This window comes from Perca flavescens, chromosome 18 (assembly GCF_004354835.1).
Source record: "Perca flavescens isolate YP-PL-M2 chromosome 18, PFLA_1.0, whole genome shotgun sequence".
Classification (NCBI taxonomy): domain Eukaryota; kingdom Metazoa; phylum Chordata; class Actinopteri; order Perciformes; family Percidae; genus Perca; species Perca flavescens.
The window spans coordinates 12,047,338-12,191,516 of record NC_041348.1 but is presented as its reverse complement, the minus strand read 5'-3'; the positions used below and the strand labels follow the sequence as shown (position 1 = coordinate 12,191,516).

General features: G+C 40.7%; 7 protein-coding genes and 2 long non-coding RNA genes across 11 annotated transcripts in view; 6 read left to right on the top strand and 3 right to left on the bottom strand.

The window, feature by feature from the left end:
• ubxn2a (UBX domain protein 2A) overlaps nt 1-1,402 on the top strand; it is a 5,586-nt gene extending 4,184 nt beyond the window's left edge. Inside the window, exon 6 of one of the 2 annotated variants that reach the window (XM_028605449.1) lies at nt 312-1,402. In XM_028605449.1, coding sequence (XP_028461250.1) covers nt 312-495 — 184 coding nt within the window. In that variant the 3' untranslated portion in view covers nt 496-1,402. The remainder of the gene's footprint in view (nt 1-311) is intronic. The other variant, XM_028605447.1, reaches the window with a different exon arrangement.
• A 3,906-nt stretch (nt 1,403-5,308) lies between these two features.
• On the top strand, nt 5,309-22,703 carry mfsd2b (MFSD2 lysolipid transporter B, sphingolipid). The gene is made up of 15 exons (XM_028604613.1): nt 5,309-5,460; nt 6,085-6,444; nt 10,547-10,672; nt 10,779-10,903; nt 14,095-14,218; nt 16,271-16,349; nt 16,478-16,659; nt 17,981-18,071; nt 18,838-18,959; nt 19,465-19,548; nt 19,713-19,796; nt 19,944-20,053; nt 21,203-21,346; nt 21,609-21,785; nt 22,499-22,703. Exons 2-15 carry the CDS (start codon nt 6,103-6,105, stop codon nt 22,545-22,547), a joined length of 1,839 nt encoding a protein of 612 aa, XP_028460414.1. The 5' UTR covers nt 5,309-5,460; nt 6,085-6,102; the 3' UTR covers nt 22,548-22,703.
• A 1,207-nt stretch (nt 22,704-23,910) lies between these two features.
• wdcp (WD repeat and coiled coil containing) lies at nt 23,911-30,020 on the bottom strand. 2 transcript variants are annotated; one of them, XM_028605196.1, is made up of 4 exons: nt 29,637-30,020; nt 26,644-28,546; nt 26,173-26,293; nt 23,911-24,556 (listed from the first exon to the last, which is right to left on the bottom strand). In XM_028605196.1, exons 2-4 carry the CDS (start codon nt 28,543-28,545, stop codon nt 24,363-24,365), a joined length of 2,217 nt encoding a protein of 738 aa, XP_028460997.1. In that variant the 5' UTR covers nt 28,546; nt 29,637-30,020; the 3' UTR covers nt 23,911-24,362. The 2 variants fall into 2 exon arrangements, with proteins under 2 accessions (XP_028460997.1, XP_028460996.1); XM_028605195.1 differs by lacking the exon at nt 29,637-30,020 and adding an exon at nt 29,231-29,495.
• Nucleotides 29,455-37,588, top strand: fkbp1b (FKBP prolyl isomerase 1B). The gene is made up of 4 exons (XM_028605197.1): nt 29,455-29,929; nt 30,507-30,554; nt 36,036-36,148; nt 36,785-37,588. The coding sequence occupies exons 1-4, from the start codon at nt 29,893-29,895 to the stop codon at nt 36,911-36,913; spliced, it is 327 nt and encodes a 108-aa protein (XP_028460998.1). The 5' UTR covers nt 29,455-29,892; the 3' UTR covers nt 36,914-37,588.
• A 395-nt stretch (nt 37,589-37,983) lies between these two features.
• mmut (methylmalonyl CoA mutase) lies at nt 37,984-56,608 on the top strand. The gene is made up of 13 exons (XM_028605062.1): nt 37,984-38,081; nt 39,065-39,497; nt 40,203-40,570; nt 41,101-41,258; nt 44,226-44,397; nt 44,506-44,754; nt 45,042-45,153; nt 47,048-47,163; nt 47,981-48,096; nt 49,434-49,565; nt 52,222-52,369; nt 53,898-54,065; nt 56,287-56,608. Exons 2-13 carry the CDS (start codon nt 39,101-39,103, stop codon nt 56,413-56,415), a joined length of 2,265 nt encoding a protein of 754 aa, XP_028460863.1. The 5' UTR covers nt 37,984-38,081; nt 39,065-39,100; the 3' UTR covers nt 56,416-56,608.
• Nucleotides 56,609-65,170: 8,562 nt separating this feature from the next.
• On the bottom strand, nt 65,171-75,567 carry opn8b (opsin 8, group member b). The gene is made up of 4 exons (XM_028604612.1): nt 75,433-75,567; nt 69,251-69,544; nt 67,934-68,259; nt 65,171-65,506 (listed from the first exon to the last, which is right to left on the bottom strand). The coding sequence occupies exons 1-4, from the start codon at nt 75,512-75,514 to the stop codon at nt 65,171-65,173; spliced, it is 1,038 nt and encodes a 345-aa protein (XP_028460413.1). The 5' UTR covers nt 75,515-75,567.
• A 7,185-nt stretch (nt 75,568-82,752) lies between these two features.
• On the bottom strand, nt 82,753-88,566 carry opn8a (opsin 8, group member a). Its single transcript, XM_028604611.1, has 4 exons — nt 88,563-88,566; nt 88,169-88,462; nt 87,143-87,468; nt 82,753-83,145 (listed from the first exon to the last, which is right to left on the bottom strand). Exons 1-4 carry the CDS (start codon nt 88,564-88,566, stop codon nt 82,753-82,755), a joined length of 1,017 nt encoding a protein of 338 aa, XP_028460412.1.
• Nucleotides 88,567-95,438: 6,872 nt separating this feature from the next.
• LOC114573584 (uncharacterized) lies at nt 95,439-110,277 on the top strand. The gene is made up of 3 exons (XR_003694912.1): nt 95,439-95,526; nt 96,300-96,396; nt 110,190-110,277. It is a non-coding gene; the product is annotated as an uncharacterized LOC114573584 (long non-coding RNA).
• Nucleotides 110,278-110,976: 699 nt separating this feature from the next.
• On the top strand, nt 110,977-137,176 carry LOC114573585 (uncharacterized). Its single transcript, XR_003694913.1, has 3 exons — nt 110,977-111,108; nt 118,331-118,438; nt 137,122-137,176. It is a non-coding gene; the product is annotated as an uncharacterized LOC114573585 (long non-coding RNA).
• The last annotated feature ends 7,003 nt before the right edge of the window (nt 137,177-144,179 follow it).

Sequence of the window (144,179 nt, the reverse complement as noted above, 5' to 3'; positions counted from 1 at the left end):
TAACTTGGATGCAGCATTTATATAACAGGGTTAGTAGCTAAAGGATAGGGAGGGCTGGACCCCTCCAACCTTCTGCTAGCCTCAGCGTGTGAGGAGTGGGTCTGCCATACGATCGCTCGTATATGTTGGGCTGTTATTAATAATGGATGATGTTACTAGTATAGTGCTTCAGAGAGACATCATGGGTCACAAGAGAGCGTAGAGTATTTGGGCGGTAATGCGTTGCTACCGAGAAGGAACACACATGAGGAACAGTTCTGCCTTTTAACCTTCTGTCCCGATCTTAATTCTGTCTCTTGATTCTTCTCTAGGATCACCGATGTTCAAGATTTCGTGGCGCGTTGCCAGAGGAGCTCCCCACCTTTCGTCCTGACAACGTCAGTTCCTTTCCGGGAGCTTGACGACAAAGAATTGAGTCTAGAAGAGGCGGATTTGACCAACGCCGTCATCGTACAGAGACCCCTAAACACAGAGGCTCCGTTTGGACACTGCTGATTAAAAGCCCCCCCGCCTCACGTAATGCATACAACACACCACACACACCCCTTCACCGACACCTCACCATGAGCCTGACTGCAGTCTCAAGGCTTCCTGTAAGGTATACTGTTTCTTTATTCTGCAGCTTGTGCTGCATTTGATGATTGTTATATTTATTCATCTCCGTGTAGGATTACCTGCAGCCTAATGGAGATGTTGTCAGTTCTTTGCCACCACAGGTGCTGAAGTGCTGTTGATAATGCTTACTTTGTCTTTTTCCTCTGGAGGACAGTGTTTACCTGCCAACAGATCTCCCAAAACTCCCAAACTCCAGAAAGGCAAACCAATTCTGTCGCCCGTGCAGATGGTCAACCACGTGTGTCCATCTGGTCGTCTATCACATGTAAACCTCCTTCCCTCTCACGCATGCGCGCGCGCACACACACGCGCGCACACACACGCGCGCGCACACACACACACACACACACACACACACACACACACACACACACACAGAGACACACACACACACACAACACCAGCACCAACATAGTCTCTAAAGTCTTCCCAAACTGTGATCACCAGTTTTTCTGCACTACTTACAATAAAAAAATAAAAAAAATGAGGGGCTGATGTCTCAATTTGTATCTCTGAGTTTACAGTTGTATTTAAGGGACATATGATGTTTTTTGCACATTATTACTATTTAAAAAAGAGAAAAGATAATATGTTATTTGTGTTGGCCTGTCTGTTGAGATTTGTTGAATTGTTTTGCCATTTTTTTGCTTTTTTTTTGGTGTGAACATTTGCCTTTGTTCTTGTGGGGAGGGATTTAATTCAGAATGTACAATGAATTGTTTTATTTGACTGCATCCTTTCAATACATATCACATATCAAGGTACAATAAAAATCGTCCTTAAAGTTCTGCACGTTTTTGTTTCTTTTTGACGAAACACAAAAATGAAGTGAAGTGGTATATTTCTAAAAGCACTTTGACCATTCATAATTCATATTATTACAGCCCAGGTGTGAAGACTGCTGACAGAAATATTTGATAATTAGGGCATCCATCAGCTCGGAGGGATTGTGATTATCGCGGTGATTATGGCGTGACACCGAGCAGCACCTTATTCCGTGTTGTTATGCAACATCTGTGCTGCCATTACAGATTTAAATGGGGATTTAGATTAAGGAGGCAGGGAGGGGCTGCTGATGTCAAAAAGGTCACAATTGGAGGAATGATGACGTCGCAGTGAGCATTGTGTGTAATAGTGGTCACTGGGTTGTAGAAATCACTTGCTAAACAACAAAAATCTAATTCGGGCATGGTTGTGTAAAGTTAAATCCTTCTCTTTTTCTTCCTGAATGATGCACCTTGTGTTTCTTGGCATGTGTAAGGACATGTGTGTGCTTTTGCATCTCCTCATCTCCATGCTTTCTGCCTTGCATCTGGAAGAAGGCGAACATTATCCATCTTCAATATTTAAAGCAATGGGAGGGAGTGTGCAGAACAGGAGGTTTTGTGTTTGCTCATGGCTGAGGAAGAAGAGATGACAGCCTCAGGACGGCCAAGGTTAGGGGAAGAAAAGTCTTGAATATTCTAATCCCCTCTGAAAAATTACCTTTCTATGAGGCCACATTTTCAGATTTTCTACCTGAATGTACAGGCTGTTGGCAGCCAGAGGGTGTCTGGCTAAAGAGTAAAAGAGAGCACATTTCCTTTCTGCTACATATTTAATAAGGCTAAGCATGCAGGGAATTACTTTCCCTTTAACTCCCACATTTCCTTTCAGAATGACCCTTTTACTCATGCAGCAGCCAACCTTTCATTTTGCACATTCCTCTTCACGCATTATCGGAAACATACCCGTCCTAATGCAGGTCATATGGCTGACTTTTGTGCAACGGTGCCTTTTTCATTGTCATAATGTGGTTTTGGTCAAGGGGTTTGCATGCTTGGAATTCATGGGTTCACTAGCCGACGTCTCCATGACATGTTTGTTGTCATGCTCTGAGGAGAGGCTTACTGTGGAGAGTAAGCATCTCGCTCTAAAGGAGCTGCTTATGAAAGTACTTTGTGGGAAAATGAAAGGCACTCAATATATCATAAGCGAAAGACTGGAAAAAGAGCCTATAAAAACAGCATTACAAGTATATGTAGAACTGTATCTCATTTTCCAACCAGACCAAAAATGTTTAGAAAAAGCTTACTTTCATTTCTGGGTCAAGCCTAGATTGAACTATTTATATGTATTTATAAGAAATATTTTGTTTTATAGAAATAAGGATCTCTAAATTAAACAACATAGTTATCTTACAATATAAATTAGAGCCTTCAAAACACAAGGTTTTAGAAAATAAATGATAAAGGTTCAGTTAAATGGTACTGCACTGGCTTTACACATGAAATTCAGTTTACTGGTCACAAGGATGCTACCTGTGAATCAGATGTATAATGTCTTCTGTGGCTCTGGAGGGAGTTCTCTTGAATTAAAAAAAATCACCTTGATCAGACTTAAAGGGCTCAAAAGTTAAAATGTTTAAACTTGCATGTGGTTTGAAAGAAGTGGACCGTTTAATGGCCTGGTCAGAAAGTGGCATAGCAAAATTAATCTGAGCATATGTGATATATATATATATATATATATATATATATATATATATATATATTGCACCTTATATATATTTTTTTTTTTAAGATTATTTTTTGGGGCATTTTAGGCCTTTAATTCCACAGGACAGATGAATTCAATTCAATTCAGTTCAATTCAATTCAATTCAATTCAATTCAATTCAATTTTATTTATAGTATCAAATCATAACAAGAGTTATCTCAAGAAACTTTACAGACAGAGTAGGTCTAGACCACACTCTATAATTTACAAAGACCCAACAATTCTAGCAATTCCCCCAAGAGCAAGCATTTAGTGCGACAGTAGCGAGGAAAAACTTCCTTTTAGGGAGAAACTTCGGGTGGTGAGGAAAACTTCCTTTTAGGGAGAAACCTGGGACAGACCCAGGCTCTTGGTAGGCGGTGTCTGACAGTCCCGGTTGGGGGTGTGATGAACAGTGGCAATAATAGTCACAATAGTAGTTCTGGTAGTTCATGGTGTAGCAGGGGCACTGCAGGGCGTTACAGTAGCAGGACGTAGCAGGGCGTAGCAGAACGGATGAAGACATGAAAGGGGAGAGAGAGGGGGAATGACATGCAGCAAAAGGCTGCAGGTCGGAGTCTAACCCGCGGCCGCTAAGTTGAGGAGTAAACCTCTATATATCTGCACCTGATCTACCAACTACCAATGTTTGGTTTTTGAGGCTTGGCGACGTAGGGACTACTCGCAGGGCTAGTCGTTAAACTACTGTAGCTGGCAAGCTAACCTCCAACACCCTAGCAGGACATGCTAACACAATAGCAGTCACAATAGCTCCCCCGAGGTTCTATTTTTTAGGAACTGTACCATTTACTCCTTTCAGCATTTAATGTTAGTTCTGAGCATTGTACATTATTTCATTCAAAAAGATTTTATTGGAGAGGAAACCAATGAGCTCAGTTGCTAAAGTGGCAGTAAATTCCCACAGTTAATTCAAGAGAACGTAGAGTATCATCAACTAGGTACGAAGAGGATTAGGGCCACAAAAAAATTATTTGGGTTCTGAGTTTAAAGGTGCTGTAGGTAGGATTGTGAAGATCCAGGACTTAGCCCAAAAAATTGAACATCAACAACTTCTCAGTCCCTCCCCCCAAAACGGTCTCCTAAGCCCCTCCCCCTACAAGGGAGACTGAATGGGTGTGCATCAGCAGTGATTGACACGCAGTTCGACTACAAAAAGTCCCTCAGTTTTATGAAAGTGTAATCACAAACCACTGGAGTACCCCTTTAAGTATGCCTACCACACACACACACACACACACACACACACACACACACACACACACACACACACACTGGGCTACCTTGTATTGGAATGTCTATGTTAAACTAATTTAAAAGCTACTATTAAGTACAAACCAACTACACCTACTGTACTACAAACTATTTTGCAGTGGCATTGAAGTGTACACCATAATGAGTATCTGGTGGTGATGAGGCAGTGTGGGAAATATGTAATATATAGATGTTTAACGCACATCCTTGTTGAGTATTTTTTTCACACACACACACACACACACACACACACACACACACACACACACACACACACCGCCTCTTTGTTCCAAAGAATTGCACAGGTCATTGGGTGACAGAAATGAAACCAAACTGCATTTTTGACATTCCGCGTGCACCACTTCATTAAAAATGCCATTTCATGATATGCACGACCGGATATCAGCGCGGCGATAACAATGAATAACACATTCATTTGAGACAGGTGAGAGTTTGAAAACAAACCGAGCGGGGACCGGCTTTCCATACGGAAACAACAACACACACCTGCCAAGAAAATACCCAGTAAAGCATAGTGATGCTTATCTTATACCAAGTGTAGAATATTACAGGATTGAGATTGTCGGATTACCACACCTGATTAAAAATACCACAATGATGTCACTATCTCACAAATAAAACACTAGGCCTATATGTTAACCTCTGTGAAATGTTTTAGAAACGATATTAATCGTGTTGCGTTGTCTCACAATGCTTTCCCATCCAAAACAAACACAGTGCCTGTGTCAAACCATCGCCTGCCATACAGTAATCTCTTTACAGACGCGCACACAGGCGCACACGATACGGGCAATCCGGTTTAAGTGCCATACACAGTGACGGCCGCTGCAGGGCGCAGCTCCGTCACTGCAGGCTGAAAACAACCGAGAAGTGGAGACGCGCAGACCATCTCCATCGTCCGCAGTCAGTCTCCTTCTCATCCTGGCTGCCTGGCTGTCTGTCTGGCTGACAGGGAGAGCACTGCATTGACCAAAAACTCACTAACTACCGAACTACAACCACCGACAGCACCGGCTGCTTTTCCACCAGCACGGGGTAAGGTCCTAATTGTGTTTTGTCCTTCTTTTTCTTTTTTTTTTCTTCTTTTTTTTTTTCTGCCTTCAAGGTTCTTATCAAGGTGTGCAGAGTGGTTGTTTTATGGATGCACTTACAGTAATAGTAGGGGCAGACAACACACTCCTGCACGGGACATGTCCGCGTTTTTGCGCGTTTTGTGCCCCTGCTATCTCTTTCTCATTCACGGCCAGCTGTGCAAGCTGTCAAATACAGCAGTGGATGATGGTACCATGACTGACATTTGACTTTTAATAGGCTGTATATTCAAAAAAGGTTGCTTTAAAAGCTAGAGTGTCAGCATGTGTGTGTGTGTGCGTGCGTGTGTGTGTGTGTGTGTGTGCTTGCGTGTGTGAGTGTGTGTGATTTCTTGTGACATTCTCCTACATCTGTATTCAACTTTGCTCTCGTGCATTGTCCCATTTATGTGTGTGTTTTTTTTCATGCATCCAAAGTCTGTATGTTTATGTGCCTGCATTCTTGTGTTTGTATGTTGCAGTACATGCCTGTCATTGAGTGTGTGAGTGTGGGTGTGTGTGTGTGTGTGTGTCACCACCACCACCACTGCCTGTCTGACTTTGCCCTTCCCTCCTGCGCTCATTCCAGAGCAACAACAGCATGTGAATGGCGGCAGAAAGCGGCAGAGTTGTCACAGAGGAGCAGGAGGAGCTCCCAGCCTCTGGAGCCGTCACTCACGCGCACCACACACACACCCGGAGTCAGAGCCACATCCAGTTTCAGCCTCTGACACACACCACCCAGTGGCAGGCTCCTCGTACTCTCGCTCACACGAGGAGTCACAGTCACACTCAGTTCAGCACTCCCTCACACACACAGTCGCAGAAGTACGGCTGTCGCCTCACACACAGTCTCTCAGCCATGGCCAAGGGAGAGAAGGGAGCGCAGGGCCCTGCAGGGAAGCTCATCAAGCCAACTGAACCGCTGTTCCCCAAAACTCCTCAGCAGGTAAGCTCACCTGTTTCTGCTGCTTCTTTTCTATTGTTGTTATCACATTGTAATGGCACGCTGTGTGTAACCCTTGTTTGTACCCCTGCTGCCGCAAAGTGAGACACTAAATCGGAGTGAGAATGTTCAATCTCATCTGGTGCGTTTGCGGCTTAGTTTGGCTGCGAGCGACTCCACATGATTGGATGGAGAGGGGAAAAAAAAGATTGAAAGTCTCTTTAGTCGCTTATCTGTTTTGTGATTAATCAGCTGCATTGTTTGCCTGCGTGAACTACATGTAATCCACCAGTAGATTCAGTGCGTGAAGTTGATTGTTTTCAGTTGAGAAAGGTTGTTCCCATTGATGGGATGACCTGCTGTAGATTATTGCTTTCTTTTGCCTGATCTGTGAACTTAAGTGATGGAGTGATGAGTAATCACAGCCATGATAGAAAGCATGACAGCGAATAGATAGTAGAAAGGGATGACTTACTCACAAAGACGACCAGGTTGACATCCCTCTCATTGTTTTTGTTTTAGCTTATGTTCTTTATCGTAATGGATGATTGCTATTTGAGTGCTAGAAGGCGATAAGTCTGTGAAGCGGGCACATCTTTTGTGTATTAGAGTGTGTTTTAATTTTTGTGCCGGATGGATGGATGTGTGTTCAGATTGATGCTCTTCAGGATCTCATGGCCTGTACAGGCTGTAAAGACAGAGAACCAAGCCTTTACAAAGGTGCATTGCCCTTTTATTTAGGTAGATACCACATTATGCAGACAGTGTTTCAAATGCTGTCGTAATGCAATACTATGGCAGTTAGTCACTCATTTTCTGTTTGGCTACATTGACTTAGGTTTCCCATGATCTCTCGATCTAACCAGTTCTGCAACTGCCTCATCTCTGCCAAACCTCTATCTGATCTGCAGTATTTTATTTTTATTTTGACTCAATGGATTTGACACAAGATTTTACAAACAAACCATTGTGAAGGAAGTTTCCCCATAGATGGCAGAACTTGAATGTGAACTAGAGAATTAACATAAGAGTAGTGGATGAAACATGGCACACTCATTTGCATTTTATTCAGCCAGTTTCCTGGAAATGAGTTTGTACTATATTTGGATAGAAGCTTGACTATTTTCTCAGTATAAAGACTAAGACTAAAGTCTGTATGGGCCAGAGCTACAAAGTATGAACTGAAGTGGACACTAACTTTCATTGTGGTTAGCATTGTTGTCATTAAACTACCAGGAAACAACCCTGACTTACTCTAACATGTCTTCAATATTCACAGCAAGTTCTCTTAAAACTACAAGTTTAACCCCCACACAGTACATGCTACTAAGGCTGCAATTGTGCTATTCATTTCTTTAAATGTGAGGAGTTAGATAACACTAGAAAAATAGAAATTTTTAAGTAAATATGAACAAAACTAAGACTTGCATGTTTCTCTGAACAACTAGGCCCACAGAAGGAATTTTTAAGTTGTATGTATGAGAAAAGTAAAATAAGGTCGGATCGGATGACTAAGTGGGACATTATAGATGAAAGCGGTTTCTCCCTCTGTGAATGAGACTAAATGATGGATCCATGGGCAGTAAACTGCCACAGCAAATTTCACATAAAGAGCCTCCTGATTCATCACAAAAGTACAGAGCTTTGTCACTTTGACTGTGACTTTGACTTCGCATGTGGAGCATTTTTTGGAGAATGACTAAACTGGACTGGCTCTAAATTCTGTCCATCTTTAGATTTTCTGGACCGATTCCCTGCGAGTTTAGCCAGCGTCACCAGGCAACATCTTTATGGGTCCATTTTACCAGCTTAACTTTTTAACACCATACATTACATTTATTCGGAGAATATAGCTGAGCTGGCTCAAGAGGCTTTTTCTTCCTCCTTTCTTTGCACTAGAATTATCCTCAATCCTGATTTAAATCACTTGCGGTGCAGTTCAGACATTTTAAATTGTTTTCCTTCTAGCGGTTAAGGATTCATTAACTTTAGAGATTAGTCTTATCTGTCCTTGTCCCTTGCTTGTTGACAGTCAGAACTTTGCAGATGCTCCCTTTAGACTCAGCTGTGTTTCTGCATGTGTGTGTGTGTGTGTGTTTCTGCATGTGTGTGTGTGTGCGTGCGTGTGCGTGTGTTGATTTGTGTATTAGTGGTGCTGTTTGTGCGTCCAGACAACAGTAGAAGGGATTTCCTGCTTATCGTCTTTGATGATAAGAACAAAGCAATGAAACTGCGACAATGACAGTTTAGAGAGAGAGAGAGAGAGAAAGAGAGTAGTGCTGGATGCACTTGAGTATTTTTTGCACATCATCAGTTAAGCAGCATTCTCTAGACACCAAAGACTTTAATTGTTCTCTCCAATTAGGGGTAATTGCAGCGAGAGTGGAAGAAGAGAGAGTTTTGAAGTTGAAAGCGCCACGCAGCCTTTACTTACCTCTGACCCGCTTGTCTTGCGATTGAATAATTACACACCTCCCTCCTGGTAATTGTCGTTCTCCAACTCCTCCATGTTTCGATGGGGCAAAAAAAGGAGGAAGAGAAAACGTGGGCCGGATAATAACAGTGTGTCGGTCGCGGCTGCGTTTACTTTGGTGATTTCCCCTCTTCATAAAACTCTGAGGAGAGTAGCTGTGGGCCAAGCCTAGGCTCTAGATGTAGAGTGACACTGTTGTGTGTGTGTGTGTGTGTGACAATGTGTCTGACACCAAAGGTTATACAGAAGGGGGGGGGAAAGGAAAAGGTTTTGCACAACCCCGGAGACAGTCGTAAATATTGGGCTCCCTAGACTGTGGTGTCTCGTCTTATTCATGTGTGAAGATGAAAGCTTGCTTTCCTGCTGCATACACACACACACACACACACACACACACACACACACACACACACACACACACACACAGTCACGTGCCTGATGGTTTTGGCAGAGCACGGTGAGGAGAAACGGAGCTGTGGATGAATTGTGGGTTTCTTAGACTGCTCCATGTGCCTCAATGTCTGCGCAGGAAGACCAAAATGCAAACAGCCAGCAGGGGGTCTGCTTCTAATCCTCTCTAATCTATTTTACTGTAACACCCACATCATATGCACACATATTTTATACATGAGCATCGGGTTTTTTTTGTCTGCTAGAGAAGGCTATCATTCACGGAGACGAAACTATAGGAAGATTGACGATTTAAGGTTGTCCTGATTGTTGTTTGCATGTTTTTAACGGAGTGGAACTCATGAAGAAACAGATCACCGTCTAAATCATCTTCCACGTACATCATAACTGCAGTGTGACGTGGTTGCACTTTAGCAACTACTCCTTGTTTTCTTTGCATTTCACTGAATCACTGAATCGTTGCGACATTAAGACGAGAAGGAATGTTATTTTAGGAGCACCTGAAATAGAATTCGAGAGGATTCAGACTATGAATGACTACAGGATTCAATATTTATGAGTCATAAGTCTGTTCTAATGACATCATTTATTTGTAAGCGACACACCTTGCTTCACTTTGGCGTTTATGGGAAGTATAGTCTAAAGTTTTTATTTAGGAATTTCCCCGGCCCTTAAGGAACTAAAAAAAAAGAGAGGAAAGTTAGTTTAGTTAGTTAGATTTTACGGCTTTCATTAAAATACTACAGAAACATACAGTTGATCACGTTATGACTGAATCATCCATGCATGTTGGCTAACAAAGTGACACATTTTGTATTTATACTCCTGATTTCCTGTTCCAGGAATGAGTGGGATGAAAATATGATATAAATGCATGCTCAATTTAAACTGAATATATTCTTTTCATTTACTATCTATTGGCCTTGAATGAATGGTTACCATGAATATGTGACTTGCGAACAATGTGTGTCCATAAATTCATAACCATGTTGAAAGCAGTTACCTTCTAGTTAGTTTAAACCTCAACAGTAAGCAGTTATACATTGTAAATTTTTCAGTGGGTGGCGTCCTTCTTTCCTGTTCACACTTGGAATGAGATTCTTCATCAGAATGCTTGCAGAGGAGAAAAGTTAATTTGCTCATTAGCAGCCTGACCTGCATGGCCACCGTTACCTTATTCATATTTCTTCCCCCTCTCCCTTGTCACCTTTGTCCCCACAGACTGAGTTGGGCCACAAGTTGACATTATGCAGTAAGCTGTGTTTCGCCATCGGCGGCGCGCCCAAGGAGGTGGCTGCAAGCGCCACTGCCTTCTTCCTGCAAATCTACCTGCTTGATGTCGCTCAGGTAATGGGTTTGAGGACAAAGAGAATCAGAAAGCGTGTATATGGCTCCTGTATGTGAATACATGGGTGTGTTTTTAACTCCAGTCTGTCCCCGTTCTGCTCTGCAGATCAACGCCTTCCAGGCCTCCATGGTGCTGTTCATCGGTAAAGCCTGGGGTGCAGTGAGCGACCCCGTAGTCGGATTCCTCATTACAAAGAGCAGATGGACCAAGATTGGCAGACTCATGCCCTGGTGAGCTCCCTGCTCACACTATGAAGGAAACCCCATCATTGTCATTTCAGTCTTTTGTTGCTATTCCCCGCATTTCTACATTTAGATTTTTTCATTGGCTCAAAGGTAGGGCTAGGCAGTCCTGACAATTAGATTCAAAGCATATGATTGCTCACAAATATTGATAATAAGACAGGTCTTAAGGGAAGGACAATTACTGTTTTTAAGATATTGACACAAAAGAAAATTATGAGGAATGACCCCCTGGGCTAACAAGTAAAATTAACTCACAACATTACATTGTTTGACAGTAACCTAGAAAAGGATGGCATGTAAGCAAATGAATAAAAGAAGCGAAACTAGTATTTATTTATTTATCTAAGCTAAATGATCCTTCTTTTCTGCTGCTGTTGACATACAGCTAAGCTTGCATAAAGGACTGCAATTTTTGAATGACAGATTATGAAACTCTCTCAAATATATATTTATGGCCGCTACATCATGCAAATGTTTGTGCAAAATGAGAACAAAAACAAATCCTGTGCTCCAGTTCCGGCTGGTTTTGAAATTATTCTCAGGCCTGAGCCTCTCACCTGAGGATTGGGCTGAATAAATAGCCTTTGTGCTTTAATTGCACTGTTCCCACACTCCCTCTGATGAGATTTACATACTGGATGCTTCAAGGGTGTGAGCTGCCTTTTGGCCTTTTGAGGACAGACAACAATAGACGAGGAAGTTCATCGGCATTCTTTCATAAATCGTGTTGCCACCGTGCTGCTCGTTGACATTTTAATACATTTATATGACGCCTCATTTCACATTTGGGCATCATCCAACTGTTTCTTTGTATGCTCAATATCTCACAGCCTTTCAGCGCAATTTAACGTGGTGGCTCTATGATTGTGGATTATATAAAGCTATTACCATCCATTTTCATAAATCCCCTTTTGCAAAGATGATTTCATAAGCGGCATGTGTGCAGTATATGTATTTTAAACACACTAGCGAGACACTTACTGTAATTACACATTCAGTATCTAATGCCTACTGCATTATAAAGCATATATTACACACAAGCTGACAGAGCTGGAGGGGGACCAAGTCCACTGTGGCCAGCCAGCAGCGCTCAGTAGCAGACAGATGCTGATGGCTGTTAAATCAGCTTTGATTACCCATCATTATTGTGTGTGTGTGTGTGTGTGTGTGTGTGTGTGTGTGCGTGCGTGCGTGTGTGTGTGTGTGTGTGTGTGTGTGTGTGTGTGTGTGTGTGTGTGGTATACATGGGTATTTTAAATAGTAGTATTTGTGATGAGATGGCAAGACACTCCCTCAGTTTTGACCCTGTTTTGGAAAGTCCCCTCTGCCCATCCAACAGGAAGTGTTCGCCCCCGTCACATCTACAGCCAGACATGAAGTGATTTCTATCTTGGAGTTCTTTAGGATGGAGTCATTTCGGCCCAAAACGCCCTCTTGGGTACTGCCCTGTTTATTATTTTGTGATTGTAGTAATGCACAATCCCGGTGGCAAGTAGAAGCTTTTTTCTCTCATAGAAAATTGTCTCCGCTAGAGAAAGACAAGGTGACAGTGATGGTATATCAAACTAACAATACAACAATGTCAAAATACTCCATTACAAGTAACAATTAGCACTAAGAACCTGAAGTAAAGTTATTGTATTATTATTAAAGATTATCAGCAAAATACTACTACTTATTTGGCCCCTGTGACTGATAAAATACAGTATGTGTATTAGATTGTTAGGTTTTAATCTTTAACATTAGATTGTATTTTATGAAATTATCAATATGTATGCTTTTTTAATGTAAATCTTTATTTGGAAATTAAATCATGTATTGGAGTACAATATTTCCCACTGAAATGTAGTGGAGTGTACGAACACTGCTAAACCCAATATCAACTCGCACCGACCAGACCTCTGCTACAGTTAATCCCCTCTGTTCCACTGCACACCATCTAATTAACATTCTGCAAGTGTCCTGAACAAGTCAGAGAGGCGAGGAATATGTGTGCCAGCTTCCTATCAACCCGTCCTGGCTTAATTAAGACTGTGCAGATTATTGGGACAGGTGTAAATATGTATTCACGCGTGCCTGATGCGTGAGAAAATATGTGTTTGGCGCACGTGCCTTTGTTGCCTCTCCCCAAACACAGTCATCTTGCAGGAACATTCTGACTGTCCCATTCATCGACCCCGGGGCCCTTTCATCGCTTCCCATGACCAAGCGGTCAATACTGCAGCACCAGCGTTGTCAGCCGCCTTTGTTTGAGCAAACAATCAGGAGGAGAGAGAGGTGGGAGGGCTGGACGATGCTAGAAATGACCATTCCCTGCCTCTCTCTCTACCTCTTTCTCCCACTTTCTCTGTTCATAACTCCTGCTGCCGAGCGGGTCAGAGTTCAGAACCCCTGCAGGTTTTGTCACGGTCACCAAAAATGCCAACAGTCAACCTTTTTCTACCTGCAGATGTGCTGATGTTACAGCATGAAAAACATTCGCATTTGCTCTTTAAAGCAAAAGTAGAAGAGGGCGAATGATATATTGGTGTTTGCAGAAAAGTCATACGGTTGATCAACCATGAACACCCCGTTTTGCTTCATTTCAAAACACACAGCTGTTCACTTTAACCATAATGACACATACCAGTTGTTTACCTATGAATTAAACATGGACCACGTATCACTCCAAGCTCTGAGAAAAGCACAGCACAGCAAAACTGCTTCATGCTGCGTTTGCTTGAGTGTGTACTGAATATCCATGTGTGTGTGTGTGTGTGTGTGCGCACGCACGCGTGTGCATGCGTGCGTGTGTGTGTGTTGATCTTTGAAAGCTATGTGGGTTTGAAATATTGTGGTATTTCCCTGCTCGCCCGTCCCTCCCAGGACAGATTCCTATCATACTTACAACATAATCATTTAGCAGTCAGCTTAGCCTCACTGTAATCTGCTAGAAATATGGCCTGATTTGAACATTGCACTACTATAAATATTACATAACAAAACCGCTGTCATCCCTACTCTGACAGCTTAAAATGGTGATGGCGGCTGCTTGGAGATAGCTTAGATACGTAATCACTTGAAACAAATCATGAAATGTAATTAAGATAATTGTATCTGAAAACAAGTTATGATATTTGTGCTTCAAATGAACAGTTCGGCATTAGTCTCACCTGGCATATGTCTGTGTTCTCTAGGATGGTGGGTTGCACTCCGTTTCTGGTGGTCTCCTACTTCTACCTCTGGTTTGTTCCTCCTTTCATCAGCGGAAGGTTCTTCTGGTACCTAGGCTTTTACTGCCTCTACCAAACCCTCGTCACTGTAAGTACCGATGCCCTTTACAGAAGTACATTTGATGTTTAAGAAATCTGAAATGGCGCACGCACGCTTCAGATCACTCAGCAGTGCAAGCAGGTTGCAAGTGGGAGATACAAGCTCTGATTGATGAAGCTCATAGTGTGCAGATACAAAATTACATAACATATAGATAAAATGCTGCAAACATTGCAAACAACAAAGTTGAGATGATTACAGTCATCTCATGCCAGACTCCGGCAGCTCCCGGTAGGATTTACACTTTGATTTGTGAGACGTGCAGCAGATTAGAGCCCAGAGCTCTTAGATACCTCACCTCAAAGAGGGAAGTGTAGTTATTTAGGTTGCCTTTTGTTATTATGGTCCGGACCATTCATCTCTCTCCCTCTCTGCTCTGGGGTAACCCATATAACATGTGCTACAGAGCGTGTGGACCGCTACAGCCACACTGCGGCGAGCTGTAATGGCATGTCATTCTAACTACTTGATAAGTATATGGTCAGTTTTGCCAGGAACCTCTTGCTGGGTAAATGCTGGTTACCACTTTTAGCCTTCCTTCATTGTCTCTGGATGTGTGTTTGTGTGAAGTAAGCTGGGAGAGGCCAGCTGTTATCACTCAGAGGGTCACAGTCTGTAAACAGAGGTTAGGATGCAATACATCATCTGTTCATGTAATCAACCTATAATGACCTATAATGGGCTTCTATCAGATGTATTAGTTCTCACTTCCATCTGTAGTGGACGGTTAAGCAGGTTCACTTCTATAAATGTTACAGTAAAGGCTCCATAAATGACATGCTGTATAGAACCAGTGGCCGAAGAAAATCCTTTCACGGCCGCGTTTATTTTCGTCGTGGCTTCCGCAGCGCTGACTGAGCCCTTGTGTAAATTACAAAGTGAAGCAGGACTCGGTATGCTTGCCTATTCTCTGGGAGAGGTGGTGAGGAAGGAGAAAACAGAGAGCTGAGGTTCGCCGACATGGAAACTGCAGAGATTGCTTTTGATATATATACAGTGTATATTTTGCATTTTCACAGGAACTTGCAGATAAAAGACATCTAAAGATATCATGGGTGTTGCCATTTGATTTTAAGTCAAATGTTATATTCGAACACAACTGAGAGCGGGAAGCCATGCTGGTGGCTCTGTGAGGCAGACGCCAGCATGCTAACATGCTAACATGCTCACAATGACAATGCTAATGTTTAACAGGTATAATGTTTGCCATGTTCACCATCTAAGACTTGCTGGCTGGCCACAGTGGACTTTGCATCAGTCTTGCAGGTATTTAGTCATATAATTTAGTCATTTAGTCATAAAACTAAGTATTGGACTCATTCAAATTTTGACCTGATGATAGCGCTAGATGTAAAGTTAAAGGTCCCATATTGTAAAAAGTGAGATTAAAATTATCAAGCAGATCGAGGTGCTACATAAACACTTTGAAAGTATCAAAACGCTCATTCAAAATGCAGACGGCCCGTATTCAGAAACTGTGCCTTTAAATCAGGACTTCTGTACGGTTGTGATGTCACAACTATACTATATATAGGTAGAAAGTGTCGCTATTTTTGAAGATTAAAGTATGTACAGTAAGCATGTCCTAGTAGGAACCCAAAATACAAGTATGAACCTAAAAATTAGCATGATATGGGACCTTTAAGGGATGGCCAAAGTGATTACAATTCATCCTGAAGGGAACATTAATATGTGTACCAAATTGTATGGCAATCCATTCAAAAGTTGTTAATGCGTTTCACGCAAAACCACAAATGTCAACCTCATTGTGGCACTATAATAGGAAAGGTCAGGGGATCGCCAAAGTCATTAGTACAAAGTGTCATGGCAAATCATTAAATTGTTGCTAAGATATTTGGTCTGGACCAAAGTGGTGGACCGACCAACTAGAGCCATGCTGCCAGGCTAAGAAATAATAAAGAAAAACTTAAAATGAATTATCTTTCTCCACCATTATGACCCTTGTGCGACGGTTTGACTGCCGCTGTGCCAGACTTGTTTTTTTACCCGAACCATGACTGTCTTTCTACTCCTTTGCAGTGCTTCCATGTGCCTTATTCTGCTCTCACCATGTTCCTGAGCACAGACCAGAAGGAAAGAGACTCAGCCACTGCTTACCGTAAGCTCTTTTAATATGAAAAATACAGTTTTGAATGCCTGCAATGCTGAATTAATCGTCCTGAATGTGTGAATTACTTTAAGTAAGTGCTGGACCTGATAGCTGGATCTTTTCTTGTGTGATGCCAGGAATGACAATGGAAGTGCTGGGGACACTTGTGGGCGCTGCCATCCAGGGCCAGATTGTGGCCAGCGCTCACACTCTGAAGCACTGCCCGCCTCACAACATGTCTGCCGGTTACCTTGGCAACAGCAGCGGGGCAGAGATTGTCACGAGACTGGTGCGCTCCCAGGACTACCTGTCACACTCAGTAAGTGTCGCCGTGCCAAACCAGGAGCCCAGGTGTGCTCAAAGTAGGCCACTGAGTTGCATTGAAAATAACTCAGACTGTCACCAGCATTCTCACTTAACGTGGATCTGCGTTGTGTGCTCAAGGCGGTTTACTCCTGCTAAATACCCGGGGGCCGAAAAAAAAGCAGCGCTGAATGAAAAGGAGGACTGTTCGAAATTGGGTCCATATTTACAGACTGTCTACAGGTTCTGACATCCAAAATGGCCTCATGTTTTAACCCATGAAACCCACGGGATCGAAAAGGAGACGCCACTGTTTGATATCTGAACCCGACATCCTGAGCCAGCTCCCCTCTTATGACCACAAAGGGGGTCCCTCCCTCACATCGGGCTCCAAACTGTGGCCCCCACATTGAGGGGTCTTCACAGTCTGCAAGTGATTAGGCCTATTTATATCCCACCCACAACATTTGGAACAAGGCACTCCAGATTCAATATGTTGGAAGTATTAGTCTGTTACTTCAAGGTGGCTGCAGCTTGGCCTAAAGTTGGAGGGAAAGGAACACGATAGGACACATTCACATCCACATTTCAGTTTGCGGAGCTGGGAATAAACACGACTGCTGCTGTGAATCCATCATGGGATTTTTTTATTTTTTTTTTGTGGAGATAAAATGAGTCCAAACTGTCCTGCGTTGGATTTTGGTTGCACCGCAGCTATTTGGGCTTCAAATGGTTCTTTTCCTATGGATTATGGGTGAACCCTATCGGGGCTCACCCGCTCACCACGCCAACCCTCTGCAGCCACCCGCTACATTCCTCTGCGGTCGCTGGTGAGGGTGGCACACCGTCTGGGCAAACTAGGTCTGCCTTCGGAGACAGGGAGCGTTTGATGTGCATAAATAATAATGAACCGCTGGGCTGAGCCACATGGAAAAATAGCAAACAAACAGAGGCTGTTTAAGGCAGAGTAGTTCCTGTCGGGGTACGGCATTAAATGGTTAAGGCTGTATTTTAGGATACAGATGTACTTGAGGTTTCCTCCTTTTTATGCTTGTATTTGTACAGTGAAATGCGCAGTTTTAAGTGAACACAGAACGTCTCGGAAGAACTGAAAGGACAAAATACATGCTAGACCTAGCTACCAGTTGAGTAAAAAACCGTGACCATATCCAGAATGGATGTATAGCATGTCGAAATGAAGCATTTGAATTTTTTAGGCATTTTGAGAACATTATGAATTAAAGATTGAGAAAAGACTTAAAATAGACTGGACTGTGCTTTGCTGTGTAAGAAGCGATGGACTGATGTTGCTACATGTGCGTTCTTTCTCTCTGCAGAAGAAGGTGTACATGATAGCTGCTGGTGTTGTAGGAGGAGTGTTCCTCGTCTGCACATTGGTGATGTTCCTGGGAGTCAAAGAGAAAGACGGTGAGGCTTTTTTTTCTTTTTGGGGGTCTGAGAACACTATAGTAGTGAAACAATTAAATCAAAGTAAACAACAACAAAAAAAAGCATAATCAACAATTATATTAATCAAGGAATGATTTAAAGCGGTTATCTCATAATGCGCTTGAGACTTGGATTTTGACCATTGTTATTTTAATTCTGTCTCTTGAGAGTGGCCCAACATTATTGAAGTGCAATGCTCTAACATGCGATGAAATGGTTGCACTTCTCCTTTTTTTTATAACATTGTAAACTGAACGTCTTTGAGTTTTGGACGGTTGGTTAGATAAAACAAGCAATCTGAAGATGTCACCTTAGACTCTGGGAACTTGTGACATACATTTTTTTCAGCATTTTATAGGCTAGTGATTAAACACATAAATCAGGGATGAAAAGTAGTGTTAGTTGCAGCCCTAATGAGATATGAACACATTTTGGATTTAAACCAGTACAGTTGGAGATGAAATTAGTAGCCAGGGGGCATCCCTTTGGGTTATTGGTCTGAGATTGAATACTACGTAACGCATCTTTTTTTTTTTATTATTTATATATAGTCTTTGGACCACTTGGGACTCTGCCAGTGTTAGCTGTCATTCCCTGCTTTTTATTTTAAATGACAAACAGCATCCACTGCAATGCAGGGGCAGTTCCAGGATTGCCAGTGAGCAAACACATTGCCTTTCTTTTCCCGTATGTTATTGGATATGATGCATACTCATATTCTTATTCCACGTGTTACTGTTTTCAGATCCGTACACCCCAAGGACAGAGAAGCAGATCCCATTCCATCAGGGCTTCATCCTGGTGATGAGACACGGGCCATACCTCACTCTAACGGCTGCATTCCTCTTCATCACTGTCGCCATTCAGGTATAAAGCAAATGTATTTATAAAGCACTTCTCAGACACGTTACAGCAAATGGAGTCCTGGAATCCTGACAATGCCGAAGAATTGCCGGCGCTCGATGTTGATTCGATCAATGTAGAAGAGCACTTACTGAAAGCTCACATTTTAAAGCATGTTTTAAGTCTCTTGAGAGTGATAGCAGCGCAGCACATTCTTGCTGTTTGTCTGTCACTTGTAGGCAGATGCTTCAGATTTCACACCTGGGGTTTAGGCTGTTTGAATTATTGCAGACTGTTCCTACTTTTGCATCGGATCTATTCCTGTATATTTTCCTCCCATCATCTCCGTGGCGGTGTCAGTTGTCATCCGCGTGAGCCCGGAGTGGGAATAAATCACTGCAAAACACCGTCAGCAGCTTCTCCAGTCACTTGGTTCGGCACTCGGCGCAGCAAGCTGAGCACCCAGCGACAGTGCTGAGTAGACAAGACATGACTGAATATCTGAAAGTTTGATCTCTGATTTCTGCAGCTGGTACAGAGCAACTTTGTCCTCTTCTGCACTTATGCCGCCGACCTGAGGGATCACTTCCAGAATATTGTGCTGACCATCCTGGTGAGAATAGCTTTTATCACTGATACACCTCACAAGTACCCAAAGATGACTTGTCTGTAAAATACAGAGTTATAGTGGTAAACTTGAGCAACACTACATTGTCACTAGATACATTTGTTTCAACAGTGGTACAATTTTATGACTGTTTGCACATGTTTACCCAGGTTTCTGCAGTGATAAGCATCCCGCTGTGGCAATGGTTTCTGCAGAGGTTTGGGAAGAAGACGGCAGCTTTTTGCGGTATCACAGTGAGTATACTGTTTTTATTTTGGTAGCTTTTAACGCTGACTATCACACTCTGTTCCATCTTGCGGACAAAGTTGGCAATGTGGCATCCTCGTCTGTAAGACTTCTTTTTTTTTTTTTTTTTTTTATTACTCTTTCCCTCTATCTAGTGGATCATGCCCTTCACCATGATGCTGGTCTTCATCCCCAATGTTGTGGTGGCCTACGTTGTGGCTGTCTCCTCTGGACTCAGTGTGGCTGCCTCGCTCCTGCTGCCATGGTAAGACTTTCAGAGCACTTCAGATCATATAATATTATTTGTAACAATTTAGATATATTTTATGTGAATCTTGGTCTATTGGCTTTATGTCCTTAGATCTATCTAGATCCACATATGATAGTTTCCTTGTTGTTCGCAGTGAAGGTAACACACTTTTCCACCATTTTCTGGGAAAGGTCTTCCCACATTATTATTTAGGCAACATGTCACTTATAGGATCAACATTTATTTAAAAACACCAAAATTGTAAATAAACAAAAGGTTGTTTAAATATTTGAGCAAAATAATCTATTATAAGATCACATACATTTTTTTTTTCCATTGGGCCACCCCAATGGGGATTAAAAGGAATATGCTACAGCTTATTTTATATTCCCAGAATATTCAAAATCTATCCTTAAACCTCTGACATTGTTTATGTAACTGGAGTGCTACAATATGTCTGTCTGTGCAGTGGTTGTGCTGCTCATGTTAGTTCCCTTTGATTTGATGCAAAGTGCCATTAGTCAAACCACAATAGTGCACCAACCTGCTGTTAGTGGTGACTCTGTACCTAGAGAGCCCTGTCCATTCACGTAGGTCAGGTCACGGTCATGGAAGTGATGTCATTTTTATGAATCAGAGGCGGCGTCTACTATAAATCTTCTATACCATCACATAGCTAATACGCCACCAGAGGAAAAGCTGTCTTCTTCTCCGTCTCTGTTTTCCAGTCGTTTCTATTGCCGCCTCCGCTCCTCACTCATCTCTTGTCCCCTCCTTTCAAACCCCAAATTACAGGGGCCTCCCGCAGGGGCATGTTTATTTTGGAAGGGGCCGATTGTTTATCCTGTCTGTGGGCCGAGGCCGGTGGTACCGCCCGATGCTCGTCATCTAATCGTGTTATTAGCGCTGTAATTTTAGCCCACCAGTTTATCAGAACGCTATAAGTAGACGTAACATCATCAGCTGCTACCATCTTGTATAAGATGATTAGAGTAAGACCATGAGGGAGGTCTTAGGCATGCATCAGCTCCGAATTTTACCATGTCTTAGAGCGATGTTGAGAATTAAAGACAAGGGACACATGTTCACAAAATTCTGCCAAAAAAAACAAACAAACATAGATTGGTGTGCATTCAACTTTGCATGTATGTGTGTGCAATTCAGGTCTATGCTGCCAGATGTGGTGGATGACTTCAGACTGGCTAACCCCTACTGTAAAGGCCATGAAGCCATCTTCTACTCCTTCTACGTGTTCTTCACTAAGTTTGCTGCAGGCATCTCCCTGGGGGTGTCCACCCTCTGCCTGGAGTGAGTCTGCATTACTATCCCACATGCGCCATACATTTACATACTGCTCTGTGACTGCACTTAGCGTGTCATGATACCTTGCAGAAATGCATTAACCCCAGACCTGATGTATGATTCATAAAGTGAAAGGTGTGGAGTTTACTCATTTGCAGTATTGCAGCGTCAGGCTGGATGTCGATTTCCTGTAACCTGGGTTTAAATTGGTTCTCTGCGTGTGTGTGTGTGTGTGTGTGTGTGTGTGTGTGTGTGTGTGTGTGTGTAGATTTGCAGGGTATGACACCGGCGCCTGCAAGCAGCCTGCTCCTGTAGTGTACACCCTGAAGCTGCTGATTGGTGCCGCCCCAGTGGCCTTTATTGTTACGGGGTTAATGATCCTACTGCTCTATCCTATCACCGAAGACGTACGGCTCAGGAACAGATTCTGCCTGGATGAGCTACGGTGAGCAGAAATCATAAATGTACACTTGAGAAAAAAAAAAAAAAAAACGTAACCCAATTGGTCTAAGGGCACTCCATTAAATGTTCACATGAAGTTCAGTTTACTCGCCATGAGGAGTTCTATTCAGCCTGTAAATACAGTTGTATAATGTCTTCTGTACCTCCGGAGGGAGCTGTTTAAAGTTTGAAAAAATAACCCTGATGACATCATCAGGGTTATTTTCTTTTAGAAAGTTTGTCTTGGGTTTGAGACTTAACATCTTCAACAGGAAGCCTGCATTACAAACCGTGTTTGAAAAAAGTGGACACTCATGAGGCAATCAGGGTCTAATGCGAGACATTGAGTTGCAACATGGGAATTGTAGGAGTAGGAGCTTGGCCCACACCAAAGAATAAAAGTCAGGATATCTCAGGCGCTCTTTCTTTCTTTATTGTGACTCTAGAGAGTCCCCCAATTTTATGGAAATGCTAAACACATATAAGTGTTACATGGCTGGTTAGCTCCTCTCTGTGTCCAATTTATGTTACAAAATAAAGATTTCACTTTATTGATATATTAAAATATGATTATGTTATGCATGTAGAATCTTCATCAGAAAATGAACCAATAACCTAATATTAGCCTCTGGAAAATATAAGTTGGAGTAGTGAAGTATGAAAAAGGGACCTCAAACCTGTACTAATATTAATGTAACACATTGATGTCTCCCACAGGAAACAAAGCATCAGTTCCAAAACAGTGGAAGATTTGAGTAATGTGTGACCTGGATCTGGGATGAAGTGAATTCACAAAGCCACGTATTCCAGCGACGCCGCTGGAAAGTTGTTCCATTAGTGTATATTACACTGATAGTTAAATTGTTTTAATGTAAACATTTTTTGTTTCATTTTCACATGTACTGTGCAGTCATCTTGGATATATAAGATTACCTAATTTATATAAATGAATGTATATGATTATTTGCTGTGTTTAGCTCTACAACAGCTGTTATTTATTTGATACATGATTATTGAGGGCTGATGATATGAAATGAATAAATGTTGTAGAGGTTGGTTGGTAGACCGAATAAATGTGTGTTGTCTCTTTGCTGAAGTAAAATAAGTAACACACAAAGGAGTGTAAACTAGTTATGTAGATTTAATATTCAAAATGCTACCAAAAGATGTTTTTTTTTTTTTACAAGATACACTTTTAAAACATATTTGGTTTTCAATAGAGCTCTGAATGACACTGTATAGCAGTGATACTCAACCTGTGGCCCGTGCCGGGTAGCCCCCGGCCATTTTCAAATTTTTTTTTGTACTTTGAATGTGAATAAGGTGCCAGACAGAGACAGGGTGGGTTTTGGATGGAGTGCAAAGCGGATTTTTTTAAATGTTGGAGCTTAGCCTTATCTCCCGCTCCACCCTGCTCACATCCTGAGCTTGAAGCCTGCCCGAGTCCGTCTCTCTTTTACTGCAGCACAGTACATGCAGATGAATGGCGCTGGCCAGTGCTTGTCATCTGGCGGACCTTTTGCCCAGGATCCCCCGGACCTCCCGGATGTCCTCATATCCTACAAACGCCCCTGCTTACGCCTGACCTGTGCGAGCTGCTGCGACTGGATTTGCCACTTGAAAGGTTGAAAACAGACCATTCAATAAAAATAGACAGATGAATTTGCCTTTATTTCCCCACTTCATTAACCAATCCTAAACCACTGTGTTTAATTTGCCAAATGGCAATTGCTATATGCTAGGTTGCTAATATCAGGCGCCATCACAAGTTGTATATTAACTGGCCCCTGGCCTTGTGTTTTTTTTTTGCAAAAGTGGCCCTCGTGTGAAGCAAGTTGAGTATCGCTGCTGTATATAGCAAGGACAGGGAAGTTTCTGTTGAGTCTTGCCCCCTCTAGTGGTCAGTTGTGTTAATGAGCTTGGTAACATTACAAATATAGGAGAAGTTCAACATTTCATATGATATATGATTTTTATATAACCCAGAGCGCTGTATAACAAAGGTTAAATTACACTTGAGTGTTACACATTCATTTTAGTGGGACTTTTCAGCACGAAAGTGCCAAAACTGAGATTCTATGGATACAAAATTAATTTCATACACCCCCCTCCCCCTTTTGAGTGTGGGGATTTCTGCAGTGCTCTAGTAATAACAAATACAGATCCAAATAAAACATTGACATCATACATAAGCCTTGGTATCAGGACAGAAGAACGATTGAAAACATGTCTTACACATCTCTAAAACATACTGAAAACTATGGCACTACACGTGGTGTCCTCCACAACTGCACTGCATTTTGTCAAAAGGAAATTAAAGAAAGAAACATTGCTCGGTGCTCAAACTTCTTTCAGGAAAGCTTTCATTTCAAAGCAGCAACATGTAAACATCATATCTGAATAGGCAGCCCTTTTCAACTCACTGTTTTTTTTAATAGAAAAATAAATTTGACATATAACTGCATTAGTGAGACTCTACATGTTCAATTCCACATTCACTCTGCACTGCATACTTGGATCCACTCAAATATATTTCAGTAAGAGGGTTATAACTGCATGAGTACATAAATGGAGGTGTGTGTTAATAGGCACTATATGAGGCCTCTGTCGTTGTGATGGGGCCATGGCTGGGGGCTGGACTGGATGGGACGGAGTTCTCCGGAGTCCGGAGGTTAGCTTTCCGCTTCCCGTTCCTCACTGTAAGTTCCTCTTGGGTCTTGAACGTCAGAGGCACAAAGCCGTCTGCATCTGCCACGAGTACAATCCACAATGGACCTGGAAAAAAATAACACAAGACTATTGGCATGAGCATGGTTTTCTGTACATCTGAGATCTGTTTAATACTCTAATACAGTGTTAAACCACTGCAAAATGCAGTTTGTGATAGCCATTACTTGCTGCTGTGTCTCAGTTTAGGACGGTGTGTTGCTACAGCAACAAAACAATATGCTCATTAGTAGTAAGCTGCTTTTGTTTAAAACCCTGTTATCTGAACTAGGCCTTTAATCACTTCCAATTATAGCTTACGTACGGTAACAATGCTAAAAAGTGTCATCTAAAATTGTACATTAAAATTATTTATCAATTAGAATGCATTCTGAATGGGTAACTTGAAGGTTTAAAAAAAAAGATAACAATGGTAACTGCAGAGAGTTTGACTTGGACAGCCTATCTATCTATGGGATGACTTGCAGGTGTCCTCACTAGGGATACCCATCACACACGCTTGCTGAAAATACTCACACGCCAAGAAGCCTGCAAGGAGTTTCCTCTAAGTGGTTTGAATTTATTAACCCTCTCACTCACACGCGCTCTCACAACACGGTTAATCTCACAGGCAAGAAGAAGGCGGCTTAGGCGTACTGCTTTGTAGTGGAGACAAACCAATTCTAAGATTTACACGGACTTATCCACATGTGAAACATAGAAATTAGCCAGTTATCTTGAGAAAGCCTGGGAGAAGAGGAAAAAAAGCTCTTTATCGAGATGATCTGTATAGATTAGGATTAGGACATTGTAGATTCTCACTGAAGGCATCAAAACTATGAAGGAACACATATGGAATTATGTACTTAACAAAAAAGTGTGAAATAACTGAAAACATGTCTTTTCTTGATACAATGCAAACCCTTGGTGTTCTCTCAATGAGCTTCGTGAGGTAGTCACCTGAAATGGTTTTCACTTCACAGGTGTGCCTTGTCAGGGTTAATTAGTGGAATTTTTTTCCTTATTAATAAAAAAGCAAAGTGTGGCTACTTTGAAGAATCTAAAATATAAGACATGTTTTCAGTTATTTCACACTTTTTTGTTAAGTACATAATAGCAGTTTTCAGATTACATTATGTGTTTACATAATTGCAAAAGGGTTCTCCAATGTTTTCTCAGTTAGCCTTTTAAAATGATATCAGATTAGTAAACAGAATGTGCCTTTGGAACATTGGATGAATGGTTGCTGATAATGGGCAAAGTAGACATTGCATTAAAGACCAGCCACTTCTTTCTACAACAGTCGAGAACCCTTTTGCAATCATGTAAGCACATAATGTAATCTGAAAACTGCTGCCCAGATTAAAAAAACAATGCAACTGATCTCAGCTGGTATTCTGTCTATAATGGAGTGGAATGGAAAAAGTGACCCCAAACCTTTGATCGGTAGTGTATATATTTGTGTATGTATATATTTGTAATCGTGTATTTCTCCGAATGATTTGTATATGCGACCGGAAGACGTTTGCTAAATACGTTTGTGGTGCTTTGTATGTATGTGGGATGGGCCAAAAATGTTTGGCATGACACCGAAAGTAAATTAAACTAATAAACTAACTAAAAAAAACTATACCAAACTCGTAAGTGCCGTTTCAAAGAATGGAGGCAAAAAAGGCTGCACGCACCATACATCATCTCCACAATGGTTAGGTTGAAGAGGTCTTGGAGGGCCCGCAGACACAGCTTCCCATCACACAGCAACACTGGCCTCCGCTCGTCAATGAACACATTTTCCGATAACTGCTTCTGCATTTGCACAAAAGGAGGACAGGGTAAAGAAAAAGAGTAACAGTCCCCATCAGGAAGAAATCAAAGAAGTCGAGCTAAGGCGCTTTTGTAACAGTTGACTATCTTAATCGGATACCTGATAACACACCATAGCTGTGTGTTTGTAACACATTAAACAGATCCAGGTATTTCAGTTGTCTTATCCTTTAAGTGTAAATTCCCGCTGATTAAGCGGTTTAAGCCTCTCATGCAAAAGCTGCTCATGAAAGAGATTGTAGAAAGAAAAGGGAATCTCCATCTCTCTAGCCAGGGTTGTTATCCCCGTCAGTTACAAATACACAGAGAAAATGTAGGGAGTAAAACTGTACCTGACATGTGACATTGACATACGGGGGTTCACAGGCATTGGGGTAGACACTCAGGGCCTTCTTGCCATTCTGGGTAAAATCTTTGATTTCTGTCAGGCACTGCTGTACATCTGCAAAGCGCGTAAAAAGCCTCTCCATGTTGTGAACCAGCTGCTCCAGTGCGCGCTCCTTGGCGGGGCCCGAGGTCTTTTCGGGCATAGGCAGCGTCGGGTCTGTGTGGAGCTTGTCCGAAGGCTCGGGACGAGGAGAGCTGGCCCGGCTGGAGTCCCTGCTGGCCTGGCCGGCCACCGCCAGGCTGGTCATACGGTTGACGTGGTCCATGTCGAAACTCTCCACGGTGATGGAGGACGCGCTGGACGCCGCTCTGTCAGATGCTCGGTCGGAGAAGTCCACAGAGCTGGTGACGGGGCTGGGCTCGCCGCTCCTCACCTCCTCCACCAGCTTACGCCTGTTGCTTGGTGAACGAAAAACTGCCCCTCCAGGTAACACCAAGTCCCTAATCCTTTCATCCTTAGACAGCTGCTCCGAGTGCCTTCTAATCCCTGCGCAGAAATTAGACTCATGGGTGTGAGCGGAGGGGGATGGTGGGATTGGAGTCTCTCCATCGAGCATCAGCTCTTTAGCTACGAGACGAAGACTATATTTATCGGTGTTAGAAGATGGGAGGAAGGCAGGGTCGTTGGACTTCTGTTTGCCCACCATCAACAGCAGCGTCTTGTCATTGAGGAAGCAGACTCCTTTGGGCCTCTCGTTTGTCTGCAGAGAGATCTGCTGAATGTTTGGCATGGCAGAGGCTGTGATGCAATACACGAGCACCATGTTGCAGGTGTTGGAAGCCACCGCAACTGTGGAGCCACGTGGATCAAAAGCCACAATGTCTGGAACCAAAATCCCCGGGATACTGACTTTGCGGCTGGTAGTGACTTTACGCTCATAGGTGACCAGGATCAGGTGTGAGGAGTCCTGGCCAGAGCCTGTCACAGTGTCTCTGCGACGCAGGTGAATCAGGGGGCTTGGGTCGGAGCGACGGTGCCTCGCCAGGAGGTGGGTGAGGTCTAGAGGGCCTGAGCTGCTGACGCTGGACCTCTCCGAGTCAAAAGATCTTCTTCTCGAGTCCGGAAAGTTGTCTTCTTCTGACATGACCATATGGGAGCCGTGGCTATGCAGGGACTCAGCATCTGACGGCATGTCGAATGCTATGCCGGCATTTAACCCACAGATTTTATCTAGAGGCAGCTCCGTAGCCACAGCTACCTGAGCGTCCCCTGTGGCCTCGATGGCACAGATGTAGCCTCCCACATCAAAGATGGGGCAGAAGGAGCAGGCCGCCAGACTCTTCTGGATGTCATTCCAGACGTAAGAGTGAAGAGAACTTCCTATAGCCACCACCAGGCGTGTACCGTCTTTAGTCCAGCATGCACAGTGGATAAGTCCACTACCTTTGATGTCCGCTTTGATTCTCCTGTTGTCCACCCTGACGGAAAACAGCACAGAAGTATCCCTCTTGGTCAGCAGAGCCAGGATGTCCAGTTTAGGATGCCACACACAGCCTTGGGAGAGCAAGGGGAAAGGCTCGCTCATCTCACAAGTCTGAGTGCACAGCAACTTGTTCTGCTCAAGCGCGCTGAGCTGCAGTTGCCACACAGTGACATGTTTCTTGTGCTGAACAGCCAGCAAGGCCGGCGAGTCAGAGCAGCACAGCGGGCCCCAGTAGAGCCCGAAGACATGCTCAAACTGCCCGATAACGTTGGTGTCCCCAAACTTCACCTCACCATTGATGAAGAAGAGACTTGTCAGGCAGACCTGCCTGCCGTCCGTCCATGCTATCCCATGCACAGGGTGGATGGCTTGGTGTAGAGTGTTAAGACCTGTCCGAAGCAGCTTTGCCTTACCAAGATCCATCCTTGCAGGTGTGAAAGAGCGAAAGAGAAAAAGAAAGAAAATAGGAATCAGAAAGTTTACATTGATGACAGAGACCTGTATGTGGTCTGGTCCTGCACAAGAGTAGCTATTGTTGCCTAGATGCCTAGGCTATACCTATGCAGATCAAGAACAGAAAAAGCCTGTCGTGTCTCCTTCCAAGTACGTGCCTTAATCCCCTCTGGCTGAGCCGAGGCAGGGGTGACGGACACTTATAGCTGCTTAAGAATGAATGACATTAACAACACACCCATTAGGACAGGTCAGGGCATTAACAAAACTAGCTATGTGTTGAGTAGGAGTGTCTTATCCCACCATTTCGTCTTATGAGTAGAGAAACTGCCGTGATCGAAATTAGCAGTGCAAGTTACAAATATTTCATAAATGACATTTTTATTACTGGAGCACATTACCTTGAATAGAATATATAGAATATAACTGTATGAGCGTTATAAAATATAACAAAATACTGCCTTACTTAAGCAAAGTTAGCACATATATGGTTAAAATGAGAAGGTTATAAACTTTTATTAACCCCCATTATGAGACTCTGTTTTCCAATTCATAGTCATAATGCATATTTAGTCAACCTTTAGCTATGTGTAGCAACCTAACTAATAATTAGCGTAAAATTCCACACAAACATGTAATTTTACTCTACGAATACCTTATAAAACCACAAGCATCTCGTGTGGAATCCTTGTTAAACACTGAAATTGAGTTTCTCGTCCATAAAATCACGTTTTGCCGGGTCGAAATGCGTCTGAAATGTTCGTTTCAAATTGACTCGGAAGCTAAATTAACCTTAACGTTGTCGGTGCATTATGGGATATGTAGTTGAGTTATTGCCGTCTTGCGTTTTCTCTGTTTGCCACTGTGTTTACCCCATTTACCCACTCGAGGGCGCTGCGTTGTGTGTTCCATGGATCTAAAATACTGGGCAATTTAAGGGAACTACAGCGAGTGAAATATTCACTATAAAAAAAAATTATTCAACCAGTAAATGAAAAAAAATGCGTAACCGTAACAACGGTTGACATTAAATTATAACTTATCCTAGCTAGCACACCCACCGTGTGGCGCAAGTATTTGACAAGGTTGAAGACGACGTACGTAGTGTAGTTGAATATCTCGACGCCGTCTCCCTACAAACTAGAAAATATCTTGGCTGTCCCACGGTTGGCTGCAGCTACGGGTCCGTAGTGGTCGGTGAATGCATGGTTTCCACCGATATAGCCCGACTTGTAGCCGCAAAACGGGTAACATTGGCTGTCGAAACGGCTTTGTAGTTCTCTATGTTTCAGAGCTGATTTTTTAAGAAGTACAACCATGGGCGTGGAAGTCGAGACAATATCTCCCGGTGACGGTGAGTTCATTTATCCGCTTGTGTGTGCTTCGATGCCTGGGTTGTGGTGTATGGGCTCGGTGGTCGTTCAAATCTTGTTAAATCGTCAACATCTTTTACATACAATATCAAGTTGAATGTTCGACGATGGATAGTAATTTCCTCGTCAGATAGGTAGCAACTAACAGTTGTATTCTGGATATAATACGGGGTATGTAAAGCCAATTTTTCCTCTATTCATCATCACTGACGACTGCACTGTGTTTTTTCTCGAACTCTCCGTACGTAACGTTACAGTTAAACGGGTTACCTTGGCAAGCCTTTTTTGCATGTCTCTTTAAATTGAGAACTTGTTCACAAGGTAACTGAGATTTGTCAGCCAGAATAAAGATATTGTCATGTTGTCTTGCAAGACTCTTCAAGACTTATGTAGCTCTGCAAAAAAAATAACACATTTATAGGCATTTGATTGCCCTGGAAAAAGAAGCTAAAGTTTCAAAATGAGAATGATACTAACAGATGCATATCTGACTTCAATATGTCTGCAATATGTCATAATATAAGGAGGGTAACCATTGTTTCTCTCTCTTCCCAACAGGAAGAACATTTCCAAAGAAAGGCCAGACGTGTGTTGTTCATTACATAGGTAACTGACCCTTTCTTTGGAATTTGGCAATCATGGAGCCATACATATTTCCTGTCTCCTTGTTGAGAGAGGACATGTGTGCCCCCGTGTGTGTGTGTGTGTGTGTGTGTGTGTGTTTGTTTGACAATTCAGTTTGCAGCCCAGTTCTCACAGTGTACACAGTCTGCGAGACATGTATGCACCTGTGTGTCGCTTAAAGTTTCAAAGATAGGGTGGAGCTGCCACCACACCCACTCAATATTATTTTTCTTTTCTTTTGAAGGAGAAATTTGATGTCTTGTGGTGTCAATGCCATTTTACAGACAGTTGAAACTTGCACCATGTACATAGAAGACACACAGACACACACACACACACACACACACACACACACACACACCCACACACCCACACAGACACAGACACACACACACACACACACACACACACACACACACACACACACACACAAACAAACACACACATGCCCTTTTTTCCTGTTTGTCTCCTGTCAGATTGCCCAGTTGTGAGGCGGGGCAGTAAGACGCTGAGACATTTGGGAAATAAATTTGGGTTATTCTGTGCCCCGGGGTTGGCAGTCCAGACAACTAGGTCAGACAGAAAGTAAACAAAACCTAGTTCACAGTCATCAGTCTGTCTGATTATCAGTTTTATTACATGGCTATAACAGTTATTGCACACTCCCTAGTTTTGGCTCTGATGTAAACCGGTTTGATTGCTTGTGAGCATTGTTGTATTGTCTGTGAATGTGTTTGCATGCAGGTATTAGTCTTTAGCCAATTATTGCTTGTCCCTTGTGCTGGGGATTTAAAATGGATTCACATGGTTGTCTTAATCTGTTACAATATGGTGGCACTGAGTTTTTTTTAATAGTATTTAGTTTAATAGAAGAATCTCCCTTTTTGGTGTGTGTGTGTGTGTGTGTGTGTGTGTGTGTGTGTGTGATATAATAGTCAGGCCAACTCTGGATAACAAATGTTGTGTTCTATTTAGAACAGTGGAAAAAGTAACCTGATTTCACTTTGGGCCTGCTCTCTGCAGAGATCCAGTACGTAGTCACTCGCTCTTTGCCTGGTGGTGCGGTTTCCCTCTACCTACCAATTATTTGGTTAGTACATTAGCAAAAGCAGATAATGAGTTTTAGTCTCCTTGTGCACCTCAACCCCACTCTAAGGTTATACTTATTGTGGACCCCGTGCTCCATTGTCACAATCGCATCAGGAAATGCGTTCCTCTAAAGGCGGAGCTGCACACCAAATGAAAAATAAGACCTCAGTGTTGAACACAAGCCAGGAGATTATCTGAAGAATGTTGTTTTCTTAGAAGAAATTGGAGCATTTGTATCGTAATATGTAGTGCTAGACACAGAATGGCTTGTATGCAGTGTACATGTAAGCACGTTTCATATCATATACTGATGCATAGAAGAGGTATTTCTCACTTTATTTTGATTTCATTCACATGTGTTGTGTGTAGTTTAACAGGCAAAATGTAATCATAGAACACACACAGATTAAATATCTTTCTATTTTGGGAAATCCCTATTAATTGGTATTAACTGTTCAGCCAGTGTGTGTTAGTTATCCAGGAATTCGTATGAAAGCTAAACTAATGAGGATTTAAGATTACATAAATGACTTTTTGGGTCAGTAGGCTGTAATAAAGACTAGTAAGACAGTAACCTACATTTGTTTTATTTTAAAAGCTCAAATACAAGATTAGGGCAAGATCTGATAAAGAGATGGTACTGGTAATAGAGGTTAGCTGTAGATCTGGGACATCGGCCTGTCCAAGTCATCCAGCTGGCTGTTCGTGCAAAACCACAGACTTCACCCTCCACCGCACCCTTCACTGGTGTTAGTTTTCCAAATAGCAGAGCTAAGAGAAACAGTAAGAGAGGAAGAGAGAGAGCGATTTCCCAGTACATAATGAGATTGGAAACCACTCCTGTTTCAGCATTTACCATTAGGGAGCCTCATTCTGACAGAGACTCTCTCTCACTCGCTCACTGCTATTCCTTTTTAATCCTCACTTTCACCTTTGGGATTTTAAACATGCAGACACACACATGCCAGAGCACATACACCCCCCCACCCACCCTCCCCCCTCCCACCCCTGCCCTCTTAGTCTAGTGAGAGAGCTGTGGTTGCCCAAATTAGCAAAGTGCTCATTGCCACGAGGCAGGTAAGGGGCTCCGGCTTGGACAAAAATAATTAGAAAAGCTGCTCCACTCTTTCACACTCATTCTTGTTTCTGTCATGCCTGACTGCCAGTCTGTTCTATCAGCAGCACATCTCAGAGCATCAGAGCAGGGTTGCAAAGACAAGCAGTCTGGCATGTAAATGTCTGGCAAATAAATGGTAAAGTGCCTGATTTGAGGGAAGTTTTTATATACATGAAGAGCTGTTAGGGGTCCCCTGTTTGTGTGACAAGCTGGGCCAGCAGTCCTGCAATCACAAGCCCATTTCTCTGTCAGGCTCTCACTGGAGGAAGGAAATGGAAGTGGATCTGATATCAGTCAACATGAAGAAATCTACAGCAGCCTTGTGGGTTTCTGTGATCGATGAAGTCTGGCACCAAGCTATGATGATAAACAGCCTCGTCTCCACTGACAAGACGCCTGAGCTTTGAGAGCAACAGGCTTATCAGATATGATGTCATGCCTAAATGCGAACGTCATTCCTTACCATGTTTGAGCTCCAGACTTCACCACGAAACGTGCTGCTGAAGCAGAGTCCTAATGGCCCTTGGTGTGGGACACAGAAATAGATAGACTGAAACACTGGGTAGCATGTCAGGGGATGCCAAACTCGCCTTTCAAGGCAAATGTTGTGATTGAATGTCGTGGGAAGTGTTCAATCCAGACATTGGAGAGTTACAGAAAGCAAGAAAAGAGCTGAGAGTTTGACTTTTAACAGCTTGTATTTTGATAGAGTAGGCACAAGATCTTCTTGCAGTGCTGAACAGTGCCGACAAAAAGATGGGAGAGGGATTTGAGGAGAAATATTACAGCAGTGTTATAGCACATTAGTAATTATCCAGCAAACTGGTCCACTGACGAACCAGGACACCCCATATCTTGTGCAGAGTGGACTTTTGTTTGGCATCTATAATGATAGGATTAGAATAACTTTTAAGCAATGCTGAGGATCATTTTCAGGCTATTTGTGGCGCAGCAGTGAATTTTCTATTTATTTTTTTTTTTCTGAAACAACTCCTAATAACGCATCGCACCTACTCCCAGTTTCTCACACTTGATATATTAACAAAGCATGTGCAAGATTTTTTTCTTTCCATTGAGACGTGTGTGCTTGCAGCTGTGAAATGCGGCAACACATATAAGTTTGTCGTAGACGGATAGCTTTACGTGCATCTCATTTCATCCACACTTGGTTCGGGGGGAGAGGGAGGGGGTTGTTGTTGTGCTGGCTACCGTCCTAGACGGGGGTGAGACAAGATACAGTAAACTGAGTAAAAATAACCCCCACCCCTGTGGGCCACAGATTTTTGCAGATCTAGCCAGAGCATTACCAAGTGCAAGCCTTTTTTTTTTTTTTTTTTTATGAGGAGAGAGTCTGGGAGTCGGCCTTGGGAAGGGACTGCGTTATTTTTGCAGAGACCCCACCCGTGCTTAGCTGTTCAAAGAGTGATAACGGAGCACTGATACAAGGGCGGTGTACAAGTAGTTTGGGATGCTTTTGCTTTCCTGCAAGATACAGTCTGACAGCCAGGAGTGAAACGTCCATGCACCTGTCTTTATATGTATATTGTAGCAAGAATTGAAAAGTAGCGTAGAACATTACGCAATGCGTCACCATGCTGTAACTCCGTGAAATATTGGAATCGCCATCTCTCTTTAGAGCATACTGCTTTATATCTGCTTCCACAGGAAACAAAGAGCTTGTGGTGTTTTCTTCATTGTTTTTGTTTTTTTCCTTCCCTTTCTCAATCTGTATTTAGCCAGTTGCCAGTGTGTACCACAGTCCCTGTTGCTGGTAACCCCTCTGCTGGCTGCTGCCTCCTCCAATACGATTGGAGTTGTTATTTGCGTCTTTTTTTTTTTTTTTTAGCGTAACATGGAGGAGCCTTTACAATAGCGTGTTCAGTTTTCTCGGGGTAGGCTTTTACACCAGCAGTCTCTGAGCAGACGGCCTCAACCCACCAGTAGGACTAATTAGTGCAACACGCAGGATATGATCCCCTCGCTGGCTTCCCACCTGTGAACATTGCCTATCTGTGTTTCCTTGCAAGTTGCAGCCACCACTGCCAGAAACTGAATCCGCTGTTCTGCAGTTGACGCAAGAAGGTTTTGCCTCTCTGCTACTCGAATGCTCTGCAGCAGGTGGTATTCGCCCCGGTGTGTGTGCACTCGATCACTCCATGGTTGGACTGAGCCCAATCCGAAGTTGGACCTACTAACTTTAGGGGGAATGAAACGGGAGAGGCAGTACAGTACCAACATTCACATGGCTAATAACTTTAAATGCTAAGTATTCACACTTGTTGAATTACGACAGAGGAAGATAAATCAAAGGACAATTACAGGGCAACCTCCGAAAAAATGCAAGTGGATGTTGTGGAAAGTTTTAGCTTGAAGCTACTTCGACACACTGCTGCATGACTGTAAAACTAGCTTAAAAAAAGTTAATCATTCATATTAGGGTTGGGCCATATGGATAAAATCTTCAATCATAGTATATGCTTTTTTATCGCCTACTGTTAGATATTGCTTGTTCCTCAAAGATAAAATAAACTCACGTCCCGTTGACTTGCTCTCTTGGACGTCAAAGAGGGTCAGAAAGTTCACTTGAGTTATCAGAGTAACACAACATCGCTTCAAATGGCAGCTTGGATTCCCTCAAGTGAAAGTGGCAAGGGGAAGTCAAGGAAGGCATAAAATGACTGGTGAAGTGGGGCCAGTATCTTTAGTAGTGTTTAATGGCCCCAGTGTTATTGTCAGTGTTCTGAAGGCACGCAGTCCTGCACCGCCGCGCCTTTGTTACCCTCTTCTCCCTGTGGTCTAGATACAGGCAAGGCATGGCCTAGTTAACTTTAAAAATAATCCACTAAACCAGGCCAGTGCTTCCTTATTCACATTCCCTTTGTTCATTTGCGTAATTGAAACAGACCCAAGATCCTGATAAGAAGCAGCGCCAGAATAATTCCTCAGACTGGAGCCAGAATGACTTTATTATTCCTTTAATCTTAAAATGCCTCTTACCCAAACATTAGCTACTGAGGAAAGGGTGTGCATTGATATGGCATCACACTGTGATAAGTGACCATAATGAAATAAGATTAGGTACAGTGTTATTACTAGCATTTAGCTATAGAGATGTGGAAAAAACAAACAAACTAGGAATTAAGTAAAAATAAGCGTATGCTTCGTCTTTATTTTGTATCAGATGATCATGGGTAGGTTCTTAACCAGATGCTTCACTACTCTCTGAATGTTGTTAATGTCATTTTTTTCTTTGGCAGGTATGCTGCAGAATGGGAAGAAGTTTGACTCTTCCCGAGACAGGAACAAGCCCTTTAAGTTCAAGATTGGACGGAGTGAGGTCATTAGAGGCTGGGAGGAAGGAGTAGCACAGGTAAGAGGGAAAGCTAAGGCAGGTTGAATTCAATGGATGATTACTACTATTATTGTATATTTTTTATGTTTAAAGGGATCATAGTTGGTTACTGCTCTCGTTCTTGTTCTGTAATAATACATGACAAGGAGACATCTGAGACTGAAGAGTCAGCGAGAATTGGCTAAGCAGCATCAGCATGTTTAAAGTGATACTCTTCTCAAAACTACAAACTTGTTACACCACATTTAATGCTGCCTATATAGGGGTACAACACGCTATAGGCTTTGGTTGGGTATCACTTTATTGTAGGAAACTACCAAACTCGATCCTTTTCGCAATGTCTGTGTTTCCTTATTGTCCGTCGTTGGGGTTTAAATGTCTAGTGACAGGAATGTGTAAATGTTTGGCTATCAAGTGTCAAACCTTGAATGTAGGATTTTCACCCAAACAAAAACTGTGCTTGAAATTGCATTGTAATTTATAAAACAAAAGAAAGGACAGTGTTAGCTATGATGCATTTCCTCTCTCAATTTTATACTCTTTTATACTGAAATGAAGAGAAAACAGGGGTGTGTGGGGCTTTTAAAACAGCATAAAAAAAGAAGAGCATCAGCAGCATACTCAGTCATGTTTTCCTTTTCTCGTTTGCTGCAGATGAGCCTGGGCCAGAGGGCAAAAATCACCTGCACACCAGATATGGCTTACGGAGTGACAGGCCACCCTGGGGTCATCCCCCCGAACGCCACACTTATATTCGATGTGGAACTGCTCAAGCTGGAGTGATGCCTGAGGTTAAATACGAAGGGTGAAGCTTAATGAGGCTGAGTTTGTCACGACCTGTTTCTACAGGGAGACCATACTTGGCTGCTGCCTCCCTCCATCCACCTACTCTTCTTTGATTTCTACAGTCTTCTTTAGTTCAATATTTAAACGTATCTACTGCTGCTTTGTTGCCATCTTGTCATAATAGATCCTGTGAGAAAGATTTCACATTGTGCAAGACTTTTTCACTCACACCACAGTTTGGCTTGTTTGTTAGTCAGAGATGCAATTTTGTTTGACTGCATTTAAAGTTGTACATTTTGTTGAACCGTGAGGAAATCATTCATCATGATCACAAGCCATACTCCATTGCAATCAAAACATATACTGCCTTACAGTTTCAACAACAGAGGACGGGTACTTATGTTGAAAGTACATCATTTCGGCTCTGTATCTTAACTGGGCATTATATACCACTGTCTGCATTGCCACTTTGATAAAGGTTTGTCCTGCTGAATGCTCTGAATGATGTTGCTATGTGTAGTATATTTAATATCCCTCATAAACATGTACTGCAAGGCTACCCAATCAAATCTAACCCAATCCAATACTGTACAGAACTCTATGAGAGCCATTGCTACTATGACAGTTTATCGACCAACTCTTGAATAAAAATGGCATGTATTGTGTTGAGAAGTCTGTGTCCTGTGTGTGATTTGTGTGTGAGTGATTAAGTAAAAATAGCAAGAATACAAAATGATTTACGGTATGTTTGAAATTGACAGCATGTAAGACAGGGGTTTCTCCGGCAACATCACCTCCTAGTGGCAGATTTTATAAAAATGCACTATGGCTGCGTCTAAATAATCAATAGTACTAATAAAGTATGTACTGTTACTAATAGTATCCATCCTCAAAAGTAAATGGGCTGAGCAAACTTCACTAACATTGTGTAATATTAAATAACGCATAATTGGAATATTAAATTGGATTGTAATAACATATGCTGACATTGATTATCTCTACGACATACAACAATCTTGAATGTAATATTTACTTCCGGGGTCCTAGGTCAAAGTTGACCAATTGACGGTAGCACGTTATTGGCTGACTGTCAATGTTATGAAATTTCATTGGATAGACGAACACACGCCTTTCGCCAGTCTGAAAGATCACAACAGACGCCAAGGTCAGGAAATTATGTTAAAATATGTCAAATGGGCGCTATAAGATGTAGTTAAGTGTCTACAAAATGTCTAATGTTAGTGGACATCCATTTGGTTTCTTAAGCGAATGCTAACAGTTCAAGCAAACACCCACAGTTAGCTAGCTAGCAGTGCTCAGCAGCTGCGCAACTGTAGCTAAAGTAACGTTAGCTTACCTAGCGTTATGTCAACATTAACTTGCACGTTTTGCCTTTTTATTATTCATTGAAAAACATTTAACCATCCTATGCCTTTCATGACTTTTTCAAAAGACATTTATATTTGGCTAGTTCTAGTTCAGCTAACGTTAGTTGATAATGCTAAACTAGCTGATGTTAACGTTGTCGCTGTCAAATGTTACAACAATGTCATCTGTCCAATGTCAATATCACATGCTAGCTGCTTGTTAATATGCACCAACCTGTACTAATTATTCTCAATATGACTGAGGTGTACATTAACGTTGTAGCTAGCTAACCATCGTTCAGCTATTGAGCATGATGTTAACATTAGCTAAAGTTGTTTTTGTTGGATTTCTTAAAATGTTGTTGAATTGTTTTTTTGGTTTGTTTTTTACAACCGCTGCTTGTTTTATATGCTACTGGTTGGGCTCGTGTTAATAATACACCAAAAACAAAGTAAACCGTAAAGGGTGTCAGCATTAGCAAGCAGCAAGCCAAGACTAAAATGTCTCACTGTAAGATGATAGTGCTTGGTGGATGATATCCATGCTGAAAAAGCGGTTGTCTTTTTAATAACTCAGAAATGATCAGATTGAATGCACTTTTTTTGTCTCTTAGCTAAGTCACATTTTATAAAGGGTTTGTAACATCTCCATAGAAGGTGCAAAATGATGCATTGGTGTTTTATCCATGTGTACTGGCATCACTAACTCACTCCTAACCATGCTCACATTTAACTATCACACGTATTTTCACCTTCATTTGTCCCTTATTGTCTACCTCAGGTGATTCATGTCCGTCTGATTGAGTCAACGTTAAGCATGCTGACTGCACAGAGGGCGTGTGCAGCGATGGCTGCCCGGCGCCTGGTTAGAGCTTCTTTCTCCTCAGCACACACACACTGCTCTCTGATCCACACTTCCATACCATGCAAGGACCAGGATGAGCTGCATCCAGAATGGGCCAGTCTGGCTAAGAAACAGCTGAAGGGGAAGAACCCGGAAGATCTGATCTGGCGCACGCCTGAGGGACTCAACATCAAGCCTGTGTACACCAAAGCAGACTCAGTTGACAGGCCAGATGAGTTGCCAGGAGTATTTCCCTACACTAGGGGGCCCTATCCTACCATGTACACATACAGACCTTGGACTATCAGGCAGTATGCTGGCTTTAGCACTGTGGAGGAGAGCAACAAGTTCTACAAAGATAACATTAAAGGTAGATATTGCCTATGGGGGGAGTCCTTACTCTCACTAACTGCACCACTTCTATTGTCCATTAACATTTTCCTATCCTATCTTAGCAGAACTAACACACACTTTTTGACATCATGTTCCTGGAACACATCTGAACCCTACAAAAAGTCCCTGGCTTTTGGCTGTTATGTCTCCCTAGGACTTGGCCGTTAAGCTATATATTCTCTTCCATGAATACACATATATAAGCAGACTTTGTAGTAGTACATTTGAGAGAGAATATATTGCAATCTACACTTTAGCCAAACTGCCTGTGAAATCCATTATTATACTGGAGGCTACATGTTGAATTGCACTGAATAATTAGAAAACTAGATTAAAGAAGATGGAAAGACTAAATAAATATTGATATAATATTTAATAAGATGACAGTGGCATTGTAAGGTCACATTTGTATCATGCAAACGATTCACTTATGAGTAAGGTCAGAAACTGCATGATAAGGTTTAACCTTATAGAAGGTCACCAAAGCTTGTATTCAGGTTGGCTCAAGCCAAAATAGTTGAGCATATTGACGGAATAAATAGTGGATTTCAAGTTGAATTCTTGGTGTTGTTGGGTGTGAATTTTATTTTGCTATCTGCTCCAATTTATGACCCGTCCCTTTACGTATCTCCATTTTCCTCATAAATTTTAATCCACTATCTCTTTTGCTCTTTCACGTCAGCTGGACAGCAAGGTCTTTCCGTGGCCTTTGACCTGCCGACGCACCGCGGGTATGACTCGGATAACCCCCGAGTCCACGGAGATGTTGGCATGGCTGGAGTTGCTATAGACACGGTTGAAGACATGAAGATGCTCTTTGATGGAATCCCACTGGAGAAGATGTCCGTTTCAATGACAATGAATGGAGCAGTGATCCCTGTGTTGGCGATGTTCATTGTGACCGGAGAGGAGCAGGGCGTGTCTAAAGCCAAACTAACGGGCACCATTCAAAATGATATCTTGAAGGAGTTTATGGTACGCAACACCTACATTTTCCCGCCGGAGCCTTCCATGCACGCCATCGCAGACATCTTTGCTTATACCGCCAAGGTAAGTCCCACTTTAATGTTACTTAATATGTAATCTGCTTGTACTTTATGTCACGTTCAGGGTTTTCCCTATACAGTACACAGTCAGTCCTAGGCGCAGCACCTGAGCCGTTTTTGGCAGCATCTAAGCAAAATGAATGTGAAATGCGGCAAAACACTTGCCAAAACAGCACCAAAAAAGGTTGATAAAAAGCATCAAACTAATTAAAAGACTTTTCTCAGATCCAATGATTGTAGTTGGACTTCTTTAACAAGTTTAGTCTTTAAGCTTTCTGAGTGTTATTTATTATCTGCTCTAGCTCCCAACATTTCAGTCCCAGATATGGTGATAATAATGGTCCAAAATTATGTCAAATTGCATAATTTATTTTATTGAAAACCATCACATTTTCTTGAGCAAAGACTCTTAAAACCCTCTGCCAAATATGTGCACCTAAGTCTTTAACAAACCCGGGGAAAACACTGATGTTGGTAATGTTATACTACTCAAAATTGGGAGTTTCACTGATTCTAATGACTCTATGTTTCTAGCACATGCCCAAGTTCAACTCCATATCCATCAGTGGCTACCATCTTCAGGAAGCTGGGGCTGATGCCATCCTGGAAGTAGCCTACACCATCGCTAATGGCCTGGAGTACTGCCGCACTGGTCTTAAAGCAGGCTTAACCATCGATGAGTTTGCCCCGAGGTACAAAATATTAAGATCTTAATAAGTGTGGAAGAGACCCATTTTGATTTACATATCTGTTGCTCACTGCTAAAGCCTGCAGTATTAAGAATAGTTTTTATCAAGCATTAAGAAAATAGCTTTGAAGATAAAAAAAAAAGCTACATATTGTGTGAACCTTCCTTACTTTAGTATTCTTATTGAGGTTCATTTAGATAATGTTCCCGGATCACAGTAATTAGAGTCCAATACTTAACCATTGAAAAAACATTTGATTAAAGCTATAGTGCGTAGTTTCTGTCGCCTCCATGAGGAATACTAAGTAATGACAACAATACTGTCTGCACACGTGCACCCACCCTCCTCCACGCAGTTGCTAGTAGCCAAGGAGGACACGGAGGATTAAAAAAAAAAACATGATGAACTCTTCAGAAGAGGTCATTATCTTCACTCGATTTTCTGCACGGGAAAGTCACCAGACGACACAGTCTTCTGAACATAGCCGTACTGAGAAATACAGAGAGAGTTGTGTGAGGCTAATAGTCTTAATTAGCTTTATAGCAACTCATTTGGCAATGGCTTGAATGTAACGGACGATCATAAATATCAAAAAGTTACGCACTAAAGCTTTAAATGTAGGATGAATGCCAAGTCTGAAACTGTTTTTTTTTCTTAAGATTTGTACTTTTAGTTGAAATCTTAGTTATATCTATCACATCTCATAACACCATCACAGTATCCAATATGCGTATGACACATTCCACCTCTACAACATGCGGCCCCTCCTAAAGCTCAACTCAAATCCGGCCAGACCTACCTTCTAAATACAGTAAAAGTAATGTGTGTTAAATATATGAATATTTTTAAATGAAGTTTATTATTTTAAACATACAGGTCAGAAATAATACCCTCTCTCACTACCTTTCTATTTATTACATTCTTTTAATCCATGCTTTTGCTCAAATTATTGCTTAATATACTAACGCAACCAGGCTGGATATAAGAGATAGCATAAAATGAGAAATGTGCTGTTGATGAACTTTCATTAGGTAATGTCTTAAGTTAAAATTAAAATTCTGATAAGTGGGTTTGAGTTCCAAATATATAGATCAATAGATGACACGAGGATAAGTATTTCACCAATCCCAGTGGGGGAAATTCCATTTGAAACCGCAGCAAACTAAATACTGGAAAGCAAGCCAAGACTCGAGGGATACAAGATGTCAACCCCGACACTTGATTCTAAGGCGTGAATTAGCTCTTAGCACCACCAGTGTCAGTAGATGGTGTCGCTGAATTTGAAAGAGGCCACATTACCTTTACACTTATTCCCTTTTAAGCGGGAAAGGCTGCTAGTCAAATCAAACCGTTTAAATAGTAATGTATAAAAATACTTACAATTGAGCCCAACACAAAGTGGGTAATATAGATGTTATATCCAACATTTTAGCTGTCTACTTGTTTCTCCAGGGACTGAACTAATTGTAATATGTATTCATGCTGTTATCCATAATGCTTCTTTTTATGATGCAAATCTCTTGGGCTCCATTGGCTATATTGTTTTTGTTAATTTTGAACTAAATGATCTTTAATGCTGCTGTAGACAGAAGATGGTTCTTTTCAGTCATTACACAATTGCTCCACTTCAGCAACCCTGCCCTCTGTCCAATTCTCGTTCTTGTTCCTTGCATTGTACTTCCATTGTCTCCTCTTCGTGCCATTACTCCGACAATAGCGGAGGTATGTGTGAATGCAATCACCACGAACATCCCGATGGCCCAGTCCAGCTTGACCTTTTCCACATAATGCTTTGAGAGACAGGCCTTATAGACAGCCACTCTGACTCAATATAGAGATGTCTCTTTATTGTGTGAAATGGAATGGTTTCCACCCAAAGCTATTATCTCTTATTGTTCCAAATGTTACCTAGACTCACAACCAGTGCTTACCCCCGAGTTCGCACAAATACTGGAACTTAGTGTTAAAATTGTGACTGTGACATCATGCTTTTGGACTTTTTAATGCCACTGTTGTGTACTGTCTTAGTAGGGTTTTGGAGCAAGAGGAAAAGCTTCTACAGGAAACAAAAAGGGTGAACGTTAGAAATGTGTATCTATTCTTTAGGCACGTACTGTATCAGTTGTCCTTCCCTTTAAGGAACATGCATTGATTTTTTTTTATACGCTGCAAAAACGTAAAAGAAGAGGTGTTGAAATTGATTGATGCTCATTTTACTTTAAAAGTGGACCGATAATCAATGTTTGAGAGTTTAAAATCGTATTCATACATATTGACCGGTTGCATTTATTTTTTATAAATGCATAGCATATACATAACATTTTTGGGTCGCTAAAATGTTTTTTTTTTTTAAGAATCGCGACCACGATATGTACTGAGAAGGACATTTGGTGGTTCAAAAATAAACTTGTTAGTGCTGATTACATATACACCGATACCAATATATCTGCAATAAGCTAATATCCGCCAATTTTTAACCCAAATGAGACACTGAGATACTTGGGTTGCCTTCCTATTTAAGACCATATTAGTTTGCATTGTCCACCGTTGAATGTGAAAGGTTGCTGTACCCCGAACAATGTTTCAGCCTTAAACTAACTTAAGTAGCATCACAACTGTTTGTCGGTATGGCAGTTTATTTAAAACTCTGGCACTGGACAGGCTGCTTGCTTCCATTTTCTTCTCTCTATTTCCAGTAATAGTGGTAGTCATCACTGGGTCAAGCCTGTGACTGTATCTGGTTGTTAGGATACTGACATTGCTATAAAGCATAATGAAACATAAAGCTTAATCAGTTCTTTTCACATAGTGTTGTGTGTGTTTAGGTACTCTAATTGTGGTGGGTTTATCCCGTGATGTGTTGTGCTTGCTTATACAAATGGACTCTGATTTCTGTTTTGTGCAGAATTGCTCTCATTTTCAATTTTCTGTTAATTTTAATAACTGACTATATTTCTCTTGTTTTGTCAGGTTGTCATTCTTCTGGGGTATTGGGATGAATTTCTACATGGAAATTGCCAAGCTGAGGGCAGGCAGGAGGTTGTGGGCCACGCTCATTAAAGAGAACTTCCAGCCTAAAAACGCCAAGTCACTGCTCCTCCGCACACACTGCCAGACATCAGGCTGGTCTCTTACGGAACAAGTAAATACAAGCCAGAGTTTGAAAGTCCTTTAAAATGTACGGAGAAACTCACGCATGTCAAATGAGCAAATAGTGATTAGAACTCTCCCTTGTGAACCCTCCTCTAAGGATCCGTACAACAACGTGGTCCGTACAGTGATCGAGGCCATGGCGGCTGTGTTCGGGGGGACCCAGTCTCTCCACACCAACTCGTTCGATGAAGCTCTGGGCTTGCCCACAGTGAAGAGCGCTCGCATTGCCAGGAACACCCAGATCATCATCCAGGAAGAGTCGGGCATCCCCAAAGTAGCAGATCCCTGGGGGGGCTCGCACATGATGGAGGCTCTCACGGATGACGTCTATAACAAAGCTTTGAAGGTTTGTCATGGGGACCAATGGGCATCAGCCTGGACTTCCTTTCAGAGTAATCATTCATGTTTTATTATTATTTTACTCTGTCCATTTTCTTTTTGCCCAAAATTCACTTTAAATATACAGCTACAGGCTTATTACACTCTGTGAAATATTTAAAATAATGTTGTTAATGAGAACTTTAGTTATTGTCTTGTGAGGTAAATGTCATTATACACAAAGTGAAATGTCTACAGAAGTAATCCACCATCATTGAGTCACTCTTTTACAAGCTGTGTTTCCCTTTTGTATAGTTCATTAACGAAATTGAAGAGCTGGGAGGCATGGCCAGAGCTGTGGCAGAGGGCATTCCAAAGCTTCGTATTGAGGAATGTGCTGCTCGCAGACAGGCCCGCATTGACTCAGGTACTGTATCAATATATCATAAGCTTATTTGCCTAAAAGCCTCTCATGCTTTCATCTTTTTAGCTTCTTCCTCTGCCTCAAGCACTAAATGCTTTCTAGCTCTTTACTTACCAGAGCTGCCAATGAAATGTCAAGGTTTCAGTTTTGACATTAAGTGAGTCTGAAATGGTCACATATCTTACCGGATTTGGTATGAAATATTTAGATCATTGTCCTAACCTGGGACAATAGGTCTAACTGTATTAGATCAACTTTTTCTTGGTCTCGTTTTTTCTTTTTTAAAGAGTACCTTCATAGTCAGAGAAGCCTGCTTTTGTTAATTTTCACTATGCAACATCTCTTTTTTTCTACCCAAAAAAACAGTGTCACAAGGCACTGACTTTCCCATGTTACTTTAAGCAGGGTAATGTTTTTTTTTTTTAAACCCCTTGGTATGATGGTCTTAAACTCTCTAAATCAGGGGTCGTCAACGTTTTTTAAACCAAGGAGCCCTTGACTTAAAGTGAGACGGAGCAGGGAACCCCTACTACATATATTGTATAAAATAAAGCTGCCTAATAAACTTGGCCTACAATTACGTGTAGGGCAGCCTAAAGCCTTTTTACATACCTTTTTTTGCATAGAATACTAAGCTTTTAAAAAAGACTTACAATTGTTGGCATGATTTTTATAAATTACATTTTAAATTTTAAAATATACATGCGGCACAGTGAATCCTTAGGATGAACTGTATCTGTGGATGGCTACCTTAGTGACTACCTTACCTATAGGCCAGTAAGCCTATCTTCAGTGCGGATTGATATTTGCTAATAATATGTTGGCTTCATGTTAAAACTTTTAAATTTTTGAAAAGACTTTCAAAAATTGACAATAATTTGGAGGGCCCCCCCTGCAGTGACTCTGAGGACCCCCTAGGGGTCCCGGATCCCCTGTTGAAGATCCCTGCTATAGAGTTTAAACTTTCAATCCGGTAAGGTCAATACTCTGTTATAAAAGCTTTAGCGTGGAGTTAGCCTTTCATTGAGTCAGATAAGATTACTTTCTGAAGTCAAGATAAAATAATGTTAAACTCGAGTATTAAAAGGTTTCACTTGTGTCCAGCATTCAGTAGTGGTGCTCTATTTTAAGTTTGAATTGAGCTGAACTGCAGCATAATACTGGTTTTGCAGTTTTGGCTATTAAAATGCTGATTCTATCATTTGAAAGAACTCTTAATCCCAACAGGTGCCTTGTTAGACCTTGACTTTTAGACTTGGATAGGAAAGCAGCTCACACAAGATCGTATCAAAGCTTGATTCAAACCTACGGTGTGTATTTTGTGTGATTTGTTAAGGTTGTTATCACATCCCATGATGACAGAAACGAGTGCGAGAGAATGGAGCAGAACAGACCCTTAATAGACTGTGGAGCTTTCCTCCGTAATCCCCTTGATGCCTGCTCTCATTGATATTCATTGGCTTTCTGATTTACCCTCACTGCACATCTTTGCTGCTGACATTTGTTTTCACTTCTGATGGACCTTGAATTCTGATTGACCATTTTGGGCTCTCAGATCATTTTTGGTTTACATAATACATAATACTAATAATACTAATAATCCTACATTTTGATTTATCCCTAATAAAGTAAAGGATATTAGCACAGTTAGTAGTGGGGAATAACATCAATAATTCAATTATTTAGAGAGAGTTTCCTTTCTGAAGATGTCTGTTTTCTATGTCTTCACTTTTCTTTTTCTAAAGATTCCTTAATTCTGCCTTGGATATCCTTGGATTATCCTTTGGATAACACCCTGACAAGGTTGTTCACAAATGTGTGTTTTTGGTGGTTATTGGTATTTTTCCCTGCTGATTCCCATACCTGCATGCTGCTTTCCCCTCCTGTTCTTCTTCAGGATCAGAAGTCATTGTCGGGGTAAACAAGTACCGTCTGGGAAAAGAGGAGACTGTGGAGGTGTTGGCAATAGATAACACTGTTGTACGTCAGAAACAGATTGACAAACTGAAGAAGGTTAGTGTTCCTTTGAGAATTAAAATAATAACACACACACACACACACACACACACACACACACACACACAAAATCAATGAACATTCTCTCCAGAAAATTCTCATATTGATGTTGAGATTTGAAGTCCCCACGTCTAAATAAATAATACGATAAATGTACCAAAATCCATCACGCGTGTAACCGTATATAAGGTACATTTTCAAGATATAGACTACTATATAATGTCAAGATTAATAAAAAATAAAAATAACAATTTCATATAATGTGAAGAATGTGATTTTAACTTTTTACCATTTGCTTTGAATACTTCCGCATATACTAATATTGTGAATTTATAATGCACATGAACAATAAATTACACTTAAAATTCTTTTTCAAAAAAATCTTCTAAAAGACATAATTCCATGATTACCCATTGTCTTCATTATTTGAAATATAATATACTTTAATATAATACATATAAATAAATACAAAAATAAATATAATTTTTAAGTGGTGGTATATTTTAAGATCAAAGGTCCATGGGGCCAAAAAAAAACAACCTTTAAAAGAGTGTTTACATGGAAATGAATACATAATAAGTTAACTATGAGGTGAAAAACAATATTGGATGATAATCATTGTTTTAGTATTTTTTTGTGAGTATTTTGGGCTGAGTTAAATCACTGGTCAAATTTGACCCACTAACACACCCAATGGATTTTTACCAGTTGACACATGCATATAGTGAAGTATATCAATTTATGTTGTTAGCAGGGCAGATTCAAAAAAACAAATCCCATGTTTATGGCATGTTGCTCCCTTCTTCTGTTGTAGGTGAGGGAGAGTCGTGACCCAGAGGCAGCGAAGAAGTGCCTGGCAGCTATTGAGGAGTGCGCCCGAACCGAGGAAGGCAACCTTTTAGCCCTGGCTGTGGAGGCAGCACGAGCCAGGTCAGAATTCCCACAGTCACTAACTCTAATTGTGTAATGACCACTCTTGTGTCTGCACAACTTTAGCGTCATCATAATGTAACCAAGCTGTTACTTCCATAGCAATCTGTTTTTGTTTAAATAACTCTAAAGTTTTAAAAGGGGGTGGCAGTAGCTCGGTATGTAGGGAGTTGGGTTGGGAACCGGAAGGTCGCTAGTTCAAGTCCTAATACCGACCAATACAGACCAAAGTATGGTGGTGGACCGGTAGCAGGAGTGGTGCCAGTTCAGAGTGCCAGTTCTTGAGCAAGGCACTGAACCCCAAACAACTCAGGGCGCCTGGCGATTGACAGCTGCAGCCCCCTCACTCTGACATCTCTCCATTAGTGCATGTATAGGTACTGTGCATGTGTGTGTATTTCAGGCCTGTGTGTAGTGTGTATTCTAACAGAGTGGAAACCTTGTAGTTTCCCTTGCAGGATTAATAAAGTGTAAAGATTTTTAAGATTAGCTAGATCCATATATAGATTTTGTAATTTATGCTCGCTAAATGTATTTTTCATATATATATATATATATATATATATATATATATATATATATATATATATATATATATATATATATATATATATAGAGATATATATATATTATATATATGTATATAGCTGCCAGAATACCAAAGTCCGATTTCTGTTTTATCTATTGGCAAGGCACTATTAATCTATACTGTAATTTTGAGCAAACTGCTTGCCAAAAAGTCTTTTTAATAGAGACTAGCGAAGAAGATATTAGTATGTAAAGCAAGTTACCTGTGAAATTAAATCTTATTTGGTATAATCCACAATATCAAATGTATTACCTGCCCTGGATATGAGGGCCACACATGTGGAGAAACCGATCATGACACTGATACTGGTATCAAGGAAAAGAGAGATCTGAGCCTGTCAGTGGCAAAACAAGCACTTTTGTGAAGGTAAATACAAGCTGGACAATTGCCCTATTAACTTACATTGTAGCTTGTTTCGACGCTGCCGACTGCAGCGATCTCGCTTAATACTGGACCAATGTCAAAGATTGTTGTTCCCATCAGTCAGTTAGACACAAAAACATAGGAAAATAAGTAAAAAAAAATGTACTTAACGTTTATATGACTATAAGTAATCCAGCTAAACAAGCAGACTGCACTAAAATGAAAAAGCAATGACGTTTGCATTCAGTTTATTGAATGGGCTCTTAAAGTCTTGAAGTCTTAAAATGAATTGGAACAAATTGAATAACTGGCTGCCTTACATTATTTATTGTCATAAAGTGAAAATGTATTGAGGAAGATGCTCTCTCTTTTTTTCTTTTTTTAGATGCTCGGTCGGTGAAATAACTGATGCTATGAAGAAAGTGTTTGGTGAACACAAGGCCAGTACCAGGATGGTGAGCGGTGCCTACCGAAGCGAGTATGGGGAGAATGAAGAGATCGCCGGGACCCACAATAGGTAGAACATAAACCGAATTAGCATCTTTACATTCATTATGAACAGCGTGATTGCCCGAAGGTTAGAGCCTCCATTACCTCCAATGTCCCTGACCTATCTTGACTGAACCTTTAGAAACAGTTTCATATATGAGTGTGTCCGTCAGCCCTCTTGAAGTGGTGGTGAAGTGGTTGTGTTCCAGATTACTTTAAAACTGCTTTTGTGAACCCTGTGCTTAAAAAAAAAAAAAAAAAAAAACCTGGGCTGGATCCCTTTCTTCCTCAAAACTATAGACCAATTTCCAAGTTCCCTTTTATATCAAAATCCAAGCAATTTCTCTCTGCACTGGAAAATAACAAATAACATGCTTCCCCTTGGGCACAATTTTTATAGATATGGTGTCTCTTTTTATTTTAATGCTGGTGATATGCAAATATGCTTGCCTGTTAGATCCACAGACCCTGTAATGCTTAATGACTATCTTTTGTAAACATTTTCTTCAGCTGAACTAGGACAAAACCGAGATCCTTGTCATTGGCAAAACCGAGATCCTTGTCATTGGCAAAACCGAGATCCTTGTCATTGGCAGTGTTAGGAGTAACGCAATTACAGTAATGTATTCCTTTTCGCTCTAACACAGTAATATAATGCATTACTAATTACATTTTGGTAATATTATACTCGTTACAATCTCAGTAACGCAAGTTACAATGCATTTTAACGCAACATTTAGTAGTGTATTGTTTTTTTTTTAAGAATTAACTAACACCGCAAAACATTTCTGCACAGGAAAAAAAAACCTGTGAGTGTTATTTCTTGTTAATGTATTCAATGGTTGAGATGACTGCAGAGACATTTGCGGGATGGACATTATTTTCAGGAGTTATTAAACTGCGTTGAAGTGCTGTCCTGTTTCAGAGCCAACCAGAGGCGGTACGGACACCATCTGTGTCCCAACAGGTGACGCTACGTCAGCGCCGACAGCAGTGTGTCCGAGCTGCTGACAGATATATAAACATGTCGGGAATTAATGTTGAAGCTTGCTACACAGTAATATCATTGCATTTTATCAGCCGTGGAGAGTAACTAAGCCTGTAGTGGAACGGCTTCAAATGACGACCAAAAACGCTTGTCTTTTACTGTGACCATTTACTGTTCAATATGTTGCAGTTTTACAAACAAGAAAGTGAGCAATTTAAGCTTGACGGACACGTTTTGCATCTAGCAACTCACGGTCATCTCAGTAAGCTAGCAAGAGTACACGGACAACTTCTGTGTAGGCTACATCAAAATAAAAGCACTTCCTGTGACAGTTAAACGCAGTAAAATGAAATTACTGTTAAACAAATAAGGTTGTATATTTTTTCACATATCAGCTGTAAATCAAGTACTGTACATAATGTAAATAGGGAGTTTCACACTATAATTGACCATTTCCTTTAGACTGTTTTAAACTTAACAACATTAATTTCTTATTCAAGTGCTTTAAACAAACATTTTCCAACAATGCCATACTTCAATACAATGTAAGGTACTTTTAATTGAGTATTTTCATTTTCTCTTACTTGCCTATTGTACCTTTTACTTCTCTATTTTTATAGCTTTAGTTACTTTGCATATTCATATTAATTATACAAAATATTATGAATAATCTTATGATGTATTAAAGTGGATAAAGAGGAGACGTTATTGATCCGGTGGTGAAATTCACAAGCTAGCTGCCAAGTCAAACTTCCGCTGTTATTTTGGTGAAAGTAACTCAAAAGTAAATCAAAAGTAGTGTAACACATTACAATTCAGAGACAGTAATATTGTAATATAACTAATTACTCTCAAATGACAGTAACTAGTAATCTATAATGTATTAACACTGGTCATTGGGTCCCATCACATGGCAAAACAAATTCTGCCTTGGGCTGTTCCCCTGTTTGATCATATCAAGCCTGTTACAAGGAATTTTGGTGTCTGGTTTGACAGAAATTTGTGTTTTGAGCAGCACACTACAAAGCTTGTGCAATCATGTTTGTATCATCTTAAAAACTCCCTGATCTTATCATGCCTGGATAACAGCAACAGCCTATTTACTTTCCTGAACCGAAAATCTGTTGATCGACTCCAGACTGTACAGAACTCAGCTGCTAGGGTTTCAACCAGTACCTAGAGACTGGATCACATCACTCATGTTTTAGCTTCTTTACACTGGCTCCCAGTATGTTCTAGAAAAGATTTAAAAAATATTTTACTGATTACTTTAAAGGCTCCTAATGGCCTCTCTCCCTGCTCTATCTCTGACCTCTTTGTAACGTTTGTGCCGCTATGTACTTGAGCTCCTCGGGCAGACTTTTTTGTCTGTTTTGTCTAAGACCCAGGCTGAAAACTGAATGGGACGATCTGCCCAGGGAAATAGTGTCTGCTGAGTCAGTGAAGTCCATTCTGAAAACTTTTATCGGAGAGCCTTTCCTGATTTTACTTGAGTTTTGAAATGTTTTCTCTTACACTGTATTGGTTTTTATACACCAAATTGTTTTGTATCTGTTCTCTTTTAAAACCTAATGAATTTATGACCTGTTTGTTTGAATTTGTCTGCCTTCTGGAGCACTTTGTAATTTGGATATTTAAAAGTGCTCTTTAAATAAAGGTTATTATTACTCAACTAATTTTGTTTTTCAAATCTCAGAGTTGCAGATTTTAAGAAGAACGAGGGCAGGAACCCTCGACTGCTGGTGGCAAAGATGGGGCAGGATGGTCACGACAGGGGTGCCAAAGTCATCGCCACGGGGTTTGCTGACCTGGGCTTTGATGTGGACATCGGACCACTGTTTCAGGTCAGTGTCAGATGGCAGAATGGAGTAAAATAGACCTTTTAACATGCATTTAAGCAGTGTAGGTCAATTCTTGACTAAGGTCTCAAGTAATTGTAAGTGCCCTAAAATGAAGAAGAAAAAAATATATAGTAATCATCAAAGGTAGGGAGTAAGATATAAGTGACTTAAACATTTTTGTTTTAGTTTATTGAGAATGACCTACAAAGGATATGTGCTTTTGATGCTAAAACCCACATTGCTTAAAGAAACTTGAGATTCGATGATATTCTAAGTCTTTTACAAATGTATGGTTTTGCGATTCTTTTTCTTACAGTATCCTGCCAAACTCCTCTTTGCATTTAAGAACGTAGCCTACAAACTTACAGCTAGGAGGGCTCTTAATTGGTGCTTTGTTGAAGCCAGGTGCACTGAAATAATAATAAATAACTAATACTTAACCCTATGCATAGCACAGTTTACATGGGAGGCATGTAAACTGTACAGTATGTTGACTGCTGCAAGTGCATAACAAGAGGAAGACAACTCTTGACCATTCACCTTATAGCTAGGTCTGTTCCAGTTACATAAAGGCACGCACATTTCCCTTTTTAAGTGTACGTTTTACCTTATATCTATTTTCCAATTTGATTGTATTTATAATGGGAGCTTTGAAGGACTTGAAAAGGCCAACACAAAAAGCAGCCTGTTGACCTTTCTGTTAGTATATTTACAGTACCAGGCAGTGCAAAATTGCCCGAAACTGACATTTAGACTTGCCGGACGCAGGTGCAAGTAGTCACATTAATTAATGATTGCTGCATTTCATTCAGGTGTGTCAGCACCAGGGTCCTGTTACTGTGCATGCTCACTTACTTCAGAGCTTACAGGCACACTCAAATGGAATAAAGGCAGTGCTAATCTTATTAGTTGCACTTGTGCTTTCCCTGCTATGACTAGTTCAAGTATTTGCTGTGAGACTGGTCTGTAAGCAGTTTGATTGTGTTTATTCTCTGTGTTAAAGTACAATTAAAACCTTTTTTTTTTTTATTAATTTAAAACCATCAAAAAAAAAAAGAACTTAACCCATTTGATGATGTCATATGTTTCATTGATCTTTAACTTAATTACATGCTACAGTAACACAGTCAGTTGTTGTTTTTTTACTTATTTATTTATTCCCCCAGTTCAACTTAGATTTGGATGCTGGATATCATATGACTGAATCAATGTAATGTGGTAACATCCTGATGACTCCCTGTCCTGAAGCTGTTCAGGATGGATCAGTCTTTTTTTGTGATAGCTTCCAGTAGTACAGCTTCCATCAGTTTGTTAGTAGTAAAAAATACAAAAACAAAAGTCATACAAATCAGATTAAATGAAAAATTAGAAAAGGTCATACATTTTTTTTCTTCAGTTGTTTGGCTTTACTTTGTAGTGTTTGTATTGCACCAGATTCTATAGTATTTTTTTCTTTCTTTCTCATGTTTCGTACACCTCAGTCAGAGTTGTGTTTTCTTTATGTTTCCATGTCTGACTCTTGGGTGAGCAGACTCCCCTTGAGGTTGCCCAGCAGGCGGTCGACGCAGACGTACACTGTGTCGGGGTCAGCACGCTCGCCGCAGGACACAAGACCCTGGTCCCCGAGCTCCTCAAGGAACTACGGAAGCTCAACAGGCCAGATATCCTGGTCATCTGTGGCGGCGTCATCCCACCACAGGTAACCTTTTGATTTTCACAATTATCTAATCTCTAACCGTGAGAATTTCCCCCCCTTTATTTCTTGACGTCCTGTCATATGACATTTAGTAGACATCCATCTTGCTTTGTTTCTCGTTCATTGTCTCTTTATTTTCTCTTCGATTTTGCTCTTTCCAACGCAAGCCCCTTAAAGGAATCCTTGACCCAATCATTCATTCACCCCGTGTTACCTTGAATTCTTGAAGAAAAATGTGTTTTTCTCGCATGCCTGCATCTGAACAAGGAATTTTCATCAATCTTTACTTGACTACTGGCCTACTTAAAGCCAGGAAACACACCATAATGTATCTGGTTTGAAATCATAATCCTGGCATAATGTGGACATACAGTCCCTGACAAAAGTATTGTTGCTTATCTATGTTGTAGGAACAACAAATAATAACTTGACTCGCAGTTGATCAATTGGAATCAGAAATAGCTTATATAAAAAGGCAAAGGCTTCTGGATTATGGTTATTATACCAAAATAAAGTATTGTATCATTCATTGAGTTTTATCATTGAATTAGGACAGAAAGGTCAGATTTGGATTGGACAAAAGTCTTGTCGCATACAAAAATACAGTAATGTACGGTAGAGATTATACTTTATTTTGAATACACATGCTACAATAACATCAGAGCATAAAGTCATGGTGCCTTGGGAAAAAGAATGAATGCCGTGTATGACTTCCATGAATTGGAGGACTACATCCATACGTCTCGGCATAACTTATTGATGAAGTCATCCGGAAGAGCAAAGAAAGCAGTCTCGCAGGACTCCCAGAGTTCATCACGATTCTTTGGTCTCATCTTCCAAGCCTCCTCCTTCATCCTACCCCAGACATGCTCAATAATGTTCATGTCTGGTGACTGGGCTGGCCAGGATTGGCACCTAGACCTTCTTCGCTTTCTTTGATGTGGAGGCTGAAGTATGACAAGGAGCGCCATCCTGCTGAAGAATTTGCCCTCTGTTGTGGTTTGGAATGTAATGGGCAGCAAGAATTTGTTGATACTGCAGACTGTTGATGTTGCCATCCACTCTGCAGATCTCTCGCACACCCCCATACCGGATGTAACCCCAAACCGTGATTTTTCCTCCACCAAACTTGACTGTTTTCTGGCTGAATCTTGGTTCCATGTGGGTTCCAACAGGTCTTCCGCAGTATTTGCGGTGATTAGGATGCAGTTCAATGGATGATTCATCAGAAAAATCAACCTTCTGCCACTTTTTCACTGTCCATCGTTTCACCAAGCTGTGGGCCTCTGCAAATGCAACACAATTTTTTTGTTGTCTTCTGTTTAATGCTGGTTTGTGAGCACTAATTCGGCCATGGAGACCACTGCGTGAGTGAATTCGACAAACTGTTCTTAAAGATACAGGGGTTTCTGGTGACCAGTTCTCATGTAGCTCTGCTGCAGGTGAAAAAGGGCTGGCCCTGGACTGTCGAAGCAACAAACGGTCCTCTCAAACAGTTGTCTTACGGGGTCTACCTGACCTGGGCTTGTCATAAACTTCACCAGTTTCTTCAAATCTTTTTCTTATCCTCGCCACTTGACGTTTGGATACATTGAAGATGTCTGCCACCTCAGCAGCAGACTTGGTCACATGAAGGTCCGGTGTGCTGAAGTTCTTTTTATACACACCTGGGAATGTGTTAATTACAGTATTTGTCACAGGTGAAGCTCTAATCTGTGATTGGTTGAATCATTTAAAGACACGACAATACTTTTGTCCAAGCCAAATCTGACCTTTCTGTTCTAATTAAATGATGAAACTCAATGAATGACACAAGACTTTATTTTGGTATAATAAGTATAATCCAGAAGCCTTTGCCTTTCATATAAGCCATTTCTTATTCTAACTGATCAACTGCAAGTCAAGTTATTATTTGTGGTTCCTACAACTTAGATAAGCGACAAGACTTTTGTCAGGGACTGTAGAATGAATCTGTTGTGATCATCATGACCACACTATAGGGTTTCCTTGCTTGCATGCAGGGCAATGTGATTTCCTGTCATCCTGTTCCTGTCAATCTTAGTGTTTGTCTTCAAAATACATTTCATCTCTTTCCTTTTGGTGATACTTCTACTTGAATCCGTTGTAGCATAATTAACAACATAGGAACTGTGTACATCATTCTTTCACTACATGAATTAACTGCAGTTCACATAAACTGTGTTCCACCTCTGTGTGTATGCAGGACTACGAGTTCTTGTATCAGAGCGGCGTGTCCGCCATCTTTGGCCCAGGAACCAGAATCCCACAAGCTGCTGTGGAGGTTATTGACAACATTGAAAGGAGCCTGGAAAAAATCCGGCAGGTCATGTGAACTCAAACTACATCTGGAAGAACTGTCTATTTATGTTGTATCAACAACAGTCGCCACAAGTGGGAACCCACACTTCTGTATAGAATCAGGTTGACTTGTCGCAAAAGATTGTAAAAAGCTAAAATGCCCTTTCCCACCGTGAAAACACAGCATGTTCAGCAGTCAAAATGATTAAAAACCTGTTGGACAGGCATGGTTGTTATGAAATTTGATTTTTAGTATCCTCACAGTTTGCCGTTTTCAGTCCTGTAACTTCACAAAGAAAAAAAGTCAACATGTACCCAACAGTATCTAGTTTTGTAAATTCAATATATCTAAAGAAATCCTCTCCCACATAACTTCTTTAGTCGGATAAATGGTGATTTCACCCTAACAGCATGCCTGTGTGTGAATTGCAGTGGTTACAGCATTATTAATATCCTGTAAATATCCTAGGAATTCAAAAATATGAATGGGAACGCCTCTTGGTCAATACTATAAAGTTAACACAAATTAAACTATATTAAGACTTTTACCCACACTTAAAAAAACAATACATCATACACTACATTTCAACTAATTAGGATATGTTAAACATAATACAGTACCATGTGAAACATTGGCTTGAGCTAAGCAGAGCATCTTTTTTGGCACCCAAGAATAAACCTTGCATCACAGCACTATAAACCTACTTGAAATGTTATGCTTTTATTGTGAAATGTGTGTTTAATTTTCAATTACGTAGCAGGATGTCATTAGTGCTAGTGCGGTGCAAATTGAGGGGTAGAAATTCTAATCAAAAACCTCTTATTACCCCTGGGTTTTATGTTGATGGATATTATCATCTTGAAAGTGGCCTTCTGTTGTCTTGATCTCTTGCATCGTGTTTAATTCTTGCTTCAGTTCAAAGATAAAACCATGTGTGATCACAATTTATTTGGAAATAATATTTTTCTACTTGTGATTCTTAATCAGATTTAGCGCTCTTTGGTCTAAATAAATTACATGAACTTTGGAAATGTGACTTATGTCTAAAGATTATGTGAATTGCAGCACTTTTTTCTGAGATATTCAATCACTTTTGGAAATGAAGTTAGTAAATTCAATATTTTTTAAACCCTAGTAAGGATAAGGTCAACTCTTTTTTCTGAATCACAGTATCTCAAACCTGTAACTGGTGAGAGCTTATGAAAATATGGAGGATGATTTATTTTGACGTTGTTTTTGACAGTAAATTGCGATAATTGGCTTGATGGAGGTGGAGTACATGTACTTGTTAGACTGTGACGTCTGCAGCAATAATGAGCACAGTCATTTCTGGTTTTAGCTGGTTATAATTGGCTTGAAAACATCAGAAGAACAGTATGTTACTTTCACAGACTGCTCATTTTCAGTGCAGCACCTCCAGTTTCCATCCATCCATCCATCTTCGTCCGCTTATCCGGTGTCGGGTCGCGGGGGGAGCAGATCCAGCAGTAAACCCCTCCAGTTTACTATACTTAATTCCATATTTATACAATAATCTTAAATTGTGCTTTTAGATGGATTTTGCCATAACATTTGGTACAGCCATTCATGCCCCCTTGGGATGATTGTAATAACTTTGATGATCCTTAAAAGAGAATAACACTGATTTAACAGTGCACCTGTATAACATTGTTGGACCAGCAATATTTTCATTTTTATTCTATGCATTGTTCTTTTTGTTGACAAAACCGAGTGTCTACATTACCCACAATGCAATCGACCGCCAACTTGATCTGAGATTTGGGTGTAATGCTAGCAGCTGTTAATGTAGCCTCAAGCCGATAGCAGCGATGAGGAGCAGGCTAAACCCGTCTGGTAAGCTCACTTCATTCTAATTTCACATCCTTTGATTTTTTTTATTTACTGTATTTTCAAACTTGCAGTCCTCAGCTCAGCCCCAACAGACGCTGACTCAAGTGACATCACTTGAGGACATTTCATTTATTTATCATGTCACGCAACTGGAGCCACAAATAATTTTTGTTTTTACATATGCCGTAGTATACTCCACAAGACCTGATTTGATGTTTTATGGTTTAGTAAATGCAACAGCCAGCCAATATACCAAATACCTGTAAAACTAATGACAGCCCCATGAGCTACTGATGGTGAACATAGAAAATATTATACTTGTTACTTAAGACAAGTTAGTCATTGCGAGCATGTTAGCCTGCCTTGAGTGTATGTCTTTAAGCCCTGCTGTGCGTTAACAGCCCCACGGAGCCACTAGCGTCTTGTTCTCAGCTCTAATGGATATATTATGACAGGGGTTCTTAAAATTTACATATAATTGATTGCTGCACAGGAACAACTGCACTCTTTTAGTGTGTTCATGCACAACCAGGAGCTTTCTCCAAGCTGCTAACCTGACAGACATTTAAAGGTGCAATATGTAGTATTGTATGTAATACTGTTAAAATAGTTACTGCACTACCAATTCAAAATACTGGAGAGTCGTCTCCCCCGCCCCCTCCTGCCCAGACTCAAAGTTCACGGGGGTTGCCAGGCTGAGACCGCAGCATTCACAACAATGTTGCTAGATGCTTTTCTCACATAGCCAGACATTACTCCACAGCACAGCAGAGTAGCTAATGTTAGATGTTAGTCTCACGTAGCCAGACATTACTCCACAGCACAGCGGAGTAGCTAACGGTAGATGTTGGCTATATTGACAGTCATAAAAGCCCGTGCTCACGCTGAGCTCTGTAACCAACTGACAGACACATTTTTTTGGCTTAAAATTACAGTGTGAACCGCTAAAAACACAACAACCTCACTGTCCTCTCCACACGCCAGTCAGGCACACTTCCTCGGCTTAGAATTACAATACGAAACGCTAAATATACCACTACCTTGCCGACGGAACACACTTCATTGGCTTAGAATTACGGCAACAATCGCTAAACACACTGCAAACTCACAGTCCTCTCTTTCCGATTTACAGCCCCCCTCTCGTGGCTTAAAATAACTCACCGTTGTCAGCTCCAGCCGCTGAAGATGCTACACGCTGTAAATGGGCTGCTTGCCTGGTCCTCCTGGTAACGTTAACAGTTCGCAGGGTTAGCATGGCGGCGTTAGCCAGGACCAGTCGGGATCACTTTACTGGCTATGTCTCAATTGTTTTTGCGAGTAACCAACTTGGGTACTCTAGCTATATAATTCAATGTGAGTACACAAATGTTGAAATAACAAAAAATGCCCGTCCCTAGTAGCTGTGATAAATTAGCCTGAAGCTAATGCTTACCTGTTCAGGAGAAAATAAGCCAACTCCGCGTCCTTTTGGGATCTAAGCTGTCTCCATCTTTCAAATACATCTCCAATATTTACCAGGGGGTTGTTACGTCTCTGGTCACGCAACTGTTAGAAACATTCTGTTTTCTTTTTTTATGTCATGTAGAATCTATCTCTGTTGATCCTGTTCGTTTGTTTGCTGCTTTCATGGCTGTACTACCATTACAGCTGTAGCGCGCTGGGTTTACGTTTTTACAGGTATATCTGGCAACCCGGCCTGCCCGTCAAACTGGGCCGTTGATAACAACACACAGACCAAAACATAAACATAAATTCCGTCACGGAATGTAAATTTCAAAAAGAAAAAATACTGACATTAGCATTGTTGTCAGAAAAGATAGTATTTCAGTTTAACATGTTTCCTTAATATCTGATGCGGCATTGGTGTCATTTTTGGATTTATTAAAGTACAAATATTACATATTGGACCTTTTAAGTGGGTGTAGTTGGACACAGTAGCTGATTAGTGTATAAAATGTAAGCTATGGAAAGGGAAAATATTAAAATGGACCACGGATGGTTAAAACATAATGCATGCACTTCATGTTACATTCGTGCCGCGTTCTGCACTTTGAGCAACTATATATGATTAAAATGTACATCTGTTACCCCTTTGGACACCAAGTCAGCTACTGTGTTGAGGATCAAGTCTAGAAATCAGGGAGCAAGATGACTACATGCAAGTCCCACAGTTTGTTTTTTACTAATGGAGGCTGAAGTGTGATGAAGTGATACTACAGGGAATTCATTGTCCACCACTTTATTTTAGTCAATCAGTTTATTTTCAAACATGACCAATGGATTATGCACACAAAAATGCAATGTTCATAGCTCTACATTCACAAATTCTAGACAATTCAACACTGTCAACAGCAGTTACAAGATGCAATAAAAAAAAAAGCTGCACAGCAAAAACTGTATTTTTATCAGTATTTGCCATTCAGTCAAGCTTATTGAAAAAGGAAACTTTGAAAAGGGAATTCCTAGATTGCAGGTAAATATATAAGAGAAAAGAATATTCCCTGAATAAAGCAAGACAAGAACAGGTCCCTGTTAGGCAGAACGTGTATAGTAACATGAATTGATTATCCTCACAGAAATCCTTTTTAGGCTTAATTAAATACAATAATATGAATAATTATGTGTTTTATTTATACTGCACGTTTCAGCACTCAGACACTTTACAGAGTTATAAAAATAAATCCACACTAAAATACACACACATACTGTGTTCTAAATTATTATGCAAATTATATTTTACACTGATTTTCCTAAATCAGGCGGCTGTGGCTCAGTGGTAGAGCAGTTGCCTGCCCCTTGGAAGGTTGGTGGTTCAATCCTTGGCCCTGCAGTCCCATGTCAAAGTGTCCCTGGGCAAGACACTGAACCACTTCAGTGGATGCTGCGCATCGGAGTGTAAATGTGTGTGAATGATTATCTGATGAGCAGGTGGCACCTTGTACGGCAGCCTCGGCCACAGTGTATGAATGTGTGTGAATGGTGAATGGTTCCTCTACAATGTAAAAGCGCTTTGAGTAGTCGTTCAGACTAGAAAAGCACTATATAAGAACAGTCCATTTACATTTAAATAGCCTATGCAAATGACAGTCAGTATAATTTTCAAGTCACCAACCGTTAGGGTATAAGTCGAATTTCATTGAACAAACCACCCAATGAAAACAGCATTCTTTTCAAAAATAAAAAACTGAAAATGCACTGTTCCAAATGATTATGCACAAGAGCATTTCAAAACATGTTATAGGTTGTAGAAGAACTGAAAATGGTCATTTGCTGAATTTGCAACATTAGAAGGTTATATTTACTGAAATCAAAAGCTATTTCAATCAAACACATCTTAACAGGGAAAGTTACATGTTAACATAGGACCCCTTCTTTGATATCACAATTCTCGCATCCATTCAGAAAATGACCATTTTCAGTTCTTTACAACCTATAATATGTTTTGAAACGCTGTTGTGCATAATAATTTGGAACAGTGCATTTTGAGTTTTTTATTTTTGAAAATAGTTTTCATTAGGTTTCTTCAATGATATTCGACTTATACTCTAACAGTTGGTGACTTGAAAATGATACTGACTGTCATTTGCATCGGCTATTTAGGAAAATCTGTGTAAAATATAATTTGCATAATAATTTGGAACATATATATATATAAAGCCCAAAAAATCTTTAAAAAACAAAACAAATGAGCTGTCTAGCTGAACTCCTTTTTGATGTTCCAAAACTTTAAAAGAACAAGTTGGCCTTCTTATCAAGAGTTAGATGACAGGATTGATAACACTCTCATATTTGTCTATTTAATAGGGATTATGGTGACATAATCTATAGACCTGTTGCTGCTTCCACTCTCACACCCCTGGACTCAGTTTATCACTCGGCCCTCAGATTCATTACAGTTGACCCCTCACACTCACCACTGTACTCTGTATGACAAAGTTGGTTGGAAAAACATTAGTATCTTTTTTTAATCCATAAATCTCTCATTGGACTGTCACCACCATATATAGCATCTATGCTGAACTGGATCACAGGACCTTGCCAAATTTGCTTAACAATTTGCCTTATGCTTCATGTCCCACAGGTTAACTCTGATTATTGATTTGGTAAATCTGCTTTTAGTTTTAATGCACCAATGGAACAACCTTCAATGTTCACTTATGCTTACTCTAAGACTGTTATTTCAGATCATTTCACTTCTGTGTGCAATTTATTTTCATTGAGTATTATTTGTTTTGTGCTTTATATTTTATGTGCCTTGTATCTCGGTGTCATTAATGATCATACATCATAAATGACGGAGACCTCAATGATTTCTGAGATTTTAAATAAAGGTTATAATAATAAAAATAATAATAATAGCAATATGAAGCTACCACCAGCAGCCAGTTAGTTTAGCTTAGCACAAAGACTGGAAACAGAAGGAAACAGCTAGACTGGCTCCATCCAAAGGTAAAAACAAAATCTGCCCTCCAGCCAGGAGCTTGCTAATTAACACATTTGGTTTGGGAAGTGTAAAAAAGACACACTGTCACCTTTTGACGAGTTTTCATGCATTCCACAACATTTCTCGGCAAAACACGCCATGTGTAGCAGCAACAGCTAAGGCAGGTTATGCATTGACCTCAGGATAGTCTCGCATTGCCAGACCTACAGTGAGGAAAATAAGTATTTGAACACCCTGCTATTTTGCAAGTTCTCCCACTTGGAAATCATGGAGGGGTCTGAAATTGTCATCGTAGGTGCATGTCCACTGTGAGAGACATAATCTAAAAAAAAAAAGAATCCAGAAATCACAATATATGATTTTATTAACTATTTATTTGTATGATACAGCTGCAAATAAGTATTTGAACACCTGTCTATCCGCTAGAATTCTGACCCTCACAGGCCTGTTATTTAAAATGTCCACCTCCACTCCATTTATTATCCTAAATTAGATGCACCTGTTTGAGGTTGTTAGCTGCATAAAGACACCTGTCCACCCCGTACAATCAGTAAGAATCCAACTACTAACATGGCCAAGACCAAAGAGCTGTCCAAAGACACTAGAGACAAAATTGTACACCTCCTCAAGGCTGGAAAGGGCTACGGGGAAATTGCCAAGCAGCTTGGTAAAAAAAGGTCCACTGTTGGAGCAATCATTAGAAAATGGAAGAAGCTAAACATGACTGTCAGTCTCCCTCAGACTGGGGCTCCATGCAAGATCTCACCTCGTGGGGTCTCAATGATCCTAAGAAAGGTGAGAAATCAGCCCAGAACTAAAGGGGAGGAGCTGGTCAATGACCTGAGAAGAGCTGGGACCACCGTTTCCAAGGTTACTGTTGGTAATACACTAAGACGTCATGGTTTGAAATCATGCATGGCATGGAAGGTTCCCCTGCTTAAACCAGCACATGTCAAGGCCCGTCTTAAGTTTGCCCATGAACATTTGGATGATCCAGAGGAGTCATGGGAGAAAGTCATGTGGTCAGATGAGACCAAAATAGAACTTTTTGGTCATAATTCCACTAACCGTGTTTAGAGGAAGAAGAATGATGAGTACCATCCCTACTGTGAAGCATGGGGGTGGTAGCATCATGCTTTGGGGGCGTTTTTCTGCACATGGGACAGGGCGACTGCACTGTATTAAGGAGAGGATGACCGGGGCCATGTATTGCGATATTTTGGGGAACAACCTCCTTCCCTCAGTTAGAGCATTGAAGATGGGTCGAGGCTGGGTCTTCCAACATGACAAGAGCCGAAGCACACAGCCAGGATAAACAAGGAGTGGCTCTGTAAGAAGCATATCAAGGTTTTGGCGTGGCCTAGCCAGTCTCCAGACCTCAACCCAATACAGAATCTTTGGAGGGAGCTCAAACTCTGTGTTTCTCAGCGACAGCCCAGAAACCTGACTGATCTAGAGAAGATCTGTGTGGAGGAGTGGGCCAAAATCCCTCCTGCAGTGTGTGCAAACCTGGTGAAAAACTACAGGAAACGTTTGACCTCTGTACTTTCAAACAAAGGCTACTCTACCAAATATTAACATTGATTTTCTCAGGTGTTCAAATACTTATTTGCAGCTCTATCATACAAATAAATAGTTAAAAAATCATACATTGTGATTTCTGTTTTTTTTTTTTTAGATTATGTCTCTCACAGTGGACATGCACCTACGATGACAATTTCAGACCCCTCCATGATTTCTAAGTGGGAGAACTTGCAAAATAGCAGGGTGTTCATATACTTATTTTCCTCACTGTACATACCATACCCTACATCTGCATGTGTTGAACAGCCAATAGGATCACTCTCTCTGTCTGAAATGACCTGTGATTGGACTAAGTCTAGATTTTCTAAAGCCTTAAAACCGAGCCAAGAGGAGCTGCAAAACTTAAGTTTTCTCCGAGACCAGAGAGAGATTATTATGGAATTTTCGCTTTAATAAAAACATTTAGCACGTATACAGTAAATGTTAGTCCTGAACTGAAAGTATTCCCCACTCCCCGGAAAAATAACTGATTTGGTGTTAGAAAATCATCAAAAAAGTTATGTAGTTATTTGGTTTTTTTGTCTATCACAGATTAAACCTGAAACATTAAACATCTCAAAATAAGGTTTTCGCTTCTAGCACATCTGGCTGTTACTCAACAGGGAGTAGGACTTAATTTCTGGGCTACAAGGGTTTAGGGTTTAGCCATGTGTAAACATATAATTAACTCTAATCAATAGCTCAGTTGGCTGACCTTTCACAGCATTTAACATATTGTGCAAACATGCCCTCATTAATCGTAGCCACACACATAAGAGGCCAGCATTACCCTACCAGGTATTTTCTATCCTGATAACATTTGTGCGATAACACATTATGAGATTACACATTTCCCCCCCACATTTAATAGCACAAAAGTCTGTCTTCTCATATCCCCAAAAAATCCTTTCAACCCAAAATCACTGTCTTTCACTCCTCGATCTCCTGCATAATAGACAGTGCTTGTACTCTGGACGTGACATCAGCACTGACCATATACATTTTGTTGTCATTGATGTTGTTGGAGACGTGGCATGGGTTAGAGCTGAGGCAAAACCAGCGCAGCTGCTTGACCTCCCTTTTGAAGCCCCGGCTGAAGATGTAGTAGATGAGAGGATTGTATACAGTGGAACTCTTTGCAAACATGCACGGCAGGAGGCTGACTTTAAGTGGGATGGTGCTACTGTCATTGAAAAGAGACCATAGGCTGACTATTCCATAGGGCGCCCAGCAAACTATGAAGCCTAAGCTGACAAGCACAGCGATCTGCAACAGAACAGGAGGATAGAGTCAGTAAAAAGAGAGGTGAACATAAAAACCTGTCTTGACCTACCAATGTGGAACTGAGTGAAATTTGAAAACCACGTCCATATTCTGAACACAACCCTAAGCAAACTCTTGGTTTGTATGTTGCTAAAGGTGATTACGTCTGCTTAAAGCTATGCATACAGTCATGTGCAGCACATATAAACAGATGTTTTTCCCCCCATGTTCTCATTAGTTTGGGATGTACTGCAAATTCGCTTCAATAGATAGACCCCCTTACATCTGTTACTATTCTTATGAAACAATGTTTACCTGTATTGTCCTTGTTAATTATACAATCCAAACAATAATTAAATTCCACCAGTTAGGCTATCCAACATTTGACAGAATGTCTGCAGGTCTCTGGGCTACATAAAAAGAGTAACCAGTCTGTTTTATATGAGGTACCTGTACTGCTGTATAGCAACAGATTTTCAATGTAGCATAGTTAGCTCATGCATTTGCAATATTGAACAAGATGCTATTTCACAATGCCCATTTAATCATCCTTAACAGACCCCTGTCCATATAATCAAGTACCAATTCAGTATTGAAGTCCCCAAGGGCAAACTGGTGTCTTAAAGGTCCCACGGCATGTAAATTTCACTGTATGAGGTTTTTTAACATTAATATGAGTTCCCCCAGCCTGCCTATGGTCCCCCAGTGGCTAGAAATGGCGATAGGTGTAAACCAAGCCCTGGGTATCCTGCTCTGTCTTTGAGAAAATGAAAGCTCAGATGGGCCGATCTGAAATCTTCTCCTTATGAGGTTATAAGGAGCAAGGTTACCTCCCCTTTCTCTGCTTTGCCCGCCCAGAGAATTTGGCCCACCCATGAGAGAGAGAGAGACATCATGGCTTTCAAACGAGCAAAGTGGCAGTTGGTCAAGGCCACACCCCCAACCTCCACCTTGCCCCCCCCTCTCTCCTCCTCAATAGCTACAGACACGGGAATGGCACATCCTAAGGAAAGCTCATTGTGGCTCTAGCGGCTGTAATTCTGCACCAAGGCTGAATTTCGGGAAAGAGACTTCAGATACAGTATTAGGGGACCACTAAGGTCTATATAAAAGCATCCAAAGAGCACCATGTCATGGGACCTTTAAGGCAGGGGTGTCAAACTCAACTTCACTAAGGGCCACACTGGAAAATAAGAATCACATAAAGGGCCAGACATGTTTAGTTTACCCACATGCTTTTATTTCATCAAAAAAATCTTTTACTGTACTATTATTGTATTGCATGTCTCATAAAGTCTTCTCACTTACAGTTTGGTAAAGCTCCAAAAAAGTAAGTTAGCCATTAAAGAAAAAAGCCCCAAAAACATCAGAAAAAAATTAAATTGATATGCGGGCCGGATCAAAACCTGCTAGGGGCCAGATTTGGCCGTGGGTTAGACACATGTCTTAAGGCAACCTACACTGATAGTCCCCAAACATGAAGCATAGCGTAAGTAATCTCACCTCATAGCTGACGGTCCCTCAGCCAGCACACCAGCTGATGGCTCAGCTGATTCCCTCCTAAGCATATGATTGGATTTCCAAATAGAGCGTTCCTATTTAAAGTGCTCATATTATGCTTTTCCCATTTCCTGTATTGGGCTATATATCTTTTTTTGTTCACGTTATAGGTTTACAAAGTGAAAAAGCCCAAAGGGACTTACCATCTCCAACAGAAAACACTGTTCACAAACTGCTCCAAACAGCTCTGTTGTAGTCCAGCCTTTACTTCCGTGACGAATGTGCGTCACTTTGTAACACACATTATAATGCTCGCCTAGCTGCTAGCGTACCCTCATACTCTGCTTCTGACTGGCTAGCAGTACTTACTGCGCATGTGCGACTCCCAACAAAGATGGAACAGAAATAAGATGCCTCACTCTGTAGCTAAAACAGAGAGCTCAACACACAGTGTGAAAGAAGAGCTGCAGCAATGTGCAGTACAACAAATATATGGTGTGTTTTGAAAATTAAACCACATAAACCTATTCTGGTACAAGCTCTGAATACAATTATGAACCTGTAAATGAGCATAATATGAGCACTTTAAACTGCTTTTCCAAAACTACCTTGCTGCATCTCTGCTAGCGCTTGCAACCCACCTCCACCTCAGCTCCTCCTTTTAAATTTATATTTATGTTGTCTGACTTAATCAATGTCATGTCTATTGTCATTGATGCTGCTCTATTCTGTACCCTAAGGGTGTACCCAAGGGATCCTGCCACTGCTTCTCTCCCTGCTTAAGGGTTTTTATGTATGCACATGGAAGGGCAGGGAGGCCCCAGAACAGAGCCATACCGCCAAATACAAATTGCAGATGAATGAATCTATTGAAAGCGGTTCTGACTGAACTATAACATTAGAGCTGTCTCATCAGTAAGAGTAACTCACCATTAACAGCCTTCGCTGGAGCTTGACAATATTGTGGATTCGGTTGTTTTTCATTGAATTTTTGTAGGCCAAATAGAGCTTGATGGCGATGCCAAAGTAACAGCAGGTAATGATGACACAAGGCATGATTAGGTTGAAGGAGAACATGGAGATGACCATAGAGTAGCCCTCATGTTTCATTTGTCCCCAGGCAAGAGAGCAGGACAGGCCGAAGGGCTCAGGGCCGTACCGTCCCCAGCCCAGAATGGGGAACAGAGCCCAGATCAGAGCGTACAGCCAGGTCCACATGCACAGAATCTTCACTTTCTTGAAGCTGATTTTCTCATCTGCAGAGAGAAAAAGAAAGACTGGTTGGTTTCTTTTGTTGTTTAACAACGCTGTACATTATAGATAGGTGGTGCTTTATTATAGCAAAATGTGAAGCAGCTTACAATTTCTGCAAAAGAGAGAGGCTATATTAGTTTATATAAGTTTCCCAAAATTACATGTTGACTGCAAGGATGCGAGAGCGCCCAAATACTGTAATAGAGATAAAAACATATTGCTGATATAAGACCTGACTAGACTGAGCTGACTGACTGTTGAGCCCTATAAAAAACTGCACGCTGACAGGAGGTTGAGGACGCACTTTAAATTCCGAGAAAAGGGCAATTCAATTCATATTCATGATAACAAATCACAAACTTCAGAATTTGAACTTCTATCTACTATCTACTATTTTAATACTTTTTTTCTTATTTAATTAACTCATCAATATGTTTACCAGGGGGGATTTTGTCCCCTCTGAGGATAAAAATAATTCAGCAGAGGCAGGGATATATATATATATATATATATATATATATATATATATATATATATATAAAAAGGGGGAAATCCTACGCATCCCCCCTGAAAAATCGCACCCTGACCTATCTCCACAGACCCTTCTCCTTGTTGAAGTCGGGTAGAAGATACCGGAGACACCAGGCCGGCACTGAAAGGGCCAGATATGAGAATTGGGAATTGGTTTTAATTAACTACTACTGAAACTAAACAACTGCTGTAGTTCCCTAACGGGCTGCTCATTTTTCTCAGTAAAACAGTGTTAAAAGAAATTAGAAATGCAATCTAGATATTCTTTGTTGAAATCCTTCGCCACCGGATGAATCACCCCGAGAATAATGATGGCATTGTCTGCTGGAGCATAGAACATGAAGTTCACGGGGGTTAAAAGTTGCTGCATAAAATGTGCATTGTGATTATGTTCTCCAAATGATAAGTCTAGAAATACCAGGTAGTAATCTTATCAGGCTTTTCGAGCCCTGAGTTACTCACTGGGTGACGTCATATTGATGGACACAACGAAGCGCACTATGGCCAATACAGTCAGGTTCATGATGCTGGCGACGCCGAAGAAGAACCCTGCCAGGCCGTAATATAAACAGGTAGAATCTCCTCCGAGCCAGTGGTGGCTCCAGGCAGAGGCCGCAGCCAGGGGGTACATGGCAACAGCTGCTCCCAGGTCTGTCACCGCCAGATTCACGTTTAGCAGCTCCGGCGGTTTCATCCTCGATGACCTTTTGGCTGCCACGACGAGGACCAGCACGTTTCCTACAATGGAGAGAACAGCTGAGACAGACCGGATGAGGAGGAGACAGAGAGAAAAGATTCAGGTTCGTGATATCAGATCCCTGTTGTTCTGTGTTGGCTAATGCTGTCCCAAATGGCGAAAACTTAAGATACAATTTACTAGGCACAAACTAAAACAGAACCTTAATACCTTAATTCCAGTTAGAACTGTCTGTCACACTCCTCAAAAATGTTATTACCAGCGGAGTTATAACATTGTTATTTCTCTTTCACTCTTTCTTTGTTTTGGACACTGCTCACCTTGATTGATTGCATCCACACACAAAAACAGGATGAATTCCTTCTGGACCAGCAGAAACACAGAATGAAAACACACTGATCAAACATTATGATGAAGTGTGTACAAAAAAGGGTACAGAGCAGTCATGTGTGTAATGTACGTAAGGGTGAGGGAAAGTACAACAAACACAGGATTGAGGTTGCCTGGGGGCCGACAACAGATATTTTGTAGTGTAGATGAGATGGACACGTTTGGCTAAAGACCCACAACTCCACCTACTAGCAGCCTACAAAAGAGAGGCACAATGATAAGCCAATTAATTACAAAATATAGTTATACTTTAGGAATAGGGAGAGAAAATATATCTCACTGTGAGCACCACATCTAAGGAAAGTACCTATTTTCGATCTCATTTCCAGAACAAGGAACCTTGCCTTAGTGTGGAAGACAGCACATAGGGAATTGAATGCCCCTGTTGTAGCTTTAAAAAAGTATAGATACTTTCACCTCAGCCCACATGGCCAGAAGTAATGTGTACAGCACAGCCCTGGGGACTTACAGTACAGTTCACCTCCTTTTGGGGTGACTGAACCTCTGAATAACATTTTCAATTTAAACGTGACTTGAACACCGGGCATTTCATTTCTTTTGACTTACCTTCCCCAAAGCAATAAACCAGCTGCAATTCAGTGTACCCAATGAGTTCGTGACACCTCACAAGCTCAATTTTCAGGGTTCAAAAATGCAACAACTTTTGAGCACCAATTAATATACAGTACAGGCCAAAAGTTTGGACACACCTTCTCATTCAATGCGTTTCCTTTATTTACATGACTATTTACATTGTAGATTCTCAGTTAAGGCATCAAAACTATGAATGAAAACATATGGAATTATGTACTTAACAAAAAACTGAAAACATGTCTTATATTTTAGATTCCTCAAAGTAGCCACCCTTTGCTTTTTTGATAGCGCTGCAAACCCTTGGTGTTCTCTCAATGAGCTTCATGAGGTAGTCACCTGAAATGGTTTTCACTTCACAGGTGTGCCTTGTCAGGGTTAATTAGTGGAATTTTTTCCCTTATTAATAAAAAAAAAGCAAAGGGTGGCTACTTTGAAGAATCTAAAATACAAGACATGTTATCAGTTATTTCACATTTTTTTGTTAAGTACATAATTCCATATGTGTTCATTCATAGTTGTGATGCCTTCAGTGAGACTCTACAATGTAAATAGTCATGAAAATAAAAAGGAAACACCTTGAATGAGAAGGTGTGTCCAAACTTTTGGCTTGTACTGTACTTAAAGAGATTGGTAACTACCACTATTGAGAATCGTAAAAAAAAAAGGCCTTCTGGCTGTTACGAACAGCCCGTTCTCATGGCAGTTTGTGATATGGTCACGTTATTGAATCTACTGAGTCGTGGACAAGACATGATAATGTCGTTTTTTTTCGTGTGGTGATAACGAATTTTAAAGCAATGTATTTCAATGGGAAGCATATTTCGTGATCACAGAATGATTACAGTAGCGAGTAGTATTGATAAGGCGAAAGTCCGCGCAGGGAGGTTGGTCAGGGTGGTGGATGGGTCAAACAACACAGGACTTTCACCCTGGAGACAGGGGATCGCAGTTTCCTTTCCTCGTTATTCTCTTCCTAACCACAACCATCCCGTTGTTGTGTGCCCCTGCTCCCGGGGATCGCGTCCCACATGTGGCGGTCCGTCCCGTTGTTGTGGCCGGCGTGTGGCGCCTCATTTCCCCGCTGTTGCGTCCCCCAGAGCAGGTTCGAAAATTGTGACCTGTACACGTTCAAAATTCGGGATGTGTACACGAAAGAAACGTCAAAATCGTGACCTGTAAACAAATCAGTGAATCAAAATAACGTGACTATTTCACGACGTGGCGTGAGACCGGGTTGGTTACGAAAGCGAACAAACTGAAGTAGTGTTCAGACTAAACATGGGAATTTGATAAATGTTTAAACAGTTAAAAGATCCTTTTTTGCTAAACCGGAACAATAACAATAGATTAACAGATATCAAATGAACGGAGTATATGAAACACAAGTGTCAACACATTGGACCTTCACCTGCATAGCTTGAGGCTTTTTATCGCTATAGACCCTATTAAATAACAGCTCGCTGATAACCATGTTAATGGAAGTGCAGCTGAGCCAATCAATCGCACCCCTTACTGCACAAAACAAAACAAATATGATCAATGGGGACGCCTCAAGTGATCCTCACTGCTGCGGATTATAAGGAAAGTGGGTCTTATACAGCTCAATGAGAAGCACAGGGCTGCAGACATTAAAAAGCCCATGTTAAATGCAACGATAAAGTAAAAAACAGGTTATGAAATTCAGTATATGTGACTCTCACTTAAAATGAATGCTGCATTAAGCTTCCATAAGCACCAGCCCTAATTGAGTCTAAGAAATCGAATTTCTTACCACTTGGTTTAAGGTTAGCAGAAAAATGGGAGCCCACACACACAGTAGTTATTTAACAAACCTTAACCATTTTTACGTAACAGCTTTAGGCCCTATGGGCAGACCACACACAGAATCAGAATGCAACAGTAAAAAACATTAACATAACCCAAGCATAATCACGAAGAGTGTAAAGAGGGCACAGATTTCTTTAGATTGTTTAATGTGCATATGCATGAGTGAAAATGTGGGAGTTTTAAGAAGGGGTGTTGAGTTTAAAAAAGTTAAAACAATGCTGATCTTTGATGTCAATGTACTTTTATGTTTTGATGTATTCACAATGTACTCTGCAGCTTATTGTGCTAATTAGATATTAGATATGTCTGTCACTTAAAGACTAAAGAAAACGCAACATGGGCAACTGCCTAAAACTGTAATTTTATACAGCTAGATAGATAAAAGAGGCAGATGATGACGATTTCTTCACCCTAATCCTAACAGGACTCATTAAGGGTCTCAGCTGGTACACTATTGACTGAAAGGGATTACATGAGAGATGTTCTGAGTCTTCTGTGCCGCACTTTGGAAACTTTGTGTTTGTAAAATGTGCTATAGAAATAAAGTGGATTGGATTGGATTGGATTGGATGGTGTAAACTGAAGGGAGCAGTGGGGGAGGGATGGAGGATGCAGAATGGGGGATTGAAAGGTAAAGATGGACATTATCTACAACCTTCCTCCACTTACTCTTCAGATTGAAGCTTTAGTGAAAACACTAATTACCCTGGGGAGGTCCTTGCTTTTCACACAACACCTTTAATTTTCATACAGCCTGTTTTTAGCTTTTATCGCAACTCTTGTATGAAATTGGTACGTACAGTATACGAGCACAGACTCACAGAACACTTTTTGTTCCTGTGATGGCACTGAAAAAAACATTTTCAATTCACAGCAACCTTATAATAAGCCAATAATCCTCATATTGAATTTCCTTTAATAAAAAATGAGGTAATCATATCAGAAAGAAACTCATTGGCAAAGCCCTAACGAAGTGTGAAACAACTGAATGTAATGTACAGTATACCTCAGTGTTGGGACAGTTCACTTTCTACATGAACTAGTCCAAAGTTCAGTTCAGTTAACAAATTTTAAAATGAAATAGTTCAGTTCATAGTTCATACTTCAAAATGTTGAACTAAGTTCACAGTTCCAAAAATGAACTAGTTCATAGTTCTTTTTTTTCATATGTTGCTGCGAGCTATTATTTTTCAACTATTATTTTATCAGTTTTAACACTGAAACTATGCGTCAGATATCATCTTCATACAGTACGTTCAGTTCACGTTCGCCCCAAAATGTGAACGAGTTCATGAACTATCGTTCAATGAACACATTCAGGCACACCACTGGTATACCTCATACACAGCTGTGAAAGCCAGCAGGCCTTATCTTCTTTCTATCCTTTTTCTATAGTTATTTTTGATCACATTATTTTGTTCATCTTCCCCCTAACACCTTCTCTCACATACAAATACACGCCACAGCTCAACTATCACCACATTCTATAGCTGTATAGCCTTCCTGCTTTTCCCCCTGCAAGCAAACCATGTCACCAATTAGCTTGTCTTATAACCCTTCTATCATGATGTGAATTGTCTGCACACTCTGTTCTCCTTATGGTTGTTAAAGTCTCAACCCATGTCTTATGTCATCTTGGATGTTGTCATATTGCCCAAAAAGAAAGGTCATAAGGAGCACTGATATGTGAGTTCTTCAGCACATGTCTTTGTGTTAACGTTGTTGAATCCATTGACATTTCCATTTCTTTTAAAGTCAAATGCAATACACAGATAAAATCAGCCACATACTCCTTCTGGTGGCTAGCAGAGAAACAAGCAGGGAGGAACTGCAGATGTGAAGTGAATGTCAATGCTCAACCAGGAGGTCTACACCAGCTCCTTTTGGCCATTACAGAAAACGAATCCCTTCTGAATGTGGAGGTTTTATCACATGATGGATTTTATTCCGTTGCCCCATTGTGCTTCAGCTGTCTGTGTGTTGTTTCGCCAATTTACATAAAGTGTGTCTGTCCTAAGCTTCTTTCATCCATCTTTCATTTCGCTCGGTAAATCTACCAATCTGCCTTTGGTTGTTCAGTAGATATACTGCCTTATAATAAAGAAAGTCATCATGTGTGGAATAGCAGGAGGATGGCTGAATCTTTTGTCATCCAACAGATGATACCTATTATGACTACTACTGTGATTACTACTGCTGGATCTGAAGTGGCTGTGTGAGATGACATGAGTGCAACCTTGTCGAGGGAGGATGTGAGCAGTTGCGAGCTGCAGGTATCTTACTGAAGGTGAGAGCTAAATTTTCACATAAATAAAATGGAAATGAATGTGATACACATACACACAATATTACGGTTAAAATATCAGTAAAATAATAATTTCCACTGGATTAAATGCTCACAAATGCTATTTATAGCCCACATGAAGGGTCTTAATGTATATTTGAATTCCTTTGATTAACTCAATTACAGCACTGGACATAGATACTGTTATATGTTATATGAAAGGTTATGTGTCCTATGGGGTTGAAAGCTGCCCTCTTACACATGGACTCATTTGTTTTTGTTACTTTGGAGGACATTAATTTACACTTATTCTCTATACTCTAACCTTTAATCATGAGCACTTCATGCCTAACCCTAATCCTAATTGAAGACGAAGTCTTCAAATTGAATGGCTAACATTGTGGGGACCCTACTGTGTGCTTCTGTCCCCACAGCGTGATTACTATGATTCATTAATGGAGATGTAAGCAACATGGTGGCTTTCGTGTCCATTTAAAAACACTTTTCAAACATGTCTAACTGAGTATCGTCTTAAAGGTTTGGATGAGGAAGAAAACGCTATAAAAAATAAGAGACTTTAGCCAGGTCTAAACGAGACGTGTATCCATCGACCTTAACGTGCGTAAAAATGAATTATGGAAAAGTACAATTTAGTGCTTTTTGATTCTCTTTACAAATCTCCATATCCTGGGGAAGAAACTCATCCAGTACAACTGACTTTTTCACCTACACATAACTGAGCCGAGCAGGGAAGCGGAGATTTTAGAGAGCAAATCTTGTGAGATTATTCACTCAAGTTTACGCGCGGCTTGTAATTTACCTACAACCAGCATGTAACAACCTGTAACTTACCTACAACCAGCATGTAACAACCTGTGCAGATGTCCAGCGCGGGAGATAACTTGGAGGAGTAGATATCCATCGGAACTGCCATCAGTAACAGACAAGAAGGATAACAGAGAAGTAGTGATCTGTCTTCATAGGATGGAGAGAGTCAAAATGTGCCGCTGTTGATGCGTCCTGGCGTCAGATCCATCTGTCCTCGAGTAGGTAGTAGGCAGAGACGCGGAGGCGCGGGTGTGTGTGTGTGTGTGTGTGTGTGTGTGTGTGTGTGTGTGTGTGTGTGTGTGTGTGTGTGTGTGTGTGTGTGTGTGTGTGTGTGTGTCTGCTTAGAAATATAGGAAATATTGGATAGGATAGAACAACACAATGTTATTCTGCTAAATGAAATACATCGCATTCATTATTAATTTTAATTCATTTTATTTGCAACAAATTGTATATCCAAATACACAATTTGGACAGTCATCATGGAAACATTGATTGGTCAAGTGACCATGGCTGGGAAGATGTTATTCACAGAACCGTATAAAAAGTGCAATACACTTACAATACACTAAATAAAAAGAAAACCTTGCTGTACACCGTTTTCAGATATTAGGAAACAGAACAGAAATAAAGTGATGGATGATGTATTTCTTACAGCAACAAGTGCTACAGCGAGTTCAAAATGTTTCTACTTCTAAACGCTCAACAAAGTACACTGTTGCCATACAATGTGTGTTTAAAGTATATATCCATTAATATCAGATGGATATTAATATCCATCTGATTACTTTTAGACTAACAAAAATAAATAAACCCATAAACATAATGTTGGTCTTCAGTGTGTAGATAGTTAGCTGAATAAATGAAAATGACAAATCCATCCCACCCTGTCCACTTTTAAGGAATGGATAGAAATGCTCAATGGCAAGATGGGAGAGAAGATCTATTTAATGAAGTTTGGGGACCATTCCTAGCTCAATTGCTAAATATGTAAGGATGACGCTACCTATCTCTGCATAATCTTTTATTTGGTTCAGGTACAGGATGTGTCTACTATGTAGACTTCCTAGGGTGTTGTGTTTTTGATTTGCTTTTTGTTTTGTGAATCTATGTTTTTGTTGGAGGCCTGGCTTGATTTGTACGTTGTTGCTGGCCGGCAAACTCCTTTTTATTTTATTTATCTATTTATTTAATTTTTTTTTTCTGTTTGTCAAGAAAAAACATAAAAGACTGGGCAAATACTGAAAAAAGACACAATGTAACTCCTATTCACTGTAATAACGTAACAGTTATGGTTTTGTATTTGTCTGACCAAAACATCAATATAAAAAAAGAAAATGACAAATCCAATTCATTTAAAAAAATAACTTTGGTTGTGGCTGAGTGGGTGTGTGTGTGTGTGTGTGTGTGTGTGTGTGTGTGTGTGTGTGTGTGTGTGTGTGTGTGTGTGTGGGGGGGTGTCATTGGGGGACCTCAGTATTTGAAAAATCTTGGTTCTGACCCTGTTTGTTGTAATGTTCAATAGGTTTGGCCAGCATTTAATTGTGCAAGATGCAATGCTATTTTCTTCATCTGGTCTTGACAACATATCAATAGGTCTCTTGTAGCCAGGTTACAGCTGGTCAGGGCCAGTCCACTATGAAGAGCTTTGGCTGAAATTGCTCCCTTCTTTCCCCCACAGCAGCGCCTCGGGACAAACTAATTAATAAATGTCACTGTAAATTGAAATCCTAATTAATTACATCGCTGGGGACTTTAATTAGCTTTGCAATGAACACGAGGCACAGTTATGACACAAATTATTAAATAATGATGGCTGTCTTATTGGAAATCCACAGCCTTTTGACTGACACAATCTATCAAAGTAGAGTAACATAAAGAAAGGATGTTTCTTTAAAAAAATGTAAAAAAAAAAAACTGAAAGGCCTTGTCTTTTCAAGATTGACAGATTGATTGAGGCTTTCTCTTTGAAGTCCCTACATCATTGTGTAACCTGCCATAGAAAATCCATTGTTGAGACTCAGTGACCCTCGCGGTCCAGGGTCAGACAATCTGGCAGAAGTGACGCAGGACAGATCTCAAGTGTGATGTTTTACCGCTGCATAGGAGCGGCTGAGTGTGAAAATGGACAGTAAGATAATAGCAGGCTGTTAACGTGCCCATATTATGCTCATTTCAGGTTCATAATTGTATTTTGAGGTTGTGCCAGAACAGGTTTACATTATTTAATTTTCAAAAAACACCATATTTTTGTTGTACTGCACATTGCTGCAGATCCTCTTTTCTCTCTGTATGTTCAGGTCTCTGTTTTAGCAGGTCTTGCTGTTTTAGCTACTAGAGGATCACATCAGGCTGTTTGTTTCTATCAGTTAGTACAAGGCAGGATTAGCCGGGAGACTTCTTCTCACCTCTTTGTTGGGAGGTGCAGAACAGGGACATTTAAGTGGTTCTTTTGTAAATTAAGATCTACATCAACAAGCTGTTTGTTTCTCTCAACATCCTGCAGTTTTGAACAGCTCACCCGTACAAGGCAGCAGGAAACCCATATCTCACTCAAAACAGCATAGATGGATTTTTTTTTTAAAGTTTGTATAACACCCCAAATCCCAGAAAAAGAAATTTTTTTTCATTTGCTTGGGCATACCTTAAGAAAAGGGACATTTGTGGCGAAGTCCGAAGTTCTTTTCAAAATTAAAATGAACTAGTGTGTGGTGATTGGAGTGTTTGTTTATCTGACAAAAAGTGGATATAGGCAGAAAGGAAGGCGTTGATGGATGTGGACCAAGCACAATTCTGACAACATCATGGTCTTTTTCTGGCTAGATTTTGAACAGCATCAGGACCCGGAGACTGAAGGTCAAAGCCATTCAGAAACCCTGTTTTCTCATTTTCTTCAGCATTCAAAATGGATTTTTTTTTCTGTGTTTGAATAACCTCCCAAATGTCCAGAAAAAGAAACTTTTTTTAAACAAAACTTCTGTTTACAGTCCACAGAAACACAATAAGACCTGTGTTGAATGTAATTCTTATTTTTTAAAAAATTAACAAACTTGCACTGTTTACATTGTTGTGAGGTGGTGATTGGAGTCCTTTTTATTGGGACATTGCAACTTTTTTTTGAGGCAGTCTAAAGTTCATGCAGGGTCGTTGATGGAAAATGGACCCTCTGACTGACTAGAGTTTTTTTTTATTTTTTTTTTTTGGCTAGGACACTCATGTAAAAGGCATCATGACCCCAACTCACATTCTCAAAGCCATCTCGTATAACTCTTGTTTTGCCTTTTCTTGTTGTTCAAAAAAAACTTTCTCCTCTGTGATAGAATCAACCTCAGGACTGTCCAGGTCCCATGAACATGGGGCTCTTTGGAAAGCACTTCTGTTTACAGTCCACAGTCCACAATAAGACCTGTATCTTGAATGTAATTCTTATTTTTTGGTGCAGAATTAACAAACTTGCACTAGAGACAATGTTGCATTCCCCTTCCTCTCCTTTCTTATTGGGACATTGCAACTTTTTTTGAGTGTTGCTGTCTAACAGTTCATGCAGGGTCGAGGATGGAAAATGGACCCTCTGACTGACTAGAGTTTTTCTCCCTCTCATGGGTGGGCCACATTTTTTTTAAAGGACAAAGCAAATAAAGGCTCCATGCACCCCAATGAGGTCATAAGGAGCAAGATTCCAGATCGGCCCATCTGAGCTTTCATTTTTCTCAAAGGCAGAGCAGGATACCCAGGGCTCGGTTTACACCTATCACCATTTCTAGCCACTGGGGGACCATAGGCAGGCTGGGGGAACGCATATTAATGTTAAAAAAACCTCATAAAGTGAAATTTTCATGCCATGGGACCTTTAACTAAACGCGCTTGGTTGGGACTATTGGCACCCTTCTTGACACAGTTAGGTTAAGGAAAAGGTCGTGGGTGGGCTTACGCTTCGGTGACACGCGGGAATAACGGGACGGTTAAAGACACACGCGGGACACAAACCCCGGTCTCCTGGGTGAAAGTCCTGTGTTTGACCATCCTCCCTCTGTGGAATTTCCCCCTTACATACTACTCGCTAAACCCCGTGTAGCCGCTGCTCTCCCCAATATGTCCTACAACACACTGAAGGGCGCTTTTTTCGTCACTTCAGATGCTGACAGCCACTGACAGCCACTGTCCAAAAGTTTGTATTTCACGAGTTCGGAGTGAGAACAGGTTGCACTGTCCTGACAGCTGTCGCCAAGAAGTTAAAGCTGCAATTATTACCATTGTTATATTAGCAATGACTAAAATGCCGATGTTTAATGTAAAAGGTGTTGCTTATGGTGATGACCACAGAGAACTGTCGTCCCACTCTCCAGGTTCCCGCAGCTCTATGAAGCCATATATAGTGCATTCCTTATTGTCGGAGTTTTTATGGCCCACAAGTTAACTGTTTTGGGTTGCTCTCGCTGCTTCCACTGTGTTGTTTTTGTCAGCAGGCAGCTATTCTGTATACTCTGATAAATCAACTGTAGGCCTAATCTAATTGCCAAACAGCTGACAAACAAAACACATCTGATATTGTAAAATTCTTACAATTTAACAAGTGGAGGCTTATGATGTGTTTTTATGTAAGGTGTGAGTATACTGTATAACTATCCTCGGGCTAGTTTTGTATGACGACTGTATGTTAGGGAATCAAATGAATCATGTAGGCTACGTCTGACCTCAACCCCTCCTTTTAAATAGCATATAGGTCATATCTAGCAGTGCAGAATCCTGATTCAAACATCACATAATCCTTACAATATATATATATATATATATATATATATATATATATAGCATGAAAGAAGACTAATTATGATCCTCCTCGTCATTGAAAAGAAAGAAATCTGACATAACCACCAGGGAGGTTTTCTTTTCGACCACAGCACATTTCAACATCCAGAGAAGGCAAGGTGGGCACAGAGGTGTTGGGTTTATTCTTTTATTTCTATTTCTATTCCTGTTTTTTTTTTTTTTTTTTTTCAAGTCCATATTATTCCAAAAAATCCTTCACATTCCCGCACACACCTTTTGATTTGCTCACAGTTAGAAAGAACCGGCTTTGAGGGAATTCATTATTGTTGCGCCATTACCTTCCTCTGATGAACCGCTACCAGGTACAATGTGTTCAACACAGATTGGACCCTGCCCTACCCATTAATGGAAACATTTCTATACAGCCATATTGGCAGAGCAATTTAGATTGTTGTGTGAAATAGCAGAGCGTAATGGTGTGGTTGGTGGAAGTCTATTGACTTGATTGTCAGTCAGTTGCCACTTGTTTTAAACCAGATAAACAGACAAAATACAAGACTCTCACAAATAACATGTGATTTTTAGAGATCCAATCATTAGGATTTTTAATGATGAGGTGTTGTTTTTGCACAAAAACGTAATTAATTGTGTTTTTAAATTAATTGAATTAGTAGTTAATAGGTGAGATAATTTACTTCTAGCCTATATCTGCCACCAAAGATAGAAAATGGTTCTTGCCTGCAGGTAATTCACATACAAATTGTCTCGTTGAGGCATTTGCTGGGTAATCAATATGAGAACTAATAATAATAATAAAAATAAAAAGAACAAAAAAAGAACATAAAGATACATCCAAGAAATGTATATATTATATACCAGGCATACGTTGCGCTACAGGGGAAAACTTACAGAATGTTGGTGCAGTACAGGGGGTCACTTAAGCATCCAGCTTCTAATCTATGAATTTTAATTAAAACATTTTTTTTTTATTTATAGACATGGAAGGACAAAGGCAACAGAAAACGTGTGCCTTCTGAATGATGGTTGAGATGTATGATGATGTACCTAGAGTGGCTCTACAATTTCATTGTACTTAAATGCAATGACAGTAAAGGCATTCAATTCAATTCAATTCAGTGTTTTGAAGCAAAGTCACAAATGCCGGCGGGCTTCCAGTTCGGATGATGATTTATGCCGTTTCTTTGCCTTAGTTTAAGGTGAACCTTGCGTCAACTGTGAAATACCTTTGTTCATATTTTGAATTATGTGTTTGTCTCCACCACTTCCCTTTTTGCTTTAGTACGTAGCTTCAATCAGAAAATGGAACTCCTTTAGATTAAATAAATGTATGTAGCCTACTGAGCTGAAACGTAAAAATAGAAAAGCAAACTGTAAAGCTACAAAAATACCACTAAGAGTAAAACCCAACCCAACCAATTAGGACCAATAAATATCTAAGTTAGGGGATATAAGCTGTGGAACGCACAACTCCCAACAAGTAAAGCAAAGAAGCAAAAAAAAATGTGCTTGTTGTTTATTATAAACTTTTGTAAATAACAATTTTCCAGTTTGAAAATTAAATCAGAAAGATCAAATGAATCATCTTTCTATGCCAAGGCAATAAGGCAAGCAATGAATTAAATGAATTGTAATAAATATAGGGGAGGGGGGGGTATGACTTTCTGGCTGAAATGTGGACGAGAAGGAATTTCATACTAGCAAGCATAATGTTAAACCATGCAGCACATACACTGAGGATGCTGTGGAAATTGGGAAAACTTTGACCAAAGTTCATCAAAGCCATAGCACAGTTGATGGAAGGCCAAGAGAAGGTAACAAAATAATATTTTCATCTTCTTTTCTGTCTACCATCTCTCTCATCACTTCTGTTTTTGTAAAGAATAAACCTAAAAGATACAATGTTTTAATTTGTGAGCCTAAAAGGTGCTTGTAGATGGGTTTTGTTATGTTTGGATAGAGCAAGCTAGCTGTTTCTCCTAGCTACACATTTTACTACTTTTATTCCATCTTCTGTCACCTTACTAAACAAAAGACTTCAGAAATCATGATGATTGAACTACGTTAACTGATGCATTAATTTTGCGTATTGTTCCCGCATTAAGTCATGAGTGAGACACTGTTAATCATGGTACATTATGTTGTACAGTATGTGTCTATATTACTATTTGTCTACTGAATGTTTACTCCTACATGTCTATTTGTTGGAGATTTAACACCTACCAAAGTCAAATTCCTTGTGTATGTAAGTATACTTGGCCAATAAAACAGATTCTGATTACTGATAGTTCATAAAGAACTACATGAATGAATTCATGCTTTTTCATGCATGAAGTCGTGCATGAATTCATGATAATTCATGTACCATTATAATAAATTCTATTATTCTATTATATTTATAATAATGAGTTATTAATAATGAGTATTATGTTACCGACACATTTCAATAAAGATGTCTATACTATTCTATTCTATATTTACCATATAAACATGAATTTCTTTCAATGACAATTTAAACAAAGGGATTCAATAACAAGGTAGACTTCATTACATGTATTAGCCCAGAGGCATCATCTGACTCCCAGACTGTTTGTCAGGAGTTACCATTTGAGCCACACAGATTTCATCAGTTTCTCTTTCAAAACTGGTGCAGTCCAAACCTTTGACCATTTTGCCTTTGAGCTTCTCTCCTTCGGCAGATGAATTGGCCTGATGAGAACAACAACACATGAGTTTGTGGAGGTGGAAGAGCTGGTGCCGGGAGTTACCCTGGAAGATGAAATATATGAAAGGGTTGTATGCGGTGGAGCTCTTAGCGAAGAGGCATGGTAACATGGTGATGATTGGAGCCATGTGGTCCTGCTCTTGAGAGTGAAACATGCTCCAGAAGCTCACAGCCACATAGGGGGTCCAGGCAATTAGGAAACCTGAACTGATCATCACAGCCATCTGGAATAAGAAGAGCAGATAAAAGAACATGGCAAGGCATGAAAACAGAGGGGTGCATGGAATATGCATGATCAGTAAAGGAGGCGAGAGGGCTCGGCAAGAGAGGAAGGGAAAAACATTTTTTCACAAAAATGAGCCAACTGCTGATTTGAAATCTGAATTTAAAATTATAGTTTGACATTTAGTAGAGCGCATAGCAGAAGAATAGTGGAAAGGATGATACAAGCATGAAATTTGGTGTTTGTTCTAGAGGTCTGCGAGCCCGATTTCAGTTGGAAATTGAAATTATCAAACGTTTTAGCTCATGGGGATTACTCTAAAATACGTTTACCTGATTATTTGAATTACATGACAATCCAACATTATAACATTGTAGATACGACAGAAAATACGGAAAAGCATAATATCTCCACAACTCCATATATTCTTGGCTAAATCATTAAAACACACCAACGCGTTTTGGCCATGAAGGCAAAATGTTTGCCTTTGAGCTGTATCGTATAGCTCATTGGCCAGTGATCACATGGTCAACAGGTAAAAGTCAAATGATTGGTGTGAACAGGTAAAGTCACGTGACAGAACATGTTGGGCAGTATATCAATCATCATTTATCAAAAATAATATAAAGGACAAACATAGCAATAAACAAACAAATAATACATACCAAACATCAGGACAATATAAAATACAAAATATAGGTTGATTATTTTTGCCTTATAACACAGTTTCACTAGTACCCCAAATTGAATTGAAATGTATGCTAGCATTAAGTGTTTCTCAGTTAAAAGGTTGTTGTTTAGCCTAAATCAACACATTCTCACTTCCAACTCACACTAGAACATGTTAAATCCAGCTGTAGCTCATAATTAATTGGAAACCATTTTTTTAAAGAAAAATGCATTCCCATGATAGAAGAAAGTTAACGTGAATGTTACAGGTACAAATGTACAAACTCACTCACTCACTCACTCACTCACTCACCCTCAACAGCCATAGCCACACTGCATTTGCTGCAACACAAACAAATCTGTTGTGTTCACAGGAGCCCAGATGTTTAAAAGTGATGGCCAATTGCTCTGTCGAGCACAATCAGCAGAACGGCTTTCCCTTCTGGTCTTTGTCAGTCCCTCCTCAACTTCCTGTAGTCACATTGCCTGAAGCCTGACCAAAGTTTAACCACAGATCGATTTACAAATAACCTCAAAAGAATTACGACCTTTAGCTTCATTTTCCAATCTGCTGCATTTTAAATATCAATTCAAAGCACACATTGTGACACACTCATGAATATGCACTTACACGTATACACACACACACACACACACACACACACACACACACACACACACACACACACACACACACACACACACAAGTAAATGCACATGTGGACATACAATTTAAAGGCTTAGGTAAGGCGAACACGAGGGTCACTCAAATCACGCAGATCACTCGAGGCAATCATTCCACCGATCACCTGACATCAAGTGGAGTCATAGCAAGGAAGTGATCAGAAGAGAGATTTCTACAATTCTCACAAGAGGGACCACTCTTTATCTAGTGTCCTTCATTCTTAATCTATAACGGGGTGTTTTAAGTGGCAGTGTTGGTAAATAATGAAGGTGAAATCCCTAAAACCACTTTGTACCACTTGGCATTGTTAATGGGTGTGAAAAGCATAAGTGAATTAAATAATAAGTCTATATTATAATAAGTCATATTCTATATTGATCTTATATTAAAATCCTATGAAAAGGTTACATAATACCAACACTTTATCCTAATATCAAATAGCCTATTACGTGTGTAGCCAAATCTGGATGTAACTTGTACGCTGTGCCACTGTCCTCTGTTGAAAATGAAAAACTATAAAAAGACTAATAAAAAAATATAAAAAATTAGACAAATTGCACTGTTCATTATTCATTATAATTACATGCTATTTTAGTGTATCCCACATACGGATACGGTGCATCATCCTTCTGCCATAATTACTCACTAGAGCACCAAATGAACATAGTGAACATAGTTTATATTAACATTTTTTTTGCTGAGATCAAAACCACTGGGCTAGAGCCAGCCACTGGGAAATTAGCTGAAATTAACATTGAGACTGAAAGCATGGGAAATAGCTATCCTGGCTCTGTCCAAAGTTTAAAAAAATATATATCCAAACTTGATTAATTAGCACTTGTTTGTTAAATTTATACATACACAGAAATGTTTACATGTCAATTTGTGGTTTTAAGAGGGGTTAACTGCTGGATTCTTTCTTGACCAAGCCACTGACTTCCTGGAGTCTTCGCTGGTTGCTTAGCATCTAACAGTGATGACAATATGCTTGTAGCAGCCAGAATATATTACATGTTAATTGACATTTTGAGGTAGGCCTACTGGTATTATTTTTAATTGGACAGAGCCAGGCTAGCTGTTTCCCCCTAGGCTAAACTAATTGCCTGCTGGCTCTAGCTTCATATTTAGCATAGAGACATGAGAGTTACTGTATGTCAATGTTATTTAAATATTGGCAAATAATTTGTCAATCTAATCCGTTACAGGTTAACATCATCTCGAGCTTGGGCCTTAGACAGGTCAGGGAAGTCAGAAAGTATTGGGAGATGGATTAACGCATTGCTGGTTTTGGTCTCTTAATTAGAATTGTAGCTCCAACAGGGACTGTAGTGTGAAATCCAGCGGTTTAAGTTAATTGGCTCCTGGGTGCCTTTGTTCAGAAGGTAAATGTAACTGGCAGCTGTGAAACTGACACTTTATGATTCATATGTCAAAGGAACAGTAATATGTAAGTTCAGCCCTTGACACACATGTAGCAAATGCATACAAATATATTCTCTGTATGAAACTGGAGTGAAATGCTACTATGTGATCACATAGCTGACCACTATCTATCTTTTTCAGTCCAGACAATAAACAGCAGCACAGAAATAGAATCTGGCCTCCCCATCCAACCACAAACCTCATCACAGTTGAGTCAAGGGGTTATTTAAATCGCCAGTTTCAATGGCGTCTGGCTGCGCTGGATTAGCAATAAGGAAAACACAAAGTAAGGCTGGCCACATCCTTTGAGCCCCCTTTGCCAGGGACATCCACATGCAAAGCTTTATTTTATTCTTCATTTGTCTTGCTTGTGTTTCAAATGTGGCTTTAAGTGAGAGGAGGAGGGGAATCAGGAGGTGAGGTGATTATTAACTGTGCACTCAATACATTTACTATGTCAATGTTGTCAAAATGATCCTGCTCACTCGGAAATCACTTTTTATGTCACCGTTATTCCAATAGATTTATGCCTGTCAAATTTAGCCTGAACATTGATATAGTTACTGACATATGATAGTGTGACATGATGTCTATAAATATTCATCTTTGTAAAAATATTCAAAAGAACATAAAACAGACTGAAGATCTACTGTATATGCCTCTACTGGAAAGCACAAACAGGGCTGCTGCTGAGACATTTCTCCCAGCTATGAAGTTTTTCATGGGGATTTTTGAGTGATATAGAATATAAATTTACATACCTGAAGGGATGGATCATAGTTCTAATTTATTATGTGGTTGGCAACAATATAACAATGATCGTAAAGGCAAATATTCAGATTTCTTTAGGCCCTGATTTTTTTGTTGATATGATTGCTTATTACAAATATAATGTTAATACTTGTTTTTACGTCATGTTATTTAATTTAGGTTGGTACAAATATTAAGAAAAAAGCAAAGTGAAAGTATTTCCTTTTATGTTTTCACTTATATTTTTGCTTTGGTTTTAGCATTATTTTTGTGCTGTGCATTTATTTGACTTAATTACATCACCTAAATGCTATATTATTTGTTGCTTAGAGTATGTATATAAGTGTATGTAAGAATAAAAGACTACAGCATACCACACACACAAATATTGTCTTTAATTACAGTTAAGGACTAAGGCCTTTTAATCTCTGCAGGGACAGAGTCAAGACAGAATTGATGGTCTTATACTTACAAGAGTGATTTTCTTCTCAACACTGCCATTTTGAACATCATTGCTCTGCATAGATTGGTAGGCCCTGTGCAGCTTCCAGGCAATAGCAAAATAGCTGAAGAGGATGACCAGACAGGGCAGGAATGTGCAGAGTACAGACAGAGCCATGATGAAGGTGGAGTGGTTCAGGGACTCCCCATAGCCGGTCCAGTCTATCGAGCAGGCGAGTCCATACGGTTCCGGCCCATAGCTGCCCCAACCCATCAGAGGTAACAAGGCCCACAGAGTGGCATACAGCCAGATCGCACTGATCACAATACTGATGCTTCTCCTCTGGAACTTGACACCTGTGCACAAGCAGATTTTAAATTCAGTTTGGTATGTTGATTACATAACACTATTGTGTTAGATACTGTACTACAGTCCTTGCTATCTCTTCGTCTACAGCATGGCTTTTACACATTAAAGCATAAGCATCAATTAGGCAGCAACTTCACCCCCTTCAGTGGCACAGCATGTAACGAGGAGCCTGAAGTGTCAGCGGTGTGTAACCATCATAGTTCAGTCAGAGACACATCAAGAAATTCACTGTTAGATTTGACGGAAAAGGTTTTGCTTTTTGAGTGACAATACGATTGTACGATATCCTTACATCGCGAATGTGGTGTTGTTAAGGCTGGAGAAAGATTGTGTTTATTGCAAATAAATGATTGTTAAGGTATAGCTAGGGTTAGGTGACTAGTGTTCTTGGTCATGGTTAGGGAATGATTATGGCTAAGATAAATAATGAGGTGAATGTTAGTTGCAGGTCTTTGACCCTTACATCCCACCTTGTTATACAGTATATAAGGCTAGAAGCACTCAATCATCTAGTATGTATTTACAATAATCAATTGTCTAATTAACTTTACCTTGCATTAGCATGCAAGGTAAATCTCAGTGGCCTTTAATAAGATTGACTGCTTAAACATTGATTTCTTTATGCCAACTGGTATCCATTAAAAACTGCACTGATCGCTTATAAAATCCTATTTGAGATTACACTACCTCTCTTGGGTGGACTTCCTGTTACCAGGTATCTGATCATCCCCATCACAGCCAGAGTCAAGATGCTGGTTATGCTGAAGATCATGCCCATCAGGCCGTAGTAGAGGCAAGATGTGTCGCCTCCAATCCAGGCATGGTTAAAAGCTGAAGAAATGGACAGAGGATACATGCAGAGGGCCATGCCGATGTCTGTTATGGCCAAGTTCACTGTCAGCAGCTCGGGAGCTTTGAGCTGGGCGTGACGACGACCTGCGCTGACCAGGACTGCCGCATTCCCAAAGATAGACAGGATAGCTGCAGGACAGAATAGGATGGAGTAACAAAAAAAGAGGGATTTCAAGACAACATTTTTAATAAATAACCTATCCCTGTAGAGAGACTAGCTTGATCTCACCCATTGATAGTGAACTGATGTGCCTCAGTAATCTGATCAATCCCCTTCAGCAGTGATATATACATGTAGCATGCAAGCAGCTGAGCGAGTGGATGACCAGTGGCAGCCTGTGTCGGCCACAACAGCATCCATGGAGCTTCAAAGTGGTTCTTAAAGAATACACTGACTTGACATCAAAATCTGACGCTGCTTTATCACCCTTTCACAACAATCATAAGAGCATGCAGTAGAATTCTCCAGTGATTATAATGAACAAATTTTTTTGACATCTGTCGCTGTGGGTTTTTTCTCCCTCAGGCTTACTGTTGGTTCCTACGCTATTCTCGATTAAATCCAACCAATCAATCAGGGTTAGGTTAATGCAGTTTCAAAGTGCTTCACAGATGACTGACGATCCAGGAATAACAGGTGCAGGTCGTACACAACAGGAAAGACAAAAACTATTTAACAATGCACATGAGACAATAGAATGATAAGAATTTAATAAAATAGATTTAAAAGCTACAATAACAGTAATAGCAGTAAAATAGAGTGAATTGAACTAGATTAAAGAGCTAGATAAAATAGACCTAATATAACATAGGTTAAAAACATTAAAAAGACAAAACAAAACAAAGGCAAACAATATATAGTCACGGAGTAGAACCCAAGATTGTGTATAGAGGCTGGCTGTTTGTGAGATGATAAGACATGACACAACTAACACATTATACAGCTACTAATGCTAAAAATAAATATATATATTATTTTTATATATAAATAGGCTATGTTATATAGCATCTATATAATCTTGCTGATCACTTAGATCTGTATCTCTGCACTTGATTAGGCTATTGTATACATTCTGATATTATAACAACACAATTAAAGGAACAGTTTATAAGTAGACATTTAGAAAATTATGTTTATTTGCTTTTGCGCTGAGTGGTAGATGGGAAGATCGATACCACTCTCAATATATACTGAAGAGTGGTAACATTCTCATTTAACTCTTGGCAAGAAGATGAATAAGCCTATTTAACCAAAATGTCTATTGAAGTGAAGACTCCCCTTATAGCTTTATGTTGAGTAAAAGACAACAGAAAACAATCATATAGAAAACAGATCCCAAATAATACAATCAATACACTTCTGTTAAATAAAACCACCTTATAGGTTTAGCTAATGCTCAAGTTATAGGTCCCATGGCATTTCACTTTATGAGGTTTTTTAACATTAATATGAGTTCCCCCAGCCTGGCTATTATGGTCCCCCAGTGGCTAGAAATGGAGAGAGTATGGGTATCCTGCTCTGCCTTTGAGAAAATGAAAGCTCAGATGGGCCGATCTGGAATCTTGCTCCTTAGGGACTGTTGGTTATTTATTTAAGAGGCCGCCGGGGGAGTTTTGGGACCTTTAATCACAATAGACCTGACCCTTCCTTTATCAGCAATAAATTTTGGATGACCCTCCAACACAATTGGAAGAAAAAGAGTGACCCTCCCCAACGATTTATTGTACTGATTTGCGCTTGGCAAAGCTGTTCAGATTTCCATTGATTTTATACAGCCAGTATGTTGATAGCTTAACGGCTGCATTCTCATCTGACGCATCACACTCTGTTATGGTGTGGTGGCCATTTCAGTAGATTTACTCACTAACATTGTTGTGGAAACACAACAAGCATGGACACTAAATGCACACTTCCTGCGTTACTTCAAATACTAAGTTACTCATCTAGTAAACTAGTATTCACATGAAATAAAACAATAAAACATAGAGACCATTCAGCAAAGCATACTGGGTAATTTAACACTGGTTGCTATGGACTCGTCACTAGGCTTCCTCAGTAATTGAATATTTTAGCATAGGTAAAAGTGCCGAAGCTGAACATTATCCAAAACTCTATTTCTCAGACGAGCGTCAATTTGGGAGCTTGCATGCTACCACTCCTTCCTTCTCAAATCCCTTGAAAAGGGTGTCGTTTGCACAATTTCACAAATAAACACCGGGACCGAAAGGATATACCTCCCGTCTCATGCCTTCCCGGCTGACGGCTGGTGCTATCCGCAGCGCGAGTTTCAGCTTTTCAAAAAAAAGCTTGCGTCTGGTCAGCTATGTTTTCTTACATTGTTTTGGATGTTTTTGAACTAAACAGTACAGCAATCATGCTAATGAATACAATTTTTTTTTCAGCAGACAACAGTTACGACACGATTAAGCTAGCAAAGCAGTTGCTATGCAGTGTTTATATGTGCAAGCGGGATTTATTCAGTTTGGGAAATCCCACGGTCTCTAAGCTACAGGTCTGGCTGACTAAATAGGGAGGGACCCATCTGCTACTTGGAGCTACATGGATAAATATGCACCAAACAAGCCACTTTAAAATGTTGCTCTTCTCATGAATACAAAAGTTGGGAGACCCTCCCCCGTAGACTAAAAAAAATTGGATGACCCTCCAAAGAATAAAAACACATGACCCTCCCCTATTTTCCTCCGGTGGTCCATTCCATAAATTCCGAACGGTCCTTTATGAGGTCATAAGGAGCAAGGTTACCTCCCCTTTCTCTGCTTTGCCCGCCCAGAGAATTTGGCCCACCCATGAGAGAGAGAGAGACATCATGGCTTTCAAACGAGCAAAGTGGCAGTTGGTCAAGGCCACACCCCCACCCTCCACCTTGCCCCCCCCTCTCTCCTCCTCAACAGCTACAGACACAGAAATGGCACATACTAAGGAACTGTGGGACTGGCTCTAGTGGCTGTAATTCTGCACCAAGGCTGAATTTCAGGAAGAAGACTTCAGATACAGTATTAGGGGACCACTAAGGCCTATATAAAAGCATCCAAAGAGCACCGTGTCATGGGACCTTTAAAGGTATAGAAATTGTGAATTTTCATAAATTAATCACATTACATGTACATTTTTATCCATATTTGACAACAGGTGAGACCTTAAGTGCAGCACACAAGCTCAGGTTCTAACTTTAGCTTTCTAAAAACTATTAATTAATAATTTAGCTTATTGGAAAATGTTAGCCTGATTATACAATATTTCTTTAGTATGTGGACCAGCGCTGATGTTGAGTGCATGCGATTAAAGTGCTCTCTCCACGATGTCATGATAAATATAAGGGAACCTCAATGGACAAAAAAACTAAAGGATTTGGTATTCACAGATACAAACAATTTGATTATCAAGTGTTTTAACCATATAGTGATAATGTGTATAAAGGAAAGGGAAGACAATCTGATTAGATTACCGGGTTCCACAAATTTATAGTGAATCTTATCTACAATTTTAAGCAGGCAACCAATAATATGTGACACACATGTTAAAAAAAAAATATTTATTTTACTCCTGTGCAACAAAATGCTTACAGTGCATGTGATTCTAAAAATAAAGTATTTACTACAAAATTGCTGCAATAATAATATAATAATGTCTACTTCATTTTAGAGATTGGTTGATGTGTTCTTGGTTCCACTTGCTTTACGTAATATCTCTCTTTCACATAAGCTTATGGAAATTTGATTGACACAACATGCAATATTGTGCTGACGTATTCATTTTTTAAACAGTCTATTTAATCTGTGACAAAGCATGTCAGGTTTTTTGTCCCTAATGGATTTTTCTCTCCCAGAGCGACCTTGACACAAGTGCTCTGCATTTACACTGTATTCAATAACTTTCTGTCGATAAAAGACAAAATGACATCAGTGCATATTTCAACTCATATATCCTTTCTTTTAGCAGATGATGATTTTGTACATAAATAATGCTTTGAGCAGCAGACTTTAAATGCTAAAGAATGAAGAATCTGTGTTGGAAATGTTCCTGGTTCGTGCTGAATGTGATTTGTATCCTTGTAGTTAAATATACTGCATAGACATTTTAATCAGGAGAGACTTCATTTTGAGTGAACAATTTATTGACGTACAACAGAAATGATAATTGAGAAAGGTCTTTGGCTATTAGACCCCATCGTGTTCTATTCAGCCGATAATGGGCAGCAGGAGTTGGGGGTGAGTGAGGTGAATGAGAATGAGACATAAGATAGTCTTCCTGACTGAACATACGCTAGGCTTGATTTATCTCACTCAATGGTTTTATAGCAGATATAAACTCACAAGAAACTTGCAGAAATTTGTTGAAAGAAATAGTACACATACACCCTTATACATTAAAAATACCTTTGGCTACCAAATACAATAATAGTCAGACACTGCTGCAGTCCCTAACAAGTCCCTGCTTGTAAAAAGTGTGATTTCCGTATCTTTTTTTTTTTTTTTTTATTACAATGCAGGTTGAGGTGCTATATAAAGACTAGAAAAGTACTAATTTAAAATGCTGTCCAAAGAGAAAAGCACACAGCCCATATTCAGAAACTGTGCCTTTAGACGAGCCATCAGCATTTCTGTACGGTTGTATTGTCACAGCTATATTTCATATACTATATATATTTTTTTTAAACAGCAGGGTGGGGTTGCAGGCAGGGAAATTCCAACGTTTTTTCATGGCCACATGCACTTGCGTCCGGACCGGCTATTAAAACACAGAACAGAGAACATTGGACTACACAATGCACCAATAATGGTGGTCACAAGCGGTGACCACCATCTATGACTCAATGCTACCAACATAGGCTTAATTCATTTGAAAATCAATTTAGATGAAGAATCGGTAAAATATATGATAAGAAAATCACTGGAAACAAAATGCACCATGATGTAAAACACCACTGGATTTACAGATGCTGTGTTGCATTTTAAATCCATGCCTCTTATGTTGAAGGCTTTGGAAATAAGCATCACTGGGGATTCAGTCTAACTCTTCACTGTGTGACTAATTGTGTGTATGTGTGAGTCACACTATGCAAATAATCACTCCTTTATTTGGCTTCAGCCATTATGTCAGGATGATGTGGCAAATGATGGGTGAGGAATGATCTCCACAGGGAACAAAAAGAGGCTTTTGTGGTTGTGATGTAAGCAACACTCATTAGGAATGGACATCAATCACGAACAACAGCTGCTGTCTTAATGTGCCGTACGGCTTGGGATCAAGAGTAAAACTCATTTACTCTGATGTAGTGGGGAGGACATAGTTGACATAGCACATACTTAAGGTATCAAAGAGTATGATGGAATGGGGATGGAATAATAATGTCTGTAGTAAGCTAGACTGTAGAACTTGTTTAATTCTTCTTCCTGGTACCACCTATGCTAAATGTGCCTGTCAGCAAATTATGTAATAATATTAATCACAACATGCTGACCAGATACACAGCCAGATGGCTAATGGGATGGGTAAACACATACAGAGCTACATCTCAAACAAATCGTGGGAACCTCTGTAAACGTGTGTGTGTGTGTGTGTGTGTGTGTGTGTGTGTGTGTGTGTGTGTGTCTATGTGTGTGTTGGTGTGCGTGCTAGTCTGTCTTTAATATATCTCATGAACCGTTCCAATCTGCCAATCCAATCTACTTCACACTTGGTTTCCTTGGTACCCAATGAACTTTCGCTAATCAATTTAGCAGACACTAGATATCAAACAAAAGCCAGACAGACACTAAATTGTATTTAGTTGCTGTGAGCTGTAAATTCACCACTTTTAAACAGACGGAAGAACATAGGCCTAGGCTAACTTAATCTAGGACCTTCCTCTGCAGCGCTGTGCAGATGGGTCTTGGCACAAGACTATCTTGGAGCTGCTGACTGCAGCAGTAGTGGCAGCAAAAACTGTCCTGTCCCGTTAGTAGTGTCCTGTACACTGTCCTGTGACTCCCATGACTGTCACAGGACAGTGTACAGGACACTACTGACAGGACAGGGCAGTTTTTGCTGCCACTGCTTCTCGCTGACTGGGCAAAGAGAGCAGTCTTCATCAGACTCACCCTGGGTCCGGTTGTTTAAGTGTACCGCCAATTTATAACACTTATAACATTATAACATTACCGTTGGCAAAACACCCCCGCAAATCAAATCCCTAATTTAACAATAATTGTCAAGCTTGTGCCTGCTTGGAAATAACACTTCTGCTGAAGTGCTAAATTCGTTAACAATAATAATGACGAGACGAGACAGCACCACCATTATTAAAGGCTGACTGTGGCAATGTGAACATGTATCACTGACGAAAAAGACATCACTAAAATGTAGTTAAACAAAAACTCATTTAATTTCATTGCATCCCACCTTTTCTTTCGGCTGACTCCGTCTCTGCAGGCTATCGGTCCAGTTGGTGGTTGATTAACGCAGATTTCTAATGATGCACCACCATGAGGCAAATGTCTGATTACTCTACTTTTAAATTATTTTAGGATTTTTATATATTTTGAATATTTTGTGAGTAAAATCTAATTTTGCAACGTTCTCAGTTAGGAGGTAAATGTAGTAGTACAATGATTTTCTAAGTAAGTCAGGAGGCATATGCTTTAATGGCTGCATAAGTGCTTTGGGGTCATAAGTAATACATTTTTGGGTACAATGTTTTTTGGAGAAAGCTACAAGAAGTAATACTACAGGCCAAGCAGTTGGCCGTTCCAAACAGGCGTTTTCAACAGAACTAGTTTTAGTTCTGTTGTAATCTGCCCCAAATTGTCTGGGTCTTCAGCAAACCCATACCTCCACTATCTTTACTATCCACTTGCTGTTATCTGCTGATGCTCGGCAGCTTTAGTGTAGGCCCACATGTGGGTTTATCAGATTTTTTGCTGGATACTGCTGCCTATACAGTATGACAGAGGAAATGATGTATTACCATTGTTAAGTGCGACTAAATAGTGTTGTGTAATGGCCTGATCACTGTATTTTTATTTTATTTTTTTTAATTATATTTTATGCATACCTTTTTACTGCTAGCAGCGTAGTAAGAGGTGTTACTAAATGTCTCCAGTAGGGAGAGCGCATAGGTTTTGAGCTGCATTGGGCGAACGCACCTTCCTTCAATTAGAAACATGAGCAGAGAAAACACTCAGTTTTTCAGGTATAAGTCCCTGTTAATAATATCTTATGTGTTGTTAGGTGATGTGGTGTGGTGTTAGTGAGTTAGGTATATGAACACTTGCTAAGGACGCCATTCGTCTTTTAGCACGTTTTTGTATTGTGAAGTAATACGGTAATGGAACTACCGGCAGCTAGCTAGCTTTTGCGAATGATAGCAGCACTCCCCATTGAAGAACGTTAATGATAGCTATTAGCTAGCTAGCTAGTACGAAGTTGCTTCGGAGGTAAAATACATTTAACGGTAGCTAAGTTAAATAGTTACTGTTAGCTAGCTACCTGTTGTGGGTGTGAAATGTGTTAACTTAGGTTATGTCGAAATTTACTTTACTGTAAAGTTAGTGAAGTATGTTAAATATAACGTTAACGTTATAACAGTATACTGCAATAATTATATATTAGGCTATATTTAAGCCAGTTAACATTTTGTGAGCTTTGTTTTTGTTTGCTTTCTTAATGGTAACGTTAACGTTACCTGAGACAAAATATCAATTAAAGGTAACTTATAGTGTTCATTGATCTATATGGGCATGTTTACGGATTTTGATACTTATTTGCCATAGCATTGCAGTAAAGTTAGTTTTTAATTCAGGTTTTTGTCATTGCAGAGAATAGGGAACATTTTAGAAAAGTGTACTTATTGTAAGATGTATAACATTATAGCTGCCTATTCTGTATATCAGTGCTTGAGTTGGAACAAAAAAAGTGCAGTTAGCAAGCAGGTGAATTTAATGATATTTCCCCCCCTTTTGGTAGACTTGTGCTACATGGGATCATCAGGAGGTTGTGGTGTGCAATAAGAAGTACGGACACCCATGCAGGAAAACTGTGACTTGCCACCATCCTGTATTGGGTAAGTGATTTCCAGTCATGCTGACTAAAACCAGAACAATGCATTGAAAGAAGTCCCATAGAGTCATAGAGCTGTGATTTCAGCACTATGAGCACTCTTTCACATTACACAATGTGTTTTCTTTAGTTCTTGATTCATTGTTAATATCCAAAAATATTGGTTTCTGCAGGTTTCAGTATCTTCAGTACAGTTATCTCAACTGCATGGACATTTTTTATAAATTTAGCTGCAGAATGGCAGTGGACACTCTACAATGCTTGTGATTCCACCAGCGTTTCAGAAGCGTCCCAGAGACACCTGTATAAGGTATCTACATACCCCAGTATCCTGTTTTTGTTTGGAGTACAACAGCTAGCATATCTGGGTTTTTCAAAATTGGGAAAAGGCTCATCCAGGTTTCTGAAACCAGGATAAGATGTTTGCAGGCTCAAAACATAACCAGGAAAAAAACGATCAAAACCAGGATACTCATGCACATATAAATAAACTCAGTATGTTGGTTCTGTATTTCAGCACATTAGTTTTAGCTTCATTCAGCTCAAAGTAGCACTGAAAGATGACATGCTAACCTCACAGTCATCAAAAAGTCATTAAAAACAATGCTAGTATACTTCACTGTATACTAGCATAATAATGCAACTGGATAAAAGCCTTACTGAACTCAAGTTGGCATGAAAACCGAAGTGAAAGAGATGAAAAGCTGCCGCCCACCCAGTAGAGCGTGCGCTCCATGTAGGCTGAGTCCTTGGCAGTGGTTGGGTTCGAATCTGACCTGCGGCCCTTTGCTGCGTGTCATCCCCTTCTCTCTACCCCGTTCTTGTCTATCTACTATCACTATCTACTAAAAATAAAATAAATAAGCCCAAAGAGATGAACCCTCTCATTTTCAGGCTGGGAAAAGTAGGCCATATAACTGTTGTCAAATAATACACTCTTCAATATTACATATTGTGGTACTGGTTGGTGTGAAACATCTAGAATGATTGTGTGCCAGATCTTTTGTTAACACACTCAAGCCCCACCACCTCAACCTCAAGGTTTCTTATCAATTTTAAATTCATAGCAACAAGAAATAAAGCAGATCAAACTAACAATATTGTATACACAAAATGGGGAGCTCAACACAAAATGGGGAGCTCAAAAGACTGAAACAGGAAGTTTTTTTTTTTTTTAACCTCTAAACCAACAAATTTAGAGGCTTAATACAGGGTTTCCGCAGGGTTTCCAAAGGGACTTACCATCTCCAACAGAAAACACTGTTCACCAACTGCTCCAAACAGCTCTGTTGTAGTCCAGCCTTTACTTCAGAGACAAACGTGCATCACTTTGTAACACATGTTATAATGCTCACCTAGCTGCTAGTGTGGCACACCCTCATACTCTGCTTCTGACTGGCTAGTAGTCCTTACATAGGTACTGTGCATGTGCGACTCCCAACAAAGATGGAACAGAAGTGAGATGCCTCACTCTGTAGCTAAAACAGAGAGCTCAGCACACAGGGTGAAAAGAGGAGCTGCAGCAGTGTGCAGTACAAAATATATGATGTTTTTTGAAAATTAAAACATGTAAACCTGTTCTGATATAACCTCTAAATACAATTTTATAAACCTGAAAATGAGCACAATATAAGCACTTTAAAATTTTAGTCCTTAAATTCAATGAAGTATTGTGTTCTATTGTGTCTTAAATAATTTTAAACAGGTCTTAATTTTCCTACGTCCATGTAACGCTACCTCTAATGCTCATTGAAATACTTTTTTTTTTAATTCCGTGGTGTTATAGTTTTCTTTCAATAGTCCAAATATAATTCGCTGTATATGTACAGATTATTACTGTGTTGCTTTTATTCAATTTTAATAAATTTATTTACTTTGCGATATGGAGAAAATCAAATATCACAATATTTTTTATCCAATACCTCTATCGATACCGCAACTATATTGTAGTGTTGACTATTGGTGCTTTCACAAAATATTTACACAATGACATTTTTGATAAATAATCATCAGTAATGTGGATATAATGAGTATGTAATGATAAGTACGTAAAGGCAAATAATAGAACAGTTACAACAGTCTGGTAAGTTCAGAAAATGACTTTAAATCACTTTAAAGCCTTTAAAACCAGGAAAAGACAACACTTATGCCATATTACGATATCCAAAATCTAAGATATCTAGTCTCATATCCAGTGTTGGGAACATTACTTTAAAAAAGTAATTAGTTATAGTTACTCACTACTTTTTCCAAAAAGTAAGTGAGTTAGTAACTGAATTACTCTATAATAAAAGTAACTCGTTACCAGGGAAAGTAACTATTTGCGTTATTGTTAAAAAAAAAGTTGCTATATGTCAAAGCAGTTTTCACAAGTCAGTTGAAATGAGTAGAACAGCAGGTGTTTGTACATAACTTTCGATATTTATTGCATGTCGACAGACAGCAAGAGGTTTATCCTGCACTTCAAGTATTATCTTTGTAAGAAAAGTAAACAGTTACACCATATAAAGTGCATTTAACTCTAGCAAATTAAATCAATCTCTCTCAACCTGAGACAACTGGTCAAGCAAACAACCTGTACTTCCAAGGGTTTTGTTCACAACAAAAGTAAACTTTGCTCCGAGTCCTTCTTTGCTAGTGGATGGCGAGCTATCATCGGTGGTGGAGGTATCGGTGTTTTTGCCCACTAGCTTTGTAGATGCGTGTGTCGTTGTGAGATGCTTCATTAAATTAGAGTTGCTTACAATGGATGTCGACAAAGTCTTCGCTCCTGGACATAATGTACACATTATATGCACGTTCTTGCCTTTGACCACAATGAATTTGAAGTAGTGCTTATATCTCCACCTTGAAAACACCAATTTTTCATCGGATTGCTCCTGACTCGCCATCTCTGCTGCTTCGTCAAATCTCTGTTTAGCCTTTGTGTGTGTTTGTGTGTGTTTGTGTGTGTGTGTGGCGCGTGTGCTGGCATGTGTGTAAAAACACTGCCTCTGATTGGCTACCATGAAACATGACTCTGCCTTAGCCAATCGTAATCGCTTACCTTGTTATTAACCCACCTCCTCACAAGCTGCGAGCCAGGGTTGCGTTCGGATTACACAGTTTATTCAATTAATGCATAGTAGCGCACCGCATTTAACGTCCAGTAACGTTAACGGCGTTGTAACGACGGGAAAAGTAATTAATTAGATTACCCCGTTACTGAAAAAATAACGTTGTTACCTAACGCCGTTCTTTTAAACGGCGTTATTCCAAACACTGCTCATATCACGATAATATAATAATATCGATATATTGCCCAGCTCTACTTTGCAAGTACTTTTGTGACTCTGCATTTCGTTGTACTTTAATGTCGTGATATAGGTCTTACATGTCATTCATAAAGGTCCTCAAACGGTCTTAAAAAGTCTTAAATGTGACTTGTTGAAACCTGCAGAAACTCTGTAATGAAGTGCATCCTCATAAGTCATTTATGGGTCTTAGCTTCTTGCTTGCAGCCATTTTAAATAAGTGCCACTTTATCAGAATCTTAAAATAAATCTATGCTAAGCTTAAAATATTGAGTTTAGGTGACATGACAATAAGTAGGCAATGTACTTACCCATTATCACCAGGTACATCCCTGCACAAAAATCAACAGTAGGTGACAGTTTGGACACGTATTTATCATCCATGTTTGTCCACTCAGTGTTAAAACAAATGCACAAATTATTTCCAGCAGAAAAATAATAAGAATTTGAACAGGTTCTCGAGTCTAGTCCTTGAATTTTTGAAAGACCGAGCAAATGGTTTCCTGTCTCTTCTGTCAACTCTCATATTCTTTGTGTGCGATGCAGCATCTGACACTTACCGGCAGTTACCAGTCACATGCACTTACTCACATGCACTTACACACACACACACACACATACACACGCACACACACACGTAGACACACACATGTACACACACACACATACGCACACACAAAAGTGATCCATCAAAAGAAAGCTTCTTATTTCTTACATTCATTAATGAATCAAATGCCTTAAAACTAAATTAGGCTATACAGCAGCATTTTAATAATACTAATAATAATATTAATAATAATGGAAAGTGAAGTAGGTACAAAAGCTTAATTGAAGATTGAATTGAGGACACGATCAAATGGGATTAATATTTTACCCGGTGGGATTTATAGTACAAACCAGGCCATTGTCTGTCCACGAATATAATGTGTGCATAATCTTGTGTGACTGCATCTTAGTGCATGTGGTCGACATGGATTACAATGTTCTTCTCATAGATAAAGATTTTTATTCTTATTCTTCAAGCAATAGGCTGTATGTGCATAATATTGAATTTACAATTCAGTAGCAACATCAACTTTGGAAAGCTGTATATGAACAGCATATTGCTAATTCCCTTCATGTTTTGAGGAAATTTGAAAGTCTTTTGTAGCCTACTGACTCCAGGGATAACTGAACTCTTGACCCTTGTTAATATAGCCTGCAGCGTCTTTATCTTGCACCTTCTCCACTTTTATCCGAGAGATCTTTGCACCTCTTTTATGTGTGAAAAGGGCAGTAAAAACATCAGAGGTCACATACTGTCTCTGTTAAGTTAAAAAAAAAGCTGTTTATAGTTAAGGGTGTTACGTCTGAGACCATGTACCGTGTCATAATGGCCTATGCATTAGCAGAATAGTGTGAGGAAATGGAACATATCGTTCTTAAAGAGTATTTATTTATTTATTTATTTATTTATTTACAGAGCAGTACAAAAGCAAATAATGTTCAAGGCTCATGGACATTTTTCAAGAATAAATAAGAAGGTTATATACATAGATTCTACATGGGCAACATATACATGGGCCACAGCTAGCCCCCAGCCAGCGACTAAGACAACCCAAACCCAGCCAGGACAAACCCCACCGCTGGGACGACCATTACCAAAATGCTAATGAAAGAAAATGTAATAATACATCAGGGAACAGACCATATTGGACCCCAAGCACCTATAAATATTCACAAGACATGATTCCCAGAATTCCTCAGTGAGGGGCACCCCCAATTCTGTCTCCCACTCAGTTCTTGACCTATCTGTGCTGGTTGCTTCATGGCTGATCACAGTCTGGTATAAGATTGCCACTGCTCTTTTGCTTCCTGGCCGAACCTTAGTTATGTTTTCGAGTGTGTAATGCCGGGGTATGTCTGCAAATACAGACAAGCAAGACTTTATAAAATGCCGGATTTGCAGATATTGGAAAAGGTGTGAGGCTGGGAGGCTATATAATTGCTCAAAGGACATGAAGTGCCCCCCCCGATACAAGGCCTTCAAACATTCCACTCCTTTTTCCCTCCAGTGAGCAAACACGGGCTCCGTCCCCGAAGGTTTAAAGGCATAGTTGTAGCAGATAGGGCTGTCTATGAACATATCTGGGGCTTTCAAGTACAATTTAATCTGCTTCAAGAGTTTCAAAGAACTGTGTATTAGAAAGTTCCCTCTGTATGAAGATTTGATTGTTCTATAGAAAGCCAGGCTGGGCGTTCCCCAACCATGCTGAGAACATCCGAGAGGGGACACTGACATGTGAAATGTATTGTGTGACTGGTCAGCTACCAACACAATGTTGGGAATTGATACAGAGTAAATTATTATTATATGTGTATTCATAACTTTACCAAATTGACAACAATTAAAACGGGGCACCACCCTGAACTTCAGGGGCCAATAACTGAACTGTGAAAACAGTCTCAAAGGTGGTGCTCTTTAAAATACAGATCTTAATTCATTTGTCTTGTATCTTTTTAAAAGGAACAAACAAAGGGTGAAAAATCAAGCACTGACCTGTAGAACCAGCTGTTATGACAATAGAATACCGAAATACCACACAAAAACTTCTTGTTAAAGCCTAATAGGATTTATTTAACTTCAAAAATACTGATGTTCAATCAATGATTTTTCAATCATCTAACTCTATCGACTTGTTACAGTTCTAGCTAAACAAAACCGTGTGTGTGTGTGTGTGTGTGTGTTTGTGTGTGTGTGAGAGAGACAGGAGGAGGGAAGAGGGGTCAGAGTAGCGGGGTCACGTGGTTGGGCTGACCACGCAAAATCCAAGATGGTGGTTGGGGACCGCGTGATTTGGGGTTATTTGTAAGTTTGGTACAAAAGCACAAGATGACTACTCCTAGCGTTGAAATGGCGGGGAACACCACAAGATTCCAACACGTGTTTCAGGCAAAGTGGGGGAACACACCACAGAGCGCTATAGCAGGCAAGGCCAGCTGTTCAAAATGGTGTGTGTATGTGTGTGTGTCTGTGTGCGTGGGTAGGTTAGAAAAGGGAGAGAAAACACGACTGAAAATAAAACGAACAACTTGAAATCTTGATCCTCAGTGACAATAACCACTCTCCTTGTTCACTCAAGACTCTGGCCTAATGTGAAGTTACCGCAGGGTCTGAGAATTTTTTTTAACGAGGGGAGGGTATTTCTCTGTCTCTGCGGGCGAACAGCTGACGCTCCGCAGCGACAATAATCCAGCTGTTTGTCTGACACAGGGCTACGATATAACGTCTTTGACTGACGAAAGAAAGGATTATTGTCTCGCTTGTGCAGTGACTAACTTCTCCGCGGCGGGAGGTAGCAATTACAGTTTCAACACAAACTTCAACAATATCGTGATCAGTGATTCGTTCACATTAATGGCAAAACAATGGCAACAATAGCCTTCACTCATTAATAAAACGCACTGTTCTATATCTGCACAGAACTATTAAGACTCTCAGCCATTTTGAGCCTCTTTTCCTCGTGGTTTGGTACTTTCGACCATTTTGAAGACTCTTTCACATGGAGGTGTGAATTCTTAGGCTTCTGAGATTACATGAAGGCCTTTCTCTTGGTTTGAGAAGGCCTGTGGCCTGCCTCATGTTGGCCACATGTGAATTCCCTTTGTCTCACTGGTCTGGTCCCAACAACAAATAGAATCTAAGTGATTATGTGGGAAAAACTGCGGCTATTTCATTAGAATGACATGAATAAACGTTACAAAATGAAATGTTAAACGCTGACGGCGATTTAATGGCCGAAGGCTGACACATGGCGACGATGCTGGACACATCGCAGAAACTAGGCCCAACTTAGACCAGCGGCCAGCGGTTGCCTTGGTGTGTCAGGGCCTTAAGCCTTAATTTCCTTACAAAAGGCAATGATGTTGCATACAGTATAATGATTATGACAGCAACATATTAGATGGGCATTTTTCATCATGGCAACAGTAAGTTATTGATTTTCATTGCTAAATGTGGGTGGTTTAGGGATATTTGTGATTCTGGCTTATAAGATTACACACTCAGCCATATGGTGAGTGAATGGAGATTAACAGAGGGTCTACGTATATGTTTGTATTTTTCCAGGATCATAGTATTGTGGGATTAAGTGCCTTTCTTAGTCCCAGTGAGAAAAGATGCTGGACATCAAACAAAAGCAGTTTGATGTCAAACAGTCCAGAACAGGAGATTTTCCATCTACCACAACAGCATTTTGTGCATAAATATGGAATATCAATTGTGCACTGTGCCATGTTCTTTTTTTTGTTACACCTCTACGGCGGCGTCAGCTGTGGCCATAGGTGTTATGTTTTCAAGTGCCATTTTTAGTCCCAGTGAGAAAAGATGCTAGGCATCAAACAGCTTTTAGATGTCAAACAGCCTAGAACAGGAGTTTTATCAATTTTGCATTGTGCCATGGTCTTTTTTTTGTTGTTATTCCTCCACTCCGGTGGCAGCCGTGGCCAGAGGTATTAGGTCCAGTTGGACTCATGGATGAACTGATTAGGTTTTGGTAATCATGGTCAAGGTCACTGTTACCTCACAAAACATGTTTTTGGCCATACCTCAATATGCTAATTATGACAAAATGTCACATAAATGTCAAATAGAATAAAATGATGAATTGATGACATTTTATTTCTAAAAGGTCAAGGATCCACTTCACTGTAACATCATAATATTCTACAAAAACATTTTTTTGAGGCGCCTGGGTAGGTGACCTGATAGAGCAGGCGCCCATATATTTACTCCTTGATGCGGCGGCCGTGGGTTCAGCTTTGCCCTGCGGCCCTTTGCTGCATGTCGTTTGCCCTCTCTCCCCCCTTTCATGTCTTCAGCTTTCCTATATAGATAAATAAATAAAGGCCTAAAATGCTTTGATCTTGTCCATCCTTCTCTCTGCAACAAGCTGCCTATCTGCCACAGCTTGTTGTAGAGAGGGTGAGAAGGGTTATCCAAGATGATTTTGTCCCTTGTCCTCCTCTCTGCCACTGCCTCCGTCTGCTCTGTCTGTTCCTGAAGGGGGCTTCACTGTTGTGAGCAGAGCCTGAATTGGACCAAAAAAAGGTGCCGGTACTCCAACTCAGCAGTTGCATGACATGATCATCGCATGCGTCTTGGATATATTTACAGTATATGCAAGTCTTGGTAAGCTGTTCCTCTGGTAGTCCACCACTAGCTCATTGGTTTTGCTGATATTAGACTAAGCTTCAGGGGATTGTCATTGCACCATGTTGTGAAACTCTCTTTTAGTACTTCACTATAAAAATAGTGAAGACAGCATGTTTCTCACTGGAAGTTATTCACTGGATGTCAATATAGTTATAACAAATACAATAATAAAAAATACACCTAATACCTTTTTGTTAAATTCCTTCAAAATCTTCTATTATAATCTCTAATTATATGCATCTGGACCGACATGGATGTAAACGGCAACTTGGCTGGTTGCCGGAGGCATATAACCGTGAGGCAGTAATTAGCTGTTTGAGTGTTTTGGTATCCCTGTGTGTTTTTGTGCATACTGATGCACTAAATTGAATGTGGCTGTAAGCCTTCATCCAGTTACCAAGCATCTCCTTCTCCTCCCCTTGCATTAATTCATCATGCTGTTTCTTTTGCATGTCCATAAAAGCCTCCACCATGTCACTCACATCTGTCTTCAGCTTTCCCCTTCTTGCCCTGCTCTGAGGGTGTCTTAGAATCAGAATCAGAAAGGTTTTGTTGCCAAGTACGTTGTTTACGCATACAAGGAATTTGTCTTGGTGTTGTTGGTGCATGTCACACATTCTCTAAATATAAGAAGGATCAGAAGAATATAAACAATATAAGTATACATATATACACAAAGTATGTAATAACTAAAAAATAAGAATAAGATAAATAAAATAAAACAAGTTAAGTAAAAAGGAACGGTACAGCAGTAAGTACAGTGGCATGTAGAGCCAGAGGTGTAGTGTGGAGAGAGTCAGGCTGGGTTCCGGGCCTTGTTGATAAGGCTAGTGGCGGAGGAGAAAAAGCTGTTCATGTGGTGTGTGGTTTTGGTCCTGATGGACCTCAGCCTCCTGCCAGAGGGGTGTGACTCAAAGAGTTTGTGGCCGGTGTGGGAGGGGTTAGCCACAATCTTTCCAGCTCGCTTCAGAGTCCTGATGGAGTACAGGTCCTGGAACGTCGGCAGATTGCAGCCAATCACCTTCTCTGCAGACCGAATGACACGCTGCAGTCTGCCCTTGTCCTTGGCAGTGCTAGCAGCGTACCAGATGGTGATGGAGGAAGTGAGGATGGACTCAATGATGGCTGTGTAAAAGTGCACCATCATTGTGTTTGGCAGGTTGAATTTCTTCAGCTGCCGCATGAAGTACATCCTCTGTCGTGCTTTCTTGATGAGGGAGCTGATGTTCAGCTTCCACTTGAGATCCTGGGAGATGATAGTTCCCAGGAAGCGGAAAGACTCCACAGTGTCAATTGTGGAACCACAGATGGTGATGGGGGCAGGTGAGCCTGAGTTCTTCCTGAAGTCCACAACCATCTCCACTGTCTTTAGAGCTTTAAGCTCTAGGTTGTTTTGCTTGCACAAGGTCACCAGGTGGTCAGCCTCCGACCTGTAGGTGGACTCGTCTCCATCAGAGATGAGTCTGATGAGGGAGGTGTCGTCCGCGAACTTCAGAAGCTTGACGGACTGGTGACTGGAGGTGCAGCTGTTGGTGTACAGGGAGAACAGCAGAGGATAAAGAACACAGCCCTGGGGGGATCCGGTGCTGATGGTCTGTGAGTCGGAGACGTGTTCCCCCAGCTTCACATGCTGCTTCCTGTCAGACAGGAGTCAGGCACACCAAGCTGGGAGAGCTTCTCCTGAAGCAGAGCTGGGATGATGGTATTAAAGGCAGAGCTGAAGTCCACAAACAGGATCCTGGCGTAGGTTCCTGTGGAGTCCAGGTGCTGGAGGATGTAGTGGAGGGCCAGGTTTACTGCATTGTCTACAGACCTATTGGCTCTGTAGGCAAACTGCAGGGGGTCCAGGAGGGGGTCGGTGATGGCTTTGAGGTAGTACTATCAGTCTACACCTCATCACCAGCGTGTGACTGATCTGATGTGACCAAAATGAACATCGTAAACACAAATAAAAACATCTGCTCATTTTCACAGGCAAAGACTAATACAGGTGTGAACTGTATTCCCCTGGCAACGGGAGTGCGTTTGCATTCAGGGAAGTGTTTTTCGCAGGTGTGGTCTGGGGATGGCTCGCTCCTTCCTGCCCTCTAAGGTGATTTCTGTTTTTGGCCAGGGAGGAACAGGTTAGCAAAAATGAGCCATCCCCAGACCACACTCGCAGAGGATGGAAAAGTGGATTACAATAGAAGCAACTCAAAGAAAAGAAGCATTTATGTTGATGAATTATTCTCTTGTTACTTTGGAAAACACTGTCAATACAACCCCAATACTAAAACAATGAATTAAACAATTCACACTTTTTTCATTGAAGAGGTAAAAGTGAAGCGCAGCAATAAAACAACACTTCCTTGAGTGCAAGCGCGCCCCCATAGCCAGGGGATACAATTCCTGTCCTGTTGATTTGTCCTACCGTGTCAGATTTTCCTACCGTAACGGCAAACGGTCACAGAAAGCCTGGGCAGCAACATATGATGGGTAGTATGCATTGACTACACGCTGGCATGTACAGATCTTAAACGACTGAGCGTTTTAGTATAACAGTAGTCATCAAATCTAAGCTAGCATAGGCTAATGTTACTCACCCTTCAATGGGCTCGCCAGTCCAGTGTCCTCTGTAATGTTGTCAGACGCTGTTCCCAGACACGACTCCAAAACATTAGGCTGGCTGGTTGGTTTCAAGCCAATTATTTTGTCGACAGCATTGTACCAATGGAATTTATCCTTTTTGTCTGACGAGCTACCAGCATCCTGTACCTTCAGAAACTGAACACTCAGTTCCTTCAGCTTTTGATGGCACTGCTCAGTGGTTCTGTCATTCCCATGAGCACGTTGATAGTTTTGAATCTCTTGAGTTCTTGTGGGTTGTATCCAGTTGTTCCTGTATACTCTCGTCTGCTCAAATTTCCAATAAACACTGCACTTCTGCCATATACCAAAGTATTCCCTTGCTGCCATGATGTTTGTAATGGAACAGTGGCATCAATAATCTTTAATTGGAAGCGGGCCAGGGCACAGTTAAGCCTACGGTGCCTTGGCACGGTACGTAGATCACAATAGTCAAATGATCCAGACTTTGGGGTCAAACGTGCTCAAGCACGGTTTAACTGGGCCAAGTCAGAGTACGCCCTAAGAGTTCACGATTTTGCACTATATCCAATACTGACCAAGAGAAAAAAAAATACACGATTGAAACAATAAAGTAATTTTTCTATTTTTTGCCATACGGTAAAAAATTCTATGATTTAGAAATCTATCTGTCAATGTGTTCTATTCAAACGGCTGTAATGTACACTATTAATTGACCGTAACAGAGCATAAAATAATCTCTGTTACGTTTACGTCATCATCTCTTTTCAAATTGTAATTCCCACGTTCACACGAGAAACCATCTACTGTATAATCATACTTTTACAAATATTTGCCAAGGGCTTATGCAGTAATGGGGGAAGATGAATGATGACTAAATGACAACAATACACTCTGATGTAATTTGAAATACAATCATTTGAGGAGAAGGAATAGCAGGCATCAGCTTAAATAACCACAGCCTGCTAGTGACTGTTGTAGGCATGGCAACTGAAGCTGCAAACCGAGAGATAATTTGCTTATTTTATCCAAACCAACAGCATTGGTTAACATTCAGTGGACTACTCATATTCTTAAAAAAAGACGCAACAATAGCCTGTAGAAAAAGTGGAAGCACACGGGGCTGCAAAGGAGGTAATAAGTTCTCATATGGAAGAAAGGGGAAATAAATAAAAAAACGTCTAACTGCGTGTCAATCACTGCTCATGCACACACATTCTTTCTCCCTTGTGAGGGGAGGGGCTTAGGAGACAGTTTTGGGCTTTAGCGGAAAGGGGGGAGGGACTGAGAAGTTGTCGATGTTGAAATTTTTTGGCTAAGTCCTGGATCTTCGCAATCCTACCTACAGCACTTTTAATTGAATGTGATACAGACATGAAAATCACTCACCTTTCGGCGAAATTGGCCGTTTTGAAACCAAAATAGGTGACCTACGTGAATTGTGTAGATTCGATGAGAAAATGTTTAAAGGGGGAGGTGGGGGGGGGTGTAAGTACTCGGGCCTGGTGGTATGACTATTTTAGAAAAATAAATAAATTAAAAAGTCCACATGGGATTTTTTTTTTTTGATGCGCTGGATTTAACCATACATGAAACGAGTTCCTCCGACCAATGAAACGAGTTCTAGCCTATCGGATGCAAAGTAGGGCGGGTCTTTGCCGAAATGAGGCAAAGTTTATCAAACTTGGAGCATACAGGCAGTAGTTGAGAAAGGAGTTAAAATAAATGGTGCTGGGCATGAATAGAGGACGAGAGGAAAAGGGTGGAGACGGGAAGCTGTTTAGCACTTGGTGCCTCAAACTGAGTCGGGAGCTTCTGCAGCACAGACGGTTCACTGTCACCCGGCGGTGTTTGTCACTTCACTGGCTGCGGTAGAGAGGCTCAACCACGAAAACCCCAAGGTGGCTGTCTGATTTTAATAATCTATAATCGATCGACAGCAGTTTTTTTGCAGCAGTGAAAGAAGTATTTTGATTTGTTTTAGTACAATATACAAATATGTATTAAAAGTAAAAACCCTGCATTCAAAATCTTACTTGAGTAAAAATAGTAATGGGTAAAACCACTGGCTAATTTACAGGGGGGTGGTACAACCCCCCATAATCAAAACCATTAATAATAATTTCCTTTAAATAATTAAAGACATTTGCACCATAATTTGTTGCAGAAAAGGCACACATTGTTGCAAAAATGTTCACCAGAATTCAAGAAAAGAACTGTTTTAATAGAGATGCACCTATTACAGCATTCTAGGCCGATTTCCGATTTTCTTTGAGTTATAGGCCAGCTCATATCGATTTTAGCCGATTCAGATTTCATTTTTTCTAACCACTTTACAGCACACACTAATATTTATTTCTTATCTATCTATCTTTTCTTTAATAGAACATTTTGCACAGAACTTAGAAAATGTTTTGAACAGATAATGGATCGCTATAAAATAGAACTATATAAATTACTCCTGAAGTGGAAAATTCACACACATCTAAAATGCAATGTTAGAACCATTTCCTTCTTTTCACATCCAATCACGACCGGCATGAAATCAGCATACGTCAGACTGACCTGCCGGTCGCTGGTCATGGCCGAGCACGTGAAAACCGGCCGAATTCCAGAGAGAGAGATCTCAACCGCCCCATTGTCGAACCCAAAGTTACGCCCTTGGGTAAAACCTCTTATTTTGTATATATTCTTTTTTTAAACTCTCTACACCTCTGTCCACAGGCCATTGAGACGTGTGTTGCTGCTGCGGGTTTCAGTGTTGGACAATTTGCTGCCCTGGTTTTTTCTGGTGCCATGAACTATGCAGAAGGTAAACGTGTTTCTTAAATTGTACATGACAAAGATGTTGCTCAGTTAAAAGAAATATAATACATGACCCCCTATGTGTGTTCTAGCTCTGTATGCGGTGAAAGTCTGTGCAGGGGCCATGCAGAAAGCATCTGAGCTGGTTGCTAGTGGGATGCTGTCAGTCATCGGTAGGCCACAGGTCCAGTATAAACATGCCTGTGTGCAGGCTAAAGAACACTGCACAAGCCTGGGGATCAAGAAGCCGGTTTGATCTGTTCCCCAATGGTAGGGTCATCGCAGGGCACCAAAAGGTACGGAGCATTATGGCAGCCTTAGGATGAACATATAATGTACCACAACAAATCCTTTACATCCTTGTTGTTTTATCATTAGTTCAAAAATAGATTAAAGAAATCATTGCTTGACCAATACCGAAAATAATAGACCGAAACATAGGAATGGAAATAGGGTTGTGCCGATGGACGATATCATCAACCATCACGATGGAGAGCCACCAGCTATTTGCTTCTGCCTGCTCATTTTCGAACTAATCCTTTTTTGCATTAGAATTGGAAACAATTCTGATTGTTTGTGTTTTATTTAGTGGTTTTAATTTAATTTAATTTTTTCTTTGCAACATTGTTGATTGTTTGAGATAAATAAAATAGAATCCTATTGTGATATCTCTTTCATCATAACTGTGTTGTCTCCTCAGGCTCTGGATTTCCTCCAGCAAAATTCCCGACGTCTCCAGTTCGTGAGGACCAAACCTCTCCCAGTCAGCGTGGCTTTTCACACCGAGCTGATGGAGTCGGCTACTGAACCCCTCAGAGAGGTGCTCAGACAGGTGGAGGTCAGTCAAACTTTCTTCATGGTGTTATGTGTTATGGTAATTTAATGATTTCCATGTTTTTTTCCTTATTTCTTCCAATTTTATATGTTTGGAAATGTAATACAAATGTGAATGTTGCCTTGTTTTTTATACATAGTGAAAGAATATTAAAAGTGTACTGTAAAAAATGTAAAATGAACCATTCTTGTGGCACCCATGGCCTGCCCTTAAAACACCCACTTTGGGAAGCATTAACAATCTGTAAAAGAATGCTAATTTACAAAACCTATAAGACAGATGTGATGTTAAAACCACCCCTTTAAACTGCCCAACAGCTTGCTCTAAACCAGTTTCTTTGTAGTTTGATAGTTTCTTAATTTTTGCCCAATAAGAGCCAAGAAACACAGTAACACTAGAAAGTTTTCTTCCAGGGATCCACACAGGCTATCCCTGTTGCAACGCAATGCTTTTATGTGGTGTTGAGTCTTTGGTGTCATGTTAAATGAAGTGTGTCGCTTTCACACACGCACACAGACACACTCGCAGACAGTGAGAGTTGAATGAACAGGGAGAAATGGTTGGTTGGCAAAAAATGCATCTCAAAATGCATCAGACTGATGCTTTAAAATATGGAATAATTAAAATTTTCTTCTGGGGGAGCATGCCCCCGGACTCCCCTAGAGGGGTAATATCCTTCTCACCTTTTTCACCCCTGACCCGTTTTCATGCCTGGTAATATGATGTTCTTTTAACCCATTTGCTGTCAGAATAGGGATCAATAACCGGAACAACAGGCGTGAAAAGGGAGTGCCTAGTGAGACATTGAGGGCTTATTACCACATACCTCGTCTTTAAGCATTTTCGCGGTTAGATAACCTTGAGGGCCTATTCCAAAGACCAAAGGCTATATAAATAACTCCACGTTGATCTCAACAATAGATAAAACATGTCCACAAATCTCCTCTCTGAACATGATGTCCTATGGATGGAAAGTTCTACATCTTGTTGGAGTATATGGAAAGAAAGTAGTGTTTCCCCTCTGTACTTGTCATCAGTCTGTTCTCAGTTTAAACTGACAGATCTATGTCTCTCAGCTATATTGTTATTCAAAATATAATTGATGGAAACAAATCCTAATTTTTTTTTTTTTTTTAAAGATTCAAAGAAGTAAATCGAATTGAGCTTGAGAGACAAAGCTGCATAGCTACAAGACTAGGTATTGTGTATTAATATAGACACAGGTATAAAGGTAAATTAAATGTAAATTAAGAATTCCAAAATCTTATTTCCATGGCCTAGAAAGTTGAATCTTTATTCTATTGTAGTATTCTCAGTTCTAAAACAGAAAATGTACCCATATACTCCCCACAGGAGGTGGCGGTACTCAGTAAGAAGTAACTGTACTCATGTGGACAAAAATCGGAAGTGCTGGTACTCAGTACCTTTTGAGTTCCAGCCCCTTTCCGGCACTGTTTGTGAGTCCAGTCCAGTTTTATTGATTTGGAAGGTACTTTTATGAGTTTTTTTCTGTTGCTCTGGTAGTCCACCACTAGCTTATTGGTTTTGCTGATATTAGGCTAAGCTTCAGGGGATTGTAATAACATCTTACCTAATTCATTATCCGTCTATGGTGCAGTTCCAGACTTTATACTTGATGACATCACAAATTTGAGAGAGTTGTTTATGTTTACTAATAATTTTGCACTGTCTTAGACCATAGGAATAGCATGTATGAATTGTGAAAATGGGCGTAGTTCACCTTTAAGAGCTAGAGAGATATAGTGGTGATATAAGGCAATTACTTGTATTACATCCCCTGCTCACTTGTTTACATGCTAAACAATGGGATGTATCCCCATGCAACCTCAGCTCGACATTGCCTACATCATACTGACCATTGAAAGTGATGAGAAAAGTCTTAAAGGTCCCATGGCATGAAAATATCACTTTATGAGGTTTTTTAACATTAATATGAGTTCCCCCAGCCTGTTTATGGTCCCCCCCAGTGGCTAGAAATGGTGATAGGTGTAAACCGAGCCCTGGGTATCATGCTCTGCCTTTGAGAAAAATGAAAGCTCAGATGGGCCGATCTGGAATCTTCCCTTTATGACATCATAAGGGGAAAGGTTACCTCCCCTTTCTCTGCTTTGCCCGCCTAGAGAATTTGGCCCGCCCAAGAGAGAGACATCATGGCTTTCAAACGAGTGAAGCGTGGACGTTGGTCAAGGCCACATTACTGCTAATAAGAAAAAGACCTGCTACAATGCAAATGCAAGATAACGTCGACAAGGACAAGCATTTTTTTCTAATTCTTGTCAGGTAACACTGAAAAAAAACAGGAAGACAGGTAGAGCAGTCAAACCTCGCCTTACAATCATTTCTTATGAATGATACATTTAAGACAGAATTTCATTTGTCAGTGTGAGTGCCTTGGTATGTGCAATGGTGCACAATTGTATCTGCTGGAGCAGCAGAGAACATGATTTTAAACAAAACCTCACTTTAATAATGCAGGATCTTCTGGAGGCCTCGGCACAATGTATCAATAGCTCCGTGTGGGGAGTTAAAGTCACTATAAGAATATGAAATCAAAAGAATCCTAAAGGAGGGTCATTCATAATTCAGTGATCTGTCATCTCAAACAGAGACACTAAGCTAGATAAAGGCTTAGTCTGAGTTTGTCAGGGGTAAATGTTGCGGAGTTACTGCTTATTTCTGCACAATACAGCCTGCGTGAGATCAAGTCTAATGTGAGACAATAAGACAATCAGCCCTTGTTGTCCAGGAGCTTTATATGGTATTTTGAAAGTTTGTTTAAGAGCATATAGAGCAGAAATCTACTTTTTTTCTTTTTCTTTTACTTTCGAGCAATGCAGAGACGCATTTATGACCGCTAAGCTTTAGAAACTTTTTCTTAATCAAAATTAACAAAAAACGTCCATTTCAGTTTTCCAGAACCCAAAGTGACATCTTCAAATGTCTTGTTTAATCTGACCAACAGTCCAAAACCCAAAGATATTCAACTTACTGCCAGTGAAGACTAAGGAAACCACCAAATATTCAGATTTGAGAAGTTGTTAGTTTAGGTCGTTCTAGGTTATTATTTTAGGTATTTCTGCTTAAAAAATTATAATACAGTTCAGTAGATGGTAAAAAACTTAATTTTCTGTTAATCAATAAACCAACTAAATGTTTCAGCTCTAAACTTAACTACAGAGAAGAATACATGTAGGAAAAGAATAATTACGAGTCATTAAGTTGCAGTGCAGAATATCACCACTAGAGAGCAGGATTGATCATCTCATTTATTACGTTCAATCAAAGTACATATCATGTACAATTTTACAGTAAGATATTTCTGACTTATATACTTGAGGCAGTTATGGATTTAATGTTGCGCTAAAAATTGTACTTTCCTCCAGTCTGCCCTTTTATTCAGACATATCAATCTGACATGAAGATAAATGTTGTAGGGCAGAGATCTTCAACAGGGGGTCCTCAGAGTCACTGCAGGGGGGCCCTCCAAATTATTGTCAATTTTTGAAAGTCTTTTCAAAAATTTAAAAGTCTTAACATGAATCCAACATATTATTAGCAAATATCAATCTGATATGCACTGATGGTAGGCCTACTGGCCTATAGGTAAGGTAGTCACTAAGGTAGCCATCTACGGATACAGTTCATCCTAAGGATTCACTGTGCCACATGTATGTTTTAAAATGTAATTTATAAAATCATGGCAACAATTATAAGGCTTTTTTAAAAGCTTAGTATTCTATGTAAAAAAAGGTATGTAAAAAGGCTTTAAGCTGCCCTACACGTAATTGTCGTGTATTTCAATTGGCCCAGTTTATTATGCTTCATTTTACTTCATTTTATACAATATATGTAGTAGGGGGTCCCTGCTCCGTCTCGCTTTAAGTTAAGGGGTCCTTGGTTTAAAAAAACGTTGAAGACCCCTGTTGTAGGACATTACATGCAAACCTAATTTATCTGTAACTGGGAAGATTATAATAACTGTGAACATCACTGGGTACAAATTCATGAGACAGCAGATTCCCATATCTTCATATATTATTACATTATATAGTAGATAATAAACTTTAATTTAATTCTAAATATTCAAAATGACAAAGAATGAAGACAAATTTTCTTTTGAATTTTCTGAAACGGTGTATAATTTGTCAGATCCTAATCTCTCATGTTGGTCTTGTATCACGTTAAAGAACCCACAATCTATTAAGTAAACCACAACAATCCTAATGTATTTCCACTCCTATCGTGGCACTGCAAATAATCTCTTGCTGAAATGTATTGGTGTCAGCATTCTGTGACCACTAATGCAGATACAGTTTCAGTGTTTATTTTTCACATAAATAATCACACTCATTCTGTTTAAAAAAAATAAATGAAAAATCCCTGAATGCTCAGGAGAGGCATGATAAATTTAGTTTCCATGTGAGGGAGGAAAAACAACTTTGACAGCAGCGATGTTTTAACAGGGTAAGTGAATTTTGGCACCACCAAAGGCACATTTTCTGTATTTCTTTTTCAGAGGGTACATACAACTCAGCTTAATCAAGGCTGCTGCGCACAAAGGGGGTATTTGTTTAATCATTTTGGCACTGACAGAGGTATGCACAGACAACCTGGACTCACAGCCGCTGCTTGTGTGGTGTCAGTGTACATGTTTCTGTGAACATGTGTGTGTTCCTTCAATGCAGTTGTGTGTCTGCTTCTACTATATCTGTATGCATGCAGCTATAACAATTTGTATTTGCTTCTTTTTAAAATGTAATCCGAGGGGGAAAAAAAAAGCTGCATTTTGAAAAGCAGCAGAAAAGAGAGATTGTAAATCCTATATGGTTGATACGATTTCTGATGTCTGAGACAATGGCTAAATCAACAAGACTAACAGTCTACAGCAAAGCGGATCTGTCTGGCTGTGCTTTCAGCTAAATGCTAACTTTGGGATGCTAACATGCTCACAATGACTTGGCTAGCATGCTGATGTTAATCAGGTATAATGTTTACCATGTTCAGCATCTTAGTTTAGTGTGTAAGCGTGCTTACATTTGGTAATTGGCACCAGCCTCAGTACTACTGAGGATGATGCAAATGGTATTAGTTTAGCAGGTATTTGTTCATAAACTATGAAGTATGGGAGAGGCTGGAATTTTGTCCTCATGATGGCACTAGGCTAGATGAAAAGTCATGGGATCACCATAAATGTTACATTTCATCCTGAGGCAACATTAATATTTGTCATCAAATATTAAAATGTCATGGCCATCATTCCACTGTTGAGACATGTCAGTCAAAACCACAAATGTCAACCTCATGGTGACACTAGAGGAAAAGTCAGTGGATTTTCTCCTCTGGGCACCATGCATATCTGTTCTAAATGTCATGGCAATCTATCCAATAGTTGGTATGATATTTCACTAAAAATCACTACTGTAGCATGGCTTGCACTAGCCATGGGGTAAACGAAATAAGTGTAAATGTGTTTGTTTCTTGCTACAGGCATTTTTCTGCATTTCTGTATGGTTAATGTTTATGCAAAGTAGCAGCTTTATTGCATTTGTCTCAGAAATCTTTAAAACCATAGATCCTAGGTCCTATTTCACTAGCTGTATATGTCTGTGTAAGGGGGGCAGACAACACTTCAAATGTATAGTAGCTACCCTTTAGCCTTTCATGTTAAAGCTGTTATTTATGTTATTTGCAGCACAGTCTCCAACAAAGGTCTAACCATAACCATAATCAGACCCAACTTGAAAAGTGGGGTGCCATTATGACCTGCTGTATGAATTATCCACTCACTGCTAGCTGAGGCCCTGACGGCACACTGTCAGCGCAACGTCCACTTCTGCTGTACGCCGCCAGCCTTTGAGCAAAAGAGAAACCATGTGAGGAACCCGATCTCTGTTGACACAGTGTTTAAATGACAGTATTCCAGAAACACAGAGGTGGTGGGCCTCCTCTAGGGACTTGTACGAGCCGGCAGCTCCTGTGTACAGTTTAAATAGCTTGTAGATGATCAGGATTAAATGGTCAAGGGATAAAACCACAAAGGGGTGCTCTGCTCCGTGCGAAAACATTAAGGTGCTCATTATGATTACTTACGACCTGTTGACTCACTAAAATTGCTGTGAAATTGGCCATACTGCTGAGGAATGCTGCGCCCAGACAGACGGTAATTGCATTTCCTGTTAGTCTCTGAGTTTGTCTCTCTCTATCTGTGTGTGTGTGTGACACTGAACACCTCTTTCAGCTGCCCTTGATCATAGAGTGTAGACTAAACTGACCGCAATACAGACAGTCAAAAGAGATGAAGCGACATTGCACACATTACACTGGTCACATATGAAGTGAAACATTTCAAAAGAATGTTTTTCATTAGGATTTTATCATCATAACGAAAACCGTTTTGCAAAGGCCTCACAAATTGACATGACCCTATATTAGGTCTTACTTGACTTTACAGGACCTTTTGATGTCATTGATTGCCAGGAGAGCATTTACCTTTTTTTTTTTTTTTTTTTTTTTTTTTTTTTCTCACGTAAGTGCACATATAAAAAGCTCCTGCTGATGGGAAACGCAACTTTTGAAAATGGTTGACTGCATCCCGGCCTCCTAATGGCCCTGAGCTGAGGGAACAAGCTCACTCCTCCATGTCCTGTTCAATACAACTGGGTTTTGGGTGTATTCCATTACTAGGGGCTTGGCAGGATGCAGTGACTCGCTGAGGTTTGAAACCCCATTAAATATTGTCACTTTATTTTAAGCAGCTGCCACACTTGTGAGCCCCACATCCTTCTGGTAAACTAATCAGAAGCCCAGAGCTGGCCGGGGATTGGCCAATCGACATTCATACTGTGAATCTGAGTTTGTTTCCCCTAGATGACTTCAGGGTAATGAATGCTTTAAATTTTCTTGTCAGCTGAAGTAAAGGCGTCTTTCCGGCGTGTTATGTCTTGAGACGCTGGGAAGATTATTTATGAAATTTTCACTGCATACCTAAGAAAACCATGATGGTTGTGTGTGGGCCAACTCATAATCCCAACTAGATTTAGGGAATTTGCTACAGCGAGACACTTTATAGTACAGACTGACAATTCTCCCTCTTTTGTCCGCTCATAGCCGCATTTCCATCAGTGTTTCCTTGTCATGTGTCTGTCCACAGTGTACACTTTTATTGAATGATTGTTTAATGGACATATCTTCTTTATTGATACAGAGAGGATCAGCAGAAAAGATGATGAAGCAGAACCAAAGAGGGGACCTCAACTCCAAATGGCATTTCCCATGTGCCTGAGCCTAGTGCAAGACACATCGTGTGAAAGAGGTCAGTGACATAAAACTGGATTTATAGTCGATGCGATGAGTTACTGTTAACAGTCTCACTGTAGATACCTACGACGTAGGTTTAGATTTTTACTTCAGCGTCAGATTCGACCCGTTGATAGCACCACCTTGTATAGGAGAATAGGAGACTACTTTCATTCATTCATAGAGAACAGTGATATCGGTGAGCAGAAGTTTTGGAGTGTAAATGGCTTTACTACATGTGTTACTTAAAGCTACATTGTGTAGGAATTTCTCCCATCTAGTGGTGAAATTGTATACGACAACCAACTGAATATTACTTTCTAGCCCTTCCCATTCCGAGCGCATTTTAACTCCTGTGGTGGCCGAACCCAAAATTAGCTCTTAGTATCTCCATTGTTTACACACAGTCACTCCAATTGGTCTTGTTGCTTTGCCTGTTGCATTGTCGTTTTAATTCTCTTTTTCGCTTCCCTGGCGAGTAATCTCCGCCTGGCATTCGTCATGGTGCCACCGAGTTTAATGTGGCGAGGTATGTGCCTCTTTGGCTAATGTATTTTAAAGATGGAGGCGCTACATGGCGGCAGTCATTTGAGCAACTCGCTAGTATGTATTCTGAACGATTCTAAATGGCAGATTCTACGCTTACGAGAATACTTTGATTAGTTGGTGGAAGTAATTACACTGTACATATGAAGGAGCACATATTTGTGAAAGAACAAAGTTTTTTTTTTGCTAAGAATCAACTCCAAAAATTACACAATGTAGGTTTAAATAAGGAAAACACTTTCTTCAATCTCTTTAATGATGTCCTCAGCATCAACAATTTTTTTTTTAGATTACTTTTTGGGGTTTTTCCCTTTATTTGATAGTGACAATGGATAGACAGGAAAGGTGGGAAAGAGATGGGGGATGACACGCGGCAAAGGGCCGCGGGCCGGATTCAAACCCGGGCCGCTGCAAAGGACTCAGCCTACATGGGGTGCACGCTCTTACTGGGTGAGCTAGAGGTCACCCCAGTATCAACTATTTCTACTGACTCTCCGACATGTAGTTAGAATTTTGAGGACATGCACGTCTAGCTATAATGTGGGTATAGCTGCTACGGGTGTAGGCTCTGTAGCTACGCTGTAATCCCTTAACTCGCAACCATAAAACATGATGATGTCATCCAGGCAATAGAATATCTAGAAGTACTATGGCAGCTGGTTTTACTGTTTAAGTCTTTGAGATGTTTTGCCCTAATGCGCCAGAGTGGTTTGTTAACACACTGAGAAGCTGTCATTGGAAACTGTTTGGAAAAAGGCAGGCACTTAAAAAAATACCTGGCTGGTGATTGGATGAACCATATGTCTATCACATCCGTCAGTGTTGTTTTGAATGAACAGCCGTCACGCACACCTAAACCACGCCCATAGCTGCCAGTAGCTTCTCAACAGACGCTGATTGGTTCGTTCGCTGCTGTTCGGACACAAGCGCTGTTCGCACATGTACTTGAAGCCTGACTACATGGATTTTCGTGTGATATCGTGATATCCCGAGAATCCAACTGCTGTGCAAGGTTAAGTTCCTGGTCTGAAAAGTTGGTCTTCATCAGTTCTTTCAAGATACCTGTCAAAACTGATGTTGCCTCTTGGATAAGTTACCAAAAGACTTTAAAACTAAAACTTAGTACTTCTAGATGTCAGTTTTAGTAAAAGCACACACGTGTTAACTCTCACGTTAGTTTTGTTGGTCTTCACCTACTCCTGTGGAAAAATATGCCACAGTTTTGGGCTCTTCTATCATGTCCAAGGGTCAAAATGGTGTTTGGTCATCCAAATGGGTGCGGTCTCGTTTTTTATCTGCTAAGTGCTCAATAGCCTGAAAGGCTCTAAAAGGCTACAGCTTGGGGAAGAACTGCAAAGCCTGCGATAAACCCCCTGTGGTTCATCACCGTGAGGGATCCCTCTCACATTCTAATTACTAATTTCATCCACTGTTCGTATAAAAAGGTTGAGCAACTTGAACTCAAACCAAGTCCGTAAAATGAAAAATGACAAACATTTACACATAGGTTTTACAGAATGAGATGGCTACTGTACAGCAGTGGCTTACAATACTCTGTTTTAGTATTTCTGTCTCTTTCTGGTTCTCTTAAAGAGCCACGCACACACATACACAAAATCACACAAACACACACTCTCATGTATGTGGAACGGTTTTGTCTCGCTTGCTGGACATCAAGCTGGCAATTTAGTCCTTATAGCATGCAGATGGTTGGTGTCACTCCAAGGTAAACCTCAGCTCTGCCAGACAGAGTGCACACTACCTGCCAGCAGCCTCAGCTCTATCATGGTCTAGTAGCGTCCACCAACCCTATGCTTCGTAGTGGGCGTCTGCCTAGCAAATCCATACACACAGTCTAGTTCCTGTTGTGCCTCTGTCCCCAAACGGCTAGAGATGAGTATAAACAAGCCCAGAAACCCAGCTGTTTATTGTTAAAGGTATATGCAGGCAAGGCCTAGCGACGGGTGAAAACGCGACTGTTTATTTTATATCCAGTTCTAAAGTGTGCCTGGAGACACACGGAACAGGATGAATAACACATTTAAGAGGAAAGAAAAGACTAAAAAGCAAAATAATCAACACTGGAGCAGAAAGATGGAGGGGGCGTGCGGAGGAATTTTGGCAGATTTTTGCAACAGCAGCACAAAATTGCAAGACCAAAATGTTAGTAAAAACATGTCCTCTCAATGCTTTATAAAAAATATTTTAGAAATGGGGGGGAAGAAAGGCGAAACGGTTTTGTTTTTGTCTATGAAAGTTAAAATGTTTGGCTAGGCTGAGTGCCAGCGTGGAGGACGGCCTGCTGTAGTTCCCCTGTTCTGGTGGGCCATGAAGCAAAGGTCAGCTAAGTCTGCTGAAATCAAATCCAGTGTCTCCCACCCGCAACAACAATGTGGCAGAATGGCCCAAGGGTAATGACATGATTATGTTGTTGTGTTCTGGGCTAAATCTAACGAGAAGTTTGAGCTCTGCCCTCACTGTCTCTCTGGATTACATAGACATGCAAGGCCTGTCTAAGCAAAAGCCAGGTGCCTTATCCTATCGCCTTGTGTGGCACAGAAACCGCTGAATTAGCAGAACCTTGCCAATTCTTGGCAGTCTGGTGCACTAAAGAGATCTCTTATCCCCTTTTAATGTTTGAAACCTGCTCGACATCTCTGTCAAATAGGCCCTACAGTATTCAGACCTGATGACAAAAGCAGATATACTGTGATGGTAAAATACCTTTTATAAATGATATTGTTCCTGCAAAATGCTAAAACGAAATCCGTTTTAGACTTGATAACACAGCTGCTCAGTGCAACATGAAATTTAACTTCAGACTGGAAGGTTGCTTGGTTGCAAACAGGAGATATACGGTAATGGGGCCTAGAGTACACACCAGTGGGTGTAAAAACTGTTTGAAATGTTACACTGTTACAAGAGATTGCTTAATCAGAATGAGCCATGGTTTTCAGATGGTATTTAGATATGTAATGCTAACAAATGAGGCTTTTCTCTTATTGTAACAGGCTCTTAATGTAGCAGCCAAGTCTGTCTCTTTCTAGTGGTAAAGGGAGCCTAGACAGTTTCCTGAGGCATGGACTAAGCATGTTTGTGTAAGCACATTCTCTTCTTAGCGTGTAATTGCGATATTATTGCCATGAAATATTGGTATGCAAAGTCCCACGAATTCAGCATTCGACATGGCAGCAGTTTGTATCTTCAATACGTTGCATGACTTTTGTTACATTTGAATTTGGAGTCTCATTAAGCTGCATTTCTGGATCTTCTTAAAATCAGTGCAGACACCTCTTGACCACAGTATTCATTTTGACAAAGATATTAAGATAATTGCCAAAGACTGCTATCAGTGATCAGTTTTGGACCACTTTTGATGTAAACTCGGTCCAAATTCTGGGCACGTAACCATTTTTGCAGATTAAATCTACCCTCAGCGGTTTACTTTTTATATGTTCTTTTTTTCAGTTTTTCCTTTCACCTCACACACCTCTCAGCTCTACATCAAGGAATGCATTTTTTTTTTAGTCACGCCCCTGCACTCCTGACAGGTAGCGACTGCATGAGAGGACAGTTTGTCCTGCAGAGCTATGCTAGCTGCAGGGGCCCATGTTTGGCTTGGATGCCAATGAATAACATTGTATGGAGAGAGGAAATTAAAAATGCAGGGTTGTAATTTACTGGAGAGGGGAACTGATTTAAAAGCTTTTTTTTCTTCTTCTTGCTGCTTTGCTTGAAGTTTTCCAAATCTGCCACAGCCGAGTGTGAACTGAGCTTCGTTGTACTGGCAATAACAAGCCAGACAACGCTGCAAGTTCTCTCTACCTTAACCCCTCTTACCATTACGTATTGGCAAACACACGACCATGCTAAGGTAAGCTTTCATGAAATCCAAATGCTAGACATGCCTAACTGATTTCACATCTGAAATAAAACGCAGCTTTATGCTATCATGGGAAATGCAAAGGTATTTCCTCCTGCAGTTAGACTATGTTTGTGCTATTTGCTGGCTAGCCAGAGCAATGAACGATGTCATGAGCAACATTTTTCGATTATTGGTCTCGCAGTGAGCATGTGCCTGCCTGTGGTCGCTGTGTGTGGTTCCCTGGTGTGACACAGGTAACAACAGATTAATAGTGTAATGAATCTAACTTTACAAGGCAATCAGGCTTCCATGAAATTGGAACTCCCGCCTTTAGTCTCTTGATTTAAGCACGCCAATGAACTATAACACTAAAAACGGTAGTGTTTTTTGTTTCTTCTCCGTTATCTCGGACTGTGTGTTGAGGGCAATCCTAACATTGACTAATGACAATGAAAGAATTGCAGATTAAGACAGAGTACCTCACCCTGGCTAGCTGCTGTGTTATAGGAAACTGCACTCAGATTTTTTTTACGGCTTTCTCCCTTTATAAACCTCAAATTTGCTGCTGGGTAACTCAACCACTTCCTCCCTTCCTGTGAGATCAGGCAGTCAAGCAGGGTGAAGCCAAGCAGTGCAGGGGCTGCTGTGGCTTGCAAACAGCTGGCACGGTACTCACTATACCTTTGGCACCTGTGGGTGGGCGTCAACACTGTTGGCTAAACAAACAAGGCCATCATCCAGCTCTTACCGCAATCATGAACAGGGAATGGAATCAGAGCGCCGCCTGCAGCTGAGGAAGCCGAAGCAAGACATAAATGTTGACTTTTCCTGAACTGTGGTGTCGGGACTAAACTAGAGCCCGCTGATATAAAACAATATAATATTACTTCTCATTTTGTAGTAATTGTATTGTTTTAGTAGCACCGAGATGTGGCAGATTATTTCATCATATTTATTTCATTGGTTTCAGTCCTGCTGCTCTCCTGCAGATGGCGCTGTTGTCCTAATTTGAGATTATGCCCAAGCTACTATGTGTGAGGCCTTTTTCCTAATTGGTGACTTTTAACAAGCCTATGCAAATCTCTCCCTGTCTCCATCTCCCATTCCCTCTTGGCCTCAAGCCTTATACCAAAGACTTTGTCACATCGTGTTGAAAGTAAAGTGCAGCTCTGGGAGGGAGGTGACGGGTTGGCGTTGGGGCTGGGGGTTCTTGGGCTTTACAGAGCCCACGCAAGCGTCTGGTAGAGCGTCATCTTCCAGGACAGACAGGACTAGAACTAGATGGAAGAAGTGGCAACTGATCTGTTTGCCTAAAACAAACACAAAATGGAAATTTGCCTCCGTGATGGTCACATGGAAGACGTTAGTACACCACTACTACCAGCGGAATTTTCCTAAAACAAGACAGGAAAGTCGAGGGCCAGATAGACCGATATAAAATGAGCGAGGAGGCAAGGGGACCCTCCAGAGAGGAGTGAAACTTTCCACAGGTTCACTGTGTTTATGTGGGGCTGGCAGTGCCTAAACTGAGGAAAGGATGCCGAGGAAGTCAGACTTGTTGTTGAGAAGGGTTCTCTTTCTCTGATCTCCTGACAGGCTGCTCTTGTTGCTATCTTTCCATCTCTGTCCTTGCTCAATGTCTCCCTTTTTCAGTCCCTTATTTGCCTGCTCCATTTCCTCTTTTCTCACACCCTAAATATGCTGATGTGTGTCCAGAAAAGAAGGCATTAACAGGCCTAGAGAGCAAGCCTGTGAACCAGCCAGATTTCCCACTTTACTTCACCCCTCCCCTCCACTACCTCCCCCGTGATCCGTGATGACACAGCTTTTTCTTTTCCTTGATGGGAGCCCAGAACAATAGTGGACAAAGCTGAAATACAGACATTTTTGCTAGAATAATAGTTTTCAGACATAAAGATCGAAAACGAGCACATTTCATGGTGGTTAAAATAGCTAAGCGCGACTAAACATTCTTTTGTTTTGTCAGGAAAATATGTCTTTATCATAATTTTAATAACATTCATGTTGAATATATTTAATTTACATTAAGAGATCATCCTGAAGATAGGCAAACTTCTCCAAAGCTTTCACACAATAGCCACAGTGTAGCCTATGTCACCATCGCCTCATCTCCATCAACACACAGACGTTTTCTCTTCAGCTCTCCTACCTCAGTCTCCGGGATGACAGGCACACTTGGAACTTTTGTATATGATAAAGTATGTGATAGGTAACCCCGACCCACCTCCCCTCCACCTTTTCCTCTTTCCCCCTGCCTCTTTACATCCACCTTTTTTCTTTCCTCCATAAATCCTCCTCTCCGATTTCTCTCTCTGCTCTTCATGCGTCTCCCCCCAGCCTCAACCCCAGCTGCTGGCTCTCTGCCCGAGGATGTGAGTGCCCAGCGACGCTGTGTGATCCCTGGGGATGGGGAGCCGGCGAGGCGGGGGCTGCTGATGGTGGTCAGAGCCTGAATGAGCTGAGCGGCCGCAGGAGAAACCACAGCGCACGTTTGTGTGTCGTAGCGTGTGCGTCGGTGTGAACCCACGTCCCGTGGGTCAACATACTATGTCCTGAAGATCCAATCATGGCAGACCTGAACACACGCATATGTTCCCCTCACATTGTGTGTCTGTTCAACAGCTCACAAGGCTGGGCAGCGCTGGTTCTCTGGTGTTGAAAGCATTATGTGTCCAGCCATGTCCAGCCAGCCGAGTGAGCCATTAGTTAGAATTAGCTGTCATAAAGAGATTCCCTTGTCTGAAAATGAGGTTTGTTAAGTTAGGCCAAACAGGGCCACTGCTGCATATTGTGGTAAAGCTTGACCACGAAGGTGAGCACTAGAGGCAAGTGCGAAATCAAAGTTGAAAACAGTTGTCTTTATTTTTAATAAATTGCGCAGTAGAGACTCGTCTGTTAGAGCCCATGGAGCTTTGAAGTCAATAGAACGTTTGACAGAGAATACGCAAAAAATACAAATAAAAATATAAAAATCAGTGTGTACAAAATTGCCTTTGTTGTTTGATGTGTCTGAAAGTGCATTGTTTACCAAAATGTTTAAATATAGTTGTGTAAAAGTTATTGCAAGTAATTATATGGACACGTTTTTGTACATAATGTGTAATAAAGATGGTATTCTGTAGTTAGTATTCTCTTTTTTAATGAAGAAATCATTGTAAAACCCACAACCCCTCATGTTTATGGTGGATGTAAGTAGTGTTGTGATTTGCTGAGTGTGTATCGTGTGGTCATGGCTTGTCAGCTCATGCCTTTGGAGGTGATACCTTTCACACCATGTTTGTTTTTCCATGCATTAAAATCAACACCACAAGCCCCAGTGTTATCATACTGTGCTGCAGGAGCTGGTCTACATTATAGTTTTTCATTTTCCAATCTGATATCCAACAGGTTTTAGGTACCACACAACCTTCCATAACAACAGCTGTAAATACCTCGAATGTGGGTGCTGACAATGGGAGGGAAAGTCACGGATATCAGTTTTCAGTTTGTCTTATTAACTGGTGTGTCAGCGTGTGCGGTTGGTGTTGGTTTGATGCAGAACAGTGTTTAATGAAACTGTTATCTCATAAAATATAGTTTGGAGGTTAAATAACGTCTCTTGAGTAATATGGAAGGGATGTGCTTCTGTATAATGCAACATGGAGCAAACTACCATGCTCTGTAAAGTTTGCAGAAAGTACGTACAGTATCTCACAGGTGAAAAAAACTATTGCACCACCAGAGACAGAAACACAGCCGAAGGGGAATGAGATTTTACTGCTGATTAAATGTATATTTTTAGAATAAAATACGTGTTTGCATGTCAGTCATTCAAAAAAAAAAAAAAAAAAAAAAAAAAAACTGATTCAAATGTTGCAGTACAGGATTAGCAGTTGTCTCCAACGCTGGTCTCCATAATGCCACCATGATACAGAACAAATAGGCCTCTTGGTTCTTCATGCAAGATTCCCCCACTCTCTGTATAGTCAGGAATGGTTGGGGATGGTTTGGCAGTAACCACTAAAGAGGCCAACACAGTCGCTCTTTTCCTGATCTCGGGGTGGTGGTGGTGGAGGGGTAGCAGTGATGGTTTGACCTGTCGTTGTATTAGTCCTGACAGGTCTTAACAGGATTAGAAGCCCTCGGCCTGCACTAAAAGAGCAACCGAGAGAAAATGAGAGAAATCGGGACACATAGAGGTTATGCTTGTCATAATACACGTGCGTGAAGTAAACTGGATTAAAGTTTGACACGCGCAAGGCCTGTTAGGAGTTTGCATGTAGGGTATGTATACGTTGCTCTAGAATGTGGTGAACAGCCACTCCCACCCCTCTTCACACACTCACGTGCTGTTTGTTTTTACAGTTGCATTGTGGGACACCTTTGCCTTGCTGCCCCTGCTCCCAACTGTCAAACAAGATTATTGGGGTTGCCCCCTTTTTCTCCTGCAGTACTGAGGATTAAAAAGAGTAAGCTTTCTCAACAGCTTGTGACAAAGAGACGCACAATTTCATGCACAGTCCAAGGCTAACAGAGACTCCATTTTTACCCAACTCCCCAGCAGAAATAGAGACACGAAGCCATAACAAATGAAAGTCTTTGAAAACAAAAGGTCCACTATTTTGAGTACAAACATATCCAAGAAAGACTGTTTCCTTTCTTCAATGACCGAAACAAAGACTGTTAAAAAAATTGTTCATTATGGTTTCGAGTTGCACAGTGAAATTGGATTGGGGTTCAAAGTCGACTTATTGAAGTTTTTCCCAGTACAACAAGAACAGTGAAGCCTGAGAAATAGCATATGGCCTGAGACAAAAAACCCACCAAGTGTCTGACTAAGTCTTTGACTGGTTACTGGTCTAGAAATCTATGAAAGCACAAGAGCTATATTAGTATTGCAGAGGTATATAATCTCAGCAGGTACCTCACATTTACAAATTAAAGCCCCCTAAATACCCCTCAAGTGTGGGACTTGACACACAGTATGTTGATTTATTTCTACTTATCTGAAAAGTGCATCATGAGCATGCAGCTAACTCGCCATTCAACGCTCTGGGTCATAATTCAGAGGGAAGAAGGCCAAATGTATATACAAGCCCACTTCCCCAGGCCTGGAGCTACCTGATCAAAACGCATGTGATTTGTGACAGAGGGAGATCCTCCACTGTCAGCGACCAGGCACAGATAAACCCCATACGGGGGGACGCACACTCTCTGACCTTCAAGTTTGTTGCATTGCTGCTATTTGAAACTGCACTGCTGTGTAATTCAGCTTTTTTTTAAACTCTGCTCTGTGGCAGGTTTGAAAAATTTCACTGAAAAACATCCCACCGTAGAGAGTTGACATGTCACACATTACCCCAAGTCAGCCATAAATGATGTCACATCCTATTAGCCCTCCCTGGAAGTAGATCCTTTGTGTGTGTGTGTGTGTGTGTGTGTGTGTGTGTGTGTGTGTGTGTGTGTGTGTGTGTGTGTGTGTGTGTGTGTGTGTGTGTGTTGGCTAGCTGTGGTGCTAAGTCAGAGTCCAGACACCTGGAGAGGAGAAAGTGAAAAAGAGAGTTAAGGGAATAACTGCTTCAGCATAGAGGGCAGGGGGCGGGGGCAATACAGGAGGATAAAGGATGAGAAGTCTGCTCGAAGTTGTAGCCGTAAATCAGTCTCTAGCTTTAGAATCGCAGAGGATCGACGCACGTGATTTATGAAGTCATTATAACCAAGGGAGGTGGCATAATGCGCAGCAGAGAGTTACAAATGGAGAGGCATTAACCTCTACCTGTGTCTGTCAGATTGATACAGTTTCCTTCTTTGCTTAAAAAGACACAACCATCTGAGGCTGACCAATGAGATTTTAGAGTTATAACCCTCCATCAATGTTAGATATTCTGTATGGTCAATAGTGGAATAGGGCTACGTGAAGCTCTCTGCCATCACCCGGTTGTTTAAAGTAAACCTTTTCAATCTCCTTTCTTTGAAAATAGGCTGTTGGAGAGATTACATAACTCTTTTAAGTGAGCATATTTTACACTGCAATGAGTAGTAATCCTTATGTAAATGAAAAAATCTCTACAGCAGGAAAGGCCTTGTGTGTTCTTAATGATGAAATGAGTTGGCAGAGTAACACCAACAAAAGTGAAAGTGATAAATTTGACATCTACGCTGCGAATACACATCAAACCGAAAATCCCTTTTCCAAACATTCCAAGCTCGTTTGAGCACCTTTGCATTTATTTGTTTTTTAATTCGTTCTCATGCATTTTAATAGATCCATTACTTATAAATATCCGAACATACACAGGGACGTGTCCTCAACGGGGACCAAGAATAACAAGCCCAGGAAGGCTCAGATAGAGGGGGCTGTGTGTTCATTATGATATGCAGCATTCAATTGCCACATTAATTAAGCAGCTTGAGGCAGCAGTGGCAGGATGACGGACAGGCCTAGTCACTGGAGGCTCGTCTGATACTCTGCCAAGTCCAAGTCCCCCTGTCCGGCTGCTGATTTATGAACAGAGCCAGAAGTCGGAAAAGTATCCAGGAGTCATATTTTTAGTGGGTGGTAGCGCTGTGCACATGTGCAGGGGCTTAAGCCGGCCCCGTGGGACGCCATTCATCTCTCATCACTGCAATGTTGATAACATCCTCCCCTATGTGATACACACACACACACACACACACACACACACACACACACACACACACACACACACACACACACACACACACACACACACACACACACACACACACACGTCCCATCCAGCACATGCACTCACACACTCAGAGGAACCTGGTGGTGGTCAGCTTCCTACAAGTGGAGTCACATAAATACACAACCAGTGTTTAGATGACACTAGGTCTCTGGTATACTCTTTTTTTTTTTTTTTATCCTTTTGTGAGTTTGTGATTTGCGGATGTTTAACAGGAAGTTATTGAGGAGTGTATAAAGCCTGGTTTCCTTCCTGCTCAGACAGTGGTGTAATTTAGCCGTGTTTTAACAGCTCTACAGCTCCCTGTGTTTGGCCTCTTTTTCCTAATATTTCTTCCTTATGCCTCACTTCTATCCACTTTAATCTCCACCTTTTACAAAGTTACAAGAAAAAAAATATGTGAGGCCATTTTCATGCCAGCTGTCCCCTTGATGTATTCTGGTCATGTTCGAATGATGTTTTTCTGTACTTATTTGAATATCAGAATGGCTGATTATGAGGGTGGCATGCGTGAGCACAACCCTTCAGGGCCAGAGAGCGAAAAGAAAGGAGAGAAAGATGAAAGGAGGCTGGAGTTAATAGCTATGGGTCTGGCATTGCATATCACAGTCAAAACGCACAGAGGTCTGTGAGGGTACAGCATCAGTAAACAATGCGATTTAAGATGGTTAAAATATTCAGTAGTTCCGTCATTTTCAAGTCATGGGGAAAACATTGAATAATTAGCCATTTGGGTCAAAAGCATCTGCTCCTTTCTTCTGTCGAGTTTTTAGATGTGGATTTTAGTGTAGTTTGAAACTGCAGATGTCTGTGTTTCCAAAATACACTGGCTGTGTTGCTTTCCAAAATAATATGCAGTATATAATATATTTAGACAAAATTGGTCAAGAGGCCAGAGAAATGGAACACTTTTCAACAACTGTTTTAGTATTAGGAAAATTTGAGTTTTTCATGTCAGACAGTGTTGGGTGTACTGCACATCTATGAGGACCCCAGTCACACTCATGAATAATATAGACAGATATTCATCTTTTTATTTGTTTTTAATGATTTCTTTGGAGTACTTTTGCTTGTATTGGACAGACCATAGTGAATCTGACAGGAAACAAATGAGAAAGAGGGGTGTGACAGGCAACTTAGTTCCCCAGCAGAAACAGAACCAGGGACTCTGCAGTGATGTAGGGTGTGATGCAACCATCTTCTCCAGGGCCCCCCAAGATATTTTTGTTTTGTTGCACTGCTTTGCAGTGATATTAAACCAATCTAGGTCATTTATTTAGCTAGTACAGTGCCCGTTGAAAATGTGCCTGTTTGGAACGGGCCGATTGCTTGGCCAGTGGTAGTGCTGCTTGTACAATTCTCTAGAACCAAATTGTACCCCAAAATTACCACTTAATGTGCAACTCCACTGTATAACCTACTACTAACTTACAGTGTACTTCTACATCAGATGAAGACATTATACTACTACATTTACCTGACAGAGAACATGGCAGATGAATGTTTTAATCATAAAATATCACAATTAAAATGTGGAGGAATCAGACATTTGCCTCATGGACTCATGGCAGTGCGCTACCCATCCGGCCCGTTATGAGAGCCAATCAGCACATATCTACGTTAATCAACCACCAGAACCGAGTAGTTGTCGTGTGTGTGTGTGTGTGTGTGTGTGTGTGTGTGTGTGTGTGTGTGTGTGTGTGTGTGTGTGTGTGTGTGTGTGTGTGTGTGTGTGTGTCTGGAAAATAAAAGGTGGAAGGCAATGCAAATAAACATTTCAGTGTTGTCTTTTTCGTCAACGATATTGCATGTTGATATATATGTTTTGTCATCTCGTCTTGTGTTATCGTTAACCGTGTTCATTTTCATACAGGCTTAGTGGCTTGGCGGTTAACGTTAAAGTATGGATTTGATTCGCAGTGGTATTTAGCCAACGGTAATGTTATTAGTGTTATAAGTTAGCTGTACGCTTAATTAACCATACCCAGGGTGAGTTGGATGAAAACTGCTCTCTTTGCCCGCTCAGCTCCGAGATAGTCTGCATTGCACAGCGCTGTGGAGGAAAAAGCTCCAAGATTAGGTTGTTCTGCCTCTGTTTAGAAGTGGTGAATGTACAGCTCACAGGAACTTAATACTATATGGTGTCTGGCTTTTGTTTTATATTTAGTGTTGGCCAATGGCTTTTTATTGAGTTTCCTCTTACCCAAATAATAGACATGGAAAAGATGGCGTTACGTAGCAACTTTTTCCCCAACCTTATTCAAAGAAGCAGTGGCAGCAAAAACTGTCCTCTCCTGTCAGTAGTGTCCTGAGGAGTGTCCCGGGACAGTCAGACACTGTCCTGTACACTGTCCTGTGACTCCCAGACACTGTCCTGGTACTCCATGACTGTCCCGGGACAGTCAGACACTGTCTTGTACACTGTCCTGGTACTCCAGTCATGGACTGTCCCGGGACAGTCATGGGAGTCACAGGACAGTGTACAGGACACTACTAACAGGACAGGACAGTTTTTGCTTCCACTGCTGCTGCTTATTCAACACAAAAGTTGTTTTTTTTCTTTTTTTCCTGTCCGCTATCCACTCATGCTCTAGGAAAGTGAAGAAAAGTTTGCTTGGTATATCCAGCAATCCTGTTACACTAGAAGCAGCAAAAAGTGAACCACAGTCCAAGCCAGTAAACCTCCCCCACCTCCGTTGCTGTCCAGAGCGTGTCAACAGCGTGATGCGCCAGCAGTTTATTGTTCGGCCGTTTAGTTTTATTCACAGTTTTTAATATACAATGCAGTCCAAATTGCTCCAAATACTCCAAAATCCAAACCCCAAGTTCATTGGGTACCCAGGAAACCAATTGTGAAGTAGATTTGATGAAGGGCTCATGGGATATTTCAAAGACAGATGCACAGAGACACACACAGAGACAGACACAGACACACACATACAGAGGCGTCCCGCTTTATTAGATAGATTGAGCTGACAAAGAGGTCATTGGTATTTCTTTATAAATAGCATTTTCAATGATAGAAATTTATATTCTTATTTAATTTGTTAATTGTTCAAGAGTCCATGTTTTTATTACTAAGGCTTATTGCCAACCAGGAAAAATGGAAAGCCACCCAGGGCCCCAGACTTAAGGGTTCTCAAAAGTGAAGTCATTATGTGTGTGACAGTTAATTTGTGGTAATTTGATTAATTCCAATTTGTTTGCTAATATGCACCACATACGCACTAAACTGTATTGGTAAAGGCCTCATAGTGGTTCCCACAATTTTACACGCTCTGCCCCATCTTGTAGTGGGACCCTCGGTCAAAATCTAGTTACTATACCTTTAATATTACTATCGTTAAATAAGTTTGTGTGTAATCAAATGATCACCACCAATCACAAACTATCTTGGGGAGCTGAATGGGGGCCCCACTGCTAATTCTTTCTCCTGGAGCTCCCGATTTAGTTAATCCAGCAATCTTTACCAAGCTACAGCTACAGTATGTGTAAAATGTTTAAGTATAAATGAAAGTAACTTAATTGCTAATTGGTTACATCTTCCAATTTTTAAGTGATTGATCTATGTCACACATCTACTATAATGAGTTATAAATGCAGGCTACACCAAAAAAGTAAGTCATATGTTACGCAGCACTACATTTATCATACTAGATCAACACTTGGGAGTCATCTGATCTCAACATATAGAGAAAACAGAATGGTAATGTTGTGGTGATCGAAACACGCTGCATTTTTCATCAGTGTCAGATACCGGCAAGTGACAGTAGGCTGGAAATTGGCAGGAGTGCTTGGCTCCATAACTACACAGTAATGACCAGATGAAATGTATTCATGTATGCTGATCTGCTGCTGGTTCTGCTCACAATATGTTGCTAAACCAGATGCTATTTGCTTGCATTCAACTTCTCTTTTTTACCTCTGAAAACTGGTGTTTCAACACTGATGAACATTGTAAATGCGAAGGTGTGTTGAGAAGATGTTTTTATGATAAACTAAATTAATAAACCTTAATAAATGCAGTCCATTTACCATTTAAATTCAAGATAAGTAATAACAAATACTGCACACAGCACTTGCTAGTGAAGATATACAGTAACCGCTCTTATATTAGTACCATGCAGACCGTGCTGTACCAGACTGGCGCAATCTCATCATTGCATTTTCGAAAATGATATATGCTCTAATTTCTGTGTTACACAAACACGGAGCATTATTATGATAAAATAATTTTTGCCCAACCCAATTTAAATAAATCATTTTGAAGTGATATCAGAATAAAGCCAAATATATAATTGAACCCAGCTTCCATATTGACAAATGGGGAAAAAAAGGATACTGACTTTATTTCATTTGCCACTGGGATGGTGCCTCTTTAAGAATGAAAACCGCAAATTGCTCTCAACAATTCCTATACCTCTGGAGTTGACCACTTTAAAATTGGCCCGTTCGGAGATTATAAATATGGCTATTTGATGGCTCTGTTATTACGCCTGAGAGAGGGGAGAAGAGGGAGGGCTTGTGGCTGTAAGGCCGGATGGTTTCTCTTGATGTGGGCGAGAGCTTTGAGCTTCCACACCACATGCTTCTGTGCTCTGCAACAGGAAAAACACAGGAGATCTCTTCCAAATGAAAATGCACGTGCACACGCACATACACACTGCATATGCAGTTGATAGAGTGAAGTGATAAACAAAATAAACAGCTCGTCCCTCTACCGCACAACACCCGAAGTGTTAGGTCGGTGACAATGCCGGGTCCTGTTGCAGTAAGCAGTAGCTCCATAAATTGTGTGTTTGCATGGTTCTGTTTTAATAGGTATACCTCTTTCTATAGGCGCACACCTACATCCTAGTCCCTGAATGTTTAATGTGGGTTTTTATTGAACCCTCGAACCGAGACAAAGACAAATTTTCATTTCTGCCTTCATTAAAGGACAGTAAAGTCTTGCTCTTTCTATCTAATTATAAGTGGCATGTGTATGTTGTTTACTACCTTTTTCTCTTTCTATTGGTGTGTACAGTATACACGTGCAGTTGTGGGTATGGGAGTTACATTAGGCCACAACAGCAAAGGTCGGCAGGAGCCTTGTATGCATCATAAGTCTTTATTGTCCCTAGTGTGCAACATTTCCAGTAAACAGGGCCGTTATAGAGGCCAAGTTTCCCCTTTTGTGTTTGTGTGCTACAAGGTCAAGAGTGGAGTCATGGAGTCAAACGGTGGATGACAAAAAAAAAGTAAATCCCACAGCAGGAATCCTTAACAATCCCGATTTAACAAGAACCTTGGGTCGTTTTCTCTCTCCCCCTTTTTCCTTTTTTGTTCCCGTTTGCATTTGGCCATCTAGCAAGTACACACACATTTCTCCCTCTCTTCCCCTTGCTGTGGGTTACTGCTGCTAGGCTGACTCAGCCCTCTGCACTATTCTTGGGCCCTGACGAACAGTGTTGATGTAGCCTGTCTGATGGCCACACGCCATAAACCAGTCTTTGTTCCCCCTGCCACTTTTGCGGAGCCATTCGCCTTCGCCTCCCCTCCCAAAACGGCTGCTTGACCGACCGACCGATTGATGAAGCGTAAGCAAAGCACGTTAGATCAACAAATAGAGTTTATCTTTCAGTAAGTGAGTGGGCCACTGTAGTGAAATGTGATACTACAACTACTGCAGAGGCCAGACATAAAAAATAAAAATGACCGCAAGTAGCTCAATGTGTTCCTGTGGCCTTTGGGGTCAAGCACTGTGTGAAGATGTTCTTTAGTAGAAGCCTGGGGCTGATGAAAATCATTAATCACTATTAGCCTGGACGCTTGAGAAAAAAAGTACTTTGATCCAATATTGCCAGACGCAGGAAGAGACTTTGGTACCTGAGGGAGAGGCCCAAGTTGTCCCAGAGGAAATGGGATGGTTTGATTGTTCGGATCACTCTGTAATGAGGTTTATTATCAGACAGACAAGCATTTGACAGCTCTCGTGACCGCAGTCTTAACAGTTAAATGTCCGACCATTCATTGTGGAGCTCCTACCCCTCTCACTTTCTCTGTCTCTTTCTCACACGGGCCAATTTTCCTCATTCCTTGAATCCAGTCAAATAAATACGGTAATAAACAGAGGGCGAGAGGAATGGTTTGGCAGTTTGCAAAGTGCCTGTCTACCCTGTCGTCCATTAAGATGTGAGATAAATTCAAAGCATGTCTGATATTAGCGCGCAGCGGCAGAGCTCAAACTCAAACCATCTGTCTGCGTGTAATCACGCAACGCACAGAGAGAGGCAAGGGTGAAAGGTATAACCGTCGCCACGGAAGGCACACGCTGCTTATTATGAGTGTTGAGAGACACAAATAAGAGACTGCGGCGTCCCCGAAAATAGCGTAACCGTCATCATATTATCGCATCTAAGAAGAAAATTCACGTTCCCACTCTCAAAGGGACAAAGAGACCTTTAAACATTCTCGTTCCAGCGCGGTGCAGTGGCAAAGAGAGATTTGGGGTTATGAAGCGCAGAACAAGAAAGATTGATGGGATGCCTGAGGACAGTGAGAAGACAGGATAGATGGAGCGCGTGAGAGCGGCACAGAGAGAGAGCAACAGAGATGTGCTGACAAAAAGTGTTGATCTGACAGCAGCGAGATCAGGAGGTGTGTATCTGGTCTCTCTCTATGACCCACATGTCTGGATGCTGGGAAAGAGAGCACACACACAGATCTGGCTACCATCGCTCATCAGTCATCTCTGTAAGCAGACTCTGCTTTTTGATAGTTGACATGGCTGCCATCAGCTGGATGTGGAAAAAGCAAGAGACTGAGGAGTTTGAAATCTTACGCTCCATCGAAAGTATAACCAACTTCAGCAGATTGTGTGGAATGTTTGAAAAGGAATGCAATCCTTAAAATAAGAGCCACATACTACTTTTATCAGTTATATAAGGCTCAACAGATGCTAACCACTAATCTAATGATGAATATCAAGTGCAGACTTTGTCAAAAGCTTTTATATTGAAGGTGTTGTGATTTTAGCAAATCTCCCGATCATTTTACCTCTTGAAATTGAAGGAGCTTGGGTAGCTGGTCATAATAAATTATGTCACATAAATCAATCTGCTGAAAAGAAGAAAAAAAAAAAAAAAAAAAGACCTGGAAGAAAATCTCCATTCATGATGGGAAGAATGAATGCATTGTCTGAGCAGCACTGTACTTCACTGTACGGCGTTCCGCGTTAAAGAGACAAATCACCCCAGGCCTTCTTGAGTGAAGCATAGTGGGAGGCCAAGATGAATACAGTACATTTCCCCTCTCTGTTTCCCTCTCAGCTATAACATAGCAATTAAAAAGTCCCCATAGAAGCAGAGCTTGAAGGAGCCAGCAGCTCAGTGAGAGACACAGACCACGGCCTCTGCTCTAATTGAAACAGGGCCTAAAGTCTAACGGCAATACCCACATTTATTTATTTTCAGCCGTTTAACATGTCTGAGATCTTTGTCTCGGAGAGCTAATTGCTCCTTCCGACAGGAAGACCGTGAGTCAATGGGTAGTTTATGTACAAAGAGATTTTAATCTGATCCCTCTCCTTGTTTTCAGCTTCATGGAATCAGCAGAAAATATGGAAAGTATGAGGGTCTTTTCTCAGTGTTATAACAATACAGGATAATCCCCGACTGTTTTACTAAGGTTGGTAAATATTTAAACTGTTTGCCGGGGTGTAAACTTTTGGTTATTGCTCTAGCAGTAGAGGAGAGTTTTGTTTTGTTGTTGCTTGCATCTCTCCAGTCCATTACATCATGAGATCATTTGTTTGAAAGTTTGATTAGGGGTCTTAGAAAATCCACAAAAATGCACAAAATTGTCCGTCCTTTTTGGCCTGGCACATAGAGAATAAAGGCAGAAAAAAAGAAAGCAATGGGTGAAAGGAATGTAATCATGGCTGTGTTCATGGATGTCAGTGCACTGAGAGATCTTTTTAAAATCCCATCCGATGAGTCTCCCAGACCACTCTAGTAAAGTAGAAAATGGGAAATGTTATACTTTCTCTCTCATCGACCACACACTCGCTTGACTAGCTAAGTAACAGAGGAGCAGAGTCCACTTCTGGAGTAACCAGAGCTTTGGATTTCTTTTTTTTTCTTACTGTCTTGTGTGTATTTTCAAAATGTCTGCACACAATTTTACATGTGCGTGGATTTTTAGCTGAACATCAGGTGAGTAGGGAGGAAGGAACCAAAGACATGGTCACTGGCTCTCGCCTGAGCACATCTGCTTGCCAGCTGTGCATATGTTTACACCTGACCCCAGCCAAGTCACCGTCTGGGTCGCTCCCTCACTCTTCCCTTCACATTACCTCCATCCACCCCCCTCTCGCAAAGGTTTTCCTTCCTACTGTCGAGGAAACTCTTCAGCTCCTGCTCAAATGAGCTACTGCAGCGATGCTCAGTGTCACTCCTCAATCACACACATCACGCCACCAAGTAGGCCCGGGAAGAGATAGCAAAAACTCAGAAAATTGGTTCGATTCAAAGGTGATTAAAGTAATTAAAGCAAACTGAGGTTATTGGAAAAAAAGGGGATCATTTAAAGTTTGTGGCAGAGACTTAGCCAGCCAGTGCTGGAAAAATTGTGATGGATGGGACGGATTTCAGAGAGGAAAGGCCCATTCATGGTGGTCATATGTGTCATGGCTCATATGACTGATACTAAAATTACAGCTTTTTCCCCCATAAACACTAGCATTGCATCATGTGCTTCTGCTTTAGCAAACGATACAAAAAATACCATCACATTCACATTTCTGTCCTTTCTTTATCCAAATTAAGCTGTTTTGAGAAGACAAGTGTTTACACTCGCACGGACAAGGGGAAGTCTCGGTTTGACTGATTACTAAACAATGCTAATCGCCATGATAAAAATGGAGCATTAAAATCAGCGTTCAATAAACACGAGCCGGGGAGTCACCAGAAGATAGCCTTTGATACAAAGGGGTTTTCCCCTAGTCTTTGTTTTTTTTCTTGCTGTTCTGTAGGTGGCCAACCACTGGGCCGAGTTTGTAGTGTAGTGAGACTTTGGTTTAGAGAAGGACTTGGGGTTTTAGCTGTCATTTTGTGGAAACAAACAAATCTTGGTAATCAAAGTCACTGTTTGGAGCGAGTCAAAATCCCATTCCATCTTGTCTACCAACCATGGGTTGTTTCATTAAAGGAATTTGTATTGTATTCTAAGTGCTCTTTAGCTTCCTCTGTTTACACATCTCTGTTATGTTACAGCTATTGTCTGCCTTACAAGTTCTTTTTATATATTTTTTTAAATCTCATGAGCTCATGGGTTACATTATGTGAGAGAAAAATTGTGTAAAAATTACCAGCAGTGCTTTAATTTGGACTAATGAAAGACTTTCATTCATATGATAAAAAATTGAATTTGTTGGTTACCAAATGTAGTGTGGCAAATTTCAATCATCTGTTAAAATGTTGTTGTACCGTGACATAGGTGAGGTTGGCGACAAAATCCTTCCAATTGTAGCTCATAAATACACTGTAATACTGCCAGTGTTGCTTTATAAGGGAGTCATGTAACTTTTTCTGAAAATCACTCCCACACAGAGGCCTAACAGCCTTCGTCAGGGGCCAGGGGGGCCACGAGAGCCAATGAGGGCCACATGGATGAGCACGGCCTGGTGAGCCAGACAGTTACGGATCGCTTGCTTTTAATTAGCGGCTTCACATGCAGTCCGTGTGGAGCTGCAAGCCCACCGCAAACGCATGGAAGATGTGACAGTTCTCCCTTTGGGAGACACGGCCCGGGGAAAGGCTCCGGTATTACTGCAGCGTCTCGACTCAACACAATGCCCAATGTGCACGCCAGACCCACGGCAATTAGCTTCTAAGGTTCCCCCTCGTTCTTTGCCTTCTCTCTTTCTTTTTAATGTCGGAGCTTGGAAAGGCTCAATATAATCAAGTCAAGAAAAGTTTATTCTGTTTAGGATTCCATCTGGTTCCAGGGGGGCTAATTTTAGCGGCGCGCAGAGCGGTATGCAGTGAGGCTGCATGTACCATCCTACTTAGAGCGGTGGGGGGAGAGCTCAGCGCAGACACCCAGGCTCCTAGGCAATAGACTGGCCGACTGGTGTTTCTAAACACTGCTGTAGCCGTAGCTCCCATCACTCAGCACACTCTGTGTTCCAACAAAATGTGTCCCTCTGGCACTTACCACAGGATCCAAGACTCTTTCACCCCCTCCACCCCGCCCCCCCCGATCCCTCTTGCCCCCTTCTCTTTCCTCACCCTTTCTTTTTTGCTCCGTATCGGTAACTTTTACTGTGTTTCAGCGGTTGAGTATCACCTCAGCTGAGGGCCCTGCAGAGAGAATGACTGCGCTCCAAGCTGTGATGCTTTGTGGTGATAGTGCTGATTGGATGTGGCACTTGAAATTACCTCGGTCTGACTACGCAGTCATTACGTACGCCTGCATCATTTACAAGCAAGACGGAACGGCAAAATTCAATTCACTTGGAAAGTATCGTCTTTGTTTCTCCATATGATGATTGCAGGATTGTGACAAAACATAACTCTAATTTCAAGGTTAAAAGCGTGGTCTCAGGCCTCTCAGACTGAACGTGCACATATGGATTTTCCATTTTACAGTGTGGCAAACATATATTGTATTCATTACATATAATACCTGTACGTGAGTGGAGTTTTTGATAACCGATTTAAATGTATTTTGATTTGATTTTAGTACAAGTCCCACAGTGCATCTAGCACATCAATCTAATTTATTACCACCTGCAGATGTACAGTATGGTGAAGAATCACACTTGACTGAACAGTTTTCACAATGTAAGGATCTTTTAGGTTGTGGAAAATGATGGCCTGACTGTGGATGTGTTGGCCTCATCCTTTCGGGTTGTGTTTGACTCTGCTGAGATGGGGAATAGAGGCAGACTTGTCCTCTGTCAGGCTTGCATTACACCAGAAGGGAAGCCTTTTCACGCCTAGCTGAAGAAACTTGAGAGAGCTTATATACGAGCTCTGTGGGACCCGCAGAGTCCAGTAGTGATTCAAACTGGTTAAGAATAACACACCCTCACCTACTAAGTACTGTTTGGGCTAATATTTTCTCTTTGGGAAAAAAAGCCTCTGGTCAGAGCACTGATTTGTTCTCGTCTCTGGACTGTCATTTGTCATTTTACAATGTATGTCAGCATTTCGCCCTGTGTGAAAATGCTGTGAATCCCCACTGACCATAAGTAGATTGTTTATGGTTTCACTAATTTGAATTTAAGGTATTTGATGGATCATGGACAAGAGCAGCAGCCACATAATCACTGCACCGAGGAATTTATACCCTCCATAATTAACAGGCTTAAAGTGAAAACATCATGGCTTTTTAACCATGGTATTATTTGTGTCCTGCTAATCAGAGAAATGTTTATTGCGCATAACATACAGCTGGGGGTTACAAGTATCAGTAATGTGTTAATTTCACGTTTTTATAGTGGCAGTGTGGGATTTTACTTTCCTGTAATTAATAAAATGTAATTTGTGCAAACAGTGTAAAAGGCGATTTAAAGACAGCGAATGAGAATTACAGGGACTGAAATAATAGCTTACTTCATCAACGGTTTAAATGTACTACTAATAGTCAAGTAACTTAAAAAAGTGTGCTAATAAAAACAATCATTTATCCTGAATGTTGTTCCTACCATTTTTCTTTTTCAATAACCCCAAGGAGAAGTATGGATTGGTCATCAGAACATGCCGTTATTAATCTCTGTCTGTAGACTTAACAAATGAAGGCTACAATCATATGGAAACAATCTGGCCCTTGCCCTCGAAGAGACAGAAAACAGAGCCAAATGAAGAACATCCTTTCTCTTAAGACCTGTAATTTGTTTTTATTACCTATTAGGTAAAACACCTCATTTATCAATGTCAAACTTCTCACAAAATGATAGCTGTCCACATGTAAATCAGCTAATGCGATGTATGGTTCAGAATTAAGTGGGCTCTTTCTTATGAAATGCTCTACTCTGTGGGCTCAGTGACCCAGCTCAGCCACCCACGACCAGACGTTTTTCTTTCACAAGGCTGTGCTGGAAAACCAAGCAGAGAACACTTAAAAACAGAACTGATTAAGCACAGACCAAACTGTGTTCCTGTACCCCACACAGTAGAAGCCAGGAACACGGGCGCATGTGCGTGCTACATGTCCAGGAATTAACGCTGAATAATATTAAACACGAAAAGGCTGAAGAATGGAGAATAATCTCAAATGCAATACGGCGCTTGTCTCAATCTCCTTGTCTATGCATTTTATTTGACACAGTAATTTAACGCCTATATTAAAAAAAAAAAAGGGGGTTCAGTCCTATTCTTCCATATTGTCTGGGTGACGACTCAAAGTTTATTGCTTTTACGCTCTCTGAAATAAATCCACACAAATATGTTCAATGTTAAACTGCGTACCCCCGGCTGCTAAGCTACACGTTACACATAGTCAATAAAAGCTTTGATGCCGAATATATACTTTCAGTCTACTCTAAATAACTTGCAACTTTATTTCTCTGACATGTATAAATATTTTTCTCTTCATATAACGTTGCTTTAAGTTAAAACATGCCAGTCAAATTGGAGGATTTTGTCATTTTACGTGTTAGCTCTCAGAGGTGGAGGTGAACTCTCCTAGTCTGCCACTATCCACAACCACCTTTACGATTACTTATTCAACATATTGCACACCATGCCATCATAAGCAACTCGGAACACTACTTTCAGCTCGGCAAAAGCATGATGAATGACAGGTCTCATCTGAGCTGTGCCAAGTAACACAACTCAAAATACATGATACGGAACCATCCAATACTACTGTAGAGCATGTCTGTCAGTCTGGCAGACCTCTCCAAAACAGGGACCACACACTCTTTATTACAGCCAGTAAAATGTCCCAAAGACGTGGCTCGACTGTGCTTTCTGCCTAGCTACCATGAACAATAGTAGGATTGTGCTGCTCGTCTCTTTTTCTTTTTGTAGGCCTATTATTTTTTCTAGCATTTGTTATTCTCACTTAAACTACAGGCTGGCTCCACGAGTGGGCCACAGTGTCTCAGAACCGAGCCTGCTCAGGCCAGGAAAAACCCGGCGGAGCCAGACGAATAAAAAGCCAAAGCGCCGACGCCGCGCGCCTCCCAATCTGGTTCCTGTCAGGGGGACATCAAGGGAACACCCGCAACGCAATCTCCAAACGTCTCCCCTTCCCTTTTCTCCCTCCCTGCTTCTCTCCCTCCATCTCTCCCCACCCTTGAAGCGATACGTCTTACAGATGACTGAACCATCGCCAAATGCTCCCAAAATGCTTCTTTTTTCTCTCTCTCCTCCATCTCTCTTTTTTCCCCCTCTCGTGTCTCTATGTTTGGAGCCAGCCCACATGGATTGGGATCAATTTAGGATGAAATGATAATTACCCTGTCAGTTTCAATTCCGACGTGATGAAGTGAGAAACAGGAAATGTAATAAACATAAATGGAATCTCAAGCACTTTTGATTGGGCACGGAATTGAATCAGACTCCACAAACTTGGTCGAATTGTCAATTCCGTGCCATCCACGCTGAGAGACAGTTATGCATTTATGCCTCGCCTCACACCAAACTGCTGGATAAAGCATATTGCTGCAGATAATTACCGAATTCCACATTCAATACTGAGGCTATATGCCTGTTTAGTTTGGAACTTCATACATAAGAAATGACTCGTGTCACATCTTTCCAGAGGGAAACTCCAGAGCCTTTTCCCTCCTTCAAAACCCTCAGCAGAAGCCACATATCTCAGTATATTTGATCGCCGCATCCAGCACCTGAACTAAACTGAGTTTGTCGTTTTCGAGCATATTTGGCGTTGGGAGATCAGTGATAGTGCGCGGTTCACGGTAGCCAGCTCTAACCCTGTCATGTTGGCTATTCCACAGCTGATATATGGAGCTGATTCCTGGCGGGCCGCGCTGCCTGGATTTGTTTAACCCGGCAGATCAACCTTCAGACAGGAGCATGTGTGCAGGTAATGGCTGCCAGATGAGGTGAGGCCAGCTCCTAGAGGCCTAGTGGATGCTACAGGCGAGCAACGAATAAAGCGCGCGCGCACACACACACACACACACACACACACACACACACACACACACACACACACATGCATACATACACAAACAAGCAATAGCCGCTCGAACTGTTATGAAACGACAAATGTGCAAATAAAAAAGTCAATATTTAAAAGCATCACAACCCCTTCCCTATTTAGGTGCTTTATTGAAAGTTTTTAGATTTTTTAAATGTTGATACAAACCTGAACTAATTCTAGGCTCCGTTTGCTGCTGCGATGCCAGCGTGGCCTCAAGCTGAGCCCCGTCGTGCCGACGGTTGCCAGATAGTATCTGGACACTGAGAGTGAGAAGTGAATGGACACGGGCTAAAGGCGAGGTTGCCAGGCGGTGTCTGGACATTGGTTTGGAGGAACGGCTGCCTGACCAACCACAGTCTAGCTGAATGAACGGCCCCCTGTAATGAGGATACACTAGAACTAATAGATGTTTCCAGCTTGCATATTCATTCAGCAAACAAATAAATGTAAAAGATTAAACACGGCGGGGGCATCTT

Excerpts from the sequence above, each read along its gene's own strand:
- opn8a (XM_028604611.1), bottom strand. Across the intron at positions 87,469-88,168 it reads AGGAAGTCCACCCAAGAGAG|GTGTCAAGTTCCAGAGGAGA; the intron begins GTAGTGTAATCT and ends GCTTGTGCACAG. Across the intron at positions 83,146-87,142 it reads TTGAGAAGAAAATCACTCTT|ATGGCTGTGATGATCAGTTC; the intron begins GTAAGTATAAGA and ends TTCTTATTCCAG.
- opn8b (XM_028604612.1), bottom strand. The coding sequence starts at position 75,514 with ATGGCAGTTCCGATGGATATCTACTCCTCCAAGTTATCTCCCGCGCTG. Across the intron at positions 69,545-75,432 it reads TTGTTACATGCTGGTTGTAG|CTGTTCTCTCCATTGTAGGA; the intron begins GTAAGTTACAGG and ends GGTCTGTCTCAG. Across the intron at positions 65,507-67,933 it reads TCCAGCGAAGGCTGTTAATG|ATCGCTGTGCTTGTCAGCTT; the intron begins GTGAGTTACTCT and ends GTTCTGTTGCAG.
- mfsd2b (XM_028604613.1), top strand. The coding sequence starts at position 6,103 with ATGGCGGCAGAAAGCGGCAGAGTTGTCACAGAGGAGCAGGAGGAGCTC. Across the intron at positions 16,660-17,980 it reads AGGACTACCTGTCACACTCA|AAGAAGGTGTACATGATAGC; the intron begins GTAAGTGTCGCC and ends TTCTCTCTGCAG. Across the intron at positions 19,549-19,712 it reads ATATTGTGCTGACCATCCTG|GTTTCTGCAGTGATAAGCAT; the intron begins GTGAGAATAGCT and ends ATGTTTACCCAG.
- mmut (XM_028605062.1), top strand. The coding sequence starts at position 39,101 with ATGCTGACTGCACAGAGGGCGTGTGCAGCGATGGCTGCCCGGCGCCTG. Across the intron at positions 45,154-47,047 it reads ACAGGCCCGCATTGACTCAG|GATCAGAAGTCATTGTCGGG; the intron begins GTACTGTATCAA and ends GTTCTTCTTCAG. Across the intron at positions 47,164-47,980 it reads AGATTGACAAACTGAAGAAG|GTGAGGGAGAGTCGTGACCC; the intron begins GTTAGTGTTCCT and ends CTTCTGTTGTAG.
- wdcp (XM_028605196.1), bottom strand. The coding sequence starts at position 28,545 with ATGGATCTTGGTAAGGCAAAGCTGCTTCGGACAGGTCTTAACACTCTA. Across the intron at positions 26,294-26,643 it reads ATGTCAATGTCACATGTCAG|AAGCAGTTATCGGAAAATGT; the intron begins GTACAGTTTTAC and ends GTGCAAATGCAG. Across the intron at positions 24,557-26,172 it reads CATTGTGGAGATGATGTATG|GTCCATTGTGGATTGTACTC; the intron begins GTGCGTGCAGCC and ends ATTTTTTTCCAG.
- fkbp1b (XM_028605197.1), top strand. The coding sequence starts at position 29,893 with ATGGGCGTGGAAGTCGAGACAATATCTCCCGGTGACG. Across the intron at positions 30,555-36,035 it reads GTGTGTTGTTCATTACATAG|GTATGCTGCAGAATGGGAAG; the intron begins GTAACTGACCCT and ends TTTCTTTGGCAG. Across the intron at positions 36,149-36,784 it reads GGGAGGAAGGAGTAGCACAG|ATGAGCCTGGGCCAGAGGGC; the intron begins GTAAGAGGGAAA and ends CGTTTGCTGCAG.